At 38.6% G+C, this 144179-nt stretch overlaps 9 protein-coding genes and 1 pseudogene across 9 annotated transcripts; 2 read left to right on the plus strand and 8 right to left on the minus strand.

The window, feature by feature from the left end:
* Window positions 1-20363: 20363 nt before the first annotated feature.
* LOC140926231 (uncharacterized) lies at window positions 20364-33959 on the plus strand. The gene is made up of 7 exons (XM_073376006.1): window positions 20364-20757; window positions 22299-22419; window positions 24052-24113; window positions 31996-32042; window positions 32670-32773; window positions 32996-33058; window positions 33859-33959. Exons 1-7 carry the CDS (start codon window positions 20431-20433, stop codon window positions 33957-33959), a joined length of 825 nt encoding a protein of 274 aa, XP_073232107.1. The 5' UTR covers window positions 20364-20430.
* Window positions 28901-31401, minus strand: LOC140928668 (uncharacterized). Its single transcript, XM_073378444.1, has 2 exons — window positions 31059-31401; window positions 28901-30599 (listed from the first exon to the last, which is right to left on the minus strand). The coding sequence occupies exons 1-2, from the start codon at window positions 31072-31074 to the stop codon at window positions 29269-29271; spliced, it is 1347 nt and encodes a 448-aa protein (XP_073234545.1). The 5' UTR covers window positions 31075-31401; the 3' UTR covers window positions 28901-29268.
* Window positions 33960-40134: 6175 nt separating the features above from the next.
* On the minus strand, window positions 40135-52504 carry LOC140926232 (uncharacterized). Its single transcript, XM_073376007.1, has 10 exons — window positions 52192-52504; window positions 49889-49923; window positions 49345-49491; window positions 48930-49041; window positions 47924-48034; window positions 46913-47052; window positions 44357-44412; window positions 42678-42784; window positions 41285-41341; window positions 40135-40264 (listed from the first exon to the last, which is right to left on the minus strand). The coding sequence occupies exons 1-10, from the start codon at window positions 52502-52504 to the stop codon at window positions 40179-40181; spliced, it is 1164 nt and encodes a 387-aa protein (XP_073232108.1). The 3' UTR covers window positions 40135-40178.
* Window positions 52505-52968: 464 nt separating this feature from the next.
* LOC140927044 (uncharacterized) lies at window positions 52969-54257 on the minus strand. The gene has a single exon (XM_073376709.1). The coding sequence runs from the start codon at window positions 53655-53657 to the stop codon at window positions 53028-53030; it is 630 nt and encodes a 209-aa protein (XP_073232810.1). The 5' UTR covers window positions 53658-54257; the 3' UTR covers window positions 52969-53027.
* A 1901-nt stretch (window positions 54258-56158) lies between these two features.
* Window positions 56159-60117, minus strand: LOC140928671 (uncharacterized). The gene is made up of 3 exons (XM_073378448.1): window positions 59942-60117; window positions 57618-58264; window positions 56159-57138 (listed from the first exon to the last, which is right to left on the minus strand). Exons 2-3 carry the CDS (start codon window positions 58250-58252, stop codon window positions 56682-56684), a joined length of 1092 nt encoding a protein of 363 aa, XP_073234549.1. The 5' UTR covers window positions 58253-58264; window positions 59942-60117; the 3' UTR covers window positions 56159-56681.
* Window positions 60118-79070: 18953 nt separating this feature from the next.
* On the plus strand, window positions 79071-84782 carry LOC140926233 (uncharacterized). The gene is made up of 8 exons (XM_073376008.1): window positions 79071-79390; window positions 80866-80986; window positions 81462-81629; window positions 82314-82375; window positions 82915-82961; window positions 83477-83583; window positions 83764-83823; window positions 84682-84782. Exons 1-8 carry the CDS (start codon window positions 79118-79120, stop codon window positions 84780-84782), a joined length of 939 nt encoding a protein of 312 aa, XP_073232109.1. The 5' UTR covers window positions 79071-79117.
* A 4045-nt stretch (window positions 84783-88827) lies between these two features.
* LOC140926234 (uncharacterized) lies at window positions 88828-98369 on the minus strand. The gene is made up of 8 exons (XM_073376009.1): window positions 98136-98369; window positions 97721-97835; window positions 96617-96826; window positions 95705-95844; window positions 93232-93287; window positions 91526-91632; window positions 90138-90194; window positions 88828-89116 (listed from the first exon to the last, which is right to left on the minus strand). The coding sequence occupies exons 1-8, from the start codon at window positions 98367-98369 to the stop codon at window positions 89031-89033; spliced, it is 1005 nt and encodes a 334-aa protein (XP_073232110.1). The 3' UTR covers window positions 88828-89030.
* A 4658-nt stretch (window positions 98370-103027) lies between these two features.
* LOC140927045 (uncharacterized) lies at window positions 103028-104313 on the minus strand. Its single transcript, XM_073376710.1, has 2 exons — window positions 103965-104313; window positions 103028-103577 (listed from the first exon to the last, which is right to left on the minus strand). Exons 1-2 carry the CDS (start codon window positions 104296-104298, stop codon window positions 103168-103170), a joined length of 744 nt encoding a protein of 247 aa, XP_073232811.1. The 5' UTR covers window positions 104299-104313; the 3' UTR covers window positions 103028-103167.
* Window positions 104314-105591: 1278 nt separating this feature from the next.
* On the minus strand, window positions 105592-107269 carry LOC140926235 (uncharacterized; annotated as a pseudogene).
* Window positions 107270-109176: 1907 nt separating this feature from the next.
* LOC140926236 (uncharacterized) lies at window positions 109177-110750 on the minus strand (the record flags this gene model as incomplete). The annotated part of the gene is made up of 2 exons (XM_073376010.1): window positions 110157-110750; window positions 109177-109210 (listed from the first exon to the last, which is right to left on the minus strand). Coding segments are annotated over exons 1-2 (585 nt in total), but the record flags the coding sequence as incomplete, so codon positions are not given.
* Between the last annotated feature and the right edge of the window lie 33429 nt (window positions 110751-144179).

Here is a 144179-nt window from a genome sequence, read left to right on the forward strand (position 1 = left end):
AATCCCCAAGCGCTTTACATTTTGAGAATTTTAGAAAAGTTCGAAAATTCGCAAAAAAAACATTTTTTACTTCGGGAAACGGATGCAAATTTCAACATATTTCAACGAAACAGTACAAGCGCGCCAAAGCTCCTATTGACTTGATATTACTCACGTATTTAGCAGACATCCACAGCTTCAAGACCCCGTAAAAAGGTTTTGCAAAATAACTATTTTAATATAGTTTCTGGCTTTTATTGTGTGCGCTCTGATTGTGTGTTGTTTTGGCAGTCAAAATAACGCCCAACTTCAACCGTCAAAAGTCGATCCTGGTATGTCACAAATTGAAAAAACCTACTATACCAAACGAAAGACCTGTTATTTTTTTAATTACACCTGAAGTTTTAGCTGTGCGAATTTAAACGCGCGCGAGTAATAAAATTTCAACTTGTGCCCACCAAGTCGCCTGTCCGCGACAAGAACGGGAATGTAAACAAAGGAAAACATATGCAAATCGAGGAGAAAATCATACGGAAGTTATAACTTACCCCTCAAAGGGCAAAAATTTGATGGAATTCTGTTACCTTAACAGGTATTTCTATCTGAGAGACTAATAAAACGAAATTATCTATCCAATAATAATAAAAAAGCGATAAAAAGGGCTGGAGGGCTAGAGTCATGAAATCGCCCTCGGATGCATCGGAACTCGTATGTATGGTTCCGGAGATAAAAAAGCTTCTAAAGAAGCTTTCAAAATGCACCATGGAGCAAGCAAACAATGTCAGTAAAAGTAGACTGATATTTTGAGGTATGATAGAAATGAACCATTGTAAGTTTATTTTTACAAGTGACCCTTAAAATTAAATGACAGAGGCGGGCCGGCCATCGACAGTTCCATTTTAAATGGTCCGTCCCTTGGCTATCGTACTCAATGTTAAGTCCAAAAAACCGAAACAAGATTCAACGAAATAAAACATATATTACAATAATCTTTAAAAAGTATAATGCTAACTTGAGAATTAGATTTCCCGCATCGCAAAGTTTTAATTATGTAAATATCAGGAATGTTTACTTACTGATCTAATGTCGTGTTACATGTTCCAAGTTCCACAGGAGAAGAGTAAAACCCTCCGTCTTGTTTATACATTTCATAAAAAAAGACTAACTTATTTGTTTACTAGAACTATAGATAGGGAGATAATAATCCTCCCATAAACACAGAAAAGGAAGAAGCCAATTCATCTCGTTTTTTTGGTGTTGTGTTACCTGTCACATTTTTCAAGTCACGTGTTTTGCTGTACACAGTTTGTGAAAATGAAATACAAAACATATTATTTAGTTATTTCTTTTAAGGTAGTCACCTGCAAAACATCGCACAATTGTCAATGAATAAAGAAGGACTGTGCAATCAAAACTAACAGAATCTCCTGGAGCACACAAGCCATCTCCGTTTAAATTTTCATTAACAAAAACATCATCTTGTATTCAGAATTTCCCGCTGTATCACAGATCCAAATCGTAACTAACTTCTACTTTATTAGGCCATCCCCATAAAATGTTTCGTTTCCCGTCGCCCTCCCTCTCGTGAAGGTGGGTCGGTCGGAGGTGGAGGTGTAGGTGGAGGTTCTTCCCTGAATAGGGGTGCCAATCGTACCCATGCCGGAGCCCTAAAGCCCCTTTCCAGGGTCATTCTTCTTCCGACATCCCTAGAGTTAAGGAAAGGAAAGAAAGAAGAAGAAACCACGCAAGAGTCATGAGAGCTTTGGTGATATCTTTCAATGACCCTTAAGGGTATTAATTTGACACTAGTTGAAGAGGGCCCATGTAGAGTACCTCTTCGGGTGTGTGGTAAATCTCTGCCACGCACTGCTCCACTTTTATAGGGAAAGGGACGGATCATTAAAAAAGTTCCGGAGTGGGAAAGAATTACAAAAATATATTTAATTGCCCTGACGAAGTCTTTTAATATAGATAAAATATCGGCAAAGACGTTTTTTTCCAGTTTTTTGAGGTTATATAAATTCTATATATATTCGTGCAAGGAAAAATTCTGAAAAAATACTTCATGCACGCCGAGTAGCCTTTAAAATACTCCCACATTGGCCTAACAAAGTTCAAGCAAGGGAAATGTCAACGAAAAAGTATTCTTCGACATACGGCTCTAAAAAAATCCACCCCCCATAACTTTTGTAATGGTCCGTCTCTTACAACTAAAGTATTTGAGATTTTCGTAGGCTCGATTACCAGCAGTTGCTTAGGAAATGAGCCCGCGCTCCTCCCCCAAAAGTCTCTTCTCAGAGAGGAGGGAGCGGCGAAGCAGTTGTCCCTTTCGTAAACGGTCGCTGCCATTTTTAAGACACTTAGAAAATTTTTGACCTGTTATTGAGAGTGTTTCTATTAGAAAGAAAGAAAATCGGAACCCACGGTCAAACCCCAAGGTACCTTTCGTATCCTAATCTCTCGCCCTTACCTCTTTACTTTTTGACTACCACATCGACCCGCCAAACTTCCGAAAAATTTAACAATAGCAGCGGCCCAAACCGAGCCTAAGATCTCCACTTATTTTTCTTTACTTTCGTAAAATATCACTTAAAAAACGACCGACAGATTGGTGCCAAGTAAAAAACGGGGACAGGACTTAATCCCGGGAGAGGGGTGAGCCTTACATGTGGCCGCAAGGCGAACTGCAGCTCCCTTACCGCCTTGTGGATCACTGAAATCAATGCGTCTGATCTGGATTCCTGTAGAACTCGAAACTACAGGGCACGCAAGGATCGTTGCGGACGAATGATAGCATCCAGCGTTGTCCTGCCGAAAATAGGCCTTCGTTACGTTTGGATACTCGGATTTGACAGAGCGAAGCACATCCTGCATGATTGATATCACAGAGGTACTGTCCTGACTGCATGACTGGATGATGTGAACATATCCTTGCCACTGTAACTGACTGTCAGATCTTCTATAGACCACGGAAATGTGCCAAGATATGCCACGCTTTCCGAACCAGTCAGACTGCGATTCTCGGTACCTCTGTGGTAGAAACTTCATTGCCCAGTCGTTGACAATGAGTACTGTCTCATTGTCAAGAAGGTCAAGAAAGTCCAGTCGCGCTTGGTCTTGGTTAAATGATCGTAATATGTGGCACCGCCATGAACGGATGGCAAGCTTTGATGACTGCACAATGTAAATCGCTTCTTCACGCTCGTCATCAGATGAAAAATGGCAACAGTTAATGCGACTGTCAATTTCCCTTGAAGTTTCGTTTAGCGCTTCACACTGCTCACAGATATCTTCGTGATTGTGTTGGCACTGCACCTGGTAGTCTGGATCGCTAGCATCGCTCAATGAAAACGCTACACAGTGATCTGAGATGCTAGCTTCCTTCTCCAAATGCACCTGCAAACAAATCAATTCACTGCAAAAGCAATAAGCCTCATTTAATCAACTTATTTCGGGCGATCACCTACACTCCACAACAGCGGTTCATATTTCATATACGTTTTCCCACATGGGATGAGGATATAGCGATACTCAAGCTTGCCTCACCTATTGATATAATTAATGTGCCAACAAGAAGTGCATTACCCTGGGTACCAGGGTTTTTTCCGCGCGCGGAGGGCCTGCGGGAATCCTCGGTGTCCGCCGACGACCGAAGTCTTGAGAAAAATGCGGCTCACTGTTAAGGCTTTACAGAAATCGGAAACCAGGCAAGAAAAGTCTCTCCCAGGGTAGAAGCGCTTTGGTTCTTGTAACAAAAGACTATTTTGTTTCACTCGTTACAAATTACAATGTTTGTAAACAGTGATGTCTCCTAGTATCTTATAAGTAACGAACGATTAGGCGGGAACTGAGGTGAAATGTACCTATACTTATCAATACTCCAAATTTATTAATGCATTAACCATAAAATTTTTCTGTTTTCTTAAAACATACCTTGTAGTCTCCTTTTAGATAAAGGCGGGGGGGTTTGAGCCAATCAATAACGGAGAAATATTTTGAGTAAATAACCTATTTTATGGGCTTATCAACATACCAGCCTTGTATCACCAGTTTCCAAGAGTCCTTCTAAATTCTTTACTTCATCCCCACTTTCCATAGGTCCTTCTAACTTCTGCTCTTCAGCTTTAGCTTCCTTAGGTCCTTCTGATCCCTTCTCTATTGCTCCAGCGCCCATTAGATGTTTTTCCTCTTCCTTCGTCAGATGTCCAAAGCAAGTCGAGCAAATAGCTAATGTGAAATAATAGTATGTTAGAAATCCTCGATTAAGGCCCCTAGGGGTGGCTTAATAGAGATGGGGGACTTACCCCTCTGAGGGGTGGCTTAATAGAGATGGGCTTCTTCTTATGGGCTCCTGAACTTGGTATCAGTTTTCCATAAAGAACTCAAATGCAGTGTGGAAAAGCTCAAGCGCAGGAAGTTGGTCATGCGGCCTAGGATCAAAAACAAATCCGAACTTCCAGCTGGTGAATAAACCAACCCTGGGTTCCATCACTTCCTTACCCAGCCGCTGTTTGTTACTAACAGAGTCAGAGCGTTCAATCTCTCATAAGAATTTCAGTAAAATTACAAGACATAACGTAAAAATCATTTACGCGATCCAACAACAATTAGCTGGCCTGTTTCCTTCAAAGTAAGTGAAGATAGTTGACTGCTTATTCTGCGTGTTCCTTTCACTTTTGCTGACTTATGTGCGATCATTTGGCTTGGAACCGAACACATAGTTTTCCCTGTTCTCCATCTTATACCATATTCCCCCCGATGACGGGGACATATAGTTATAAGGTCATGAGACACATCCGGCGAAAAAATTCCCGATTAGAAAAAACCTTCGGAATTAGAATTGTGTTAGGTGCTGACAGAACATCTAAACAAAGTAAATATTCAACCACGTGTCATTTACTGACCTGCACGAGCTAGTAGCAGTTTCCTTTCACTTTCCAACGATGGATCTTCACTGAGGCCATACATTTCCAGATGTCTCGTGATGTCTCGTTCGCATTTACCAAGAGGTATACATTCGTATTGACCAGGATATTCCTGGCTAACACCGCATTTAAAATTTCCATCAACAAGAGTCGAAAAAGTACACAACATTTTTTTCTTTCCACACACGTTCGTTATAAACGCTGTAGGTTATACCATGTGTCGATTATGCAATGCAGTTTTGTCTAGATTTCGACATACTGTACAGAATTAGGTGATTACGTGTACACGGGAAAGATTGCGTGAGCGGCTGCAGAGTATTTTCTTCAAATCACCATACACGTAACTTGACACCAAGTTAGGAGAACCAACATTTGGCGCCGAAATCTTTTTACGGACGTATACTAGAGATTACAATTTTCAGTTAGTCGCTAGTTTTAAGTCATTTTATTCAGGTAACCTTAAGAGCCTTACATCACGAGAAAGATATGAACACTTGCTAACACTGTGACTGGGTGGAGGGTATTACAGTAGTTTCTACAAATCCTGGACGAACGTCGAAAACCAATATTCGTGTTTCGTAATCTCAAAGCTTAGAGGTGGATGCCTGTTGAGGACCCTGCAGGAAGGTGTGTTCACCATTATTGTAAATGTTTGCTTTGAAATACTTGCATCTTAATGCCTTTGGCTTTGAGCACGAACAATCTCTTTTGTTTGGGAAACAATTATTACGGTCCGCTTAGTGTGTGTTTGTGGTCTTGATAGCCGGTGTAATTCCATTTTGTTGAGAGGTCCGGATTTAGGGCAGCACTAAAACATGGAATCCGGAATCCGGAATCCGGAAACGGAATCACGGAAACGGAAACGGAATCTGGGAAAGAGGGATTTAAAATAATAATAATAATAATAATAGTAATAATAATAAATAAGACAGAAAAGATAAGACTATAGATTTCCTGGTCAGGGGAGACTATCTTTATGACAAGAGGACTGGAATCGATGCGATTAAAAATGCAAATTCCCATGTGACGGCAAAGATAATAAAGATGGCTGACAGTCCGGACGCATCAAGTCCGTTTCGAAAGAGGTAAGGGAGACACTTTTTGTTTAAATCGACAGAGACGTTGTTTAAGTAACTGAAATACATCGTTTTTCCAAGGTGTCATTTGTGGGTTGTCTTCAGTTTTATTTAAGGTTCATCCTTTACATTTAAAACTTTGATTTGCCTTTGGTAGATCGCGTCACGGTGATGAGAGGACAGCGACTGAAAGTACTCGGTAAGCTGCTACTTTAACTTAGGTATAGGTTAGAGAAAGATTGTTTGTTGATGTGAATGAAATTCAGCAATATCTCCGGTGTTAAATTCTCGTCTGTCAATCACTTCCCGTATAAATTGGTCTCTCATCAATCGTCTCGTAGAAGCGTTAAATGGAATGCTATGGTTATGTTGTTGATATACCGAGAAAGCGCAGTTCCGCAAGCTCATTCTATAAAGAGGTTCAATGTGATAGGGCGAAGCTTTACCCTGCCTAATACTTTCTGAAAAACTGTGCTACGTACAGTTTGACCACAATGACTCAAATTTCACCATCAAACGTCGCCTCCATCTGTTAGTTAGTTTCAGTTTAACATGTTCTAATATTAAATTCTACAAATGCTGTGCATTCATTTTTCGCTCTTTTGGTGCGTATCGTTTTATTTTGTTGTACTTTAGTTTTTCTAGCTCGGATTACATAAATAAAATTAGAACTTACGCTCGCGTATTGATTGATGGAAACTAGAGATAAAGACAAAACATGGATACCGTATTTTTGGAAGCTTTCACCGTGAGAACACTAATTTCTGATTGGACGATACAACCAAAGAGAGAAAAAGGAAGAAAACACGTGTTACCAGCATTGGTGGAAGTAAAACGTGCCGCGAGAGAACGCGCGCGAGAGGGGCGAAGCCGCGAGATGCGGAGGAAAAAGAAGAGCTTGCCGCGATCTCTTATAAATTTTCATTTCGGCTTCGCCCAGACGAAGCGGAATAACCTAACTTTTCTTTTTCCTCTCACACGCGCCTCTTTTCGCGTGCGGCTCTTGGATGACTTCTCGCAGCTCCCCTAAATGGCAGGACTTCATGTCATGGACCAATAAATTCGCTGGATACACTTTCATACACCTACCCTGTTCACTATAGATATCGTGGAGAGCGCGTAAGAAAATAAAAACCGTGATAGATTGACGGCTAGCGCGATGGTTAGGGGTAGGTAAATGAGAAAATATAGAAAATATATCTCTTTTTTCTTTTTCGCTGGCGCTTCGTGCGCGTTCTCGCACGCACAATGTGGAGTCAAGCGCATTTAGAACAACCTAGCGGAGTTCGAGAGCAGGGGCCTACAGAAGGAAATATAGCGTGGAAAATCTGGAGGAGATACATTACTTAGCCGGGACTCAAACGATAGCTGACAGGGAGACAATATGTCACAAAGCCATGAATGCCTTTTCCCTCACTGAGCTTGAAAGTATTAAATTAACGCATTTTCTAATGTTTTTTTGTTGTTGTTGTTCTCGGTCGGTATGGTATAGGGTGTCAAGTCCTTCTTTTTAAGAAGGTGGGTTGCGACATAATATTCAGAGATGAAATATGTCCAACTTTACTATAAAGAGTGACCCTTGATTTGAGTTTCGTGAAGTACAGGTTATACACCCCAAACTAAAATAACAGACAGATTTGCGACACAGTACGTCTGCAGGTATTTACGAGGCTAATTTCTTTATTTCATTTGGGTCTACCGAGTCTACCATTTCCAAGCAGCCTCGTAAAGCTTACCACTACTAGAAGTGATTTCCTCCATAATCCTCCTGAACTCCAATGTGTTGCTCTGCCTTGTTTTCTAAGCCACTAGTAATAAACGCACTGGCAAAACGGTTGCTCCTTAACAATCTGTGCCATCGACTGCCAAAAAAAGAGCGGTAGAGACGCGCGTATGCTTTTCTGATTAATTTATTTCTTTGCGCCATTTCATAATATTACATTCCGCATAACTATGTCATTCCGCGAGCCATGCCACATGCCATTCCGCAAAGTAATTCCGCCTTCTTTTGGCTTGTTTCCTATTTTGTCCTATTTTTTTTCTGTTTTGTAGTCAAAGTTCCTATTTTGTCCTTCTTTTTTTAAGCAATGTCTTTCCTCTTGTCCTATTTTCTGAGTGTCATTTGCCACTTGACACCCGGAAGGTAGAAAAGTAAATTACTTTACGAATTTCAGAAATTAGCACCACTCATTTCGTTCATTCATTTTATATTGATTTTTGCATTTATTTTACAGACTTGCTGCTGCAAGAGAATTGTTTTCCAGAGAAACTGATGACCTGGAATTACATACGGTAAGCAAAATAATCTTAATTTTTAGCCTTCGCAGTTCGCGTGGTTCTTGTAGTGAGCTGCATGCTTACAAATATACATGGTTTAGGTTTACTCTCTCGAGGAAAACGACTACTGAATACTGATGCCTCTCCTGTCTCCCTCCTTAGCGGCCAGCTCTAAATGCTACCAGCATTGTGAAACCCTGTTTTAACTGTGACTTAAACTCTGTAATGTAAAGCTCTCTTGAGCAACCACGGCACACCTGATTGTCATAGTTTGATGTAGGCATGCTATGAGAAAGAATGAAGGAGAAGAAACATCACGGGAAATATTTTCAGCGAAAAATGCTAACATACTGTGCCCAAATTTACTTTTGTCCATGTTTCCTGTTAATGGAAAAAAGGAAGAAGAAGAAAATATATTTCATATGGATATACTCTTAGCTATAATGCAGGTAATAGTTACTCACATGAATTGTGTGCAAAATATGATATAAACATAATGGGAATGATAAATGAGACCTCACAGAATGATCAGAAGGAAAAAAGACTCAGAGATCTGACCACGGTGAAATACCATTGTCCCTTGCTAGAACCCATTCTCGTAAACGACCGTTCTTTTACGAATTCCCACGGTGGACAATTTTCTTTCCGGAGAAACTGTAAAAACGGATAAGATATTAATAGCGTACAATTTAAACTTCATATGTGCTGAATTGCGTTAAAAAAGGAAGGGTTATCTCAGCTCTGGAACTGAGCCTTCGTATAAGTAATCAAAGCTAGCGTTTTGGTGACGTCTTTTTATCTCTTTCCTGAAAGGATAAGACTCAAGGCGAGACTGGCAGCTCTTCCGATGTTGTTGTAATAGAGGACTCTGACGTGACTTCAGTGGAATCAGACAGTTTTGACGATACAGTCGGGTCTGAGGACTCTGTTGGCACGCTTGGATTAGGTGTCAGTGAGTATGTACTGGAATCAGAGACCGATGATAATCAGAGTCAAGAGGAGCGGTACTTCAAGGATGACCCTCAGTTACCAATTTTCAACTGGAAGGACTGTGAAGGTACTGAAGAAATAGTCTCAGTCTTGATGAGTCCACCGTCAGATATTGTCTGCAAAAAAGGACCATTAAAGTGCGAGAAAAATGCATCATTTTTAATTGATACCAGATCTCTTAAGCATCCTACTGATTGGAAATCTGATGACCTGGGATCTTCCCATAACGTGGGCTGTGTCAGTATAGGGGTCTTTAAGACCTCCGAAGAAGTCTGCTTTATTTCAAAGTCACGCCCACCCAGAAGTGCCCAGGCTATAGTTCAACTTAGGAAGACCTACTGGACCCACAGTATCCATAAAGACTTCAAGCGTCGAAGCTATGAGTTGTGGAGTGGCCAGGGAAAAAGAGGAAGGTACATTTTACTGCAGTACGAGTTCGACGAGGAGGAGCACCCTGTAAGAAAGAAACCGCACGGCAATGCAAAATCCAGCAAGCCATTTGAAAGAACCAAGGCCAGTACTCTACAGAAAATAAAAGCTAAGAGCTTGTGCAAAGGTCCATCCCAGGTCTACGACGAAGTATTTGAAGAAGCAAATGGCGTTCTTGGCTTTGAGTCTCTTGGAGACATCCCAAAAGGGCGAAAACAAGTAGAGAATGTGAAGTTCAATTCAAAAGCTGTGCCTCGTCGATCCAAAGACGAACTGTGCGATCTCGTTGAGAAGTCTAAACTAGAATCTGAGCCCTATATTAGAAGAATACAAGTAACCCCGGAGCCAGCTTGTATTCTGGCGACAGAGCAGCAGATAAAGGATCTTAAACGATTCTGTACGACCAATACACTTACTCCTTCAGTCTTCTGTGTGGACACCACATTCAACATCGGCGATTACTACGTCACTGCAACAACTTACAGGCATCTGATGCTAACTGATGTAAAATATGGCGGTCATCCCACAATGCTTGGTCCCTGTATGCTGCACATGAAGCGAAAACAGGAGTCATATAATTTCTTGGCATCATCTCTGGTGTCCATTGATAACGAATTATCAAACATAGTAGCAATAGGATCCGACAGGGATGCAGCACTGAGGAAAGGTATAAAGCCATGTTTTCCAATAGCCACTTGGCTATCTTGTAAAAAACACGTAGAAGATGACGTCACACGAAAGCTACTTGAATTGCGCACTGGAGAGTCAGAGAGGAAGGAGTTTCTGCTGGATATCTTTGGAAGTGATGCACGAGAAGAAACAGGCCTTATTGATGCATGCAGTTGTGAAGAGTTTGATGTTTGCTTGGAATCGCTGTATCCAGTCTGGATAAAACGAGAAATGGAGGCCAGGGGTCTTTCAAAGGAAGCGACAATAGAGTTTTACTCGTACTTTCTAACCAACGTAGCCTCAGACATGAAGACGACAATGATCAAGCCCGTGCGAGAGAGGATTGGTTTGGGTGAGAACTTTTTTTACAATAACGACCCCGAATCCATGAATGACAGAATCAAGAAGCGAAAAGGAAAGGGTTCCCGGAAACTGTCGTGGACTGAGTGCGTTGATCTGTTACAAAGCCTCGCGGAAGAGCAAGCACGCAACGGAGAAAGAGCATTGATTAACGAAGGGCCCTACCAGCTGAGCGCTGGATTTGCTCACATGAAAATCACGTCAGAGAAGTGGTTGTCGCTTTCTTCCCAACAGAAAGAAAGAAAAGTTTCTTTGTTTCGTTCGGCTTCTACTGGAAGCGCCTTATGTAGATCAAGTAACACTTGTACCACTTCACAGCACGTCCCGCCTTCAGAGGTGCAGGATGAAGAGCCAACTGAAGAAGACGACGATTCAGAGAATCCTGTGGTGGACAAAACAAATTCATCGTCTTCAGGCAATCTCACCGTGGCGGCAACAATGGGAATGCCTAAGTCCGCAGGTCGGAAACCAGGGTCCCGTGGAAGGTGCGACAAACGGCCAAGACACAGCCCTTTGCATCAGCGGTGTACGAAGGAGTTCACACGCCGTGCCTTTGTTACTAATGATGATGATGATGATGATAAGGTAGTCAACGTTGACAGGCAAGAAAAATACCAGTTGAAGAGTTTGAAAGGCACCTCCATTTATGTCTGTTATGGCTGCGGGCAACGCATGCGTCCAAAGCCTTCCGACGAAACAGGAAGAGATTTCGTCCCGCCTGCACCTTTCGATGTAGTATTCTATCGGAAAGAATTAAGAATGTACAAGAAGCCGTCAGGGGAGCTGACATACTTCATTACTCCACAGAATGTCTACTACCACATGAAAAAAGCATGTATCCAGAAAAAAAATGGGAACTTCACCTCTGGAGACATTTCAATTTCCGAAGAGTTCCTCTCTTCCCTTACAACGGTTCATGTTAGTCAGCTACGAAAAGAGTTTGGACTTTCCTTTTAAAGACATTGTACTGAACAGTTAAAGGTCAAACGCCACGTTTGCGACGCTTTATGAGGGTTAAACTTCAGTTCACGTCTTCGTTGAGTTTCTGCTGTTGTAACAAGTTATTAGTATTCAAATGAAAGATCCTCGTAATTTAGTCAGCTCTTAGTCAGCTACGAAAAGAGTGTGGAATTTCCTTTTAAAGACATTTTACTGAACAGTTAAAGGTCAAAAGCCACGTTTGCGACGCTTTATGAGGGTTAAACTTCAGTTCACGTCTTCGTTGAATTTCTGCTGTTGTAACAAGTTATTAGTATTCAAATGAAAGATCCTCTTAATTTTAATAACCAGCTCTTAGTCAGCTACGAAAAGAGTGTGGAATTTCCTTTTAAAGACATTTTACTGAACAGTTAAAGGGCAAAAGCAATGTTTGCGACCCTTTATGAGGTTTAAACTTCAGTTCAGGTCTTTGTTGAATTTCTGCTGTTGTAACAAGTTATTAGTATTGAACGGAAAGATTCTCTTAATATGACGTTACGTTTATGTTAACAAATGAACCCTTCGAGAGTGTGATCACCACACCCTTGTGTAGCTACATCGCACTATTGCCACTGAAAAGCGTTTGAAGTAAATGTGTTTACGAAGGTTGAAAGTAATTCTCTTGTCGTAATAAGACAGCGGGAACCCATGGAGATCTTTTTCAACCTCTCCTCTCCCTACGCTGACTCTCAAGGAAAATCCCTCATCAGTTCTCACTTTCTTATTTTTTACAAAAAGATGAAGGGTCAGGACACAAGATGCGTGATTACTCGTTTACGCGCCTTTTCACGAAATTGTCGGAATGATTATTTAGTATTTCCGTTGACCATTTGAATAAGAATTGAATCTGAGTTTTCATTTTTCGATGGTTGGTATATATAGAAGATGACTTATTTTCCGACAAAGTCATTTCTTGGAGTCAATTTCTTCCAGTCATTTACAGAGCTTACAAAACCACGACGGCGAAGTCTTACAGCGCAATAAACCACTCTATGACGCACAGTATAGGGTAATTATTCAACTTCATTCGGCAGAATTCAAATACCCAACACTAGTATTATTAATTTAATATCTCACGATATTTGTTCTCTGGAAGCCGGTTTGACCGGTTTCCTATAAACGTCGCACATGACAGAAAATGCATCGTTTCCCGAGGAAAACGAGGAATAGTAGCCAAAATAAAACAAAGTTTCTCGTAGAGTAAAGTCGCCTGAACAACAATGATCGACATGTACTACAATTAGTCACAACATGCAAACTTACAACAGAGAAGATGTAAACAGACCTGATTGTGCATAGTAGACAGAGATGGTGATGAAGACGATCCGTGAAACAAACAATATTCACTAAATAAAATCCCCGCCGACGAACTGAACATTCTTCCCGTTTAGTTCTAGTTTTATGTGAGGAAACACGACATAGTAGACTCTAGACTTTAGCCTCGATTACCAGCCGCTGTTCGGGAAAATGAGCCCGCACTCAACCCCCCCTCCCCCCCGAAGGAGCGGTTGGACGTGTGCGATTGCTTTTGTTGGTGCGTCACAGACAAGGTCATCGGGTCACGCGTCCAGCCGTCTCTCTTCGGGGAGGATCAAACACCGGACCCGGGAGACGGCGGAAATCGAGCCTACTAGACGTTCTCCACAGACGTTTTGTTATTGTTAATCCCGGCGAAGATGAGTTTATAAGTCAGTTGTTTACGTTCTAACCACTTGATTTTCGTCATTGCAGCGCAATTTGCTCTGCTCAGATTTTCTGCTAACGGTCGGTTGTACGCAAAAAGAGAAACACCATCGTCAGTCTCATCCTATCACCGTTTCAACTTGCAAACGATTGAAGACCTCATTGAAAAATACAACCTGGAAGTGCCGACGAAAACTCGAAAAAATTTGATTTATTAAGTAAACCCGTCTGATAAGTTTCGTACAACCTTGGACAAAGCGCGAGAAAAAAGTCACGTTGGTATGTCACGTATTCTCGTTATAAGAAGGGGTCCACAGTTTTGTACCCCTCGAGTTGAATAATAAATATACCTTATTCGACGGTTTAGTGTGTAGTATCGTGGGATATTTTTAACCGCCTCTTGTATTATTATTGATTCCGTTTCCGTTTCCGTTTCCGTTTCCGTTTCCGTTTCCGTGATTCCGTTTTCGGATTCCGGATTCCGGATTCCGGATTCCGGATTCCGGATTCCGGATTCCGGATTCCGGATTCTATGTTTTAGTGCTGCCCCTTTACAATAGTTTTGACTTGGGTTTCATAGTTCATTTTTATCTAAGTAAACTTTTTTTCCGACATCGTTTGCCAATGGGGTTTTGAAGTTGACAGAAATGATTGATAGACCGAACGCCTGTTACTTCAGTACCGGGAATTCACCCGATCAAAATTTGTGAGCAATTGCGTTTGGCCCATCACTCTTTTTATTTTTTTGCTTGTTTTAGATTATTCGACGAACAATTACGCTTTAGTAGCTTCCCAGGTACCAATAATTGATTAGATAACAGAATTTTCATCAATTTTTTGCGCTTTGATGTGCTAGCTATAACTTCCGTGTGATTTTCTCCTCGATTTGCATATGTTTTCCTTTGTTTACATTCCCGTTCTTATCGCGGACAGGCGACTTGGGGGGCACAAGTTAAAATTTTATTTCTCGCAAGCGTTTAAGTTCGCAGAGCTAAAACTTCAGGTGTAATTAAAAGAATAACAGGCTTTTCGTTTGGTATAGTATTTTTTTCAATTTGTGACATACCAGGATCGACTTTTGACGGTTGAAGTTGGGCGTTATTTTGATGGCCAAAGCAACACACAATCAGAGCGCACACAATAAAAGCCAGAAACTATATTTAAATAGGAATTTTACAAAACCTTCTTATGCGGTCTTAAAGCTGTGGATGTCTGCTAAATACATGAGCAATATCAAGTCAATAGGAGCTTTTGCGCGCTTGTACTGTTTCGTTGAAATCTGTTGAAATTTGCACCCATTTTCTGAATTAAAAAATGTATTTTTGCGAATTTTCGAACTTTTCTAAAATTCTCAAAATGTAAAGCGCTTGGGGATTTCTTAATATCATTTCTTGAAAGAGTTCCCCTAAAGGGATGTTTGGGTGGTATCAGCCAAAATTGGAATTTTTGGAACTGATTTGAGATTCTCGATATTTTCCCGACATTGGCTCTCAAATGTTTAAAGATTCCTACTAAGTCTACAAGAATGGCAATGCTGCTTGTTCATCTATCTCGACGACAATTAAAGATTAGTTCACATTGAATACCATTGACAAGAAAAAATCGTGTTCATAGCTAGGGACAACTTCTGTTATTTGATGCGCACTTTTTTGTGTGTTTCGCCCTTGCGTTCACAGTAAAATAATCAAAAACAAAGATTTTCGAAAGCGCCCCCAAATGACTGGATACGTGTTGAAAATGGCGATCTCACAAGGTTTCGTGTGAACGGGCAAGGACGGAGGTCTTCCAAAACGCTGTTATCCTGTTATCCACTCAGGTTCCTTAAAGCATGGTTAAGAAAAAAAGATGGTTAAGCCATTGATTTTAGCAAAGTTTTCTAGTCCAGAAATATATCGCTGGAGATTATAAAATATCATCGAGCCTTTAGTCAGAGATTTAGATATGATAACACAATATTTTAAACCTCTAAACAGTCCATATGAAGGTAAATGCAATCGTGGATTAAACATTTAATTCTTGATAAGTGGTAACCGACCGTTAAGGAAATGGGATTGGCTTGGGCAGGCTCCTAAATACGATATGTCTACAAAATCACGTTTGTCTTCTTTTCCGAGAATAGCCTGGAAACGAGACCCGACATGCTTTTTTCAACGGCTTGTCATAGCGGGCAAAATGATTATGCGAAAACGCTCAGAGTAGGGGAAAACGAGGGTGAGAGTGATTTATTGGCAAGAACGTTTCAAGTTTTGAGCATCATGAATATATATCAGTAAAGGTATAAATTTTTGTTAATCACCTTACCCAAAAATAATACTATCATCTGATAATGCAAAATAAATGGCGATAGTTTACTCTAATTAAGTATTCCAATGATTAGCCAATCTGTAACAAAATAATGATAATAATAATAATAGTAATAAAAACAATGATATTTCTTGCTAACTGTATGCTAACTGCTCAAAATTAAAAATAAGCAGAATATCGGTTGTTTTTTTCAAATAAAGTCGAAGAGAATTCTAGATATTTTGTGAGCCGGCGTTTTTAGTGAAATAATTATTCCACTCGCGCTTGTTGGATATGAGATGATTATAGCCAACTCATGATCATATCCAAGTCGCACTCGTAAGATAATTGTTAAATAAAAATTATAGCTACTATAACCACTTGACGGCAATTTCCGTGTGACAAATCTGGAACAGGAGCATTAGCTTTGATTGCAGGAGAATATAGAAATCATTTTCTTATCACAGGCTTCGCGCATGCCCTCGTTTTCAAAAAGAGGCTTGGGGCTCATTATGCATTCATATGGGCTGCAACTGGCTTGGGTCTGGCACTTGCTTGAGAGCATCATTCAAGTAATCTTATAGGGTGTCTTATAAGAAATCACCATTATTGAAGTGGTACGACTCAGTTCCTGATATGATTCCATGACCAAAAATGTTCTTTCAACAGGGCTGATTCCTGGATTCAGTTGCAAGTCGGTCAATTATTAGATCACTACGCCTTGCAAACTTCACTGTTCAGGTTTGTTTATCCTTGCATTTATCCTTATCTCCAGGATTTTGTGAGTTTTGTAACTGGACGTTTTTCATAATGTATTCTCCGTGTTGCATGATATGTGCCGCTGGATACACACTAACAGTTGCTACGCTAGTCATATTACGAAACCGTATCATATCGTTATCATACCGTAATGTATCATTTCAGCTTAGAATTTAGCTGCCCCAAAGTTTATTTGTTCGTTTTTATTTTAAAAAGAAGAAATGGGTTAATGAAGTTAATTGTGTGGAGTGTAATGATGTAATAAAACTGCAATATATTGTTGACAAAAGGTGAAGGTAAAAGTTCACAAATATATCGAAAGTGCAGGCTTTAATCCCGTGGAACAAAAAAATAACATCGAAATCCAAAAATATAAGTTATCAGTGGAGTAGATACCTAGTTAACTGAAGGTAAATCACAATGATACTAAAAGAATGAAGAAATAAGCAAGTTAAATATACACTACTTCACTGCAACTCATACAGTTTTTGAGATATCACCAGGAACTTATTTATTCCTGGATGTGCGATATATACTTTCTCAACAGAGTTACTAACTGTATTTTCTTTGTTATACATGTATGAATTTTCTTAGAGTTATGTATAAATTTTCGTGGTAATTCTTACACCATCTTTCGCATCAACGCGGATTGGAACAACGCCATCGTAAGATATAGAAATGTAGATGATACCGGTTGTTTCCGTTTTTTTATATATATATATTAAATTAATTAGTAATTAGTCCCCTTACAAAGTTGAAACAAAGCCCCATCATTCAGCTAGAGTCATCAGCGCTGTAAATTACATACTCTTCATCAACCAAACCGGCTGTTGTAAAGTAGAAAATCAATTAATTAGTTAGGCAGAGAAAGAAAATTTTGCTGACGTAGGCTTTTTTTAATTGTAAAAAAAACAAATGTTTATACCACAGTTCTATGAGCCATCCGACGCCAAATATTTAATTAGACGAACTTTCCGCACATCAAAGTTGGACGATGTTATAAATAGTACTTTTAGGTTTGTTTGCGGGCTCTTTCTTTGTCTTATAAAATATTAAAGAGCTTTTTAAAAAGATGATTTCAGTAGAGGCTATTAGTTAAGGTATCATCCTGGGTAAAAAAATCATCATTTTTCGAAATTTTCAATTTTTAGATGATTAAGTAGAGCTCGTCAAGAGCTTTCTTTTAAAAAATATTCCAGGAAAAAATGTTTTTTTCTGTGGAGACTTATGGAGCGCAAAAGGTTTTTCTATGCTAATTATTTTAATTGATCGCTGACAAGTCCTGTCCTACTTGATACGCATGCCGCTGTTGAACCGTGAAGCTAATCACGCAATTTGGCAGAAATCGTGGTCTACAATTAAGTATAGTGCTCACTGTCTTCCCTGGATTTTGGAAGTGAATGCCTCCAAAGAAGAAAAAAGAGCTTGTCCGTTTTCGTCCTCGACTCCAAGACGAAAGAAGACGACAAAATCGTTTTGCAAAGTATGGGCTTCGAAATTAACAGAGAGCGACAAGGGCTCCTACTACAATCAAGAAAAATGGCTAAAAGATGTCAAAGCTTCTGAAAAACCCATCGAAACTACCGCGAAATCGAGTTTCACGAGTTTCTTAGCGAAAGGAGCGAGCTTTTTAGGCCGCGAAGTGGCCAAGCTAGTGACAAATTCGCGACAGGTCCATCCTCGGAGACCCAGGGGCAGGCAGTCGAGCCGGGAGAAAAGGCGCGACGAAAGTTTTCAAGCACGGGCGGAAGAGCCCCTGGGTACCGACTCTCACAGGACCATTTCCAAACGGTCAAGCGAATGCTAGCTCCTGATTGAATCGGCGAACAGTTCCTCCTGAGTTATTTTCGTGAGGTCGTACACGACGGCTACAGTTGCCTGGGCCCGGTTGTATAAAACGCCCGTAACAACTACGGGTACATGTACGTGCACTCGTAACTTAAGTCAGTTGCATGAAATCACTTAAGTGGTCCACTTAGGGAATTCACTTAAGTGGTTGCACTTACGATTTTCGTAAGTGTTCATTTAAGTGTCGTTTATGCAACAGAAATTGCGGGTGTTGCATAAAACTTTTTTTTACGGGAAAAATAGCACGTAAATTTACGGGACCTATGTAGGTCCCGTATCGTTACTGTTTTTACTAAATTTAACGAGATCTTTTACCGAGAAATGAAAAAAGTATTTTTCTTCACGTAATTCGTTCTAATGCGCTTTGTTAACCTCTGATGTACATTTTTGTGAAAAAGAAGAAGAACTATCATTTTCAGTAGATATTGAAGAAAAGTAACGTTTGCATGCAAATTTCATTTTTTGAGAGGCTTAAAAGTGTTCAAAACGACTTTTAACTTTCTTTACACTCACCAGTGGTTAGCTTAAAAAAAAAAGAGTGAATCATTAATAAAGTACTATATCAAGGTTACGTTTGTCCTTAAGTGAGCCCGTAAGTTACCACGTAAAACAGAAACTTACGAGAGTGCTAAGTGTGTTCCATGCAACACCCGTAAGTGTACCCATAACGGATTCGTAAGTGACCTACTTAAGTGAGCACTTAAGTGCAGGTTTTATGCAACCGGGCCCTGGTTCCTTCACCAAGCTTTCCTAACCAGACAAAGGAACGACCGATGAGTCGAAAAACGTTTCGGATGCTATCAGCAGGAGCAATTCAATTAGCACTGAGAAAATTCTGTTTCTGACGGATCACAATGTATCGTAAGTAATAGGAAGTTTAAGATGCGGCGGCGCCGGACAAGAAATCCCAAAAAACAATAGCTTGAAAGGCAAAACAACAACTTTGAGATGTACAATGTTGTATGCTACTGAAAGACAGTGTCTTTGTACTGTAAATTAATAACTTTAAATGCAGTTTAAAGACGAGTGTGAACCTGGTTTTAGCTACTGAACACTTAAAATTGTAAGTAGAGTCATAAAAGTGACGTTATCATAGTGGCCTCTTTTATACAGACACCTCTCTAATACGGACACTTCGCTCTGTTCCTTCGACGTCCGTATTAGAGAGGTTCGACTGTATAAACGGAACGAATTTTTCTTCTTTTTTGACACGAAAGCGGCAGTCAATAAATCACCCACGGTTTCATTTCCATACGGCCGTTCGACGATCTCTAAAAAGAAAATAGAGGGTCTTTGAACAGGGTAGCTGTCGGACCAGGTTCTTTGGTACTTAAAGGGATTAGCGATTTCCAAACTTCGTTCAATTTATTATATCCGTGCAAAACGGCAACACAAGTGTTGAAACAACATTCTGAGTTTACGCCCCTAAGATTTTACTGCCTTTGAGAAACGAACCCCCATTTCCACTGGTTTTGAAAATTTTTCCACCCCTCTCTAAACACCGCCCCCCCCCCACCCCTCCCCGCTTAACCATAAGGGGATGCTCTTTGTGGAGCATTTCGTAATTTTAAATTCATCATAAAACAGTTTGAAAACAGCAGCAGGGGAAATTTTGAAACACAACATTAAAGTAAGAAATACAAGAACCAATAAATAATAACATCAATGAAAAGAAAACATGTAAAATGTTCTGGCCTTTTCCTTTGAAAAATGTAATGTAAACGGTAGACGTTCTTAAGGACTGATGGATGGAGGTTCCACTGTTACAGTAGCTAATTTTCTCATGATAAACTGCGTTAGGTCGCGGTGACGCAATCGGCTAATCCTTCAACTAAGCGTTTGATCCGACGGGTCGTGGATGAGTCGGTTCAAACCCCGCGTAAGCCAAAACGAATATTAAATAATTATTCCTCGAATAAATTAAAATATTTAATGTAGCAAAAAGAACTCGAAGAGATCTCGAGATATCTCGAAGTAAATCCGGTCTCACTGCGTGAAATAGCCGAAACAAGACGAAAAGTCGATCACGAACTTGGGTGTCCAATCTTTCCAATCTTTGCGTGTCCAAACTTCTCCTCTCTATGACAACGACAATAGCAATGACAATAACAATGATAATAATAATGATTGAATAGATCCGTTGCTTGACTTTTTCAGGTCTTTAAGCTGATATTATGATGCAGCACTTAGTCGCGTTTATCTTTATCACCACTATCATCAGATGTTCAATGATGACGACACATGGCTTAGAACAATGTCAAGTCCAGTCAGTATCAATATACGGTTATTACCTGACTGGTCACGTTATTTATATAAAAACGTGTGCAAGTCTCTCTGAATGCGTGATTTTGTGTTCGTATGAGTTCCGTTGCAAGAGTTTCAATTTTCGGTTAATGAATAAGTTATGTGAATTGAACGATGCGGGCAGATTTACTCACCCAGTGGAGTATGTGCCGATGGAAGGATTTCTGTATAAGGACACTACCGAAAGGCATAGAAAGGTCAGTTGTCATTAAGCCAATGTAAGGGACTGTACAATAATTACCTATTGGTGGGGGGGGGGGGGGGGGGGGAAGGTTGGAAAATTAGAAGGGGGGCATAGGAGAAAATGACAACGAGTGAGAGGGGTTGTTGGATGTAAAATTTAATACATACGGGGGGTATTACTTTTTCATTCCTTTTTGCAAACTGGAAAAGTAGTGGAGGAGTTATTAGATTTCAAATATAAATACTAACATTGGAATAAAACTGACAAATTTATCAACTTTAAGGTGTTCTGATCTATGAGCTGTTGTTTTCCTATCTGTCATGCAGTAGGAAAGGAATGCCTCTGTTATATATGTTAAAACGGTGCCACTTTATTTGCACTAGGATTTAATAAAACAGGAAACTTTAATTAAAAGCTGGAAAAGTAGCAGACTATAATGTTATTCAATGAAAAAGAAAGATGCCAACGTTAGCGCACATGGCATCATAATTTAGCAGAATGAAAAACCCAACTGTTGAAATTTTAATAGCAATACAAATTTAAAGTATGGTAAATAAAATAAAAATAAATAAAAATTGAGCTTCAAAAAAAAAGCTCAATCAGACAGGAATTCCTGAGTTCTCACCCACGCACGCGGAAACTTTAGTGCCAGAGATGCTGTGGAAGATGAGGAATCTCCCAATTTATGCGAAGACGACACAAGCTCAGAGTCCAGTGATTCTGATGACTCTTCAAATGACTCTTCGACGCATTTGAAGTGATTTTTGTACCGGAGGAAGAAATCCAACAAGTAAACTAGGTATGAGAGATTCAATTGGAGGAAACTTTTTTCAAGGGAGGGGGTGGGGAGTTAGGGGGGGGGGGGGTAGCCTTAATATTATCATTATGTGAGGGGGGGTTGAAATTAATTTTTGCTTAATGAGAGGGGGGGCATGACTTAGTTTTGGGGGCATATTTCACCCATTTCCCAGCCTCCCCCCCCCGCCCCTCCAGGTAATTATTGCACATTCCCTTAATCCTTTATATTTGGGAATAATTTGTCAGAAATATCATAATTGTATAGTTTTGCGTTACCAAAAAGTCCGCTTTATAATTACATGAAGGTCAGACGCATCAAAAATTAAAATCAAAAACTAAACATTTCGTCTCTTTCAAGAACCACCTTTGAGTTTTTGTGGTGTATGGTTGCACTGAACATTTCGATACTGGAAGCGGTTGTGAGGAATTTTTAGAGTATCCCCTTCAGATTGCAAGGGTATTTTTTTTGTCCAGGTTGGCTTTGAATCCTAAAACCTTTGTCCAATGCCAATTAAATGTTTCACTTTTTTCGGCAAATTTGTATTCAAAGCATCCAGGCTAGAGGTATTTTTACTTGTGTTGTAAATTTTATTACTAACAGCCCCTCATGTCGCTTTCATGGATTTATCAGCATTTTGATTCAGGTAGCTATAAATTAAAATAATGTTTACTTTACACGGGTTAGTATTTCATTCCACTAGGTTAGTTGTTATTTACAAAATTTTGATAAGTATGGATAGTTCAATTTTCTCGCAGAATCCTGGCTTCGGATCTTGCGCGGAAATTCTCCGGGAGTTCCCACAAGCTCAAAGCACCTACTACTGGCTGAAGATCGGAGACAGAGACGCCCAAGTGTATTGTGATAGGGGAAAGTACGGTACGTGTACAAGTATATACACATAAAAAATTTAATATCAGCAATACCTTAATACCTACCTACCTGATTTACAGATAATTTCGAGACGGCTGACTCTAATTATTCTGCTCACAGCTAGACCCAAAATTTTCTTTTCGTCTGTGGACAGGCTAAACTCTAACAACGAAAACTTCGGAGTGTGGCAGGACCTAATTGTTGCTGTCATAATTAATCACATTTTTAGCTATAATCAATAATTTGCTCAAAGCTAAACGTCTTTTTCACAAGATCAGTACGAATCAAGCAGACTCTTGTTCACTTACCTTCACTTTAACTCTAATACACATTACCTGAAGAAAAACTTCTGTTTTGTAGCCGATAAAGAAATGTTCCTTTTCTTACTTCAGTTCCTGTTGTTGTTCAGTTGTTGATGTTTGCTTGGCTGTTTGTTTGTTCGTTAATTAATTTACTTTTCTTGTCCCAATTTATCTTTCCCGGGTAATCTAGGGGGTGGATGGTCATTGGTTGCAAGCATTAGCTCAACAAAGCATCATCATTTGCAAAGGATTGAAAACTACTGCTTCAACTCAGTACTCTGTGTTCCTTTTAATGAAACTATCATCAAGGCGAGGAAATTAAGTGACCAGGAAATTCATAAACTAGCTCAGATCGAGGGTATGGATGATTTTTTAATTCTTTAACTTGTTCTTACCTCGTGTGATCACTGGTGTACAATCGATTACGAAACGTCGCATGAATAGTATAGACCATAAAACATAATGCATTTGCATAATTAGATTGAATACACAATAATACGACGTAAGCCGTGAAAGCGAGGCCTAAGGGCCACATCGCAATTAGATTGTTTAAAGTGCCAAAAGAGCACCTAACTACGACAAAAAATAGTTCTCAAAAATGCTGCGCAGCTGCGCTTTGTAATAATCGTTCCGATAATAGGATCATTTATTTCCAAACGATCTTTGCCGAAGGTTAGTTTCTTCACTGTCCAATTTCCAACGCACGTTCATTTACTGTAACCGCTCCAGGAATATCTCTTGGGGTTGATTATAAATCTCTAAATCACAAATTGTTCTTGTTTTCTCCGCTCTATCTACTTTTTTTTAAGTTTGCGAGAAATATGGTGGCCATTAGGCCTCGCTTCCATGCTTACGTCATAAGTGGTTATATTGCACGCTAATAAAATCTTTTGAGGCAGAGCGACGTGTTTCTTCAGTCTTGATGGCGCTGAGACCACATGGAAAATAGCTAAGTACTATTTTTGTTTTAATTAACATTTGGCTGATATTTTTTGAACAAATTAATGTGCAAAAATTCTGTATGTATTTCTGCATAAAAAAACACGATGACATGCGTCATGATCCTTCATTTTAATGTCTTGTAACCGTCGTCACTAGAATATTGAGCACTTACAGAAAGATTAATTCTGGTACAAAATTACAATGTATTTTGAAAATCTCAGTCAAACAAACAGTCAAAAAAAGGACGAATATCTTTGGGGGACTCTCGCTCCACCCCTAACCTCCCCGTAAGGTTCTATGCATCAGTATAATTCATTTCCTGATTAGTATTTGTATATTATGGGACGGTATTATCTGCATAATAACCTTCCATACATAATCACTATTGCACCAGGTTCTTTCCGCGTTGATGTCTTGGGGCCTGGAAAGAAAGTTAGCCATACTGTATTCTATCAGGTTAGTGGTTAAGGTAGATTTATGAGGGTTATCGGCCTGAGTCAAGGGGTTGATATTATAACACATAACCACAAACTAGGGGCCCGAATTACTGACAGCGGCAGTAACGTCGAGTAATTCTGGGTCACAATCTGCTATTATACCATCAAACCGACCTATTTTGTCTACATATCTCAAATGGTCAAAGGTGGACTTCGTTGATATACTCCGCCTTGCCTAGTCTCTCGGCCTCATTATTCCGTGCGGCCAAAGCGTTTGGCGGGTCACTTAGTCCAAGCGAAAATGTGAGGTATGAAGGCCCGTTCTGGTCAAAATTGCATGATTAATTCTTCCCTCTTCAAGAATTAATTTGATGAGTACCTGCTATTAATATTTTGTCTGTTTGTAATTATTTTTTCCTATGCCTGTAATTATTTTCGTGTTCTTTTTAACTTTTCCATGCGTCACAATTAATTTTTCCTCACCAGGAATTAATTTTTTTATGTGCCGTCTTTATTATTACGCTTCTTTGAAATTATTTTTGTCCATTACACAAATTATTTTACGGTTGCGGATTAGTTTTTTGTGTGCTATAATAATTTTTTTGGGATAATTAATGGATTTTGTCCTACGCAACTCATAATATAATGATAATTTAATTTTTTCCATTCGAGAATTATTTTTTTGTTAGTCATAATTATTTTTTCGTAGTTTTGGCAAATGTCCCATAAGCCTCTGCGGTAATGCACCTAAAACAAACATGGCGGCTCGTACTCGTCGGTCACGCCCGCTGGTGTTACGAGAGAGAAATGAACGTGGGTTCGCGCTTTTCTTACAGAATCTAAAAAGCGTTCTTAATCTGTTGGCTAGTGCTGATGAGTTAGAGACAGACGTTCTGATTCAAACGAGGAGTCGATTAGTGGATGCTTCGGGCACGTTGTCATTTCTGCTGAATGACTTGTCGAATGGTCTCACAAATGCTACTGGTATTCCGTCAAATGCGATTCAAGTTCCTGTGCAGCACCTGAAGAATTCTTTAACCCACATAACTGATTTGCTTTCAAGTCGGATAGAAGGCCGCAACAATGTAGACTTTTATGACTCACTGGATATATCTTACTCTGCACCGCTGGATCTTTCACAGACAGGACGAGGTCGTAAACGCTATGAAATAACTAAAGACCAACTCGAACACTTACGATCGCTTTATTTTTCTTGGGAAGCAATTGCTGGCATTCTTCAGGTTAGTCTTTCAACCCTTCAGCGGCGACGAAGAGAACTCGGTGTGAACACCCCAGCCTATTCAGAAATATCAGATGACGAACTGGATGAAATTTACAGAAGCGTAACTGGCAGTTCAAGCACGGGACCCCTTACCCCCAACATTGGTAGGAGACGATTTATAGGAGCCCTGAGGAGTAGAGGCTGGAGCATTCAAAGATGGAGAGTAAGTGATTGTTTAAGACGTATGGATCCTGCTGCAACTGCCCTGCGCTGGAGAATGACTATTCACCGTAGAAAATATTATGTACCAACCCCTAACGGCCTATGGCATATAGATTCCGGCCACAAATTAATAAGGTACAAGTTGATAACACACGTCTGTATTGATGGGAAAACAAGGTTAATTTTGTATGCTGCTTGCAGAGACAATAACAAAGCAGAAACAGTCCTTTCTTTGTTTCAAAATGCGGTGCAGAAATGGGGGTTACTCTCACGCGTCCGATGTGACTATGGTATGGAGAATTATCATGTTGGTGCCTACATGATACAGCACCGCGGACCAGGCAGAGGCAGCATCATTACTGGATCATCTGTCCATAACTCTCGAGTTGAGAGAACACATCGTGATGTCTATTCTGGGGTGTTAGCATTCTATTCCCGTGTTTTTCAACAACTGGAAGATGAAGGCAACCTAGATGTCCTAAATGATGTTCATATTTTCAGCTTACATCACATCTACATTCCAAGAATACAGAATTCTCTAGAGGAGCTTGTCAGTCAAATGAATAATCGGCCAGTATCAACTGAACGAAACCATTCACCACTTGAAATGTGGGAGAGGGGTGTGTTAGAGAACTTGCACTCTGGACATACTGCACTGAGTGAGGCTGAGATTGAACGGGGTAGATCCAGATGGTGTGCTTTCAGTGGAGGTTGCGGATTATCAGGTAGAGATTGATCCACCATTGGTCAGCCTTTCAGAAGAACAGAAAGGAGAACTTCCAGATCCTCTCACAAATGATGGAAACAGTGGAAAAGATATTTACTTGCAATGCATTGAGGTCGTTAATGGATTTCTTTGCTCTAGTTAAGTATTCTAGGGTGAATTGAACCAATCACACTAACACTTTTGTTGTAATACTATGGGCGATGTAAATCCCAAATGGGTCCATACTTGTATACTTCAGCAAGATTGCTATTGACAGTTGTTATTTGTACACTCAAATTGCATTTTTACTGTATTTTAATCATTACAGTACAGTAAAAATCCCATTTCAAAAATTCCAAGATACAAAGTGGCCTGCAAGCCATACTAAGGATGCCATTGCCCCTGTACTTTTTTTTGTGTGTGTGTGGTTATTGGGGGCCTTTGTTGTTGAGAAATTCTTCAGATTAATGGACTGTCTACCTTTTACCAGTTCTACCAGTGAAAAACAGAAAACTGAAGTCTTGGTAAAATGATGTTGTCTAAGTAAAAGGCCTCATTTTAGAATATGTTATTAAATACTTTTAATTGTCCAATAATGTCTCACTTTTGTGTCTCATGGGGTGCTTACACTGTATTAGGAATCAATCATCAGCGATGCAATTTTATTTATTATGCTTATGCACTTAACCATCTCCTGGGGGAGACCTCAGGCAAGTACAGTGTTGTATGGAGACTTTCAGCGGGATTTGAAGAACAATAATATTATTTTACCCTGAAGGTTGGGGAAATGAAGGAGTTTTAGTATCCAAAAGTCATGCACTGCATGGACTTATATATGTCTGATTTAGGTAGTGTGATTAGGGCTAATTGTGTTTTAATCTGTTGTGTGCCTGTATAATCGCCAGGAGGTACTCTTCGCAATTCTTGGTGGGGATGTGCCACTGGTTCTTGAAACCCTAACCCTATTTCAGACTAAAAATTGCCACTTTTCCACATGCATTTTAAGACCCAACCTCAGAAGTGAATAAGAATAAGCTGTGAAACTTGAATGATATGTTTTACTCGGTTCTCTGTCTTGTTAATTCAGTTTGGGTTGAAAACGTTTACATTTGTTTGTTTTACTTCCAAACCGGGTATAAACCATACTCGAGTTAAAACCATAATGTGAAATCCTATGCACATTTTAGGACCAAAACGAATTCAAAACCACACCCTTAAGGGCGGCACATACCTATATTGCCTATATAGGAGAGTACCCCTCTCCCCCTCCTTGTATAGTTTTACCACACAAAGACTGAAATGGTTGCCACTATTGTTATAGACATTCTGTAAGTGCTAATCCAATCCCTAGTGGTACTTCATATTAGAAGCAAGACCACACAGTAACAATCTAGCCATGTGGCAAGTTGAAAAATCAAAATAATATTGTTGAAAAACGCGTTCCCAATTATCTTTTTGTTATTATATTGTATTGTTCACAACAAATGAGAATAATTTCACAGTTAAAAACGTAATTTACATGATCAAACTTTACTTCTGTTAGTCAAGTCAAGAAAGCTCTATTATGGTACCGTTTTGTACTCTGGAGTGTTTTCATGTTGCTGAACATGATCCCCCTCTGGGAGGGGGGATTTGATTGCCTGGACAACCCCATAAACAGCATCCTACACTAACTCCCTTCGCTTCCCTGGGTTTCCCTAAGGGATGGGTAGTGATAGTGCAGTACCTTGAACTCAGACTACTGTCAATCCTACATAAAATCAGTGAAACCGAAAGGTTATTGTTTTTGGTGGGAGGGTGATTGAGTTCCACATTAAATCACTTAACTATTTAAAAAAGAGGATGAAACAAGTGTCCTTTGCTTGGTACATAATGTAGTGGGAAGGTTTCCCCCCTCAAATGTTCTCAATTGTTACAATGAACATTCTTTTCCATCTCTATTCCTTGCTTTACGGGTTCAAGGTGATTGTTATGTAGTGTTTATTTAACCCATTCACCCCTGAACCGCCCGTAACCGCCCGTGCGGATCCAGGTCCTTTCTACCCTTTGTGACATCATCAGTTTTAACGGTCAAGGACAACTTTCTTCGCTAACTTGTGCAGAGTGAAGAGATCTTTCAAACCATACCAGAATGAGCACAATTCAGTCAAGGACACCGGAGAAAGAAGCAAAAAACCACGTGACATTGACCTGAAAATCTCCATGAAAATCTTGTTCTATTACCCACCTACCTTTCCTTTCACCTAATCCTAGGATACTGAAAGCTTTCCTAAAAACTCTTCCCACCAAAATGAAGCCTACTAAATACCCAGCAAGAGAAAAAAAAAATGAGGCAAGAAAAGCGAAAAAAGAAGGGAGGAGAGAAAGCGAAAAGTAAAAGTCAAGACTGCTGTGTCACTTTTAAACCCAAAAACTGTCGAAATTTTGCTTTCTGCGCATGCCCGAACTTCGCAAGCTGATATTTTGCATCTGGATCAGAAGGCCGCGAAGTGTACGACCTGTAAACCGGTTTGTGGTAAGTTTTAGCTCTTTATAGCACGACAGTGACCAGAAAACCACTCGACTAGCTTCAAAACGCGTTTTTCGGCAAAATCTCCAGGAGCGAATGGGTTAAGGTAAATTATATGACAACACACAGACAAATCAACATGTTTATTAACCTAGATGACTAACAGTAACAAAACATTCCTTGAAGAAAGGAGTGTCTTAGGACACTAATCAATGATGCTGGTCACTGAAACTGTCATACTTAATATTAAGCAAGCTCCTAGGAAAAAGTACTTTCCTTTCAAAATAAGAGGAGTTGCAAAAAGTATGTATCTCCACCCTTGGCAAATAACTGACCCACAAAATAATAACAAAAATGACATTGTCAGTGAAAAACTTTAAATTCAATTTCTTCAAAAATTTTAAGAATAACATATCTTTACTTGCATTAATGAGGACAACTCAACTTACTAAATTTGGTGACTTTTTGATAACATAAATCAATAAAGCAATCTAGCCTTGTAACTCTAAACCATTTTACTTTTTGCCAAAGTAACACTGCGAGAATGCCAAGTCATACAGGGCAAACAGTCTCTGAGTAGAGGGCAAAGGCAATGCATCAGTCGGTCTTGGAACCTGAAGCAAATTGGTGCAGGTATGAGCTAGAGGCAGGAAGCCACCCTCCACATTTGGGTGTTGCCCTTCACTAAGTCCTTGCTGACTTGTAACTTTCAATTCTGTGGGTAATATGAACTCCAACGACGGAGCAAGCATAAAACCAAGGACGGGTTCCTCTGGTGAACCAGGGGCAAATTGAAGAATATGACTCAAATTAAGGGTAGTCTTTCCACATACCCTCCTGGAAGCTCCTACTTCACGAACATATCTAACAAAGAGTTGATAAACTTCTTTTTCCTTTTTGAGTGCATTAGACCCCTCCTCTGAAAACTGTGGCTTCAAAATGTGAAGCAGCATTTGCACTCCAAACTTCTGCTGTCCTTGAGGTCTCAGGAGATGAATCAACATTGGCAGCTCCTGAAGGGCTGATAACATTCCCAGCTCTTCGAGACCTTGTTGAAGTTTGGCAACACAAGGATCCAAACACGCGCTTTCAGAAACAATTTGCTGCAGAATATCCTCCTCTACAAACAAAGGCAGCCGGCCATTTTGAAGCATGGCTATTGCCATCATTATTCCAACATCAAAATAATCTTCTGCCAACAATGGCCTTAAACCATGGTCAAAGTATTTTTGTTTTATGGCTTGGTTCATTAATCTTATCCATTCTTTTCGTGGCCCACCATAATCTACACATTCCTCTCCCATAAAGTCCACCTGGAATGTTAGTCTGTAGTTGGATATATATTGAAGTTCAGCAAATGTTGTTTCTAGTATATTGTCTCTGTCGACTGTTATGTAATTTGTTTCTCCTTCAATGGTGTCTTCTGAGCTTGTGACTTCTAAGGGTCTTCCAGTTACTATCTCCTTCGGTAGATATTTGAGCACTTCTACGGGGTCACTCAACTCTCCCTCTTTAGCACCCCTGATAATTGACTTAATGTTCAAAGAACTTGATTGTGACTGACTCTCATTGGCATTGAGTGTTGAACTTTCGTCTGGATTAGAGGATTCAGTGTCATTTGCTGAGTTTTGACGAGACAATCCTACTCCATCTGGAGCATCGGTCAAGTCTATACACAAGCCTGGATCACCCGGATCACCTGTGTCTTCAACAGCAAAAGGAGAAACTAAAAGTTTTTTATCACTAGGATCCATGAAAGAATCTGGTAGCTCCTCTAGCAGTCTAAGATATACCCATCCTGACGGGGCAATTGATTTGAGTAGAAGCTTAGCATCAATGTCTTTTCCTGCAGGGAGATTTGGTCTTATCAGGGTGCCGCCACTATTCTTGACGATTTCAAAATACAGTCCCTCCATATAACCTGGTAAAAACGTGATATTTCGTTGTGAAGTGTTTTGACATCCCACTTTCTATTGATGTCAAAACCCGAAATGATTCTGCCGGATCTTTCCAATAGGTGGTTTTCACGTTACGTCATCGCCGCCATACTGGTGGACGGTAAACAAAAGATCGCTCATTAGCTCGCTTTGTTTGTCCACCAGCATTTGTTCATTTCACCATTGTTATTTGTGTCTCCCGAGATTGCATGAAAACGACCTATTCAGCTTTCTCGGATTTTGTTGGTATTTTCTCTCTTCCAAAATCCAAGATTACAATATCTTTCGAGACTGTTTCAGACGTCAATGGTCTCCCAACTGTGCGTCTCACGTTAGGATACGGTCGGAAAGTATTGGATCTTTCATACCTTCCTGTTGCAGCATTCCTGCTTGACCTTGCTGAAACTGTTGGGAATCGCCTTCGTAATTCCTCCAAAGCAGTACCAGCTCGTGGAGTCGCTACTTGCAGCTCGTTTGAAGACGTTGATGCCGCTGTTGGCCTTTGTTCCACTAGCGAAACAAGCTGTTGGATGTGGCCGATTGCAGTGCTAGCAATGGACTAAATAGAAGTGGGATCGTTGTTGGAATGGTTTGAAGACGCCATGTTTGTTTCAGAAAGCACATGGCAAGAGCTTCGCCGCAGAGGCTTATGGGACATTTGCCAAAACTACGAAAAAATAATTATGACTAACAAAAAAATAATTCTCGAATGGGAAAAATTAAATTATCATTATATTATGAGTTGCGTAGGACAAAATCAATTAATTATCCAAAAAAAATTATTACAGCATACAAAAAACTAATCCGCAACCGTAAAATAATTTGTGTAATGGACAAAAATAATTTCAAAGAAGCGTAATAATAAAGACCGCACATAAAAAAATTAATTGTGACGCATGGAAAAGTTAAAAAGAACATGAAAATAATTACAGGCATAGGAAAAAATAATTACAAACAGACAAAATATTAATAGCAGGTACTCATCAAATTAATTCATCAAGAGGGAAAAATTAATCATGCAATTTTGACCAGAACGGGCCTTCATAGTGAGGCCTAGACAAAAAACTCAAAAATGAGACAAAGGTGAGACAGCTTAATGGCGGTGTTTACTTGCCTGGTCCCTAGGCCTGGTCGGGTGTTGAGCTGTTAAAATCTGATTAATCAGATCTTACGAGAAATACGACACCGAATATAAATAAACACCCTCTGAGCATTTTCGCCCAGCCCGCATCCCAGAGAGAGCTTGCTCGCATGCTATTCAAAAGAATCTTGTGCCCAATCATCGTTTTCTTTTCTGATTTCAAGATTCCAAGTGGACGAGAAAACTTCAACTCCTCATGTAGCGGTAAACTGTAAGTACAACTTATCATTTTTAAGTTTTTATTTTTCTGGTGGAAAAAGATTCATGCGAGAAAAATGAAGCTGCCTTATTACTTTGAAGAGTGGGGGCAGCATTATTAGGACTGATCGTTCATCCACACGTACTTTTGAACCATTTATTAAGCTTTTAATGACTTATTTACAAGGCGAGTTTTATTTCGCAACATTCCCAACCTTCCTTTACTTTCTCGCCTACATTCCCCTAAAACTGATGCAATCTAGACGGCTAAAATTGGTGTAAATGTGACAATCGAGAAGACAGCGTTAAAGACGATTAAATAACCATAATTTCTGAACCAGACTTTAAATAGTTACCTTCATCTTTGAAAATTATATCACAGAAAACAGAGCTATCTTTTTCCAAATAACTTTTATTAAGTTTCTATGATCACCATCATCATCATCATCTTCTTTTTCATCATCATCATCATCTTCTTCTTCTTCTTCTTCTTCTTCTTCTTCTTCTTCTTCTTCTTCTTCTTTTTCATCTTCTTCTTCTTCTTCTTCTTCTTCTTCTTCTTCTTCTTCTTCTTCTTCTTCTTCTTCACCTTCACCTTCACCTTAAACTTCATCTCATTAGCCTGCTTTATTTCTTGCAGATGTCCACGAATGATCATTTCTTGTATCTATCCGTATCAATGGGAGACAAACAATTGTACCAGTATCAATCAGGGATATCAAATCTATGATAAATGTTACAGAGGTCAGAACATGTAAAATCTAAAATGTACAGTGAGGCAATTTATTTTTTTTTATATTCATTTTTTATCCAACATTAAACAAACGAAAATTTACATATTGCCCTACCCGTAAATGGCAGAGCAAACGTAGGTGGCCTTGTTCAAAACAGGTTCCTTGTAAGGTCTTATAATAACCTTCCAGTTTCCAGTTTCAAATTGTACTAACCTTTTTTTTTTTCTTTTAGTGTTTGATGGCCATGATAACCTAGAGTGTGGTGGTTCTAGTCAGTGGGAATCATCTTGTTATCGTAAGCAACGAACGATTTAATCATGCAAATATTCTGGCTCCATAACATACAGCTAACGTCGGACGTTCATCTCAATCAAACACGGGCTTTGTTTGAAGTCCTAACTTCCGCAGTTAAGTTTGTCGTTATGTCTTCGGCAAAGGGCTTCTTATGTATGGTCTACTGCTTTTCGCCCATTTTATATAGCAGAGCCTCCATAGGCGCTTTGCGCGCGCGATCGTAGCTCCATACCTAAGAGAAAATGGAAAACTACCGTCGTCCCTCATGGGCTGTTGATTCAGAGCCCATTCAGGCTCGAGGAATAATTGTTAAATATTATGTTTATTCGGAACAAATTCATTCAAGGTGATGGGAATATTTGCCAGGAAATTTCGTACCGGCTGTTTTCACACCAGCGGATAATCCATCTTTAAAATCCTTCAAAATTGACGGGAGAACAGATGGATAGAGTCAGGTGGATTTTCCATCCAAAATTAAGACCGTTCTATTTTCAAATTAAGACGTACTATCTATCTGACCCAAATTATCCAATGGATAACCCGTTTCAGACGGATAATCCGTCTCTAGTGTGGATGCGGTCAATGAGTTGAAATTATCGGCATATCAGCTTTTCGTCATGTTGTACCAGTACTAGTTAACTAATTTATTTCCATTTATCGTTAATATAATCGTAAACATAATAACGATAATGATGATGGTGATTATAGTTATAATAGTAATGTTACGCTGATAATTTTATAAAAGTATCCTTTGGTATTTTGGCCCGCGCAGGTACAAGTTTTGTCTATTTCTTTTGCTAGATTCCAAACGTGCGTTATATGGCTTTACCTGTAACAGACCTCCGTGGCATGACAATGGTGGAATATTTTACAGAAACGATGGGATGCTATACGTGAAGTGAAACCGGTCGAGTTGGAAAGAATCCTTCGATTTTTCGTCTTTGCAAGAAGAATTCTGGTTTTCCATTTACTCCATGACAGCATATGCCACAGTTAAACGATTAAAATGAAAACGGAGATTTTTCATATCAATTTTGATTTAAAAAAATCACGAAATTCATGGGTCATTCATAGGTCTTCATAGGCTAGACAAAGGTAATAGGCTAGGCGAAAAGGAAGTCGTCGGATTGCATTTAGCTGCGCTAGGTAATACTACACTATGACAGAAACCGATAACCAACAAAAACAAATATAATGTGTTTCGTACAATAATAATAGATTAAAAAAATAACAAAAGGTAAAGCTAAGGGACGGACCATTAGAAAAATTATGGGGGGGAGGGAGGGGAATTTTCGAGCCGCAGGAATTTTTTTTCGTTATCAAATTCCTTGTATGAATTTTTTTCAGGCCCTTGCATGAATATTTCTTAGGGTTAATTGGCGTGCAAGAATTTTTTTAAATCAAATTTTCCCTTGCGCGAATTTTTTTTTGTACTTCGCCCGTTTAGTTTAGTTTTCTAATGGTCCGTCCCTAAGGTGACTTTAAGGAGAAGGCAACTACGAACTGAGAGCTCGGTTATGCTAGAAGTGGACAACACTGACCAACAGCACTGCTTCGTAAAAGGAAGCGATTCATCACAACAATAAACCTCAAGGAGAAGACAAGAAGTATGGTCTGCCATTTTATTCAAAATTATGACACGATATACGGGCGGTTTTTTGCCTACAGTGGAGGAGCAAGGAAAGAGAGGCAGGTAGAAAGCTATTAAAGTATGAGAGTATACAAAGAAAGAAACATGGAATTTCAATAGAGTGAATGGAGGGAAAGAATAAAAAGCTTCGAGACTAGGAGGCTTAGAACGTGATCGTGGAGGAGAAAAGGTGATGCAAAACCGATCTGTTGAAGCAAGATTCTCAAGGTGATGTTTCACATCATCACGAGCTTATGAGTCGTGTTTGGCCTTCAGACGCTATATATTTCTAACTGAATCGATCTTTGTTTCGGTCAGCATTTGTGAAATAGCGTACACAGTCTCTCAAGAGACAATCCATGGATTCCAATTAATAAATCCGTTGTCGTGGAGCCAGCAACCACCACTACTGTGAGGGCAATGAATAAGAACCAAACCTTGCTGCACATTAACACGGCCATTGCGGTCATCCTTGATTCAAAGTGAAGTTACTTTTCAACTCTATCGCACATGAATGGGTTTTTTGCTGACGGTATAATTCGGTGGCTCTTATACGACGACTCTCTGTGACCCCATATGTACACATACTTGTTTGTATCGCATATATATGGGCTCTTGTTGTGAGCATATATATGCGCGTTTGAGAAGAAAATGGTAACATACTTGGGAAAGCAGGAAAGATCGCAACTATACGTCGCAAAAAACCGCACGTATATCGTGTCATAATTTTGAAACAAATGGCCGACCATAAAGAAGAAGAAAAAGAAGTTGTACATTTGTTTATTTATTTTTGAAAAACTTCTGCCCGTCACTAGTTGACTTTGAAATTTCTTCTGCTTGATAATTTGTATAGGTAATAGCATGATTTGTAGTGATATTTGGCATAAATACCACAAGTGATATTTCAAAATTGTTATACGTAATTTCACGAGCCGTCAGGCGAGTGAAATTTGAGACAATTTTGAAATATCACGAGTGGTATTTATGCCAAATATTACGTACTAATCATGTTATTATTTATTTATACCACTACCTGCAATAAGGTTTGTAATTTTCACACGTAGGTATTTCAAATTAAGTTGAAATACCACTGCTCTAAGCCAATCAAATTGCAGAAATTTCTAATGTAGTAGTATAAGGGATTATATGTAATTTTTTCCTGATGAATACAATTTCTCGTTGTTGAATGTACTTTCAATCAGCGCACGAGTATACGAGTTACTCCCCCGCTGTCAGAACTCTTTCCGAAACTCCTGTGTTATTTTTTAAGACAATGATTCATCTTACGAGTTGGCTTTCATACAGACAAGTTTTGTATGCATAATATACCAAAACAGTTCAAGATGTTATACATTAAATCATGGCCACCCTTACCCTAGCAAAGTGAAAGACCTTTTACAAACTTAACAGGTAACCGGATAAAGCTACTCTTGTAAATGTCATTGACAGGCCATTAGGCTTCCTGGGAGGGGAGGTTTTGGAGTTCCCCCTCTATAACTTTAAAACCACATATGATACTACCACCAAATTTACACAAAATAATGCGTTCATCATTTTCAACATCTTGTCATAATTTCTTTAACTATTAATTTTTTTATGAGGAGAGGGGCGTATTGAACATAAAAGTTTTGAGGGATGCCAAAAAAGCCTTTCCCTGGTATGAACAGGGTTGTTGATTCAAATTTTAAAGTTGTAGAGCAAGCAGGATTTCCAGTAGAGTGAAGGTGGATTCACTTTTATTTATCTCATTGACACTCACGGCATCACCGTGCCAGCAGCAGAACCTTTCTTTCGCTTGCTCGAATAAAAGACAAAAAGGCACTCTGCATGCTCGCAGTGTGAGGCTGCATTTGTTCAGCATTATCTTCTCTGGTGTACCTGCCACTTGATGTTTTTTTTTCTATGTTCAACACAGCCTGTTCTCAACTCAATCAAACAGTTGTAGAATTAGATAGATTTTTGCTTTATTGGCCAGAGCTAAGGTGTTTCTACTTAAACGAAACCCTAACTATTAACGTCCAGCTTGAATTTAAATTTCTTTCTTTCACTACAAAATGTATACAATTTTTTTATCTTATTGAAACGGACAAATACTATCACGTCTGTCATATTGTAAAAAGGGTTGGTTACCAACGATGACATCACTATCAACTATTAAAAAATGGAAGCGACTGTTACGAAAGGTAAACGGGTGAAGTCCAGTCCTACATGTATTTGCAAATTTTAAATAGAACTTAAAGGTTCTAAAGTTGGAAAAGACGGTTAACCTGAACAATTTCAGATAATTTCAACACTTAGCAAGCCGTATATATATATGTTGTAGTCAATTTTTTATCTCAGGTAATTTTTATTTTTCCTTTGTTTCAACTTCATTAGCATACGTTACCATACCCAAAAACAAAAGAAAAACAAAAATTACCTGAGATAAAAAATTAACTACAACATATATATATAAAATGAAATATCGCTAATCAAAAACTGCAAAATTGCTCTCTGGCATAAATATGTTTTGGGCCCGAGTCAGACTCATTTTAGCCCGAGCCGCTAGGGGAGGGTTAAAATGAGTTCTCTGTTACTACTATTATCACTTTAGAGGGCATTGATCGGCAATATAGCCTGCGTCGCAGAGGTAATTTAACCTCGGTTAGTAACCGAGTTTTAGTTTTGGCACAGGCTAAGATTTAGCCTGGTTTTCATATGTCGGGAAAATCCCAGACGATCGGGGATTTTACTTTTTGCCCACTATCCCAGATTTTGCCGATATATCGGATAATCGCCAGAAGTCTGTCCCATATTCTCGAGAGATTCTATGTTTATTTGTGATAGGGGGACTGGAGCTCAGCAAACTAGTGGGCTGGTAATGAGCGGATTTTCCCGACATTTGGGCTTTTGATTACTTCAAAAAATGACAAGACCGAGTCTATTTTGCACGCATCACGCGAGCAATCCAGCTTACATGTTGAATGACTTTCATTTTTGCCCGAAACTGGCTAGTAATTACAATATCTTGAAAAAATTATAACAGACTTGAAAGCTTGCTTCTTAAATATACTTTTATAACATAGCGCGCGTGCTTGCCCTATATAAGTCCTATTGAGCCGGTATGAACAAAATCTTTATTTACGCACGCCCGTGCGTAAATAAGATGACGTGAGCATTTTTTTTTTACCTGGCTGCAAAGTTGTCGTCTTTTAACTTTTCCTTCTCTTTAAAATATGGAAGAAACCAGCGAAGAACTGCCCAATTTTTCTATCGGCATTGACTTTTTCGGTCCTGATCCAACAAGCAGCAAAAATAAAGCCGAATTAAAAAAAAAACTCGCAAGTTGCGCGTTTCGCATCATGTTGTCGAAGACCAGCTGCAGCAAATTTTGGCCGAAAGACATTCACCGGGAACAGAACAGACACCAACTGGTCATCAACAACATTTAAAGGCAAAATTTCCGTTTTTATTGTTGTTTTTAAATTTTTTATGCACTTTGTTATCTCCAGACAATCCGACTGAAGCAGGAAAATTTGTCTCGCAATAACAACACAAATTACACAAGAAGACATAAATTTATTACTCACAAAAACAACTGCTGCCAGGTCTTCTCAAGAAGCCGTAATGACCAGCCAATGTTCGTTAATGAATATAAGTTTAAAGAAGGATGACAGTCGTCTTCGCTAAAAACATGTTTTCTGGATTTCGCCGGGCAAAACGTAAACATCTTTTCAGCAAATCCAAACCATACTCCATGACTTCTTACGAACATGTTAGTATTTTACCTTTAGGTGAACTTTAAGACTCTTTTACCTTTGCTTCTGCTTAGTTTCCATTGACCGTTAACGAATAAAGAAGCAAATTTTCTTTCTCACTTTTACAGAAAGAATATTTTCATTCAAACTAGACGATTGTGGCGTGTTCGTAATCAGCCAATAGAACCGTTTGTTATTGTGTCGCGCGTTACGAGAATTTTGCAGTTAATCAAAAAGTAAGCATTTTTGTCAGCTATGTTATAAAAGAATTTGCTCATGCTTTTAGCTGTGCGTATATCGAGTTATGGATGCACTTGGGAAGTTTGGAGAGCACTCAAGAAGCTAGAGTTGCACTCGGCTATCGCCTCGTGCAACTCTTAAGCATCTTTCGTGCTCTCCAAACTTCCCGCGTGCATCCATAACTCGATATACGCACGCTAAGCATGAACAAATTCTTAAGTGTACAAATGTTAAACTAACAGTTTGGCATAATTGGTTCAACTGAATACGTTTGGCTGGAAGCCGTAAAACTTGCAAGCACTTCGTCGCCAACTATAGAGCTACTACAGGCGTTATTACATCAGAAGCTTCTCTAACCTTTGTAGATCCTCTTTCTCTAGCTAAGGAGATTAAGAAATTACAAATTGTTTGCTGTTTTCGTTGTCTTTTCAGCCATGATTTGAGCTTTGAAAATGGCTTCGAGATTTCTTTGACAAACCATACAAGAACACGTCGGTGCAAACATTGCAATGGCTTCTCGATTTTTATTGGCTGGTTATATCGAGTGAATGTCTAATTTGATCCAATCTTTTTATTGGTTTATTTCTGCACTTTAGCCCGAAAAATGCGCCACAATGCCGGACAGAATGACGATAATGAGCCATAATTGTCGAAAATTTAAAAGCGAATTTCTCCGGAACAATTCGGTATAAGGGGCCCAAATTAATTTTCAGCGATAATTACTGCTATCGCAATGCTCGTTCACAGTTTTCAGAAATCGCATCAGAGAAGCATAAAATAATGAGGCCAAAAAAAGCTTATTACGATTCACCTGGCAAATGAAACCTTTGGATGTTTGAAGTAAAACGAACGGGTCTCCCCCCTTAACCAGGTCATCAAAAATGGAGTGCTTTCGCTGACTAGCGTTTTACAATGCCCAATAATAGGTGCGGTTACACGAACTTTCCTGTGTTAAACATCCATGGATACGTAATTAAGAAAGAACAAAGAAAGCGCCTATGACATTTAACGTGGTAATTAGCAAGGGTTTTTTGCTGCCACGCTAAGAAGGCCAATCACGAAGCTTCAGTTGTTAAAGAATTTTGTTTATCATCAAGCAGATCGCTTTCTTTCCAACAACACCAGAAGAACAACACGTGGCGATCTCCTTTGCTTACACACTAGATCATTTGAGCAAACATTTGCCGAAAAATTCTAATTTGGCCTAATTGAAGGGAAAATTAGAATTTGCCGGCGCTTGTTTACTTGGTTCTGAAATTTGAGAAATTCAACCTGGACCATCTGGGTTATTAAAAAAAAAACCCGCTTGATCTGAAAGTCTTTTAAGTGTTTCCCGTGAAAATAATTGCGTGAAAACGGAAATCAGCCGTGGTAGATAAATTTACGTGTAACGCAAGTTTATCAGCGTAAAAATCTACCTCAGTTGGCAATTTTACCACGGGAAAGACCTTTTACCATGGTGTGTGTGACTAACCGCACCCAGTGTGGAAACATTAATCTGGGCTTCATGTGGCTTATTTAACGTAAAGCATTCCGTTTTTCTTGTAATAAATCCCTTTGTTGCCAAGAACTGTGAAGCCATATAATCCACGCCGGCTTCCTGAGTATGAATTAACCAAATACAATCAGAAATTTATTTACACCCTTCTAGCTCATAGGGACAAAAAGAGGTGTTTAAAACTTACTACACGATTGAGTGAAAAAAGGTGGACGATGAAGCAGAAATAGTGTGGTTGAAGGAAAAGTTTCATTGGAGCCAAGTTAAGCTAGCCTGCGTGGCAGACGCAAAAAGGGGAGGGGGTGGAGGAGGGAGAAATCCTCCTCCTTTTTCCTCCCTATCCCCTACCCCTTTCGACGCCTGCTTCGTAGGCTGAGTTAAGCAGACCCCCGTGAATTTTCTGTTCGTAAAACTTTAGCCATTAGTGGTCATCAAAATCTGATTTCAGGAGTCATTCCTTCATTTTTTCCGAGAGAGGATAAATGAACAATATAAACAGTATATTTACACAGCTATCGATCTTTTTTCAACTTGATATAAATGTCTACATACGAATTATACAAAGTGGGAAAAGTTGGGAAAGATTTTTTACCCTGGCCGAACAGTAATAAACAAGTCGTAGCCACTGTTTATGTAACATGGAGAAAGGTAGCTGCGAATATGTAATATTACTTTTACAGAAACTGCAACGAGATGAAGATGAGATGAACAAAATGGAATGGTGGCTGCGACGTGGACAACTAGTTAGGTCCTGAAGGAATTGTTTAATTATTCATCCCCCTGTACAGATTAAGGTAGAACATCGGCTAAACAAATTCATAAATGAAACAGTCGTGGACGACTGTAGCTAATTTTAACGATCGATAGACTGAGGCTCGTTGGTATGGAAAAACGTTTCGAGTCTTGGGGTGCGGCTGAAGGGTACAAGAGCCACAATGGCTACCATCTTGAATTTAGCTTTTAAATCTACGGAAAATCTCTACTATTTTCATTCTTTTTCTTTTTTGAAAGTGATAAAGTGCAAGTAGTTTCTCATTTTACAGACTTTTTTACTCTCACTAAATTCGCCGAAATCTAGTGAGTCAAATAAGAAAGGAAAAAACCTAAGGTGCTTTAACTTACCATACAAAGAAGATTGAAATCTTGTACCGCACTCCTCGTCGTCATGACCATCAAAAACTTAAAAAAGACAAAAAATATAAAAACTTGGAAACAAATAAATTGTCACTTTTAAGTCAGCAAAAAAAAATTATCAAAACATTTTCAATGCTTGCTAACGGTCTAGATCTTGGTTAGCTACCAAAGTTCAAAACCTTTCTTGCTTGTCGTGCAACATTATGGAAATAAAGAAGAATCACGAGCAGCGATAAACATTGACTGCGAACACTGCATGGATCCTTGAACAGCCATTCCCTGATCCAAGTCCTTTTGTAACGTACGGACTTGACGTCTCCTATTTATAATTCAAAAAAAGTTATGTAGAGGAGACGGGGTTATGAAAGGCGGTAAACATTAAAAAAAAAGAAAAGAAAACTGCAGTTTGGAAGCTGACGGTGCACAATCCTTTCTTTTCTGTTGGCAAAATGTGATGGAATAAATTAATGGGACGTTTTTATTGGTCAATAAGATCGAAATATTAGGAATGCTATTAAACGTTGTGCACCGTCAGGTGTACAAAAACATAAAAAAAAAGATTCTGACGGTTTCATAACCATTCGGCACCTCTATTAACTATGTTTCAAATAAATGCTACGATAAGCCTTGAAAATTAGAGTGCAAGACAATAATATGTACACAAAGGGGAATAAACAAAGGTGAAAAACTAACAAAACGAAAAGAGGGTTGAGTATCTATTAACCATAATAATAATAATGGAAACTTTATTTGTGTTTTTGAGTGTACAATTGTAAATCTCGCTACCTACCTACCTACATTTTACAAATGCTGCTTGAGATTGAATTATTAAAAAAAAGAGAGAGAGAAAGAAAAAAAAAGAAAATCAAAATTGCATTAAGTCTGGGCTATCTCAATTCCTATTTCTACAACAAAAGATGTAATATGTTGCTCTAATGGCTATATTTATCATTTTCTTGATTATACAAAGTTGCTACTTTTTGTCAATGCCAATGTCATTCATCATGTCTAAGAACGAGGAGCATTCGTCGGACAAAACGCCAAGGGAGCTCATGGAGAGATTTGCAAATTTCACACATCTGTTAAATTTCTACTCAAATCCTTGATCAAGTTCAGATATTTTTCTTTACGCACTGCATTGTTGTTAATAATAATGATAATTATTATTTTAATAATAATAATAATAATAATAAGTTATTTATATGGCGCTATTTCTTCTAGATAACCAATGACGCTTAACAAGGTTATTAAAAAAAGGTGACAAAAATCTAAAAAGTTACTTAAGTATATAAAACTACATATGAAAAAACATAAGAAAAATCTAAAGGGAACGGCTAAATTAAAAGGTCTTCACTCTATTCTTAAAAGAACTCAAGCATACCTCGATGATATATACTCCTCCAAATGTGATATCCCACATCAAGGCTAGTGCAGGTATTTGTCTCCCATTTGTAAGGATAATGATGGGAGATGATTATGCGGGGACATCTAGGGTACAAACTAAACAAATAAAAGAATATTCGGTCTGAGGAAAGAGGATGGCTTCTAAGGGCTGGCTGGTTATATCAATTATTTATAATGAAATAATTTTCGTAATTATAATATTTATATTGCAGTCATAGAGAATACTTCATGGAAAGTGCTGGCGTACGGTATTTACGCACGAGTTGTTGACGTATCAGAAATCGAACGAGTGAGCGCAGCGATCGAGTAAGATTTCTGATACAAAAACAACGAGCGCGTAAATACCGTACAAAGTACTTTCCATGTGGCATTGAGTTTATTTTATACATACTGAGACATTCATCATTTTGGTGGCCTTTTTATTTTAAATCTTTCAAAAATGCTAAAATTTCCCGCTACACACTTACCGCAAAATAACAACGAAAACGAAGTTCAGCTTTTTAGTAAAAACGTTTGTTAAAAACATAAATGAAGGTAAGGATATGAGGTAATCCAGGAACTATAAGTAATCTTAACTGTTTGTTCTCAATGCACAATTGAAAATGAGTGAATTTAAGTAAAATGGCCGGTTTCAATATAAGCTTAAGCTTCAATATAAGCTTAAGCTTAAATGAAAGGCAAAGTAGCTCCGACAAAAAGCACAACAAAAGCTTACGTCTCGTTCTGTTTTTCCCTTTCCGCTGTTGTTTCGCCGGCTCTCTACCGTTTTCTTTATCAACAGTGAAACAAACGAAACTATTCCACTCCATTTCCGAAAAAAGTAAAACTTTTCTCGTTGAATGTGTGCGAAGCGGCGCGGCAAGCTGCAATAAAACGCGGGAATTTTGGCGCGAAACTCACACACCTCTGCGGCTTTTGATTGGACGTATCATTTTTCTCACACGTGAAAAAACATCATTCGCGATTCTGATTGGACGCATCATTTTTTTCACGTGTGAAAACAACCGTTCGCTCCTCTGATTGGCTAGAACTAATTTGCGTACGAAAATTTACGACATAGCTTTTTGGTGAGTATTTCTCAGTATGTATATAATAAATCTGCTTATCTATTCTTGAACACATAAATTAAATTAAGGATGCGCCCCTCGTAAAAAGGATCAGCTCTCGCTACGCGCTCGGCCATTATCTTTAAGAAGGCTTGGGAGCTCAGGCATTATCCTATATCAAGAGCCAAAGTATCTCAGAAACGTCTGATAACCCAAACGAGCTGGTTACCCTGTATTGATTCGGAACGTTTCAAAGTAAGTTTTATACAGTGCTACACCGTCGTGTATTACGAAAATATATAGTAATAAAATGCCTTGTCAAATCTTCAGTTGATGAAACATTGTGCTTCTGGTATATTGTACTTTAAGTATCTTTTAGATTTTTAGACCTTATAGTTTTTAAATAACGGTATGTATTTTTACTTGTATCTTTAATAAAACAATTAAAATATTAGGCTGTACTTAATTAGCAACAGGTATGTGACTTGTTGTGTGTTCATGGCAAGCAGTATGTCATTTATTTACCCTAACACGTTAAGTCAATCAATCATCATAAGTTAAAAAAAATTATGAAACTATAATCAATGGTTATGAAATGAGAAAAGCTTACTCTTGATCGGTTTCACCGCGACAAGCGGAATTAAAATTCTCTGCTCCCTGAGGAATCTAGGAAATTTAAGAGACGCTTACTGGTTACAAACATTGTTTATGTTATTCAAATTTGTAAAGAGTTTCTTTCAAGAACCAATGCGGTTCTGGTTGGCACATAAACATCTATAGGTGACGTCGGTGTCGTCTCCATTTTCAAAGGTAGCAAAGTGAGGAGGATATTTAGTCTATAATGCACTCGTTAAATAGGTATCTAGGTATTACTTGAGGTTATAGTACCGTCTTATAATTATATATATTTTCACTTGTCTTCTTCTTCTCAAGAATTCCTATGTTTAATAGTTAGTTGTAAATATATAGATGCAGTTTCCAGTCTCGCCTACTTTAGCGGCGAAACTAAAAAAATTCAAGTGTTTTTTTTTTTTAATTTTCTTTTTTTTTCCGTCTGTGGGAGCCCCAAAAGGAGGGTCATAATCCCAGGCGTCTGTAGCGGACACCATGGAAACAGAGGATAAGTATAGCCATGCAGGGAAGATTGATGCGAAAGATGTAGAGCTTTACCGAACGGGTTGGACTCCGAATTCTATTACACCATGGAAACAGAGGATAAGTATAGCCATGCAGGGAAGATTGATGCGAAAGATGTAGAGCTTTACCGAACGGGTTGGACTCCGAATTCTATTATTTTGAAACAAGTGAATGCTCGATCAGTCCCTGGAAAAAAGAAGAAAACAATTTCGATGGTGAGGCTATGTAAATTTTCATTTCATGGAATTTTGTCTCGTGATGATCATGCGGTTTATTTTCGGCGATGATTGAAATGACACGCTTTGTTGATCTCGTTTCGCCGAAAACAGTGAAAACGATTTAAAAAGATTACTCGACCGTCGATAAAAAAAGGGCATAAAAAACTTATAGTAAGGAAATCCTGTTTCGTGTAGGAAGCCACGTTGTTGCAAGGCGAAGAGTTAGAAGGCAAGTGAATTTAAATTCCCGTGAATTGAGGAATGTTTTATGGCAGATTTAATAGATCATAGTTAATGTCATAGATTTTCGCAGTTGTTAAGATGTTATCAGGGTCGCATTGCACTTTGTAAGTACTTGAGATTTCAATTACTTAACCTTAACCTTACGTTTGTGTCACGGATCCGTTACGGGTAGCTTTGCGGTTAGTATAAAACGCGGACTGCGAACTTGGGACCACGGACTGAACTGGGTATACAACACGGACTAACTATAAAATGTGGACTATATAGAAACTACGGACTGAGTATAAACACGGACTAGGTATAAAACGCGGACTACGGACTGTGTATATAAAAACAGCTTTAGAAAGGTAAAACTGAGAGAAACGGATAGCGGACTAACATAAAGCAGTAGCCCCAGCTCCTTGCCTTACACACAAACACTCCTTTAGCTGGTCACGCAGTCTATTCTCCCTAACGTCAGCGTGGAGAAGGATAGCATACTGTAGGGGCAAGGAAGGTTATGCCGCTACTCAAGGCAACTGAAAATGAAACCCTGAATTTTATAAAAAGGAGGAGTTAGAAGAGAATTCACTTTATAGAAGATATAAAATTGAGAGGCACCGAATTTAAAAAAAAAAAAAAGATAGTATAAGTGTTAGAGAGAGTAAAATTCTTATAGATACCACAATTCTATTTCAAAGCCTTGGAAATATCAGGAAATGAAGAAGAACCCAGACGAGAAGATCAAAATAGTTTTCCAGTCAGTAAAATGGAAGGCATACGAGGTTTCTGACTATTGTATGTACCAAAGGCAGTCAATGGTTACTGTGTCCAGGCTGGCTAGCTAGCTTTTTTTGTTCTCCTTCCCCACATGGTTCCTATGGCTTCCACGCCCGGACACAGACTCACTAAGAATTAATTAATTGCCTCCTTATTTCTTATCTTATCTCCAAGCGAGTTCGAGTCAACACTTTTGCTTAGAGCGTCTTATTTCTTATCGCGTCTCCAAGCAAGCGAAACTTACCCTTGTTAGAACGTTCTTGGTTTTTTTTTTTTTTTTCAGATGAAAAGTGTTCACTTGCTAAAAATCAGCCTGATGGTGCAAATTGGTGAGGAGATAAAAGCAACTTTATGCTCCAATCACTCCATAATAAGGGCCTGCTTATAAGATGGAGGTGGAGGATCCCAGTTAGGTGAGGTAACCCGCTTAGATGGAGGGTAACCCGCCTGTCCATATAATTCTCTCATTTTAATTTGATCACCTTTACATGATAGGTGGGGTGACCATATAAGAAATTATATGGAAAGGCGGGTTACCGCACTTACCTAGGATTCCCCACCTCCATGTAATCAGGCCCTAAAATAGGCCTAGATCATAAGCCAAGGAGAAGGATTCGTATGGAGTCATCAGAACAAACTGGTGCTTATATCTACCCACCAATTTGCACTGACAAGCTGATTTTTTGTAAGGGGGCTTTTTTCATCTTGTTCTTTCTAAATACGATTAAGAATCCTATAATTTCATAAATTTGAATCATCGTGACGTCTATTGTGTTATTTTTTAGCAGAAGAGAATAGAAAACATTTACCTGGTAAAAGACGGAATAGTTCCCTTGAAAAACATCCAATCTAAATGTTCCTGTGTACGAAGTAACGACAACAAATTTTTGCAGCAACATGTGTTCACAAAAGTGAACGGGAGAATCAATCATAATCTGTTCATGTTGTCCTTCAGCAGCATAATTAAAAAATATAAAACTGTTCTAGTGAGGCCTTAAACTGCTGTTTAAAAAAGTAAAATCCAAAATCCAAGCTCTCGCCATTCAACCGCTTCATCAGGGATGAGAAAATATTCCGTGCGTGCTACATGAATGCAAAGGAGGTGTAGGGTGAAATGTGTAGAAGATGGGACGTATGTATGAAAGGTATAGAAATAAACTGTGAATGGAATACAACGCTCTAATGATCTAATGTCTCTAGACAAAGGCCTTCTAAAAGTACTTAATAATAGTCTCTGAAATACTAAAACAGAAGGTCTGCGAATTCACTACATTCCTCCCGGGAATTGAATGTAGGCTTGCACTTTCTAATAAAAAAGGCTTCATAAAGGCGTAGATTAGCGGTGTCGTTTTCGCTCATAATAATCTTGACCTCAATGTCTCTATAGTTTTTGTTCTGGCAGGAATACATATGTTTTTTCACAGAGGAGTATTCATTATTGAGATGTTCTTTTACACGGTCGTGGATGAAGCGTCTCGTGCTACCAATGTATTGGTGATAGCAGCTGTTACAAGTGAGCTGGCCATGGGACACTGCATTTCCTCATAAACACTATCCGGCGTTAGAGATAGGGCAGTTTAAGGCCTCACTAGAACTGTCAGTTTTATATTTTTTCGAATTAATCATGTTCGCGGTCAGCGTTATATTTTACCTAGTTTCCTATAGTGTGCGGCTATTTAAATTTTCTGACAAGAACAGAATGCTTTTAAATCAGTAGTAACTGAGGACACAAAGTGAACAAAGTTGGGCATCTTGAGTAGTACCTTCGCAGTTTGCCAAGTGGTGTATATGCTCATCGCTTAGTTTTCAAGTCGTCATGCTTTGTTTGTCGAAAGGTACGCACAGTTCCAAATCGAAGCAGTTTACGACAGCTCTTTGAAGGTGTTGATTGTTTGTAGAGCTTATGCTGACCACTAATGTCCATCCACCACCTGCATTGTATATAAAAATGCGGAAAATTATTTGGAGCTCTAAATCTTTCTTTACTGGTATCTTCCCTGTGATGAGTAAGCAGCAGCATTGTGACCGTGGCTCGTATTTTATCCCCAAGGGATTAGTCATTATGAGAACATAAAATTTCTGCAAGGAGAGCCCCCTTCTTAATCCTGAAAAGTTGTGTGGCCCCTCGTGGACCATTAAAGTGACATGCACATCTGCCGAGGTGGAAATGCCAGTGCAGGCTGCGCTGGATAGCGGATGGACTGATGCGGGGCTTTGGTCTTCACTAGAATGTAAAATAGCCTTATATTGTTGAAAAAGGACCACTCCTCTTAAGTTATTTAAACTAGTTAAAAACTGAATTAATACCTCTTTTCTCTTTTTGATTCTTAAAATTGACGAAAAGGATATTAATCTCTTCTGACACAAGCAAAAGGATTTCTTAGACATAAAGCAGAACTTATGGTAATCACTGATCAAAAAAAATTTCCTGGAATAAAGTTAATTCTAGGTATATTATGTAACACATATACACGTGTACCATAGTCTGCAAACACTGAAAAGTAGGTTGCAGAAGAAAAGAAAAAATAATGAAAAGATGTCAGTATTTCTTCCTCTCACTTTTCCGGTTTTTGCATATCTTATTGAAACTCCTTCTCGTGTACGATTTATTATAGGATTTGAAGACGTGAAAAAAAATTTTGCATACTCCAACGAAACATTCTGAAAAAAATATAAAAGAAGCAGAACTCTAAGTGAGTATTTTTTAAATGGGAAACTCAGTTTGAAGTCAGTATAAAGTTACATAACGTTCACTTAAAATTATTTTCCTTTTTTTATCTTAATAATTTATATAATCCTGAAAAGTTACTGTCAGTAACTGCGTACCAAAAGTTTTCATGTCACAATACACCTGAACCTTGACTTGGCCAATATATATCCAGTAGTAACCGCTTGATGCTGAAGGAGACGTCTGGTGAATTTCAGCGCACGATGATTGCTGTTAATGATTATCATTAAAAAGAAAGAAATTACAGCAGAAAATTAAATGGCGCTAAAATATTCATTTATTAAGTAAAATATTTGATTCTGTTATCTTATTTTAATTTTGTCAAGCCTCTATAACCACCAAAGCTTTAGAAATGTTTATATTTGGTTTCTTAAGAACGTCTCCACCTCTTCTTAAAAATTGTGATAGTAGGTGAAGGAAGAACGGAGGCAAAGCTTTGTTTGCTCATAGACGAACAGAGAATAGTAGTGACGTATACTTAAAAAAGGACTTGTTACAAAGAATTTGACTTACTCTTTTAATGGCCACCGATTGCACAAAGATATTTCCTTGCCGGTAAATAAGGTGTTTTGATCCACTGAGACTCTTGCTATTTAGCTCACACACACCAGAGTAGTTATCAAAATTAATTGATTCGCATTTTTGATGTTTCAGGCATGACTGAAAACAAGTTAAAATCCCTCTCGCCAACAGAGTTTGGATTTGAAAGCCTTCTAGCCTGTAATACTTTGTTTGTTTGCCATACATATGGTCTCGAAAACAGTTTCCGTCTGAGAACAGTAGAAGGCATAGCATAAGAAATGACATAAAAATTGTATCTTTCCGAATCATGTTTTTTTTGTCGTCTTAAAAGTAATAAAAACTGTTAGGATGTCTTAAGCTTCGGTAAAAGCATCGGTAAGGTACACACCGCAACTGCATCTAACAACATGTACATCAAGAGGAAAGCCATGAAATATTAACAATCTGATACCAAGTTGTACCCTTTGAGCCCTTTTCTTCTGATTACTTTGATTAAAAACATTACATTGTCTTTTCCTTCGACTCACAAACAAACAAGGTCAACATCTGGATCATTCTGCCTCTCTTTGTCTGAGGAAAATGAAAACCATAAAACAATCATGATTAAAGTGATACAAGCACTATCATTTAACAATTTCAATAACGAAACTGTAAGTTTGGGTGACTCTAAAAATTTTAAAACTGTTTAAAGACAAGTAAAATTGTTTCTAGTGATACACATTTATAACTTTCCGTGGTGACTTTGGCTTATTACAATAAGAAAGTTAGCACAAGTTAGGTTATTGTTTAGGGTTATTTATTTACTTACTTATTTATTTATACATGCAGGAACATCTGGTTTCGCATAGAATGGAGGATGGTAATGTAAAAAGAAAGCAAATAAACAGATACAAAGAAAATCAATACAGAAAGTAGCACACTAATAAAATAACGTATCAAAGTCCGTTGCAAAGCTAGAGTTAAAGGAAAAGGAATTTTAGGCACGTGCACCATTGATCATAGATGTAAAACTGACCTGGTATTTGGTAGTTTTATTTTCTCTGAGATTTGTTTTTCTCTTCAATGCTTAAGGTTCTATTTCTTTCACTCGGTTTAAGAAGACCTGCCGTTGTGCCGAGTATTTATGACAATGAAAAAGAAAATGAGTCTCAACACAACTTACTTTGATTCACATAATGGACATAATCTCTTTTCTCTGGTCACATGATGGACCCGATATCGACCGAGTTCAATCATAAGCTTGTGATTTCTTTTTCAAAATTTCACGAAATTTCGCTGTACGCGGACATCATTAAGGCCCTAGTGGTCTGGCTGATGAAAGTGCCGGTACACAGGTTCATCCCTAAGTTTGTTCTCCGCGGACAGCCTCCTATGTGCATTAAGTCGCGACTTATGGTTATTAAATCTAGTCCAGAACTTGGTAATTGTTGAACCTACGTACTGGATAGCACATCTAGCACACGACAAAAGATAAACTACATGATCAGAGTTACAATTAAGGTTAAAGTTTATTACAAAATTTTTATCAGTAACATTAATTTTAAAGTCCGTGCCATCACCAAGGAAATCACATACCCTACATCTCCTGTCCCCACACCTTACACAACCCCTAATATCCCCTAGTGTCTTATTAATAAGCTCGGAATGCACTAGCATAAATCTGTAACTGATAAAAACATCAATAGGTAACTCTCCTAGCTGAAAAGAAATTATTCAAAAAGGAATTCTTTAAGTTTCTTTTTGATAGTACACAGGCTGTCTGCAGCAGTGATCGCACGTGGCGATAAGTTCCAGAGTTTAATTGCTCTATATATAAAAGTTCGTTGACCTGCGGCGGATTGATAAGCTGGAATATTAAGATAGTCCTTATTTCTTGTGTTGCGATCATGAACAGTAGATCTTGTCACAAAGCGATCACTCAAGTAACTTGGTGCTAGTCCTTTGGCACACTTAAACACGAGAACGCCTACCGTATACATCAAATAATTATATATATATCTTATTACTATAGCAGCATCAAGACGCAATCTTCGATAATCATCATTCATTTGCTGGACCACACTGTAAGTATCTTTGACAGAAAACGAAAAATAGAGTTTTGAATCGTCAACGTTTGATTCCAGGGAACCAAATTTCGGGATGTTGGAAAGTTAATGTAGATGGTAAATAGCGCCGGACCTAGGATGGAACCCTGTGGTACAGAATGAAAAAAAGCACCCAGACTTAAGGCCTCAGCACCGATCCTGACGTATTGTTGACGTCCCGACAAATAGCTTCCAAACCATTCTAGAGCGGTACAACCAACCCCCAGTGTCTTTAATTTTGCTAGAAGGTACGATATTGTTCGCTTTTCTAAGGTGACCACTAAGTCTTTGGCCTCGGGAACAGCCTTTTAGGATCAAATTAATTATACAAGAGCAAAATTGAAGGTGAACTTTGACCCAGGCCAAGAATTTTTCTGGTGTGAAAACAGGGTCTATGCTAGTCTGCCGACCGTGTGACTGTACATCCGGGAACTTGAATAAGACGAGTGTAAGCGAAACGACTACTGAAGTGTTTATCTGCCAACAGGCTGAGTTTTTCCGAGTTATTTGATGATATTTCGCTTGTGTTAGACGTGAGAAGATTACGCGTGGTTGTGGATAATAACTAAGTGATTTATTTTTCAAACGGTAAGGTACAATAATCCTTCTTTTTCTCAGACTGTAACTGATATATGCAGTTTTTTTGTTTTGTTGTGGGGAAGGCGCTTCAGCTATACATAACTGTTTCTAGGTTTATAACAACACATAGTTATCTTTACTAATGTTGTTAGCCCCCACCAATTTTCAGTAGTACTTGTATCCTGAAGATCATTTATGTTTGACCTTCTGTGGACTTTCCCATCCTTCACCTGAAAAAGTGGGGCGTTGTTTGTCTCCTCGATGTCAATAAAAGGTATCAATTCGGTCACCACAGAAGGATCAAGAGCTTTGGTAGGGTTGTTGTACGCCTCGTACACTTGATCAACTGAAATCTGCACAGCTTTTACTACAATCCTAAGATTATCTCTGCTCTTTCCTTCGAGCAACATCCCATCACCATATGCAATCCATTTATCACCCCTCAGATTTGTCACACGCAGACCATATTTGTTGTCTTCGTCATGCATGTACTTACTAAGTAAATGGCCCTTTTTTCCAAGAATAGTCGCCCTTCCCAGCTCAAATCTTGGCGTCCTGCAAGCAGATATTTTTACGGATGTTAATCAGATTCTAAACAAAAACATCAAAAATTTATTACAATGAATTTAACTACAAGGCATCAAAGTTTCGTAAAATAAACGAATATATTTACACTGCTATTTTTCTTTTTAAAACAATTCACATGTAATGTACGTATACTTTTCAATGTCAAAAGTATTTTTTTCAGTTACTTAAAATACAAACAATGGTATATGAAATTCAAAGAGCGTCACAAACTAGTACACTCAACTGTGTACTGTGGTGGGTTTTTCGATTCTTGTACCCATGGCTTTTCTTTAACTAAAACCTGCCTCTGACGTTGTAATCCTTTCACGTTGTAATTGCTAAGGGCTAAGAGGCCACATTTCAGTGTCTCAGTGAAAAGTTCAGGAAATCAAAGACTCGAAATAAAACAAAATGAAAATATAAGAATATGGCCTGACTGGATCATTACCTAATGTGGCCACTGGCAAAGCTGTCAGTAAGAAAATGGCACGCAAATGCTTCCATTGAAAATGCTTCACGAAGGAGTTTCTTCCTCAATTCAGGATCTAGTGGATATTCACTGGCTTCTCGTGCTTTCTCTATTGCCAACTGATGACCCGTCAGGTATGCGTCTTTTGCGTAAGGAAGAAAATGGTCGTAATTATTTTCAGCCAGTTCTAACTTCCTTCCCTGTATGACTGGAATGCCGAGGAACCAGATACCACCAGTGATTTCGTCTGCTGTTTCTGCATCCAGGATTCTTTCTTTCCTAAAGAAAGCCAACAGCTTGTCAAGTTCCTTCTGTAATTCATCCTTTGGTGCCCTTGCAAGTGTGTCGTAGGCACCTCGAAAGCGCTGTTTTCGTAAAAAGTCTTCCTCTTCTTTTTTAAAGGGGTTAATAATTGGGTTTTCAGGCAATCCATAAAAGTCTCCAGCGAGGCCTATAATCTCCTCAAACTTAACTTCTACACCGTTTGGGAGTGTTATTTTCCTAAATTCATCTTTTAGGTGTATTTTTTCACCAATTTTTGGGTGTTCGATCGAGGAGTCAAATGAAACTACTTCTACGAAACGACGATTCGCAGTTAAATCCATTGTCTTTATAGTGAATCTATCCCTGGATTCGTAACTCAAATTCACCTCCAAAACAAATATTCTACTTCTACGAGTCGAATAAAAAACAAAAAAAAATTGTTTATACTTATCAACGCTATGTTTGTGGTCGAAACGCAGGTGCGTATATTCTTCTAACTGATCATGTGACCAATGAGTACAACAACAACTTAGTTACCGCACACCGTGAATTTAGGCACTATCAACACTTGACTAATGAAATGCCAAAAAAGGATTCAAATTGAAGAAGACAGCAAAACAGGAGGAGAAAAAAATATCGGTGAATGTGGAAAATCGATTCGGATAAGTTTATCTCAATCTGTCTGCTGTGTGTGGTTTATGATTTTTTGTTTGTTAAAGTTCACGATTTTGCAACTTCTACATTCTTTATGATAATAATTTATTTAGTTTTAGAATCCCGCATAGAGAATTCGAACCTCAAGTACATTTGTTGACTTGTTGTGAGTGTTGTAATATGGAAGGAATTTTATTGACTTTGTGAAATATTTGGACATGTAATTCTTTTCAGCTTCTACGTATGTGTTGGTATTCACTTTGTTTAGAACCTTCGGTTGTAATATTAATATATAGATTTAGCCAAGGCTAAAAGCGAAGCTCTGGTTAATAATACCTGTAAAAAAAAATTAAATCGTGTAATGCTAAACGGGGAGGGCATCAAGATCAATAGATCTAATTAGCAAAAAAACAAATTGCACGCTTTTTTTTTCTAATTAGCAAAAAATAGCAAAAAAAAAAAAAAATTTGCACGTGCAGCACGCTTTTTGTCTTTCTTTGCCGTTGTTTACAACCACAACGTAGGACTGAAACGTCAAACTTCCTAGTTACACATTATTTTTTTGTGGGGGAATTGTCGTATGCGCTTACCCAATATTTTGTCTCCTGTGTTCATGTTCGCTTTTATTTTTCACTGCCGCTCATTTTTACCTTGCTGGCCGCTAGCATTTCTCATTGTCTCACCGCCGATTTGAATTTTCATGGTTTTCTTCCTACAAAATTCGTCTCTTTTGTTTTCAATCACTCGCTCTTGCTCTTTCTCTGTTATCCACGTGAGTGTAAATATCAAAAATAACGTCCAAAAAGACACGACTTTGTCGTTGTTTTTTCTTTCTAAAAGGCCGGGCGGCCATGCGATAGCTTTCCAAATAGAACCTTGAGTTGCATTTGGGTTGCCATACCTGTTGATTGAATTATTTTACATTGGTATGCCTGTGGTGCGGACGGAGGGTCGGGCGGTCGGTCGGTGTACGGTCACGTGATTACCAAATTTTCTCAGATGGGTAGTTTACCACATTGTTTTACCCATGGTGCTCCGCTGCGCGCGCTTCGCGCGCGAGAGCTTCGTTATTATAATCTAACATATTTTGCGTGAGTGAAAAAAAAAGCCGAATTGAATTTAATTCCATTGAATGAAATGGTCAATTAAGTTGGACTCCAAAATGTGATTGGTGCGTTGCAATTCGTTTTCTGTCAGTAAACTTGCCGTTTGTCCGGTCATTCTGTCCGTGTTAGTTTTGCTGGATTCGTCAATAAGTCGTTGTCGCAGCTTTTGTTCTTGTATACTGCTCCTTGCTTATCCTGCTGTCTGCTGTCTGTCTTTGTCCTTGAAAGTCGAAAGCAGTCGAAAGTCATAAGCAGATGGAGTAACTATGTTACGTCCCGGTGAGTGTGATCCAAGGGCCGGTTCCTCGAACGTCCGAAATCAACTATCGGTTCCTAGCAAACAACCCGGTCATTTTTTTTTTCTGGTAACTGACACCTCAATAATATTACCTTAAGAATATTGAGAAGACAATCTTACATTAACTAGCGGTACTTTCGAGGAACGGGCTCCTGATATTAACGGCCTGAATGACTGATGATGATGTGAGGGGTGCCTTTCAACCAGTCTTTTGCCAGTGAAAACGGTCACTGTTTAGTCAAAATGTTCAGTATGTTCTCTCATTTTATAGATGTCAAGATTTGCTTCATTTGAGCAAGGAACCGGTAACTTCTGACTTCGATTCAGCAGTGTTTCTTGCATAAACCAGCTTTCTTAAGCGGATCGTTGGTAGTAGCGGCCTGTAAGGTTGTTTGTTTGGAAGTGGTGTTTTGTTGTAATTCAATTGTTAATGTTGACATTCTTTTATGACTGGCGTATGTGTTCAGTTACGTGTGTGCAAAGGTTTCTACCAGTCTTACCGATGCGAGTGGCCTGGCAGACTCAGCAAGTGTTCTTGTGCATAGCTCCCAGTCTGTCCTACTTAATAACTTAAGGCCTGTTTACATAGAGGTGGGGGAACCCAAGTAGGTGGGGTGACGCGCTTGGGTAGGGTAACCCGCCTATCCATATAATCTGTCATTTTAATTTGATCACGTTTACATATGTGGTTGCCTCACCTACTTGGGGTCCCCCACCTTCATGAAAACAGGCCCTTACTTAACTTACGTGTTGCATACAAACTTAGACTTTGAGAGAGGAGGGGTTGTTTTTCCAGTTTATTCTATTCGCGATTGTAGCCTGAAAGCTAGTGTTTCATTCATTTCTTGGCCTTGTTTTTTCGCTAGGATGAGAAATAATACACACACCGCTTTTCAAACTGACCCTATAAAGCTATTTCTCTTTTGCAGTTTAAAATTGTCATGTTACTTTAAGCTGACAAAAACTAGAAATTCCGATAGAATTTAAAAAAACATCATTTATGAAATCGAAAACATGTATACTAAGAATCTCTTATTCCACAGAGTACAACTAAAACACATACCAATTGTCAAATCAGACCTATTTCCCTAAATCTGACTAGTACATGTATGAACTGGAACTGAATTCAGTTCTACAGGTTACATGATCTCAATAATCGTGAAGTAAAAATATATCGCCTCGAGAATTAGTAAGATTTTCAGCTGTAATCGTTATCTCGAATATGTTTAATACATTTTTCTCTTTAAGCTAGTATTTTATAAGTTCTTGCTCTCTCCTGGTAATATAGGTTTTGAGCAATTGCACGCCTATATAGCAGAGTTTTCAGGTTTGTAAACCTGTAACATTGCTACTGTTGTCGGTCCCCACCAACTGGCAGTTGTAGTAGTACCCTGGAGATCGTTCAAGTTTGATCTTCTGAGAAGCTTCCCATCTATCATCTGAAACATTGGAGAATTGTTTCTTTCCTCCTGATCAACAAAAGGTATCAGGTCGGTTACCTGAGAGGGATCAAGAGATCCGGAAGGATTTGTGTAGGCCTCGTAGACTTGATCAACTGATTTCTGCACAGCTTCTGCTGCTACCTTTAAATTATCTTTGCTCTTTTCTTCCAGAAGCATACCATCACCATATGCAATCCATTTATCACCCCTTAGATTTGTCACGCGTAGACCATGTTTGTTGTCCTCGTCGTGCATGTACTTACATAATAAATGGCCATCTTTTCCTAGAGTAGTTGCTTTTCCCAATTCAACTCTTGGCGTCCTAATATAAGCAGAGGTAAAATTTGTAAAATTTTTATTTGTACACAACCGAAGGGCACACGGCGTCCGCCAGATAGCTTCAGACCAAAGGAAAAATCAATCATTCCTAAAAAAAATCAATCATGTTTTTCTGGTTGTTTTAAAAAAAATCAAATAAGAATTTAATAATTAAAATTAGAAAGCAAAAAAAAAAACGTTTTGGAGGGAGGCCTAAGACTGGGCGGGCGCCATCCGCTTTCGAGCACGTCTAAAATCCCCCTTTCCCTTCAAAATATCTCAGACTGTGCAACGTAAATGGTTTATCGCACTAGGGCTCTCGAAAATTTTTTCTGGTTTAGTTACTCTTTTTTGATCGTTAAGCCTGTGAGAATCCTCGTGAAAGACACGTTGAAAACTATCTCAGCAAACAAGGTCGTAGGAGAACAGAAAACTCAGTCTTTCAGTGGAAAAATCTTCGATTCTTAAGATCATTTTTCTTACCTAATGTGGCCACTAGCGAAGCTGTCAGTAAGAAAGTGACACGCAAATGCTTCCATTGAAAATGCTTCGTGAAGGAGTTCCTTTTTCAATACAGGATCTTGTGGATATTGACTGGCTTCTCTTGCTTTTTCTATTGCCAACTGATGACCCGTCAGGTATGCGTCTTTTGCATAAGGAAGAAAATGGTCGTGATTATTCTCAGCCAGCTCTAACATCCTCCCTTCTTTGACTGGAAGGCCAAAGAACCATTTACCACCGGTGATTTCGTCCCACGTTTTAGAATCAATGCTTCTTCCTTCTTCAGTCTCCTTCTCCAAGGTAGCTAACAGTTTGTTCAGCTCTTTCTGTAATTCATCTTTCGGTGCGCATGCTAGAGTTTCGTATGCATTACGGAAGCGAACGTCACGACCAGAGTCCTCCTCTGTTTCTTCTTTACAGGGGTCAATAATTGGGTTTTCGGGCAATCCATAGAAATCCCCAGCAAGGGCTATAATTTGCTCAAACTTAATTTCCAGACCGTTTGGAAGCGTTAATATCTTGACTTCATCTTTCATGTGTATTGTCTTTCCAATGTGGCGGTGTTCAAATCCGTTAAAGAGGGGACGGGGCATCGGCACTTCAACAGTCAAATCCATCTTCAGCTGTGACTATCAGGAAAGAACAATTTTATAAATATGACTTAAAAATCTCAGACTTTTTGAGAAAAATATTTTAAAATCATGATTGTCTCATGGCTATACACCGTATTCACAAATGGCGGACACGCGGGAAAAAACTGGTGCCTAGTCATGAAAGCGAGGCGTTGGAGGATAAACAAAAATTTCAAATGAAGACTTTCAGTGAACTTCCAGAGTGTTTAGCACGGATTCCACCTAAAATAACTTTGTACGGACTTCTTTTTAAATACAGTTACGTGGGATGTCTTCTGCTTTTAATGTTTAGTAATGATTTGCTGTTTGCAATCAAAAGGGACTTTTTTGAGGGGATCAGTCGTAACTGAGAACCCCAAAGGTGGGGGATCACTGAAAACTGTTGAAGGATTCAGAGGGGGGACCACTCAAATTTGCTTGGAAAATGAAGACTTGGGGGATCACGAAAGTCATCAAAAGTTATTAGCGGGATCACTTCAGTGAAGTAGCTGACCCCCCCCCCCCCCCCCCCCCCCCCCGCCCCCGGCGATAAATAATGACCGTTCCCTTTCAAACCACTCAAAATCTAAAAAGGTAAAAACTATCTAAAAACCATTATCGCAAAGTCCACGGTCACCACTGAAATAAATAAATGATTTAATTAAAAGCTTTCTTAAAAGATAATTATGTCTTTAGTCTTTTCTTAAAATGTCACTGAGAAGAGCTTGATTTCATGTAAAAAGGTAGCGAATTCAGAAGCCCTGGTGCGCCAACCGAAAAGGATTTATATCTGTAAGTTCTAAGATTAAATGAGGGCGAATTAAGCAATCATATTTCTCTAAAACTATTTACCGGGATTTCCGTAATCCGAAGCATTTCTTTACTACCTATCATAAAAGAATAAATATATGCACGAATGCATGAATTTAAGTAAAGAAAAAAACTCTTAGATGACATAACGATTAATTGCAAATAATATCGAAAGTGGAATATCCCCAGGTATGTTGGATCATTATACGTTTCGTGGAAACTGCCCACCTACCCCTCCCCTAAGCCAACATTCTGCCGTAAGTAAGACGTAAGTGTTAATGTTGGCTTAGGGGAGGGGTAGGTCGGTATATTCGCTCGCCCTGGAATGTTTTGAGGAAGAGGTTTTACATCTTATTCCCTGCTAGCAGAGGTCTCTCACGACGAGGCAAAAATGAGAGGAAGGAGAGAGACCTCTGCCGGCTCCCGACGCGTTGTTGGATGAAGCCGCCGACTAAATTTCTGGTCGAACCTTACCGGTTTCTAAAACCGGTTTCGTTTAATGTGTAAAGAGCCCTGCCTGGGCTACCCTGCCTCGTCGTGTGAGACCTCTGCTAGCAGGGAAACATCTTACTGCCACGCACTGCTTATGCGTCCTGTCACACGTCTGTCACCCGGCGTTTGAATTTGGCACACAATCGCGTAGGAAAATCATGATTTCAAGTCACCAAAAATAATGAAGATTTTGATCTCTGGTCATTTACTTTAACTCTGTCATTACCTTTAATATAATATTTTATCGCTAGTCAAACTTAACACCGATAACTGATTCCAAAACCTGCTGAGAACCCCATAAATGACCATAAGCTGCATTAAAACGAAAAAAGGGTAGAAATCTAGCAATAATGCCTTGCATTTACGGGACCTTGAAACATTCAGTACGTTTACCTGTTTGTTGACGTCTATATACTCTTCTTAGCAATAAGAGAATGACCAGGCAATGATCCTGTTTACATACGTTTAACCGCTTTAAATGACAAACTGAAATATAATTTTCGACTTGGTCTTCGGAATAATACCGTGTAAAAAAGGAAAAAAGTATCACATTTTAACGTCAAAGGAACTAAATATCACTCATCATAAACGTCATCACTTGGTGCAGGCTTCTAGGAAAACTAGGAAGAAAGACTAATTTTTAGCTAATTGCTGACACTCGCTTTAACGCCTTTTGTAAACACGTACACAGGACTGCATTTCTCGTTCCAGAGCGCGCGAGTTTGTGTGGCCTAAGAAATTTTAATATCTCAATACTGCTTCCCTTTTTATAAAAAGAATGAAATTAAACAGCTTCGATCATGTTAGCTAAATCAGATAGACAGTCCTGGGCTTTAGGGAATCGAGAAGTTGTTGTTGTTTTTTTTTTTCTCAGAGGTCAACTGTTATTATAGATAACACAGTGTATGCTTGAATCGTCTAATGATATATATTTTTATAACTGAGTCATGATATTACAAAACAAAGTCAGATTGGAGATGACGTAGTTCCCTCAAGGAGCAAAGATCACGCAGGCAATACACGTATTTTCACTGCGTTACCTCAGTTATAACAAGGAACAAAGACAAAATTATTGCGTGGAGTTATTATCCACGTCTATTTTAAAGTACAGTATTCGATGATGTTATTAGCCTGTGCGGGAGCTGCAGAAACATTGCCCGCCGATGGTCCCCACATAGAAACATATTCACTTGGACAGTTAGAAGGGCTTTAAATGCAATATGCGACAGAAATAAAAACTGAAAACTTAATTTGCTTTGCTAGTTTTAAGGAACAGAAAATTACTGTTATTTTGTTATTTACAGCCGATTTAAAACACCAAAATTGACCCTGTCAGGTTTTAATAATCGTACAACGACAATAATTTTTGGAATTTCCGGCTAGATCAAATTAGGTGTCACGTTATACTGTCATGCCATATTTTTTGTTTGGTTGGGGGGGGGGGTACAGGGATTGGGGGAAGGATGGGTTGTAGAAATGTTCCAGTTAAAAATAATGCAATCGTCTCTTGTTTCAAAAGGCTAAGCATATACATCTCTTTTCGATTCCATTATGAGCAGCTGTACACTCCGTCAGAAAAAAAGTGTAATTATAATCTATACTTCCAAAAATATCAAACCACTGCATGGTCCTGCATCGCGCAGTCGGCAGCCCAATCAGCCCCCACTCATGATGGAGGATTTGTTTGAAAGTGAGAGTGCCACATGTAACACGAAATACGCCTTCAAGCTTTTCGGTGGAAGCAGCAGCAGCAACATTTAGGCTTATATTATATATGGAGGATGACACTCTGACAGTAGTAAAACACTGAAAAATTCATGGCGCCCATTACGTTATAACAAGCACCTAAAAAGTAAAACAGTATTATAAGAATTCTAACCCTACTATATACATTTAACCCAAAAAATATCAACAGTTAAAAATACAAAAATCTTAAAATACATTCAAAATGGCAAAATTACAAATGGTGCTTAGGGACGCCATTTAAGTCTCCACCCTGGTCTATCATTTGATCGAATTTGACCAAAAGACAGACTGACTTAACCCTTAAGGCAATGAGCTGAAGCAAATTTGGCACTGATTTGGTCTTCCTTTCTGAGTGACTAAGCAAAATTAAGCACTTGTTGTCTTGCATAACAGCACCTACAGCACTGACATCAGTGTTAATCGGTCTTAATCATGACCCGGGGGGGGGGGGGGGACTCCAATATGAAACAGACGGGGATGCTCGTCATCTCGCTTAGGGGTGTAAATTTTGGATTTTGGTCTCCCTTAGGGTGTTCCGGGCAAAGCGCTAATATTTCAAGCCGCTAAGGAGTTGTTTAGGGTTCCGCAAAGAACTTGAGATTTATGACAATGCTTTTAAAAACTACTTTTAGATAAAAGCATTCGATGAATATGTCTTTATATCATTAAAACTCATTGCATGTCGTATTTGTGTGTTTTTAAGCGGTCAAAATTTGCTTAAGCCGCGCCCAGATTGGTCTCCTTTAGGGGTCACAAAAAGCTTGAGCCACGCCCAGATGGTCTCCTTTAGGGGTTAAATTCAAAATTTCCGACGAGCATCTCCGTCTGTTTCATATGGGAGTCCCCCCCCCGCGATCATGACCAAACAATTTCCTCAGAAATTAGCAGGGGTGAGGGGAAGTGGAAAACAGGGGAAGGTCGCAGTTTTTTGAGCTCTTCAAAAGGACAGGGTTATGAATAAAATGACAGGAAAAGAAGGAGGGTCACAGAAAATTACGCCACCATGATCGTGGAGGGATGCTTTAATATTGTGTTTTACTAGAATACAAACCATATACGAAAATCATGACATTCAATTATTTCCTGACACAATTAATGTCACAAAATCTGCCTATTGTAAGCTGTTCCTTCGGCATTTTTTGTGTTTTACGTCATCCTAACCATTTCGTACTTGCGGGCGCAAACAATAGAAACGTCATCATTACCTACCGATTCCTCGAGGCGCCAGTTCAAGCAAATCGAGATTTTTTCTATATTGACTGTATGACTGTATATTTCAGCTGTAAGTAGTTTCCTTAATATACGCGCGAGTTATAGAGTGCCTCCTCGGGATTTCGCCTTCTGGGCGAAATCCCTGCGGGGGCAACAATATATCAATAATCTTACAACTAAAGGGTCGTATAAAAGGAAGGTTAATCTCAAGAACCTTAATTTGTTAAAAAAATCTATCGAACGGTTTAAAAATTATTCGCTAATTTGTTAAAGTAGACCAAAATGTTTACAAACCGCTAACAAGAGCGCCTCGATACATGCTAATCAAATTTAAGATCATCGTTTCAATCAGACGATCGCGTCATTTGGCAGGATCACGTTCAGCCGTTTGCGTTGCCTCCGTCATTTTACCTTTTCTTCCTTAGCCAATCATTGAAATGAAAAGGGAAGGGGAAGCAAAAGAATCCACTCTTTTGTTCCAAAAGAGTAGACCCCGGTGGTGTGGTCTATTTCTCATTGGAGGTGAGGGGGGTGGGGGTGGGGCTTTTATGGGCCGGAGGGGCCGGAGTAGTTGCGCTGACCCTGTCGAGGACTAGCGAATCTAAATTAACTGAAATGAATTGAAATAATAGAATTTCTGTAAAAGTAGAGAAATTTTGCATGGACGAAGCTGACAGCAGCGACGACGTCACTTTAAAAATAGATTCGCGCAGGATTGATGCTTTGCTAGTTAATCACTAGCTACTTCCTACAATTTGATGTAATCTGAAAAGGTGTCAAAGAATTTTTAAATAAGAAAGACTCGAATTCAAACCTTTTTTGTCTTTTTTGTTGTGGCAGAAAGATGTAAGTTGTTTGGTTGTTTGCCTTGACTCATCTAAGCGTGCTGTTTTTATAAGTTTCAAGCCCGAGTACCTGTGTTCCGTGGTTCTTTTAGAAAAAATATACATCGGCGAGAAAAAAAAAAAGAAGTAAAAGATAATTAAAAACGCCCGGCAGTAAGGAATTCTGGAAACCTAGCGTGGGCGTTTAGGCAGTTACTTAGGCCATCAGCCGCAGAAAAACACAAACACGAGCAATAACATTTGTTCGACATGCAAGAAACAGTTCAATATTTGAGCGGACAGGGCGTTTGTTTCTGAATCCAAGGTAGAATTCACAAGTATTCGATATCTTCCATAGGTATAATTCTTTTTTAATGCCTGGTTGCCTCAAACTTTGATATCCCAGCAACTGGGTACGTAGAATTTTTAAGCTTTAAAATTATTCTGAATCCAAGGTAGTTTCGAAAACGAAGCACTCGAAAACGATGACCGAAGCACGAAGCACCCAAATCTCGAAAACGAAGCACCCAAAACTCGAAAACGCGGACCCCAAGATCGAAAACGAAACACCCAAAACTCGAAAACTAAGACCCCTAAATCTCGAAAACGAAGCATCCAAAACTCATAACCATGTAGGTTTAATAACCACAACTTTACGTCTTGCATGACGCAATCCGAATCAGGTGGAGGTAGCGGAAGCGTCCGCACCTCCAAAGGTCCACAAAATCCATCCCAAGGTTTTATAAAAGCCTGCCAACAGTTTAACTGAACGTTCTAGATAGGGTATCCTCTATTAATTTTGTTATTAGTCTCGCTGTACTTAATACATCTTATCTTAATATGTATTTTTTCGGTACACATACATGTTTATGTAGCCGAAACGGCAAGAAATTAGCCGTCGAAAGGCCAAAATATTAACCGTTTACCGTGAATACTTCCACCCCTGTGAGTCCTTCATTTAACCTCTGTTGTCACTCAGTTAGTATTGAGGCAACAAATACCGTACCAGATGCGTGATATTATTATGATTTGTTGGTAGAACTTATGATTCGAAAATGTGTCTTTATTTCGAGTATTCCATTTACGAGAGAAAAACTGCTCAGCATTATAACTATAAAGCCCTGGAAACAATGCAAGGAAGCTTATCAAGATCCAAATAAAAGAGAAATAAAATGAATATCGTTCTATTTAATCCTTTTAGAACTTTTAACTTTTAATCCTTTTTCTTTTTTCAGAAATGAAATACCTTTTCCTTCATAAAAATTTTCTTAGTAGCCAATAAGAATCTGAAAATGATTTTTCACGAATATTACATTATTTATATTAAAATTATTTATTTCTTCTCCTAAATAGGGTAATAAAAACTTTGTAACAATAGTATTTTTATGGTGCGGATAAAATTGAACTAAAAACTGATTACTTGGCTCATTATCTCTAACTATTTCATTTTCTATGAAATCAACTATGCATTTTACCATTTCGTGCAGACATCGCCCTTCAATTTAAAAGGAGCTGTTTTAATTTCAGGTTTTAGTTTTCGTCGATTTCTTACCATAGTGCTTCCTGTAAAACCGTGGTGAATTTGGAATGATAGACCATTATGATTAATTCAGTTCTCATACTTAACTTTGCAAAGTTTACTACTGATTTCGCGGTTGTCTCTTTCATTATGTTTTGGGTGTTGTGCTTTCTAACACCCGTTATGTCAAAAACGAATGTGTGTCGACACATGCTACAAATTTTCTTTCGTGACCTGTTTGGCAGAGTGCAAAATGTTATTTGTGTAGTCAATACCCACAGTAGTTAACTAAAACAACTATCTTGCTACATCTTATACACAACAAATACGTGTATAGAAGAACTTGAAATGCTTACGTCCGAGGCCTTCTTGCTATGCGTTTCGTTTACATTAGCCCCGCGGGGCTTCGGGGAAGGCAACCTGTAGGATGTGTTAATCATTAAAGAGATGCTTTTACCAGTATCAGAGAGGCAATTTTATTTATGTTAATATGTTGAATGCTCAGAAAGTGCTCGCTTTAAACGTCGATGCGCTTTTAATATCTTTCATTTGCATGCTAATGTAACTTATTCTGAGTTACACCAAGAAAGAACTGATAGAAATTTAGTAGGGATGAACTAAGTGATTCAGTTTTTTTGGAAATGAAATCTCATTATTGGAAACATTAACGCTGATGACGTCAAATATGGTCTTTTATCTTTATGTCATGAACAAAATGCGGGGGAATCTCTTTAAGATAAGGTCATGTACTACTTTTAAGTGGTTCAACTGTTTTGACAGGCTTTGTATCGAGTAACAAGTTATTCAAGTTTCAAGAAGGAGGAGGAGGAGAAGAAGAAGAAGAAGAAGAAGAAGAAGAAGAAGAAGAAGAAGAAGAAGAAGAAGAAGAAGAAGAAGAAGAAAAGGCATGGAGCTCTTCAACTCTATTTCTTTGTTAGCTCTTTATTCTTGAAACAACTTCATGCCACTAAATAATAAAGATAACATGATCTTTGGATTTCTAGAGCAGGAATATTTATAATGTACTCGCCCCTAAAAAACAGGTGACATGCCTTCATAAAATATGCAAGAGAGAGCTGGAACACCCAGAAAACTAACTCGATCGACAGAATACTTGCCTTAATGTTTCTTTTACAGCTTGCCTTACTTCTCTGATCTTCCAGCAGTACAGCAACGGGTTTAATGAGGAGTGAACCGTGGTACCAGTAAAAATCACAGCTAGGTGATAAGTAGAGAACGACATCTCTCTTTGAGGTGATAACGCTACCGCTGTATTATATGGGAGATAACAAATGACCAATATCAACTGCACCCACAGTGCACTGCTCACTGCCTTTCTGTATCGAGCTATGTTCAGTGGAATTTCTTGGCCCTGTTGTCCTTGAGCAACATGGTTCTGAGCACGAATTTCATTATGACGCAGAGAGAGAAAATTTTTTGTGTAAGCGGAGATTGTGGTGACTAGACACAGAGCTGTAACGATGTTTTGATACCATGAAGTTATAAGAATATTCCAAAAGGTTGTAGAAGCTCCGACAATGTACATAATCCATAAACCAATTACAGCTATACGTGTTCGTTTCAAAGTTATAACTTTTCTGTATCTGAGTCCAAGCAACAACAAGGCGAGAAGTCGGTTCACGCTTATTGCAGTCAGTGTCAATAAAACACATTACACAAAGTATGACCTGAGAAAGATAATGCCACTAGAAACGTGTAATATTAACTATCCCATCTTCGGTTCACAACAGAAGTCAAGTAAGTTACAAGCAAAGGCTCTGTAATTATACCGACACAGAGATCAGTTATCGCTTGGTTACGATACAGGAGTTTGGACAGCGGATGAAGTGAAGTTTCCTTGCGTACAGCAACTCACAGAGTGTTCCCCAGAAATGCTGCAATGGACAGGAAAATGTTTAGAGCTGAAAGGAATATAAGTTCGCCATCTACACCGCTGATTAATTCAGGTGAGCAGAACACTTCAACAGTTGGTTTTCTGATATTTTTTATCTTCGGTGAAATTCGTCAGTGCCATATTGTTCCTCTGAGACACAATGACCTACAAGTGAGTGTTTTATACGAATGCTACGTTTTAATTTGGGTTAAAGTAGATACTGTATCAATTTGTCATCTGTCAAGTCAACTATTTGCCTAAACGCGCAAGCTACATTGTAATTCCCTTTGCACATTTGTCGCGTCAGTTTAACAATTATTTATCAGGAGCAATTTACAAAAAGCATAAACGTGCAAAAATAAATGTAAAGGAGAGCTCGCAGGACAAAGAAAGGTTGAGCAAAGTTGTCTCGGTACTTTTTCAATCTAGCACGGAAATATGATTAGCCTGCAGGTGTTATGTCACAGCGCGGATGATTTTAATAACGTTTTTGGGTTCTTATATATGTTGGCGGCGCATTGGCAACGTGACATCGCAATAATTATCGATGGAAATTCCAATAACTCAAGAGTTTTTTAAAGTTTAATATAAGTTTGAGCTATCACTCCTTCCCAGCAATTAAGCGAAGAATATACGCCTAATTGCAATAGCGTTGTCATAGTTAAATCAGCTAAAAGGAACCGAAATGAAAAATGCAAAAATCCAAATCGAAATTAATTAGATACCTTTAAACCACTATAGGACGAATTTATTTTGAACTTAGACGCACAAACTTTCCCTTGGCATTTACTTTTACTTCCCTAAAACGCCTATGGAGCAAATGATCCCACCCTTTCTAGACTTCTTAGCAGGCCTACTTAACTCCTATTTGGCTTTTTATTTTTTTCATTTTCCCTTTATTTTTTTTCTAAGACAACTTCTGTAATTGCAATTAGGTGTATATGCGCATGCGCTTCCTATACTGACCACCGCGTGAAGTTAATATGGCTGGACAAGGTATAAACATGTTCACCACAATTAGAGTAACTTTTAATTTTGGGTCGATTATGATCATTAACTATGATTATGATGAAAGGGAAAACGCGCTAAAACTTCATGACCATTACAGTGCAAGTGAACCCTTCATTTATATATCACTCTTCAGTAAAATATAGATGAATGTCAGGAGGGATAAAAGAACCTCATTTCTTAGTTATGCAATTAGCCAAGGCTGGGTTTTGACGCAATAATTTTATTTGCTAATTCTTCTGTAAAATATCACGATTCTGCTTCTAATAAAAACAAAAAAGAGCTTTGCTTTATTTCGTTTGTAAAAGTTACAGGAAGACTGATGTTTAGCAAAAATTGTGAATTGTTTCTACTTTGAGCCGCCCCCTCCTTTTCTGAGGGGAGGGGGGGGAGGGGGGGGGAGGGGGCGGATGTACACAGGCTAAACTTTAATGAGCTCGGTGAAACTAACTAACTGACGATTTTAATGAGTTTTCAGTTCTGTAGCCGAAAGAAAGTTCTTAACAGTCGGCAAACACGTCAAACTGTGTGGGATGCGGTAATATTGGTATCTCTTGATATATTATAAGATGTAAAATGAATAACATTCGTTTCTTATATATAACAGATATGTTAATTCCCGCCGATAAAACACCTGCTATTTATATATATATATATATAGCCCTGTCACTTTTGTCACACACAGTAATTTTGTTTGAAAAAAAAATTGCCTCACACTTCATCTTCCTTTAAACAGATCTTTTTGTAGAAGACCAAAAACAGGAGCCAAAAAACATTGATATTTAGTGAAGATTACGACAAAACACGCAAGTAAAAGCCCTGTCACGTTTGTCACACATAAGCGTTTTTCTGCCGTCCTCTTTCTGCCGTGCTGTTAACTCACTAGGTAGATTAATGATTTAATTTAAAAAAGACCATAGTATCATTTCTCCGTAGAGGACTAGAATACAAAGTGGAAAAGCTCAAGTACAAGAAGCTTGGAGGTTATTCAGCCAAGGATCAGAATCAAATTCGAACTTTCAGTTGGTAAATAGACCATCCTGGATCAGTTCACACCAAGTCAACCTCGTCCCCAGGGTTTTTCCCTCAAAAAGTGGGTGGCCCGCCCCACCCATTTTTTGAGGAAAAACCCCTGGGGAGGAGAAGGGGGCTTCATAGAGGGGGGGGGGGCTTATTAATTTTCTTCCCCTGAGGCTTATTTGAGGAAGAGGGGCTTATTTGAGAGGGGAGCTTAATAGAGGATTTACGGTATTTGATAAAGTAGACCAAAATGTTTACAAAAACGCCAACAAGAGCGTCCTCAATGCATGCCAATCAAATTCCTCTTTTTAGCAATCGGCCAAAGCTTTCCCCATGATCTTTTCACACCTGTTACGAAGCGCTTCCTTCACGGCCGAACATTAATATTGTCCAGTTTTTACTGAACTTTTAATCCAAAATATTTCGATAACGCTCTCTTAGACTAATTTCGCTCAAAATTCACGAACATTGAGGCAGGTGTTGGAGGAACAAGCTATCGTGAACGATTTTGGAAAAAAAATACCTCCTGGTGTCGAGAAATACGGCGACATGTAAAGTAGGTAATGACGTCATTTCGTTGCTATGACGACTACGATGTCATTGTAACATAAATCATAATTAAATCTATGATTTCATGTTGCTGGTATTTACTTTTTCAGTATATTTTAGTTAATTTTTATGCACATAATTTTATTTCATTAGGGCTCCCTTTTATATCTGCTCTGCTCTAGGTGCAATAGATTCGTGATAATTATTTATAAGAAGGTAAAAGAAAACCAGTATAAGTTAAGGTATAAGTTATTTTATTATATTTATCATCCTTGGCTGTTCTACAGTAAAGAAGGTCACAACAGAGGATTTTTCCTTGAAAGTACGCTTCAATTTAGAATGAATTAACAGGTAGAATGCATACAAAACTAACTCGATCGACAGAACAGTTGCCTTAATGTTACTTTTACAGCTTGCCTCACTTCTCTGATCTTCCAACAGTACAACAACGGGTTTAAAGATGAGTTCAAGTAAACTACAGTTCCTGTATATTGCGTGGCAAGGTGAATTGGCAAGGTTATCCCTCTTTGAGGTGTTATCGCCACCACTACAACAAACGGCAGATAACAAAAAAACAATGTTCCCTGCACCCACAGTGCACTGTTCACTGCCTTTCTGTATCGAGATATGTTCAGTGGAATTGCTTGGCTTGGTTGTCTTCTAAACACATCGCTCTGAACATGGTCAACACGAACTTGATTGTGACGCAGAGTGAAGACAATTTTTGTGTAAGCAAAGATTGGGATGAATAGGCACGGAGCTGTACCTATGTACTGAGAAAATGAACTTATAATACGATTCCAAAAAAAACTAGATGCAGCAACAATGGACAAATCCAAAAAGTCTGAGTGTCCACGCTTATTGTAGTTAATGAGAATCTTGCTGCTCAATTTGCGTAATGGCAAATATCCGATCTTTCGTTCACAACAGAAGAAATGTAAGTCCCATACAAAGGTTCTGCAATGATACCAACACAGAGATCAGTTATCGCTAGGTTACGATACAGGAGTTTGGACGGCGGATGAAGGGAAGTTTCCTTGTGTAGGCCAACTAGGATCAGAGTGTTCCCCAGAAATGCTGCAATGTAAAGAAAAATATTTAGAGCTGAAAGGAATATAAGCTCGCTCTCTACGCCCCTGACAAATTCTGCCGAGCAGTCTAGTTCTTGGACGGTTTTATGGTTTTCGTCTTCAGTAAAATTTTTCAGGGCCATTTTCCTCTTCGACGCAATGGCCTGCAAATGAGAGTTTTATTTATGTATACTATTTTAATTTGGGTGAAGGCGGATATCATTTCGACATCTCTACAGTCAAAACTATTCACTTAAACAGGATATATACGTTCATTTGTCGCGTATTAATAAATAATGATCAGAAGTAATTTATAGAGTCATAAACGTGCAAAAACTATTAACTAAACGTAAAAGAAAAAAGCTCACAGGGCCAAGAAAGGTCGAGCAAAGTTGTCCCGGTACTTCTTCAATCTAAGCTAAGTTCAATTCAACTGTAATTTTTACATTTTTAAATTTTTTTGCAATTTTTATAATTTTTATAATTTTTTATGTTCGTGTGTACATAGATTATAGATTATATATATATATATATTTTTATATTATAATTGTAGATTTAATGCAAATTCATATTTTGAACGAGCACTTTTGCTCTTAGACGATAACGTGGTTGAATAAATTATAACTGTTATTGTTTGCTAATTCATCTGTAATTATCACGATCCGTGTTTCAAAACAAACTCCGCCGCCGCTACTAATAACTAAGCTAGAAATGAATCTAAGATAAAAACTAAAATAATAACGATATAACAATAAAAAACCTGCTTCACATTGAGGCCTCGTGTAAAGATACATATGATGACATTTTCCTGACAGAAGGATGTCGGGAAAAACACCTCGTGCTGATCATACGTGACAAAATCCGCCGCGCCTAAGCTAATGATAATAACAAAGTTATAAGGAATTGTATGGAGCTCTCCAGGATACTTACAGTGTAAGCCCTGTGTGTCTTCTCATTGACAAAAGAGATGAGTTTGTTCTTAAAATGAGCCTGTTCAGGAAACTAACTCACTGACGATTTTAAGCAAACGCATCAAACTGGAAGTTCGAATTTGATTCTGATCCTTGGCTGAATAACCTCCAAGCTTCTTTTATTTGAGCTTTTCCACTTTGTATTCTGTGTGGGCTGTGGTAATTTTGTTGTCTGTTATGGATGTGCGATAATGACCTTTGCCAATTCTTCTTGTTTTAATTTTTATCAAGTTTTTCTACAAAACTTTGACGAAAAAACTGAATTAATTCTGTTTCTAGTCGTACCACACGAGGAAAAAGGATTCCGAAAAGTTGTCTAGTTTTTCAAACAAACATTAGTCGAACTATAATGAGCCAGGTGAAACTGAATTAAGGGCTATTTTAATAGCTTTTTAGGTCTTAATATGTTGTCTTTGCAACAAAGTTTCCCTGCTAGCAGAGGTCTCTCAAAACGAGAGACCTCTGCTTGCAGGGAACAACAAAGTCTGCATGACGTTTTCTTCATCAATATCGCTGTAAGTAATTCGGCCAATGCTACATACAAATATGCTTCAGTCATCAGAATTTCCCTAGTAGAGCGCAATACATGTGAGTTATTAACCGAATTCAGATGGCTGGATAAAGAAACTTGGCAAGGGCCTTTAGTTTTTCAGTCTGTTATGAGAAGCAAAACGCGCGCTGTTGAAAACTTTATAATGACGTCTCGTTTAGTAAATATTCGACTGGGCCATACTTATTATTTACATGTATAAACTATTTCAACATGAAAGTCAATCAATTAAATTGCTAATCGTGGGTGGCCAGCCTTGACAGACGTTTGCATAGAGTTTACTTGTAGAAAGGAAGTCTTAACAGTCCAAACATGGCAAACTGGTTTGTTTATAACTTTTGGGTCGGTTGAGACAGGTTTCGATTGAGTCAACCCCATAACTATCCAAGCTTATCAACAGTAATTAGGTATAAAATAAAGATATCCCCTCTAACTTGCAACTGAGAAAAATTTTCTGTAGAATAGTTTTGATTATACCTCATGTCTTGTTTTAAACGAGCGTCCCTAATCATTTTAAACACCTGCCGACTTCGTTTTATGTCATCATATGTTTTAAAGCCCAGTATATAAAAATTCACGACACATATCGATTCTTGTTATTTTATTCGTATTTTTAATTGTCCAACTCCGACATTCGTTACTAAAGCAAAATAGCGATATCCATAAGGACACACGTTTCGTTTAAGTGAACGAAACCCCATATTTATAAATAATGCTCGGGTATAAAATAAAGATATTCACTGTGGCGACAATATTTTTCTACTAATTTTGATTATCACCTCAATTTGTCTTCTTTTAACAAAGCGGCCCTAACCATTTTAAACACCTGCTTGCTTTTTAGGTTAATATACAGTATGTTGCCTAGCCTAGTATCCGGACGGTACCAGTATCCACCCACTTGAAACAAAAACTCAATTTTTGAGGCGCCTTTTTCAGTTCTCGGTAAACGAAGTATTTCGAATGATAGCTGAACATTTCAGCTTTACGATGAACGTTTTTGCGATTTGAAAGCTTGCGAAACAGTCGCAGAAGACGCCGTTCCGTTCAGGTGAGTAAACTTTTCATGGCTAATAATATTGAAGTTGTTTACTGCACAGTAAAATTAGTGCTGCTCAGAAAAGGGAAGGTAATGTGTGATATTTTCAAAGAAACTATTTTATTTTTAACGTGACGATACTTAAGGAGGTCAGGTTTTCAGAAAGTTTATTAATTCTTCTTGAAATTCGCTTTGTTTGGAATAACGGAGGCCGGAAACATTCACTAAGTATTGATGTCAGGTGCCTAATATCCTCACAGTTTATTTGCTGTACAGAATCGATGAATTAGCTGTGTACGTTATCCGGATAAGATTTATTTCAAATCAGTAACTATAATTAAAGCTTAGGATATATGATATAGTCGTAAAATGTAATTCTACTCTGTTCAACTCCGTATGGAAATTTTCTTCACTCATTAAGAGGCGACTTGATTTCGTGTGCACCGCTTGTTTCGCGTGACTGCATTTTCTGTATATAACCGAAAGCGTCTGAGTTGAACCTGGAATTCTCATACTTTCCCCAGTTGTGACTACTAGAATGGGGTTGCAACGGTCTGAAAAAATGTCACAAAGGATTTAGAGATGTGAAAGAAGGAGGAATTAGTGCTAGAAAAGCAGGCTTATTGTAGGGACTGAGCATGAAGAAATCAACACCGCAGGTCAGACTAAATATCCCTTCCCCAAGCGATGCGATACGACGATGTACGTAACCATTGTGGAGCATGTGTGAGTGCACGGTTCGGACGTGTATTTTGAAGCGGAGGAGGCTCCCTTCCTAAATGTGCCTGGAACTGTGAGAAATGAAGGTAGAATCTTACATGATAATATAATCAACCTAGTGTAAATGAGGAAAAGCGGTAAAAAAAGCAAACGAGGAGCCAAAGGATCTGTTGAAGAAGACGAAACGAACGACGCGAAACGTCCACACATGGCGGACTCCAGCAACGCAACGGCTTCTCCTTCTTCTCCTTCCCACGACAGCTCCGAACCTGAGACGAGTCTAACCGAATTAAAAGGGATGCTATCCAATATTCAAGAAACCTTATCGACGCTGAAACAGGAGAATCTTAGCCTAAGAGAGGAAGTAATGCATTTAAAAACAACTCTCAAAGACGAAATGCTAAAGTGGAAGAAGCTGGACTCCACGTTGGAACAAACTTCAAAAGCGAATGCAGAGCTGAAAAAGGAGCTCCAATTTGTCAAGCAGAAATTGCAAACAGCCACCGAGGAAAAAGATAGAATTGACTTTGACCTGGAAGAGCTGGAGCAATATACGCGTAAAAACTCTCTAGAAATCCACGGCATCCGTCAAGAAGCTTATACCACAACCGAGGATGTTTCCTGTTTATTTACGTATATGCTTTTGTAGTTATTCTCCTAATCATCGGCCAGTTAATTAACAGATTCTCTCTGAGTTATTTTTTTCCCCACACCCCTGATCCTACAGTAACGGTGTAAGTAAACACAGTATCTTGTCACTTAACGTTCGGGGTTTGAGAAATCGCGTCAAAAGAAACAGTACATTTAGTTTTTTAAAAGATAAAAATTTTCAATTCTATTTCCTACAAGAAATTTATTCAGTTCCTGATGACGCGAATACGTGGAGTAATGAATGGGGAGGTGACATTTTCTTTTCGCATGGATCAACTCACAGCCGTGGTGTTTTAATTAAACCTTCATGCAGCTATACTGTTGAAGGTCTCAATAGGGACCAAAATGGAAGAATCATTTCAATTAACCTGAGCTCCGGCTCTGCAAATATTTCATTGTGCAACATATATGCCCCCAACGATCTACAACAACAGTTAGCCTTTTTGAGCAATCTGAGTAACTTTTTGATAACAAATGTAGACATTGGAAATCTCATTGTTGGCGGCGATTGGAATGTTACCCTGGAAGCTGTTGACAAAAAAGGTGGGTCCCAGTGGAAACCCACCTCATACCGCAATCAGCTCATTTCCATGATGAAAGAATTTTCACTGATTGTCTCAGGGGCACCCAACGTCAATTTTCGGAAAATATCTGTTCGGAAGACGATTTGAGATCTAGAATTTTCGGAACATTTGTTGTAAAATTTCTTGCTTGCCTGCCTCTCCTAGTATTTTCGAACATCTCAAAATGGTATAATTGCCCATTTTAACGGATTTTTACCCTAAAAAGGTCACCTAGAATTTTCGGGAGCCTTTTTTCTGACTGAAATTTTCGAAAAGGTAAGTTTTGATCCCTATAATTTTCGGATCACTAGACTTTCAGCTAGGAAATCCGAACAGATGGAAAATTTTGGGGGGATAAAAATATTCCTATATCTACTTTTAAATACTAAAATACGTTTAACAATTCTATGTTTAAGTGGTTTTGAACTATATTCTCGTTGGATGCCCCTGATGTCTACAGAAATCTTAATCCAAGTAAGCTGTGTTTCACCTACGAATCCAAAGCATTAAAACTCTCTTCTCGCATTGATTTTTTCCTCGTATCACAACCCCTTTCAAATCGAGTTTCTCATTTGGATACTTTAGTTTCCATCGCGCCTGATCACAAAGCAATTAGAGTCCAATTGCAACTGGAAAATGACAATAGAGGCCCTGGCAAGAGACTATAAAGGGGACAGAGAGGGCATCCCCCATATACACCCTATTCCATAGGTAATTCGTCTCGAGTTATTTTTAGAATCGGGATAAAGTTACCTCGCGCGAGGCGTGGATGTTTCGTGGAGGTTTCGCATGACCAAACGCCGTGCAAAACATGTCGGGCGAGAGGCAATGAAAGCGTAAAAAGATCGAGAGCATTCCTGAATATCGAAGCGAAATGAGTCGGCGCTCCCCTGGGAAAAAAGGAATCGCTGAATCGATGAAGTGGCGTATGGAATCTACGAGTGGTTTAGTTCCCAGTAAAACACTCTCCTCCATATAATAAATAGAGAATAATACATGGACGCTTGGAGATATGGAATTTATCTTGTCGTGTTCACACTCGATATCTCACTCGTTCGCTGCGCTCACTCGTTCGATATCGATGTGAACACTCGAAGATAAATTCCATATCTCCGCGCGACCATGTATTATTCTCTATTTATACCACAGTTGTATGAGCCATCTGACGCCAAATATTCAATTAGACGAACTTTCCGGACATCAAAGTTGGACGATGTTATAAATAATACTTTTAGGTTTATTTGCGGGCTCTTTCTTTGTCTTATAAAATATTAAAGAGCTTTTTAAAAAGATGATTTCTGTAGAAGCTATTAGTAACGGTATCATCCAGGGTAAAAAAAAACATCATTTTTCGAAATTGTCAATTTTTAGATGATTAAGTAGAGCTCATCAAGAGCTTTCTTTTAAAAAATATTCCAGGAAAAAATGTTTTTTCTGTGCAGACTTATGGAGCGCAAACGTTTTTTCTATGCCAATTATTTTAATTGATCGTTGACAAGTCCTGTCATGCTAGATATGCATGCCGCTGTTGAACCGTGAAGCTAATCACGCAATTTGACAGAAATTGTGGTCTACAATTAAGTATAGTGCTCACTGCTTTCCCTGTATTTTGGAAGTGATAGCCTCCAAAGAACCAAAAAGAGCTTGTCCGTTTTCGTCCTCGACTCCAAGACGAAAGAAGACGACAAAATCGTTTTTGCAAAGTGTGGGCTTCGAAATTAGCAGGAGCGACAAGGGCTCCTACTACATCAAGAAAAATGGCTAAAAGATGACAAAGCTTGTGAAAAACCCATCGAAACTAGCGAGCGGAGCGAGCTTTTTAGGCCGTGAAGCGGCTTAGCGAGTGACAAATTCGCGACAGGTCCCGCGCCATATAAAAATCGGACGAAGGACTTTTTCGAAAGTCTATAGTAACGGGAGAGCAGCTTTAAGAAAAACTCCAGGAAGCGGTTTGTTGTCGATGTTTCCTGGGAAGAGTCGAACTTTTAGAAAATGTATCGAGTAAAAGTTGGTTTGGCTCAAAATGAGAACTGCCCGTCGCAAATAATTAGTCAAACGTGTTAAGAAGCGAATGCGATCTTAATTGGCTTCTTCCGTTTATTTTTGGCTGTCCTGGACTTAAATTTACAGTGACACCCACTTTCACAAAAAGCTTCTCATTTCTGAATCGCGTTAAAATTTTGAATTTTTAAAAGGAATAAGCAATAATCTGGAACTATTAAGCTTTCAGAAAATGTACGGTTTATGGGGGTATTTATTAAAAGCAAAAGCGCTAGCGCCGATCAACGCGGGGAGGGTGGATGGTACCTTAAATCATTATTTTCATTCAAGAGATTTCTCTGTTTCTTTTATAATTGTGTCAAATTCCCCGGCTGATTCTTCATAACGTTAACTACCCACCTCGATCGATGGCGCAGAAAATTCCAAAAAAGGCATGGCAACCGAGAAGCCCTTGATGATGATGATGATGATGATGATGATGATGATGATGATGATGATAATAATAATAATAATTTATAGCGGATCCTTCCCACCAAGGAGACCTCTCTAATTCAGTCACCTCTCCATTACGGACAGCTGTTCCAATGTCTCGACAAAATTCTCAAAAAAAAACCCTCTATAATACGGACAAAGGACATTACATCTAGGCCCCAGAGAGTAAATTCATATAAACTTAACATCTTATTACCGACACAGGGGTGATCAGGTGAATCCCGAATCCCCGATCAGGTGAATCTGCACAGGATGACTAGTCTGGCTGATGAACTCTGCAAGGTGATATAGCCCAATCGCTGTATACCAAACAACGATTTGCGAAAGGTGTACAGAGGATCTTTTCTGTTACATTTCGTACTCTAGTTCCTGTTTACTGCACTTGCAAAATAGAGAAAGAAGCTTTCTGAATTGTGCTTTACGTTACAACTTTTTACATGCAGCATTGCGCTGTAGCTCGTTCCGTTTTAAGACAGTAATTTGTCTGTAGCTGAGATGTACAATGTTGTATGCTACTGAAAAAGAGTGTCTTTGTACTGTGAATATTATTAATAACTTTAAATGCAGTTTAAAGACGAGTGTGAGTCTGGTTTTAGCTACTGAGCACTTAAAACTGTAAGTAGAGTCATAAAAGTGACGTTATCATAGTGGCCTGTTTTATACAGACACCTCTCTAATACAACCCTTCGCTCTGTCCCTTCGATGTCCGTATTAGAGAGGTTCGACTGTATAAACGGAACGAATTTTTCTTCTTTTTTGACACGAAAGCGGCAGTCAATAAATCCCTCGCGGTTTCATTTTCATACGGCCGCTTGACGATCTCTAAAAAGAAAATAGAGGGTCCATGAACAGGCTGGCTGCCGGACCAGGTTCTTTGGTACTTAAAGGGAATAGTGATTTCCAAATTTAGTTCAATTTATTATATCTGTGCAAAACGGCAACACCAGTGTTGAAACAACATTCCGAGTTAACGCCCCTTAGATTTTACTACATTTGAGAAACGAACCCCCATTTCCACTGGTTTTTAAAACTTTTCCACACCTCTCTAATACACCCCCCCCCCCCCCTCCCTTAACCATAAGGGGATGCTCTTTGTGCAGCGTTTTGTAATTTTAAATTCATCATAAAACAGTTTGAAAACAGCAGCAGGGGAAATTTTGGAACACAACATTAAAATAAGAAATATAAGAACCAATAAATAATAACATCAATGAAAAGGAAACATGTAAAATGTTCTGGCCTTTTCCTTTGAAAAATGTAATGTAAACGGTTAACGTTCTTACGGACTGATGGATGGAGGTTCCATTGTAGCTAATTTTCTCATGACAAACTGCGTTAGGTCGCGGTGGCGCAATCGGGTAATCCGTCAACTAAGCGTTTGATCTGACGGGTCGTGAATGAGTCCGTTCAAACCCCGCGTAAGCCAAAACGAATATTAAATAATTAGTCCTCGAATAAATTAAAATATTTAATGTAGCAGTAAGAACTCGTCGGGATCTCGAGATATCTCGAAGTAATTCCGGTCTCACTTCGTGAAATAGCCGAAACAAGACGAAAAGTCGATCACGAACTTGCGTGTCCAAACTTCTCCTCTCTATGACAACGACAATAGCAATGACAATAATAATGATAATAATAATGATTGAATAGATCCGTTGCTTGACTTTTTCAGGTCTTTAAGCTGATATTGTGATGCAGCACTTAGTCGCGTTTATCTTTATCACCATTATCATCAGATGTTCAATGATGACGACACATGGCTTAGAACAATGTCAAGTCCAGTCAGTATCAATATACGGTTATTACCTGACTGGTCACGTTATTTATACAAAAACGTGTGCAAGTCTCTCCGAATGCGTGATTTTGTGTTCGTATGAGTTCCGTTGCAAGAGTTTCAATTTTCGGTTAATGGATAAGTTATGTGAATTGAACGATGCGGACAGATTTACTCACCCAGTGGAGTATGTGCCGATGGAAGGATTTCTGTATAAGGACACTACCGAAAGGCATAGAAAGGTTAGTTGTCATTTGGCCACTGTAAGGGACTGTTCAATAATTAGGAGTGAGAGGGGTGGTTGGATGTAAAATTTAATACATACGGGGGGTAGTACTTTTTCATTACTTTTTGCAAACTGGAAAAGTAGTGGAGGAGTTATTAGAGTTCAAATATAAATACTAACATTGGAATAAAACTGACAAATTTATCAACTCCAAGGCGTTCTGCATGATCTATGAACTGTTGTTTTCCTATTTGTCATGCAGTAGCAAAGTAATGCCTCTCCGTTATATATGTGTTAAAACGGTGCTACTTTATTTGCACTAGGATTTAATAAAACACGAAACTTCAATTAAAAGCTGCAAAAGTAGCAGACTATAATGTTATTCAATGAAAAAGAAAGATGCCAACGTCAGCGTACATGGCATCATAATTTAGCAGAATGAAAAACCCAACTGTTGAAATTTTAATAGCAATACAAATTTAAAGTGTGGTAAATAAAACACAGTATGATTGAATTGAGCTTCAAAAAAAGCTCAATCAGACACGAATTCCTGAGTTCTAACCCACGCACGCGGAAAACTTAGTGCCAGAGATGCTGTGGAAGATGAGGGAGGGATCTCCCAATTCATGCGAAGACGACACAAGCTCAGAGTCCAGTGATTCTGATGACTCTTCAAATGGCTCTTCGGCATACGTCGAAGAATCATTTGAAGTGATGTTTGTACCGGAGGAAGAAATCCAAGAAGTAAACTAGGGGAATGGTGGGGTGGGGGGAGGGGGGGGGGGGGGGGTGTTAGCCTTAATATTATCATTATGTGAGGGGGGGTTGAAATTAATTTTTGCTTAATGAGAGGGGGGTATGACTTAGTTTTGGGGGCATATTTCACCTATCTCCCAGCCCCCGCTACAGGTAATTATTGCACGGTCCCTTAATCCTCTCCCTATATTTGGGAATAACTTGTCAGAAATATCATATAATTGTATAGCTTTGCGTAAACAAAATGTCCGCTTTATCATTACATGAAGGTCAGACGCATCAAAAATTAAAATCAAAAACTAAACATTTCGTCTCTTTCAAGAACCATCTTTGATTTTTTGTTGTTCATGGTTGCACTGAACATTTAGATACTGGAAGCGGCTCGTGAGGAATTTTTAGACCATCCCCTTCAGATTGCAAGGGTATTTTTTTTTGTCCAGGATGGCTTTGAATCCTAAAAACCTTTATCCAATGCCAATTAAATGTCTCACTTTTTTCGGCAAAATTGTATTCAAAGCATCCAGGCAAGAGGTATTTTTAGTTGTGATGTAAATATTATTACTAACAGCCCCTCATGTCGCTTTCATGGATTTATCAGCATTTTGATTCAGGTAGCTATAAATTAAAATAATGTTTACTTCACGCGGGCTAGTATTTCATTCCACCGAACAACTTCCTTTGATACTTGTTAGTTACAAAATTTTGATAAGTATGAATAGTTCAATTTTTTCGCAGAATCCTGGCTTCGGATCTTGCGCGGAAATTCTCCGGGAGTTCCCACAAGCTCAAAGCACCTACTACTGGCTGAAGATCGGAGACAGAGATGCCCAAGTGTATTGTGATATGGGAAAGTACGGTACGTGTACAAGTAAATGCACATCAAAAATTTAATATCAGCAATACCTTAATACCAACCTACCTGATTTACAGATAATTGCGAGACGGCTGACTCTAATTAGCCTGCTCAGAGCTAGACTCAAAATTTTCTTTTCGTCTGTGGGCAGGCTAGACTCTAACAACGAAAGCTTTGGAGTGTGGCAGGACCTAATTGTTGCTGTCATAATTAATCACATTTTTAGTTATAATCAATAAGATAAACGCCTTTTTCACTAGAGCAATACGAATCAAGCAGACTCTTGTTCACTTACTTCGCTTTAACTCTAATACCCATTACCTGAAGAAAAACTTCTGTTTTGTAACCGATAAAGAAATGTTCCTTTTCTTACTTCAGTTTTTGTTGTTGTTCAGTTGTTGATGTTTGCTTGGCTGTTTGTTTGTTCGTTAATTAATTTACTTTTCTTGTCCCAATTTATCTTTCCCGGGTAATATAGGGGGTGGATGGACATTGGTTGCAAGCATTAGCTCAACAAATCATCAGCATTTGCAAAGGATTGAAAACTACTGCTTCAACTCAGTACTCTGTGTTCCTTTTAATGAAACTATCATCAAGGCGAGGAAATTAAGTGACCAGGAAATACATAAACTAGCTCAGATCGAGGGTATGGATGATTTTTTACTTCTTTAACTTGTTCTTATCTCGTGTGGTTACTGGTGTACAATCGATTACAATACGTCGCATGAATAGTATAGACCATAAAAAATAATGCATTTGCATAATTAGATTGAATACACAATAATACGACGTAAGCATGAAAGCGAGGCCTAAGGGCCACATCGCAATAATAAGTGGTTATATTGCACGCTAATAAAATCTTTTGAGGAAGAGCGACGCGTTTCTTCGGTCTTGATAGCGCTGAGACCAGACGGAAAATAGCTAAGTACAGTATTCTTGTTTTAATTAACATTTGGCTGAGATTTTTTTTAACAAATTAATGTGCAAAAATTCTGTACGTGTTTCTGCATAAAAAGCACGATGACATGCGTAATGACCCTTAATTTTAATGTCTTGTAACCGTTGTCACTAGATCACTAAATTTTAATAAATCTGTCCAAGGAATGAGACCTTACAGAAAGATTAATTCTGGTACAAATGCATTTTGAAAAACTCAATCAAACAAACAATCAAAAAAAGGAGGAATATCTTTGTGGGACTATCGCTCCACCTCTAACCTCCCCGTAAGATTCTATGCATCAGTATAATTCATTTCCTGATTAGTATTTGTATATTATGGGACAGTATTATCTTCATAATAACCTTCCATAAATAATCACTATTGCACCAGGTTCTTTCCGAGTTGACGTCTTGGGGCCTGGAAACAAAGTTAACCATGCCCTGTTCTATCAGGTTAGTGCTTAAGGTAGATTTATGAGGGTTATCGGCCTGAGTCGAGGGGTTGATATTCTAACATATAACCACAACTAGGGGCCCAAATAACTGACAGCAACAGTGACGTCGAGTAATTCTGAGTCACAATCTGCTATTACACCATCAAACCGACCTATTTTGTTAACATATCTCAAATGGTCAAAGTGGACTTCGTTGATGTACTCCGCCTTGCCTAGTCTCTCGGCCTCATTATTCCGTGCGGCCAAAACGTTTGGCGGGTCACTTAGTCCAAGCGAAAATGTGAGGCCTAGACAAAAAACTCAAAAGTGCGTCAAAAGTGAGACAGCTTAATGGCGGTGTTTACTTGCCTGGTCCCTAGGTCTCGTCAGATGTTGAGCTGTCAAAATCTGATTTATCAGATCTTACAGGAAATACGACAACGAATGTAAATAAACACCCTCGGAGCATTTTCCCGCCAGCCCGCATCCCAGGGAGAGCTTGCTCGCATGTTATTCAAAAGAATCTTGTGCCCAATCATTTTCTTTTCTGATTTTAAGATTCCAAGTGGACGAGAAAAATTCAACTCCTCATGTAGTGGTAAACTGTAAGTACAACTTATCATTTTTAGTTTTTTTTTTTTTTCTGGTGGAAAAAGATTTATGCCAGAAAAATGAAGCTGCCTTATTACTTTGAAGAGTGCGGGCAACGTTATTAGGACTGATCGTTCATCCACACGTACTTTTGAACCATTCATTAAGCTTTTTATGACTTATTTACAAGGCGAGTTTTGTTTCGCAATATTCCCAACCTTCCTTTACTTTCTTGCTTACATTTCCCCTAAAACTGATGCAATCTAGACGGCTAAAATTCGTGTTAGTGTGCTATCGAGAAGACAGCGTTAAAGGCGATTAAATGACCATAATTTCTGAACCAGACTTTAAATAGCTTCCTTCATCTCTGAAAAGTTTATCACAGAAAACAGAGCTATCTTTTTACAAATAACTGTTATTAAGTTTCTATGATCACCATCATCATCATCATCATCTTCTTCTTCTTCTTCTTCTTCTTCTTCTTCTTCATTTTCATTTCCATCTCAATAGCCTGCTTTATTTCTTGCAGATGTCCAGGTATTATCATTTCTTGTATCTATCCATATCAATGGGAGACAAACAATTGTACCAATATCAATCAGGGATATCAAATCACTGATGGAGAATGTTACAGAGGTCAGAACATGTAAAATCTAAAATGTACAGTGAGGCAATTTGTTTATTTATATATTCATTTTTATCCAACAATAAACAAACGAAAATTTACACATTGTTCTACCCGTAAATGCCAGAGCAAACGTAGGTGGCCTTGTTCAAAACAGGTTCCTAACTACTAACCTTTTTTTTTCCTTTTAGTGTTTGATGGCAGTGATAACCAAGAGTGTGATGGTTCGTTTTGGACGTCATCTTGTTATTGTAAGCAACGAACAATTCAATGATGCAAATATTCTGGCTCCATAACATACAGCTAACGTCGGACGTTCATCTCAATCAAACACGGACTTTGTTTGAAGTCCTAACTTCAGCAGTTACGTCTGTCGTTACGTCTTCGGCAAAGGGCTTCTTATGTATGGTCTACTGCTTTTTACCGATTTATCATTGATATTTATAATCTTACGTATATGGTCTACTGCTTTTCGCCCATTTTATATAACGGAGCCTCCATGCGCGCTTCGAGCGCGCGATCGTAGCTCCATACCTAAGAGAAAATGGAAAAATACCGTCGTCCTTCGGCCTCATGGGTTGTTGATTCAGAGCCCTTTCGGGCTCGAGGAATAATTGTTAAATATTATGTTTATTCGCAACAAATTCATTCAAGGTGATTGGAATATTTGCCAGGAAATTTCGTAACGGCCGTTTTCACACCAGCGGATAATCCATCTTTAAAATCCGTCAAAATTGATGGAAGAACAGATGGATAAAATCAGGTGGATGGTCCATCCAAAATTAAGACCGTTCTATTTTCAAATTAAGACGTACTATCTATCTGACCCGAATTATCCAATGGATAACCCGTTTCAGACGGATAATCCGTCTCTAGTGTGAATACGGTCAATGAGTCGAAATTATCGGCATATCAGCTTTTCGTCATGTTGTACTAGTACTAGCTAACTAATTTATTTCCATTTATCGTTAATATAATCGTAAACATAATAACGATAATGATGATGATGATTATAGTTATAATAGTAATGTTACGCTAATAATTTTATAAAAGTATCCTTTGGTATTTTGGCCCGCACAGGTACAAGTTTTGTCTATTTCTTTTGCTAGATTCCAAACGTGCGTTATATGGCTTTACCTGTAACAGTCCTCCGTTTCATGACAATGGTGGAATATTTTACAGAAACGATGGGATGCTATACGTGAAGTGAAACCGGTCGAGTTGGAAAGAATCCTTCGATTTCCCGTCTTTGCAAGAAGAATTCTGGTTTTTCACTTACTCCATGACAGCATATGCCACAGTTAAACAAGTAAAATGAAAACGGAGATTTTTCATATCAATTTTGATTTAAAAAAATCACGAAATTCATGGGTCATACATAGGTCTTCATAGGCTAGACAAAGGTAATAGGCTAGGCGAAAAGGAAGTCGTCGAATTGCATTTAGCTGCGCTAGGTAACGCTACACTATGACGGAAACCAATAACCAATAAAAATAAATATAATGTGTTTCGTACAATAACAATTGATTAAGAAATAACAAAAGCTAAAGCTAAGGCGACTTTAAGGAGGAGGCAACTACGAATTGAGAGCTGTTGTGTTAGAAGTGGACAACATTGACCAACACTGAGTACTACTTCGCAAAAGGAAGACAGGTCAAGCGATTCATCACAACAATAAACCTCAAGGAGAAGGCAAGAAGAAGAAGAAGAAGAAGAAGAAGAAGAAGAAGAAGAAGAAGAAGAAGAAGAAGTTGTACATTTATTAATTTATTTTTGAAAAACTTCTGCCCGTCACTAGTTGACTTTGAAATTCTTTCTGCTTGATAATTTGCGATTATATATATTTTTTTCCCGAAGAATACAATTGCTAGTTGTTGTATGTACTTTCAAACAGCGCACGAGTATACGTGTGTTTAAATAGATGTAGTCACGCCACCGCTGTCAGAACTCTTTCCGAAACTCCTGTGTTATTTTTTAAGACAATAATTCATCTTACGAGTTGGCGTTCATACAGCCAAGTTTTGTATGTATAATGTAACAAAACAGTTCAAGGCATTACGTGTTAAATCATGGCCACACTTACCCTAGCAAAGTGAAAGACCTTTTGCAAACTGGATGTTAGTTACCAGCAGTATTGTAACACGTGATTGTCACAACAGATTGAGGCCGCATTGCACATCTGTTGCATCAGCCCACATCATGGCGAAGTGAGTGGATGAAGGCTTTTGTTGGAATTAAAACTAATTTGTCGTATCCACGGACGAACTATGGCCACTCTCAGAACAAAATTGAGGGTCTGGATCAATAAGCAACGTGACAGTTCGTAAAAGATACATCACGTCTTAAGTCCGTGCTTCTCTAAAATACAGAAGAGCTTTCTACGCCTAATGGTGACAACTTGAAATGAAATTGTTCGAGGGAATTTAGAAACGTTAACGCATTTGCACTATCTTAACTGTTAAAACGAGCGAGGAGAAGTGTAAGTAAAGTAATGATGCACCGAGTGTGTTCTTTGCATGTAAAAGGTTAAAGTTGAAGTATTGTGTTACAATGTTGAAATTATTCAGGTTCTGCTCTAGTTTACAGTGCTGTAAAGAATAAAATATGTCTCTACGCATAAAGCTATTCTAACTTGTAAATGACATTTACAGGCCATTAGGCTTCCTGGGACCGGGGCGAGGTTCTAGAGGCCCCCCTCTATAAATTTAAAACCACTTATGATACTACCACTAAATTTACACAAAATAATGCGCTAATCCTTTTCAACATGCTGTAATAATTTCTTTAACTATTAAATTTTTATGAGGACAAGTCGCAAAATTTAAAGGTCATAGCCTGAGAGGCTGATCAGAAGGCGTATTGAACATAAAAGTTTTGAGGAATGCCTCAAAAGCCTTTCCCTGGTGTCAACAGGGTTGTTGATTCACATTTTAAAGTTGAAGAGCAAGCAGGATTTCCAGTAGAGTCAAGGTGGATTTACTTTTATTTATCTCATTGACACTCACGGACTTAGGCTGCATCACCCTGCTAGCAGCAGAACCTTTCTTCCGCTTGCTCGAATAAAAGACAAAAAGTCGCTTTGCATGCTGGCAGTGTGAGGCTGCATTTGTTCAGCATTATCTTCTCTGGTGTACCTGCCACTTAATGTTTTTTTTTTCTGTGTTCAACACAGCCTGTTCTCAGTTCAATCAAACAGCTGTAGAATTAGATAGATTTTTGCTTTATTGGCCAGAGCAGGAGAAGGTGTTACCGCAGAATTTCCTTTCCTTTTCCGCCGTATGTGAAATGAAATATCGCTAATCAAAAACTTCAAAATTGCTCTCGGGCATAAAAAAGGTTTCGGGCCCGAGTCAGACTCATTTTAGCCCGAGCCGCCAGGGGAGGGTTAAAATAAGTTCTCTATTACTATTATTATCACTTTAAAGGGCATTGATCGGCAATATAGTCTGCGTCGCAGACGTAATTTAACCTCGGTTAGTAACCGAATTTTAGTTTTGGCACAGGCTAAGATTCAGCCTGGTTTTCATATGTCGGGAAAATCCCAGACGATCGGGGATTTTACTTTTTGCCGACCATCCCAGATTTTTCCGATATATCGGATAATCGCCAGAAGTCTGTCCCATATTCTCGAGAGATGCTATGTTTATTTGTGATAGGGGGACTGGAGCTCAGCAAACTAGGGGGCTGGTAATGAGCGAAATCCATCGCCGATGTCCCCGACGGTGCAATTTTAAGTTTTCATTTGTCGGGAATGATTGCCGACCATCGCAGAAACCTGGGACGCGTCGGGAAAATAGAAACCCTTCCGATTCTCCAGATTTGTCCCCGTCTATCCCAGACGATCGGGGATATCTACGATTTCGAGTTTTCATTAGCTGGTAAAATCTGGGACAGTCGGGAAACAGTAAAATCCCCGATCGTCTGGGATTTTCCCGACATATGGGCTTTTGATGACTTCAAAAAATGACAAGACCGAGTCTATTTTGCACGCATCACGCAAGCATTCCAGCTTACATGTTGAATGACTTTTATTTTTGCCCGAAACTGGCTAGTAATTACAATATCTTGAAAAAAAGTATAATAGACTTGAAAGCTTACTTGTTAAATATACTTGTGTACAAATGTTAAACTAACAGTTTGGCATAATTGGTTCAACTGAATACGTTTGGCTGGAAGCCGTAAAACTTGCAAGCACTTCGTCGCCGACTATAGAGCTACTACAGGCGTTATTACATCAGAAGCTTCTCTAACCTTTGTAGATCCTCTTTCTCTAGCTCAGGAGATTAAGGAATTACAAATTCTTTGCTGTTTTCGTTGTCTTTTCAGCCATGATTTGAGCTTTGAAAATGGCTTCGAGATTTCTTTGACAAACTATACAAGAATACGTCGGTGCAAACATTGCAATGGCTTCTCGATTTTTATTGGCTGGTTATATCGAATGAATGTCTAATTTGATCCAATCTTTTTATTTATTGGTTTATTTCTGCACTTTAGCCCGCAAAATGCGCCACAATGCCGGACAGAGTGACGATAATGAGCCATAATTGTCGAAAGTTTAAAAGCGAATTTCTCCGGAACAATTCGGTATAAGGGGCCCAAATTAATTTCAGCGATAATTACTGCTATCGCAATGCTCGTTCACAGTTTTCAGAAATCGCATCAGAGAAGCATAAAATAATGAAGCCAAAAAAAGCTTATTACGATTCACCTGGCAAATCAAACCTTTGGATGTTTAAAGTAAAACGAACGGGTCACTACCCTTAACCAGGTCATCAAAAATGAAGTGCTTTCGCTGACTAGCGTTTTACAATGCCCAATAATAGGTGCGGTTACACGGACTTTCCTGTGTTCAACATCCATGGATACGTAATTAAGAAAGAACAAAGAAAGCGCCTATGACATTTAACGTGGTAATTAGCAAGGGTTTTTTGCTGCCACGCTAAGAAGGCCAATCACGAAGCTGCAGTTGTTAAAGAATTTTGTTTATCATCAAGCAGATCGCTTTCTTTCCAACAACACCAGAAGAACAACATGTGGCGATCTCCTTTGCTTACGCACTAGATCATTTGAGCAAACATTTGCCGAAAAATTTTAATTTGCCCTAACTGCAGGGAAAATTAGAATTTGCCGGCGCTTGTTTACTTGGTTCTGAAATTTGAGAAATTCAACCTGGAACATCTGAGCTATCATTATAATTTTTTTTTATCCTGGATATCAACAGTTTTTTGAAACCGAAAAACCCCGCTTGATCTGAAAGTGTTTCCCGTGAAAATAATTGCGTGAAAACGGAAATCAACCGTGGTAAATAAATTTACGTGTTACGCAAGTCACCTTGGTAAAGTTTATCAGCGTAAAAATCTACCTCAGTTGGCAAATTTACCACGGAAAAGACCTTTTACCATGGTGTGTGTGTGTAACCGCACCCAATGTGGAAACATTAATCTGGGCTTCATGTGGCTTATTTAACGTAAAGCATTCCGTTTTTCTTGTTATAAATCCCTTTGTTGCCATGAAATGTGGAACCATATAATCCACGCCGGCTTCCTGAGTATGAATTAACCAAATACAATTAGAAATTTATTTATATCCTTCTAGCTCATAGGGACAAAAAGAGGTGAAAATAAATTACTACACGATTGAGTGAAAAAAGGTGGACGATGAAGCTGAAAAAGTGTGGTTGGAGTAAAAGTTTCATTGGAGCCAAGTTAAGCTAGCCCGCGTGGCAGGCGCAAAAAGGGAAGGGGGTGGGGGGAGGGAGAAATCCTCCTCCTTTTTCCTCCCTATCCCCTACCCCTTTCGACCCCTGCTTCGCAGGCTAAGTTAAGCAGACCCCCGTAAATTTGCTGTTCGTAAAACTTTAGCCATTAGTGGTCATCAAAATCTGATTTCAGGAGTCATTCCTTCATTTTTTCCAAGAGAGGATAAATGAACAATATAAACAGTATATTTACACAGCTATCGATTTTTTTTCAACTTGATATAAATGTCTACATACGAATTATACAAAGTGGGAAAAGTTGGGAAAGATTTTTTACCCTGGCCGAACAGTAATAAACAAGCCGTAGCCACTGTTTATGTAACATGGAGAAAGGTAGCTGCCAATATGTAATATTACTTTTACAGAAACTGCAACGACATGAAGATGAGATGAACACAGTGGAATGGTGGTTGCGACGTGGACAACTAGTCAGGTCCTGAAGGAATTGTTTAATTATTCATCTCCCTGTACAGATTAAGGTAGAACATCGGCTAAAAAAACTCATAAATGAAACAGTCGTGGACGACTGTAGCTAATTTTAACGATTGATAAACTGAGGCTCGTTGGTATGGAAAAACGTTTGGAGTCTTGGGGTGCGGCTTAAGGTTACAAGAGCCACAATGGCTACTATCTTGAATTTAGCTTTTAAATCTATGGAAAATCTCTACTATTTTCATTCTTTTTCTTTTTTGAAAGTGATAAAGTGCAAGTAGTTTCTCATTTTACAGACTTTTTTACTCTCACTAAATTCGCCGAAATCTAGTGAGTCAAATAAGAAAGGAAAAAACCTAAGGTACTTTAACTTACCATACAAAGAAGATTGAAATCTTGTACCGCACTCCTCGTCGTCATGACCATCAAAAACTTAAAAAAGACAAAAAATATAAAAACTTGGAAACAAATAAATTGTCACTTTTAAGTCAGCAAAAAAAAATTCTCAAAACATTTTCAATGCTTGCTAACGGTCTAGATCTTGGTTAGCTACCAAAGTTCAAAACCTTTCTTGCTTGTCGTGCAACATTATGGAAATAAAGAAGAATCACGAGCAGCGATAAACATTGACTGCGAACACTGCATGGATCCTTGAACAGCCATTCCCTGATCCAAGTCCTTTTGTGACGTACGGACTTGACGTCTCCTATTTTTATTTCAAAAAAAGTTATGTAGAGGAGACGGGGTTATGAAAGGCGGTAAACATAAAAGAAAAAGAAAAGACAACTGCAGTTTGGAAGCTGACGGTACACAATCCTTTGTTTTCTGTTGGCAAAATGTGATGGAATAAATTAATGGGACGTTTTTATTGGTCAATAAGATCGAAATATTAGGAATGCTATTAAACGTTGTGCACCGTCAGGTGTACAAAAACATAAAAAAAAGATTCTGACGGTTTCATAACCATTCGGCACCTCTATTAACTATGTTTCAAATAAATGCTACGATAAGCCTTGAAAATTAGAGTGCAAGACAATAATATGTACACAAAGGGGAATAAACAAAGGTGAAAAACTAACAAAACGAAAAGAGGGTTGAGTATCTATTAACCATAATAATAATAATGGAAACTTTATTTGTGTTTTTGAGTGTACAATTGTAAATCTCGCTACCTACCTACCTACATTTTATAAATGCTGCTTGAGATTGAATTATTAAAAAAAAAGAGAGAGAGAAAGAAAAAAAAAGAAAATCAAAATTGCATTAAGTCTGGGCTATCTCAATTCCTATTTCTACAACAAAAGATGTAATATGTTGCTCTAATGGCTATATTTATCATTTTCTTGATTATACAAAGTTGCTACTTTTTGTCAATGACAATGTCATTCATCATGTCTAAGAACGTGGAGCATTCGTCGGAGAAAACGCCAAGGGAGCTCATGGAGAGATTTGCAAATTTCACACATCTGTTAAATTTCTACTCATTTCTTTGATCAAGTTCAGATATTTTTCTTTACGCACTGCATTGTTGTTAATAATAATGATAATTATTATTTTAATAATAATAATAATAAGTTATTTATATGGCGCTATTTCTTCTAGATAACCAATGACGCTTAACAAGGTTATTAAAAAAAGGTGACAAAAATCTAAAAAGTTACTTAAGTATATAAAACTACATAAGAAAAAACATAAGAAAAATCTAAAGGGAACGGCTAAATTAAAAGGGTCTTCACTCTATTCTTAAAAGAACTCAAGCATACCTCGATGATATATACTCCTCCCAATGTGATATCCCACATCAAGGCTAGTGCAGGTATTTGTCTCCCATTTGTAAGGATAATGATTTGAGATGATTATGCGGGGACATCTAGGGTACAAACTAAACAAATAAAAGAATATTCGGTCTGAGGAAAGAGGATGGCTTCTAAGGGCTGGCTGGTTATATCAATTATTTATAATGAAATAATTTTCGTAATAATATTTATATTGCAGTCATAGAGAATACTTCATGGAAAGTGCTGGCGTACGGTATTTACGCACGAGTTGTTGACGTATCAGAAATCGAACGAGTGAGCGCAGCGAACGAGTAAGATTTCTGATACAAAAACAACGAGTGCGTAAATACCGTACAAAGCACTTTTCATGTGGCATTGAGTTTATTTTATACATACTGAGACATTCATCATTTTGGTGGCCTTTTTATTTTAAATCTTTCAAAAATGCTAAAATTTCCCGCTACACACTTACCGCAAAAGAACAACGAAAACGAAGTTCAGCTTTTTAGTAAAAACGTTTGTTAAAAACATAAATGAAGGTAAGGATATGAGGTAATCCAGGAACTATAAGTAATCTTAACTGTTTGTTCTCAATGCACAATTGAAAATGAGTGAATTTAAGTAAAATGGCCGGTTTCAATATAAGCTTAAGTTTCAATATAAGCTTAAGCTTAAATGAAAGGCAACGTAGCTCCGACAAAAAGCACAACAAAAACTTACGTCTCGTTCTGTTTTTCCCTTTCCGCTGTTGTTTCGCCGGCTCTCTACCGTTTTCCTTATCAACAGTGAAACAAACGAAACTATTCCACTCCATTTCCGAAATGTTTTTCACTTTTTTAGCGAGAAAACTTTTGAGTAAAACTTTTCTCGTTGAATGTGTGCGAAGCGGCGCTGCAAGCTGCAATAAAAGGCGGGAATTTTGGCGCGAAACTCACACACCTCTGTGGCTTTTGATTGGACGTATCATTTTTCTCACACGTGAAAAAACATCATTCGCGATTCTGATTGGACGCATCATTTTTTTCACGTGTGAAAACAACCGTTCGCTCCTCTGATTTGCTAGAACTAATTTGCGTACGAAAATTTACGACATAGCTTTTTGGTGAGTATTTCTCAGTATGTATATCATAAATCTGCTTATCTATTCTTGAACACATAAATTAAATTAAGGATGCGCCCCTCGTAAAAGGGATCAGCTCTCGCTAAGCGCTCGGCCATTATCTTTAAGAAGGCTTGGGAGCTCAGGCATTATCCTATATCAAGAGCCAAAGTATCTCAGAAACGTCTGATAACCCAAACGAGCCGGTTACCCTGTATTGATTCGGAACGTTTCAAAGTAAGTTTTATACAGTGCTGCACCATCGTGTACTACGAAAATATATAGTAATAAAATGCCTTGTCAAATCTTCAGTTGATGAAACATTGTGCTTCTTGTATATTGTACTTTAAGTATCTTTTAGATTTTTAGACCTTATAGTTTTTAAATAACGGTATGTATTTTTACTTGTATCTTTAATAAAACAATTAAAATATTAGGGTGTACTTAACTAGCAACAGGTATGTGACTTGTTGTGTGTTCATGGCAAGCAGTATGTCATTTATTTACCCTAACACGTTAAGTCAATCAATCATCATAAGTTAAAAAAAATTATGAAACTATAATCAATGGTTATGAAATGAGAAAAGCTTACTCTTGATCGGTTTCACCGCGACAAGCGGAATTAAAATTCTCTGCTCCCTGAGGAATCTAGGAAATTTAAGAGACGCTTACTGGTTACAAACATTGTTTATGTTATTCAAATTTGTAAAGAGTTTCTTTCAAGAACCAATGCGGTTCTGGTTGGCACATAAACATCTATAGGTGACGTCGGCGTGAGTATCACTATTATATTAATGATCATCTCCATTTTCAAAGGTAGCAAAGTGAGGAGGATATTTAGTCTATAATGCACTCGTTAAATAGGTATCTAGGTATTACTTGAGGTTATAGTACCGTCTTATAATTATATATATTTTCACTTGTCTTCTTCTTCTCAAGAATTCCTATGTTTAATAGTTAGTTGTAAATATATAGATGCAGTTTCCAGTCTCGCCTACTTTAGCGGCGAAACTCAAAAAATTCAAGTGTTTTTTTTTAATTTAATTTTTTTTTTCCGTGTGTGGGAGCCCCAAAAGGAGGGTCATAATCCCAGGCGTCTGTAGCGGACACCATGGAAACAGAGGATAGGTATAGCCATGCAGGGAAGATTGATGCGAAAGATGTAGATTACCGAACGGGTTGGACTCCGAATTCTATTATTTTGGAACAAGTGAATGCTCGATCAGTGCCTGGAAAAAAGAAGAAAACAATTTCGATGGTGAGGCTATGTAAATTTTCATTTCATGGAATTTTGTCTCGTGTGATCATGCGGTTTATTTTCGGCGATGATTGAAATGACACGCTTTGTTGATCACGTTTCGCCGAAAACAGTGAAAACGATTTAAAAAGATTACTCGACCGTCGATAAAAAAAGGGCATAAAAAACTTATAGCAAGGAAATCCTGTTTCGTGTAGGAAGCCACGTTGTTGCAAGGCGAAGAGTTAGAAGGCAAGTGAATTTAAAGTCCCGTGAATTGAGGAATGTTTTATGGCAGATTTAATAGATCATAGTTAATGTCATAGATTTTCGCAGTTGTTAAGATGTTATCAGGATCGCATTGCACTTTGTAAGTACTTGAGATTTCAATTACTTAACCTTAACCTTACGTTTGTGTCACGGATCCGTTACGGGTAGCTTTGCGGTTAGTATAAAACGCGGACTGCGAACTTGGGACCACGGACTGAACTGGGTATACAACACGGACTAACTATAAAATGTGGACTATATAGAAACTACGGACTGAGTATAAACACGGACTAGGTATAAAACGCGGACTACGGACTGTGTATATAAAAACAGCTTTAGAAAGGTAAAACTGAGAGAAACGGATAGCGGACTAGCATAAAGCAGTAGCCCCAGCTCCTTGCCTTACACACAAACATTCCTTTAGCTGGTCACGCAGTCTATTCTCCCTAACGTCAGCGTGGAGAAGGATAGCATACTGTAGGGGCAAGGAAGGTTATGCCGCTACTCAAGGCAACTGAAAATGAAACCCTGAATTTTATAAAAAGGAGGAGTTAGAAGAGAATTCACTTTATAGAAGATATAAAATTGAGAGGCACCGAATTTAAAAAAAGAAAGATAGTATAGGTGTTAGAGAGAGTAAAATTCTTATAGATACACAATTCTATTTCAAAGCCTTGGAAATATCAGGAAATGAAGAAGAACCCAGCCGAGAAGATCAAAATAGTTTTCCAGTCAGTAAGATGGAAGGCAGGAGAGGTTTCTGACTATTGTATGTACCAAAGGCAGTCAATGGTTACTGTCTACAGGCTGGCTAGCTAGCTTTTTTTGTTCTCCTTCCCCACATGGTTCCTATGGCTTCCACGCCCGGACACAGACTCACTAAGAATTAATTAATTGCCTCCTTATTCCTTATCTTATCTCCAAGCGAGTTCGAGTCAACACTTTTACTGAGAGCGTCTTATTTCTTACCGTATCTCCAAGCAAGCGAAACTTACCCTTGTTAGAGCGTTCTTGGTTTTTTTTTTTTTTCAGATGAAAAGTGTTCACTCGCTAAAAATCAGCCTGATGGTGCAAATTGGTGAGGAGATAAAAGCAACTTTATGCTCCAATCACTCCATAATAAGGGCCTGCTTATAAGATGGAGGTGGAAGATCCCAGTTAGGTGAGGTAACCCGCTCAGATGGAGGGTAACCCGCCTGTCCATATAATTCTCTCATTTTAATTTGATCACCTTTATATGATAGGTGGGGTGACCATATAAGAAATTATATGGAAAAGAGGGTTACCTCACTTACCTGGGGTTCCCCACCTCCATGTAAACAGACCCTAAAATAGGCCTGGATCATAAGCCAAGGAGAAGGATTCGTATGGAGTCATCAGAACAAACTGGTGCTTATATCTACCCACCAACTTGCACTGACAAGCTGATTTTTTGTAAGGGGGCTTTTTTCATCTTGTTCTTTCTAAACACGATTACGAATCCTATAATTTCATAAATTTGAATCATCGTGACGTCTATTGTGTTATTTTTTAGCAGAAGAGAAAAGAAAACATTTACCTGGTAAAAGACGGAATAGTTCCCTTGAAAAACATCCAATCTAAATGTTCCTGTGTACGAAGTAACGACAACAAATTTTTGCAGCAACATGTGTTCACAAAAGTGAACGGGAGAATCAATCATAATCTGTTCATGTTGTCCTTCAGCAGTATAATTAAAAAAAATAAAACTGTTCTAGTGAGGCCTTCAACTGCTGTTTAAAAAAGCAAAATCCAAAATCCAAGCTCTCGCTATTCAACGGCATCATCAGGGATGAGAAAATATTCCGCGCGTGCTATATGAATGCAAAGGAGGTGTAGGGTGAAATGTGTAGAAGATGGGACGTATGTATGAAAGGTAGAGAAATAAACTGTGAATGGAATACAACACTCTAATGATCGAATGTCTCTAGACAAAGGCCTTCTAAAAGTACTTAATAATAGTCTCTGAAATACTAAAACAGAAGGTCTGCGAATTCACTACATTCCTCTCGGGAATTGAATGTAGGCTTGCACTTTCTAATGAAAAAGGCTTCATAAAGGCGTAGATTAGCGGTGTCGTTTTCGGTCATAATAATCTTGACCTCAATGTCTTTATAGTTTTTGTTCTGGCAGGAATAGATATGTTTTTTCACAGAGGAGTATTCATTATTGAGATGTTCTTTTACACGGTCGTGGATGAAGCGTCTCGTGCTACCAATGTAGTGGTGATAGCAGCTATTACAAGTAAGCTGGCCACGGGACACTGCATTTCTTCATAAACACTATCCGGCGTTAGAGATAGGGCAGTTTAAGGCCTCACTAGAACTGTCAGTTTTATATTTTTTCGAATTAATCATGTTCTCGGTTAGCGTTATATTTTACCTAGTTTCCTATGGTGTGCGGCAATTTAAATTTTATGACAAGTACAGAATGCTTTTAAATAAGTAGTGACTGAGGACACAAAGTGGACCAATTTGGGCATCTTGAGTAGTACCTTCGCAGTTTGCCAAGTGGTGTATATGCTGATCGCTTAGTTTTCGAGTCGTCATGCTTTGTTTGTCGAAAGGTACGCACAGTTCCAAATCGAAGCAGTTTACGGCAGCTCTTTGAAGGTGTTGATTGTTTGTAGAGCTTATGCTGACCACTAATGTCCATCCACCACCTGCATTGTATATAAAAATGCGGAAAATTATTTGAAGCTCTAAATCTTCCTTTACTGGTATCTTCCCTGCGATGAGTAAGCAGCAGCATTGTGACCGTGGCTCGTATTTTATCCCCAAGGGATTAGTCATTATGAGAACATAAAATTTCTGCAAGGAGAGCTCCCTTCTTAATCCTGAAAAGTTGTGTGGCCCCTTGTGGACCATTTAAGTGACATGCACATCTGCCGAGGTGGAAATGCCTGTGCAGGCTGCGTTGGATAGCGGATGGACTGATGCGGGGCTTTGGTCTTTACTAGAATGTAAAATAGCCTTATATTGTTGAAAGAGGACCACTCCTCTTAAGTTATTTAAACTAGTTAAAAACTGAATTAATACCTCTTTTCTCTTTTTGATTCTTGAAATTGATGAAAAGGATATTAATCTCTTCTGACACAAGCAAAAGGATTTCTTAGACATAAAGCAGAACTTATGGTAATCACTGATCAAAAAAAATTTCCTGGAATAAACTTAATTCTAGGTATATTATGTAACATATATACACGTGTACCATAGTCTGCAAACACTGAAAAGTAGGTTGCAGAAGAAAAGGAAAAATAATGAAAAGATGTCAGTATCTCTTCCTCTCACTTTTCCGGTTTTTGCATATCTTATTGAAACTCCTTCTCGTGTACGATTTATTATAGGATTTGAAGACGTGAAAAAAAATTTTGCATACTCCAAGGAAAAATTCTGTAAAAATGTAAAAGAAGCAGAACTTTAAGTGAGTATTTTTTAAATGGGAAGCTCAGTTTGAAGTCAGTATAAAGTTACATAACGTTCACTTAAAATTATTTTCCTTTTTTTATCTTAATAATTTATATAATCCTGAAAAGTTACTGTCAGTAACTGCGTACCAAAAGTTTTCATGTCACAATACACCTGAACCTTGACTTGGCCAATATATATCCAGTAGTAACCGCTTGATGCTGAAGGATACGTCTGGTGAATTTCAGCGCACGATGATTGCTGTCAATGATTATCATTAAAAAGAAAGAAATTACAGTAGAAAATTAAATGGAGCTAAAATATTCATTTATAAAGTAAAATATTTGATTCTGTTATCGTATTTTAATTTTGTCAAGCCTCTATAACCACCAAGGCTTTAGAAATGTTTATATTTGGTTTCTTAAGAACGTCTCCACCTCTTCTTAAAAATTGTGGTAGTAGGTGAAGGAAGAACGGAGGCAAAGCTTTGTTTGCTCATAGACGAACAGAGAATAGTAGTGACGTATACTTAAAAAAGGACTTGTTACAAAGAATTTGACTTACTCTTTTAATGGCCACCAATTGCACAAAGATATTTCCCTGCCGGTAAATAAGCTGTTCTGATCCACTGAGACTCTTGCTATTTAGCTCACACACACCAGAGTAGTTATCAAAATTAATTGATTCGCATTTTTCATGTTTCAGGCATGACTGAAAACAAGTTAAAATCCCTCTCGCCAACAGAGTTTGGATTTGAAAGCCTTCTAGCCTGTAATACTTTGTTTGTTTGCCATACATATGGTCTCGAAAACAGTTTCCGTCTGAGAACAGTAGAAGGCATAGTACAAGAAATGACATAAAAATTGTATCTATCCAAATCATGTTTGTTTTGTTGTCTTAGAAGTAATAAAAACTGTTAGGATGTCTTAAGCCTCGGTAAAAGCATCGGTAAGGTACACACCGCAACTGCATCTAACAACATGTACATCAAGAGGAAAGCCATGAAATATTAACAATCTGATACCAAGTTGTGCCTTATGAGCCCTTTTCTTCTGATTATTTTGATTAAAAACATTACATTGTCTTTTCCTTCGACTCACAAACAAACAAGGTCAACATCTGGATCATTCTGCCTCTCTTTCTCTGAGGAAAATGAAAACCATAAAACAATCATGATTAAACTGATACAAGCACTATCATTTAACAATTTCAATAACGAAACTGTAAGTTTGGGTGACTCTAAAAATTTTAAAACTGTTTAACGACAAGTAAAATTGTTTCTACTGATACACATTTTATAACTTTCCGTGGCGACTTTGGCTTATTACAATAAGAAAAGTTCACTTCCATTGTTTGTATTAGAGAGCACAAGTTAGGTTATTATTTAGGGTTAGTTATTTACTTATTCATTTATTTATACATGCAGGAACATCTGGTTTCGCATAGAATGGAGGATGGTCCTGTAAAAAGAAAGCAAATAAACAGATACAAAGAAAATCAATACAGAAAGTAGCACACTGATAAAATAACGTATCAAAGTCCGTTGCAAAGCTAGAGTTAAAGGACAAGGAATTTTAGGCACGTGCATCATTGATCATAGATGTAAAACTGACCTGATATTTGGTAGTTTTATTTTCTCTGAGATTTGTTTTTCTCTTCAATGCTTAAGGTTCTATTTCTTTCACTCGGTTTAAGAAGACCTGCCGCTGTGCAGAGTATTTATGACAATGAAAAAGGAAATGAGTCTCAACACAACTTACTTTGATTCACATAATGGACATAATCTGTTTTCTCTGGTCACATGATGGACCCGATATCGACCTAGTTCAATCATAAGCTTGTGATTTCTTTTTCAAAATTTCACGAAATTTCGCTGTACGCGGACATCATTAAGGCCCTAGTGGTCTGGGTGATGAAAGTGCCGGTACACAGGTTCATCCCTAAGTTTGTTCTCCGTTGACAGCCTCCTATGTGCATTGAGTCGCGACTTATGTTTATTAACTCTAGTCCAGACTTGGTAATTGTTGAACCTACGTAATGGATAGCACATCTAGCATATGACAAAAGATAAACTACATGATCAGAGTTACAATTAAGGTTAAAGTTAATTACAAAATTTTTATCAGTAACATTGATTTTAAAGTTCGTGCCCTCACCAAGGAAATCACATACCCTACATCTCCTGTCCCCACACCTTACACAACCCCTAATATCCCCTGGTGTCTTATTAATAAGCTCGGAATGCACTAGCATAAATCTATAATTGATAAAAACATCAATAGGTAACTCTCCTAGCTGAAAAGAAATTATTCAAAAAGGAATTCTCTAAGGTTCTTTTTGATAGTGCACAGGCTGTCTGCAGCAGTGATCTCACGTGGCGATAAGTTTCAGAGTTTAATTGCTCTATATATAAAAGTTCGTTGACCTGCGGCGGATTGATAAGCCGGAATATTAAGATAGTCCTTATTTCTTGTGTTGCGATCATGAACAGTAGATCTTGTCACGAAGCGATCCCTCAAGTAACTTGGTGCTAGCCCTTTGGCACACTTAAAACACGAGAACGCCTACCGTATACATCAAAAAATTATATTTATTAAAAACTGAATCACTGGATAATGCAATTCTAGCATTTTGATTGGCTTAGCCGTTATGGTATATGAGCTATTATACCATGCTCTCCATATATGGTCGTTGTACGCGTCAGTTTAAAATTGGAAGCTAGCTGAGATTTTTTTTCGCGAAGGATAGAACGGCGCCCGAAGCAAATTGTTTTAATTCATTTCTTAGAATACTAGAAATGCAATTTCATCGAAAGAAAAAAAGACAAAAACAAACAAAAACGCCACAAGAGCTTCTTTGAAAGTTTGTCGAAAAAACATGAAAACACATAGAACTAAAGTACCTTGACTAGCAACGAAAGAAGACAAGTGTTGTTTCTTCATGATCGCGAAGCCATTCGCCGATCGAGTCCCTCGCCGATAAATAACTGCGGCTTGTTTATCCGACGTCAAGAACACAAATCACAAGTAACCAGCTACAAATACAGGCTATGCAGCCATTCACTAGAGCAATCAAGGCGGCAGTATAGCTTCTTTTCTCGTTCAGCAAAACTAGCTTGTGGCTTCAAACAACTTCATAACAAGCGAGCGAGGTAATAGTTTTTCTCCGTTGTTCTTACCTAACTTTTATAACTGCACCGAAAATCCAAATTCACAGTAATTTCGACGGCTGTCACTTAAAAATTCTTTTCCTTCACATTATCTGCCAGGTTTTTTTAGCTGTTCTGCTATGTAAAATCCTAGAATCCCAATGAGTTTTTAAAAAACTAATGTTCATCGCTACAATGTCTTGATTTTTCATTCATGCAGTCCAGCAGAGTCCGTTCGCGCGTTGACAGTAGGGACCTTAAGCATCGACGACGAAATGGGGCGACGACGCCGACCGGAAGTGAAATTTTCCCGCGCGAACCTTCTGGGCATGCGTTAGGTTATCAAAACGTCGTCCAGCCTTCGTCGACGACTGAATCTGAGCAAATGTTCGCTCTGGTGAAAACGTAAGTAAACAACTAAACTTTTTCATGCTGATAATCATCTGTTTCCACCTTTTGTTATAATGATTATTTGATGTATTATTTGCGGACCAGCGGAAGTCAAATGTTTAACAGTTTAGCATGATCACTAAAATGACTTTCTTTCAGAAGCATCCAAAACCATGGCCGGCCACATTTCTACAGCCGAGCAAGAACTCGTTCAAAAGAAATGTAAGTTTTTCTGTACTGATCTCTTTAAGGAAATTTTGGGATATTTGAAGTCATGTTCTTCTTATTTTAGACCTGCATGTCATTGTGCTAATTTTAAGTTGCACTTCAAGATATAAATCTTCAGTTTTGCTTTAAAAATATATCTTTTCGTGTTCTTTTGACAGCGAGTAAGTCCAGGTATTTTGTTTGGACGGAAGACCATGATGTCTTGATGCTTCGCGAAGCTGTAACGAGCGAACCTTACAATTTTAAACCGAAAAGCACCGAGAGAGGGAAAGTATGGGAAAGCATCGCAGCCTGTTTGAATTCTCTGAAGACTCCAGAATTCTGGGTTACAGCAAGGGCAGAGAGAGATCGATATGCACTCCTGATCTCCCGGCACAAACTAAAGCAAAGAGAAGAAGAGAAAGCATCTGGGATCGATGTCCCCGAGCTCACAGAGCTCGATGCCTTGCTGGAGGAAATTCGAGAGCGAGAGAAAAGCGCAGAAGAAAAGAGTGACGCCCTGAGAAACGACAGGAAGGCAAAAGATGAGAAAGAAAAAGCTAAAGCAGAGGAAATCAGACAGGCGGCTCTTCAGACAATTGCAATTAGAAAGAGCGATGATAGTGGCGAGAAACCAAAAAAAGCTAAATTGAGGAGGAGCACCTCTGATGCAATCGGATTTTTGGCCGAGAAGTCAGAGAAAGAGAGAGAACTGAAAAAGGAAGAGTTAGCCATAAGAAAAAAAGAGAGCTTGATCTAGCAGAAACTAGACAAGAGGAGGCATCGCAGCAGCAACAGACCGTGTTCTCAGCGCTGATCAACACGATGCAGCAATAGCAACAGCTTCAACAGCAAAACCTTCAAATTATGCTTGACCAGCAAAACAAGGTATTTATGGCATTGATGGAAAATATAAAAAAGCATTAAGCTCGAACCTTGTGAATGTGGAAGAGCCCTGAACTTGTTGAGTTGACTTTTGTTATGACTTTAGTTATCTTCAAGAGCATTGTTGATGAATGTAATTATATTTCTTTTCTATAGAGAGTTTTGTAAAAAGTTTCAAGAAGAAATAAAACATTGTTTTTGCTAATAGACAGATGTTTTTCTGTAGAAAGGGCCCTAAATGCCCAAACTTTCCCCTAATGTACAGTCACTAAATGCACAAAATAAATCTTAAAAATAGTATTTATAGCTAGGTCTATTCTTTTCTATTGTTTGGTTAGCTGTGCTTTTATGTAAATAGCTCATAGTATTTCTTACATTAAGTGAGTCCACTATAGAAATTGAGCCAATTTCGAGCATCATCAAGGCAAAATCTCTAAAAGAAGCATGGGTACCTTCATTCAGTCATGTTAGATTGGGGTAGCTTTCACCCAGGGTTGACTCTGTAAAAAATCATTAAGTCACCACGGTAAACATCCTGGGTTAGTGCCAGCCCAACCTCCAACAAACAGGCCCTTGGGCTCCTATATTTGTAAAAATGTTTGATAAAGGAATTCCAAAAAAATAGCCTGACTCTGCAATGTTGTGCTTAATTCTTTGTGATAAATCTCTTTTATTTCTATTTATAAAATTAATTTAAGTTAATTAACCACAGTTTTCTGAAAAATGGAAATAAGGTTGGGAAATAAATCAATAGTTACAATAACATTTCTTGAAAAATAGAAAACTTTTAGAAATAAAATTGTGTTTAATTTTATTATTATTCATTTTCTCTTTAAAAAGTTCAATGGTGTGAGAAATAGTCTTTAACTTATCAGCATACAAATATCTACCATGGTTAACTGCAGTTATAAGGTTTTGATACATATTTTATCAAAGGCATTGTAAACTGGGCAATAGTGTGGTTTCCTAGCCAAAGTATGTGTCAAGAGTAGGTGGCCTAAGGTCAAAAAATTCTGAGGTCATGTTACCATACAAGCATGTAGTTGCATTACGCAGTATGACAGAAACAACATAGATCTTTCCAACACTGCTGAGGAAAAGCTTCAGATCTTTTTGAAAGTCATTAAACTTAAACGAGTTGATTACATCTCCGAACAGCCATTCAACAGAACTTCTAACAGCACGCATCTCTGTATTGTACTGCTGCATTTGTGGCGTCAATACACCATATCTAAAGGGTCCTTGCATCTGCACTCTAAGGGGGTAGGCAGGGTCACCATAAACACAGACTGCCTGGCCAGCTGGATTGTAGCCAAACTGATGAAGGTCGTGTAGTAGCTGTGAATCAGCAAGCATTCCTGCATCATGTTTTCTTCCTTCTAAAAATAGGTAGGTGATGGTAGGTATCAGTGTAAGAGTAAAGGTTGCTGACAATTGGGTTACATAAGCTGTTGATTATATGAGTACTTCAGAAACTTTTTCCTAATTTCATCTTGAGTTTATATTTATTTCAAGCGGGGGGAGGGGGGACAGTCCCCTCTTCCCTCTGGCTATGCTCCCAATAAACTGTTGAAGTGATCTCACCCTGGTAATCATTATTGAATAAGAAAATCAATAAATTTAGCCTGTCCTATAGCTTTGAAAAATGTTTCATTTTTTTCAATATTTTCCCTTTTTTAAAAATAAGTGCAAGGTCTACAAAAGTAAACATTTGGTCACATCCCTGCTTTAAAGCTGGTGGCCTGTACTGTTTTGTAACTTACCAACTGGGCCATATAGATTTCCGATCAAGCCATTTGGCAAAGCAATGCTTTGAAATTTCAGGGCATGAACCCTTTTATGCCCATTGTAAAGAAGTCGCTGATGTTCTCCAGGTCTTGATATAGGCCTAACGGCACCGTCAATAAACCCAAAACAATTGGGCAGTGGGGCTCCCCTGGCTGTCACAGCATCAACATAAGTCTGCAGGTTGACAGGACTAAGGACCTCGTGATTCCAGTTTAGTACTCTGTTCCCGTGAACATTATACACAAAGTCAATCATTTGATTGGTGATCATGCTAAGAACTGGAACAGGTTTAGCGAATCTATGGACCATGTCTCCATATCTGCATGGGTAAGAAAGCTGCTTTAGCAGCATGCAGAGACCTTCTAGTCCATCACAAACAGAGCGCTGACTGCAGGTAATCGTGTCAGGGATTAGCAAAACTTCCTTCAGAATTCGTATATCTCGTTTTCCAAAGCGAAACTCTGCAAAACTCTCAGACTCATAAAGCTCTTCCAGGTCAAAAGGTGCGTACGAATCGTACGGAAAGTCGAGGTTTTTTGATGCATAGAGGTCGTACAGAAAAACAAATTCATCATCATTGATAAAGCCATCGTTGTGATTAATTAGAAGCAGATTTCGGACGTTTTTGAAAGCCATAGCTAGAGCTACTTTTCAGATAACCAAAAATCGTCGTCTCCTAAAAACAACACACTGCTTAACTTTCGTTTTTCCCGCCGAGAACGAAAGCCTCGACCCAATCCTCCTTGGGTTATAAACGTCGTCGTCATGTATTTCGTTGTCGATGCTTAACGTCCCTAGTTTTGATAGACGTGTGACATGTGAATTCATCGAGATTTTGTGGGCGTTTTTAATGAAATAATTATTCCACTCGCGCTTGTTAGATATGAGATGATTATAGCCAACTCGGCGCTACGCGCCTCGTTGGCGATCTATCATCTCATTTCCAACGCGCCCTCGTGGAATAATTGTTAAATATATTATTACTATAGCAGCATCAAGACGCAATCTTCGATAATCATCATTCATTTGCTGGACCACACTGTAAGTATCTTTGACAGAAAATGACAACGTTTGATTCCAGGGAACCAAATTTCGGGATGTTGGAAAGTTAATGTTGTTGGTAAATAGCGCCGGACCTAGGATGGAACCCTGTGGTACACCATGAGAAAGAGCACCCAGACTTAAGGCCTCAGCACCGATCCTGACGTATTGTTGAAGTCCCGACAAATAGCTTCCAAACCATTCCAGAGCGGTACAACCAACCCCCAGTGTCTTTAATTTTGCTAGAAGGTACGATATTGTTCGCTTTTCTAAGGTGACCACTAAGTCTTTGGCCTCGGGAACAGTCTTTTAGGATCAAATTAATTATACAAGAGCAAAATTGAAGGTGAACTTTGACCCAGGCCAAGACTTTTTCTGGTGTGAAAACAGGGGCTATGCTAGTCTGCCGACCGTGTGACTGTACATCCGGGAATTTGAATAAGACGAGTGTAAGAGAAACGACTACTGAAGTGTTTATCTGCCAACAGGCTGAGTTTTTCCGAGTTATTTGATGATATTTCGCTTGTGTTAAACGTGAGAAGATTACGCGTGGTTGTGGATAATAACTGAGTGATTTATTTTTTAAAGTAAGGTACAATAATCCTTCTTTTTCTCTGACTGTAACTGATATATGCAGTTTTTTTGTTTTGTTGTGGGGAAGGCGCTTCAGCTATACAGAACTGTTTCTAGGTTTATAACAACACATAGTTATCTTTACTAATGTTGTTAGCCCCCACCAATTTTCAGTAGTACTTGTATCCTGAAGATCATTTATGTTTGATCTTCTATGGACTTTCCTATCCTTCACCTGAAAAAGTGGGGCGTTGTTTGTCTCCTCGATGTCAATAAAAGGTATCAATTCGGTCACCACAGAAGGATCAAGAGCGTTGGTAGGGTTGCTGTACGCCTCGTACACTTGATCAACTGAAATCTGCACAGCTTTTACTACAATCCTAAGATTATCTCTGCTCTTTCCTTCGAGCAACATCCCATCACCATATGCAATCCATTTATCACCCCTCAGATTTGTCACACGCAGACCATATTTGTTGTCTTCGTCATGCATGTATTTACTAAGTAAATGGCCTTTTTTCCCAAGAATGGTCGCCCTTCCCAGCTCAAATCTTGGCGTCCTGCAAGCAGATATTTTTATGGATGTTAATCAGATTCTTAACAAGTCAGCATGATGCCATCTCATCAAAAATTTATTACAATAAATTTAACTACAAGGCATCAAAGTTTCGTAAAATAAACGAATATATTTACACTGCTATTTTTCTTTTTAAAACAATTCACATGTAATGTACGTATACTTTTCAATGTCAAAAGTATTTTTTTCAGTTACTTAAAATACAAACAATCGGTATATGAAATTCAAAGAGCGTTACAAACTAGTACACTCAACTGTGTACTGTGGTGGGTTTTTCGATTCTTGTACCCATGGCTTTTCTTTAACTAAAGACTGCCTCTGACGTTGTAATCCTTTCACGTTGTAATTGCTAAGGGCTAAGAGGCTACATATCAGTGTAAGTCTCAGTGAAAAGTTCAGAAAATCAATGACTCGAAAAAAAAAAAAAGGAAAATATAAGAACATGGCCTGAAGGGATCATTACCTAATGTGGCCACTGGCAAAGCTGTCAGTAAGAAAACGACACGCAAATGCTTCCACTGAAAATGCTTCATGAAGGAGTTTCTTCGTTAATTCAGGATCTCGTGGATATTGACTGGCTTCTCATGCTTTCTCTATTGCCAACTGATGACCCGTCAGGTATGCGTCTTTTGCGTAAGGAAGAAAATGGTCGTAATTATTCTCAGCCAGTTCTTACTTCCTTCCCTGTATAACTGGAATGCCGAGGAACCAGACACCACCAGTGATTTCGTCCGCTGTTTCTGCATCCAGGACTCTTTCTTTCCTAAAGAAAGCCAACAGCTTGTCAAGTTCCTTCTGTAATTCATCCTTTGGTGCCCTTGCAAGTGTGTTGTAGGCACCTCGAAAGCGCTGTTTTCGCAAAAAGTCTTCCTCTTCTTTTTTAAAAGGATCAATAATTGGGTTTTCAGGCAATCCATAAAAGTCTCCAGCGAGGCCTATAATCTCCTCGAACTTAACTTCTACACCGTTTGACAGTTTTATCTTCCTAAATTCATCTTTTAGGTGCATTTTCTCACCAATTTTTGGGTGTTCGATTGAGGAGTCAAATGAAACTACTTCGACGAAACGACGACTCGCAGTTAAATCCATTGTCTTTATAGTGAATCTAACCCTGGATTCGTAATTCAAATTCACCTCCAAAACAAATATTGTATATAAATATTTGGACATGTAATTCTTTTCAGCTTCTACGTATGTATTGGTATTCACTTTGTTTAGAACCTTCGGTTGTAATATTATTATAATCTAACATATTTTGCGTGAGTGAAAAAAAAACCTGAATTGAATTTAATTCAATTGAATTGGTCAGTTAAGTTGGACTCTAAAATGTGATTGGTGCGTTGCAATTCGTTTCTGTCAGTAAATTTGCCGTTTGTCCGGTCATTCTGTCCGTGTTAGTTTTGCTGGATTCGTCAATAAGTCGTTGTCGCAGCTTTTGTTCTTGTATACTGCTCCTTGCTTATCCTCCTGTCTGCTGTCTGTCGTTGTCCTTGAAAGTCGAAAGCAGTCGAAAGTCATAAGCAGATGGAGTAACTATGTTACGTCCCGGTGAGTGTAGTCCAAGGGCCGGTTCCTCGAACGTCCGAAATCAACTATCGGTTCGTAGCAAACAACCCAGTCATTTTTTTTGTTAACTGACACCTCAATAATATTACCTTAAGAATATTTAGAAGACAATCTTACATTAACTAGCGGTACTTTCGAGGAACGGGCTCCTGATATTAACGGCCTGAATGACCGATGATGATGTGAGGGGTGCCTTTCAACCAGTCTTTTGCCAGTGAAAACGGTCATGCACTGTTTAGTCAAAATGTTCAGTATATTCTCTCATTTTATAGATGTCAAGATTTGCTTCATTTGAGCAAGGAACCGGTAACTTCTGACTTCGATTCAGCAGTGTTTCTTGCATAAACCAGCTTTCTTAAGCGGATCGTTGGTAGAAGCGGCCAGTAACATTGTTTGTTTGGAAGTGGTGTTCCGTTGTAATTCAATTGTTAATGTTGACATTCTTTTTTGACTGGCGTATGTGTTCAGTTACGTGTGCGCAAAGGTTTCAACCAGTCTTACCGATGCAAGTGGCCTGGCAGACTCAGCAAGTGTTCTTGTATATCTCTCCCAGTCTGTCCTACTTAATAACTTAAGGCCTGTTTACATAGGGGTGGAGGAACCCAAGTATGTGGGGTGACCCGCTTGGGTAGGGTAACCCGCCTGTCCATATAATCTGTCATTTTAATTTGATCACGTTTACATGATATGTGGTTGCCTCACCTACTTGGGGTCCCCACCTTCATGAAAACAGGCCCTTACTTAACTTACGTGTTGCATACAAACTTAGACTTTGAGTGAGGAGGGGTTGTTTTTCCAGTTTATTCTATTCGCGATTGTAGCCTGAAAGCTAGTGTTTCATTCATTTCTTGGCCTTGTTTTTTCGCTAGGATGAGAAATAGTACACACACCGCTTTTCAAGCTGACCCTATAAAGCTATTTCTCTTTTGCAGTTTAAAATTGTCATGTTACTTTAAGTTGACAAAAACTAGAAATTCCGATAGAATTTAAAAAACATCATTTATGAAATCGAAAACATGTATACTAAGAATCTCTTATTCCACAGAGTACAACTAAAACACATACCAATTGTCAAATTAGACCTATTTCCCTAAATCTGACTAGTACATGTATGAACTGGAACTGAATTCAGTTCTACAGGTTACATGATCTCAATAATCGTGAAGTAAAAAAATATCGCCTCTAGAATTAGTAAGATTTTCAGCTGTTAGTAATTGTTATCTCGAATATGTTTAATACATTTTTCTCTTTAAGCTAGCATTTTAAAAGTTCTGGCTCTCTCCTGGCAATATAGGTTTTGAGCAATTGCACGCCTATATAGCAGAGTTTTCAGGTTTGTAAACCTGTAGCATTGCCACTGTTGTTGGTCCCCACCAACTGGCAGTTGTAGTAGTACCCTGGAGATCGTTCAAGTTTGATAGAGTTTTTAGAGTTGTCGCCTTTCCCAGTTCAACTCTTGGCGTCCTGTAAACAGAAGTAACCCTTGCAAAGTTAATCATTGCACCCAATTTCACGGCCTCCGCCAGGCAGATTCAGGCCAAGCAAGAGAAAATAAAGGAAAACAACAAAAGTAAATTCGACAGCTAGAGTTTCAGGAACAGTGTATTGATCATATCCCATATTACCTTTCGGGATTGTCGCGTACACATTTTTTCCGACAGTCCATGAGAAGGCCCGTAGAGAACAGGAAAGTTAGTGATTCCGTAGAAGACAATCCTTGGGACATGCATTAGTATAGGGTCGTGTTTTATTAGGAACAACCGTTTCAATTAAAACCGATTTTTGAGTATTGGAGTTCCCAATAGGACACTCCTCCAACCGTTTTCAGTAGGTTGAATTGCGGTTGTGATTAGGTATAGTCGATTCCAGACTTTCTCGACTTCTGTTGCCAAGGTTGTCAACCTGACGGAAGACAGAGTGGTTGCTGCGGTTCTTCTACAACAACTTGGTGTAAAATACGTTTCAGTCTGACGAATAATCAGATGATGAATCCGAATATGTAGCCACAATGTTTTAGGAGACTGAGATAAGACCTGAACCTTGCATGTCTTAGTAAAGTATTTAAATCTTTGTAGTAGTGGCTATATTTTTACTTTTAAAATATCGTTTCTTTGTTAGGTTTATTTATGAACTGCCATCTTTGCTTTTTTAAAAGACTGTTTTCGCGGCGACCCACGCGAACACTTATCGCAAAATTCGAGGAAAAATGACGCAACACTTGAAAATCGATGATCGCAAAAATATCAGAGGACAACAATTTCTGAGCTGGATGAAAAGGTTGATCAACCAAACCAACCCAAAACGGTCTTTTCAGATCTATAACACAAAAACCCAAACCAACCGAAGAAAAACGGTCGGTCCCGATAGTTAAAAACACTATGATGATCTATAGTAACTTTATTTTTCTTACCTTATATGGCCACTAGCAAAGCTGTCAGTAAGGAAGTGACAAGCAAATGCTTCCATTGAAAATGCTTCATGGAGGAGTTTCTTCCTCAGTGTAGGATCTTGTGGATATTGACTGGTTTCTCGTGCTTTTTCTGTTGCCAACTGATGACCAACCAGGTATGCCTCTTTTGCATGAGGAAGAAAATGGTCGTGATTATTCTCAGTCAACTGTAACATCCTTCCGTCTCTCACCGGAAGGCCAAAGAACCATTTACCACCGGTGATTTCGTCCCATGTTTTCGCATCAACGGTTCTTCCCTCTTCAATCTCCTTCTCTAAAGTAGCCAACAGCTTGTTCAACTCTTTCTGTAATTCATCCCTTGGTGCATGTGCCAGAGTTTCGTATGCATTTCGGAAGCGCTGGTCACGACCGGAATCCTCTCCTTCTCCTTTGAATGGATCAATAATTGGGTGTTTGGGCAATCCATAAAAGTCCCCAGCGAGAGCTATGATTTGCTCGAACTTAATCTCCACACCGTTCGGAAGCGTAGGTGCCATGAATTCATCTTTCATGTATATTAACGTTCCAATTTCGTGGTGCTCAAATGAATCAAACGGCCGCGATGCACCCACATCAACTTCCATTGTCGACCGCACAGAAAATAAATCAAGGATAACAATTGAATAGATGTGAAAAAATATGGTGTAATGATAGTTTATACTTTTTGATAGTTATGAACAGGTTTACTACTTTAAACAACGGGATTAAAAGAGGCAACTGACATACCTGTCACAGGCGATATTTCAAAGTTATCTTTAGAACGTAACTCAGTTTCATCAGAGCGTTATTAGGCAATTCTGCACTACTCAGCAAATCTAGTTTTAACTCTTTCGTATCTTTCTAAAACTCTGCAGCTGAAATATGTGTATTTTTCAAATGCAAAATAGCAAGCAGTGACAAGTGCACAAATATTGGAACAACTGATATGTAATTTCAATAGAACACGTGTACTTCTGTACGTGTCTCTTTGTTAAGGTGACTCGACCCAGTTATTTTGTAGGGTACCATCCTACTTTCAAGCTCTCTGGTATCCCACCTTTACTTTGATCGTAAGTCTAACATATAGTATGGATAACATATAGATCAATCTACAATATCGCATAAAATTTTTGGCGGTCTCAATAAATGCCACGTGGTTATAGTGCCACGCCTCTTTGGGGTCTGAGTCGAAATTCTGCTGTTGCCGGCATTTTTTCGTGAAAATCTCTCGGCTGCGTATAGTGCGTATTAGTGCCTTGCGTTGAACAGACTTTCACCAAAATCGCAAAGACCCAATGCGAGAAATTCATCGGTTTCCAAATTTGTACAGGTAATAGCATGATTTGTAGTGATATTTGGCATAAATACCACGAGTGATATTTCGAAATTGTTATACGTAATTTCACGAGCCGTAAGGCGAGTGAAATTTGAGACAATTTTCAAATATCACTAGTGGTATTTATGCCAAATATCACGTACAAATCATGCTTTTCAAATTAAGCTGAAATACCACTGCTCTAAGCCAATCAAATTGCAGAAATTTCTCATGTAGTAGTATAAAGGTCATAATTTATGCGACAATGAAAAGCCAACTTTACACGATTATATCTAATAAACTATGAGATTTATCCCTTTGTTTTGGGGATCTTTATAACGGATGGGTCCTTGCAAGTCGCCAAACAACTTTAAGGCCTTGTAAATCCGCGCGATTTCGAGCAATGCAAACATATAAAAATTATAGTTTTAGCTAGTTGTTGACGTTTGTCATCGTTTAAGAGTCCTTCTCACGAAAAAAGCATTTTCTTAAAAATTCGTAGTTTTTTTCCCTTCATTCGGAACATTCGGAAGTCAGCCAAGCGCGGTCATTGCACGCGTGCTGAAGAAGAATGTTGTATCATGACAGACTAGAAACAATAGAGAACTCCCAAAGCACAAACTCAGCCAAAACGCTAAAAATCTTCAATGTTTACTCATGTTTAGGCTTATAGAGGATAATGTCGCATTTTTGCAATGATCATGAAATTTAGAATTCGGGTAGTCAGTTAATCAATTGTGGCCCTGAAAAAATATGAAATATGTTGTGTTTATGTGCCGCACAATGAAAATTTTGGATAACATATGGATCAATCTACAATATAGCATAAAATTTTTTGCGGTCTCAATGAATGTCACGTGGTTATAGTGCCACGCCTCTTTGGGCTCTAAGTCGAAATTCTGCTGTTGCCGGCATTTTTTCGTGAAAATTTTGAATTCAAACTGACCTCGGACGCCAAAATTTAGACGGTTATTACAGACAGGGAAATACAGTAGCTTTTGACTTTTCTCACCATGGTCACGTGTTGGTCACGCTCTACATCCAATTTTCATGCTCAGATTGGTCAATATTTGACAGGTGAGTTCATGCGGAAAATTTATGCAGCATCTTGAAACTTGTTTACTTTGACAGCTGAAGCTGACAGAGTTTTGTGTCAACTTGTGATGTTTTTAATCGCCTTTTTCTACTGGATGTACAAGAAATGAAATTCAGCTGCTATCAAGAGTCTTCTGTTATTCGTGGCTAGTTTATTTAATGGGTTTTTGGTTGAGAAATACGTCTCTTGTCAAAGTCGGAAATCCGATTTGGGATAGCATCGTTTTCGTTTTTCACCTTGCTAGGTGCGTAAGAGAGTTGAAAAGTCTGAAGCACTTCGGGCCTGACTTGATAGCTTCCAGGAGCTGCATCTTGAATGGTAAAGCTGAGTAAATATATTATTATTGTATTTGATGTTTGTTTTTCATATCTAATTTAACGAAGTCGAGCGTAGCATGAGAAGACACACAGGGCTTGCACTGTAAGTATCACGGAGAGCTCCATACAATTCCTTATAATTTTGTTATAAGAAATTGTATGGAGCTGGTCAAAATAAATCAGGTTCTAAGGTTTTAGGTAATGAAATATTGTCTTATTCAGTTTTCAAGGACCTTTAGAAAACGAGATAAACGAGATAATTGACTCGACAATGAAGGTGGAGGTGAAAACGCTTTTTTTGGAAAAAAATATTTTTTAATTCCTGCAGCGATTTTGCGAAATCGCGAAGCACAATAGTTCAGTTTCTTCCAAAGCCGTCATGATTAAGCAGTAATGCCATCACAACTAAAAATGAATTTAGTTTGTATCGCAAAAGCCGCGAAAATAAAGATGAAAAAAAAAATGGATCGGAAAAATTAATAAAATCACCAAAAAACCGTCTCGCGGGAGCTTTGTCAAACAAACCGTTGGTACGGGTTTATTTAACCTAACCTGGAAAAGGAGACGCAGAATACATTTTATCCTACATGTGGTTGTGATTTCGGGAACGGGCCTCGGGAGCTCATTGCCGTAATATCTTCTACATTGCAGAAACGACAGCAGAATCGCCCGGCTCGCCTGCTAACTTCCCGCTCCAATTATGAGTATACAGTACCAGTGAACTGTTTCAAAATTTAAAGCGGCCGAAACTTATTTTCATCAGCGCGTAGTTAGTTAGCAGAGTTAGTTAAGCAATAATAATGTACAGCACTGTAAATAACACGGTTCTAGAATATCTGACGGCTTTGCGTTTTGTTCGTCGCTGCATGCGATTTAATCGCTTATAACCTAACAGAAAATGCATGAATACAAGCTCGCTGTTCAACCCCGCACTGACTTTTAAAAAAGAAGCCTTTCTTATAACGGAAGAGTGTGGTGGAACAGCTTGTCTCTTAAGGTGCGGCAATAATGTTTTTAAAGAAAAATTAAAAAACCTTAATTTAGATATATGTATCTTTACACAAGGCCTCGATGTAAAGCAGGTTTTTTATTGTTATATCGTTATTATTTTAGTTTTTATCTTAGATTCATTTCTAGCTTAGTTATTAGTAGTTATTTTTTTATACTTGAATGTAAATGTACCTGAAAGAAATACCGTGTATTACCTTACCTTACTTCTGTGATGTGTATAAATTTGTCTTTTGCTATGGTTTTAGACAATGCGACTTCTCCCGACTATCAGTTGTGCGTCAGAACAATGTATAAAGTGCGCGGTAAAGAAATAGTCGAAGTGCCATGGTGTAGCACTTTCTGACAAAGTTTTAACTGGAAAACGTGTACTGCCATCTGATGTACACCTGTGTAGTCTATGTTTGTAAGCTCTGCCTAAAGAATCACTGGTTTACACTGCACCCATGGGTGTGCCACCTAAAGTGCAGCCTATGTTTGTTAGCTCTACCTGAGGAATCACTGGGTTACACTGCACCCATGGGTGTGCCCCCTAAAGTGCAGCCTATGTTTGTTAGCTCTACTTAAAGAATCACTGGGTTACACTGCACCCACGGGTGTGCCACCTAAAGTGCAGCCTATGTTTGTTAGCTCTACCTAAGGAATCACTGGGTTTCACTACACCCATGGGTGTGCCACCTAAAGTGCAGCCTATGTTTGTTAGCTCTACCTAAAGAATCACTGGGTTACACTACACCCATAGGTGTGCCACCTAAAGTGCAGCCTATGTTTGCTAGCTATACCTAAAGAATCACTGGGTTACACTACACCCATGGGTGTGCCACCTAAAGTGCAGCCTATGTTTGTTAGCTCTACCTAAAGAATCACTGGCTTACACTGTACTCACGGACGTTTGCCTCGCGCTGTCTTCAAAGAAAGAAAAGCTATAGTCTGTTTCGCCAAAAATCAAGCTTTGTTTCCCAAAAAAAATTTGACACCATATTGGGCCCCGAAAGACGTTAAAAGTTCCTCCATAATAGAAGAGTTTTTGCTAGATTTAAGAAGTTTGGCTTACATGAGTTTCAATATAAAGGTGCAAAAACGTATCAGCATAATTATAGCACACACATAAATTGTCATCAAACTCCTGGCATGTAGCCTGAATAAGCCAAGCAAATAAAGCATATAACGAGAAATGTTCGTCAAGTGGTCTCGTTATTTAAATTATACTTCACTTTGCGAAAGACATTTATCGCTTGTATCCGTGTTACGCATCGAAAAAGAAAATGTCATCGCATGACATTAGGTAACAGAGGTAATACTCACGGGTTTCACGAATTCCAATTCCACGATTTTTCGCCGAGTAACAAATTTAAAACTTCAATTCTTACCTTACAGTTGTCGGTTCATTTACCTTACATTCGCCAACACTGGTAAACATGAACAAAACGATGAAATCCGGCACTGTTCTTTCAGAAGTAGCAAGCCGCACCGATATGCGCTGCATTCGCACTACAAATATAAATATTTGTCGTGGAGAAAATCAACGAGGAGGAAAAAATGCCAGATCTCCGCCTCGGCAATGTATTCCAGCTACCAAGCCGGCGTATATCCAGAAGGTGGACTCGAAGTGGGACAAACCTTGGGATTTTTTTAGAAGCCCTTTGCGGGCAAACTAATTTATTCTGGCGCGAAATGGAGATTAAGAAAATGTATCTGAAATCAAATACACGACGAGAAAATTTTCGCACTTTCGAGGAGCGCGACATATTAAATGGGATTAAGTCGGATTAGCTGCCCGCAGAGAAAACATCCCTGCGTGGGATTGTACTTCCAGTGAAAAGCCTCTGTGTCCTCTCATTTTATTCGGCTATTTAGTTCATGCACGTTTGTACGATTTGAGACAATGATCTGACCGAGTAACAGATTTGATGTAAGCTTACAGAACTTTAAAAAGCCCGGCTTAAGACATTTTCTTACCGCAAATAGAAAGGAGGCGTTCAAAAGAATATTTAGTAATAATTCTGGCTGTAAAAGAAAGCTTTGAGCGACTTCCTTGCCTCGAATTCATCTTTGAAAAAAGCAAACACCGGGAAGCCGGTTTAAAACATTTTAAAACAGTTTAATACCAGTGTATGACATTTGCAGACTGCAGACTGCAGACCGCAGACCGCAGACCGCAGACTGCAGACTGCAGATTGCAGATTGTAAATTAAAAGACACCAAAAATCTTCCTAATAAAGGTGACACCATCAAAAATATAACATCGTGTGAAAGTGAGAAAGTAGCCAGGGAACAAGGTTGATATTTTTGCGCAAAGTTACATTGGCCTCATTTCCAAGATGCTGTTGGCTATTCTTTTTATTGACTCACCCGGCATATCACTAATTGCGATTATTCGTTATTCTTCTTTGATTATTGTGAATTGATAATGACAAGTAGCAATGCCGACTAATGCCTGTCTAAATAGTAGTCTTCTGTAAAAAAAAGTTTTTAGATTGCGAGCACTTCGTGCGCACTACAGTTACGTCGACAAAAACAACTAAGATAGATCACGGACATTTAACACCTTTTAAATGACGTATTTCATCTTAGCAGTATTTAAGGATATGCCAAATACCGTATTTATTCGAATAAGTGCCCAACCTCGAATTAAAACCCAACTCGAATAAGCGCCCATCCTAAAGGCCGAAAAAGTTAATAAGCGCCCAGCCTCGAATAAGCGCCCACCCCCTCCTCCTCCAAATCAAAGTCAAATAAGCGCTCACCCCCACCCCACCCACTTGAGTGAATAAATTTTAATAAGAGACTTCCCCGAGGAAGGAGTTTTCTTCAGAGTATTCTACAGAAACCTTGCTTTGTTACTTCTTCGCGTTTTGTTATTAGCATTTATTGTTTTGTTGCAGAATAAACATACTTCACTTGCTTAAAATGGTGAAAATTTAATAAGCGCCCAGCCTCTAATAAGCGCCCACTCTCAAGGTCCAAAAGTTTAATAAGCGCCCAGGGCGGTTAATCGAATAAATACGGTAATCTAAACCGAACAGATCCTACCTGGACTCGACGAATTACCGAAAGTGCATTTTGAATTTCTAAATAGGCGAATCGACAACGGCTTTTTTAACAGGCCAATCATTGCTCACACTCAAATCCTAGTACACAGGTGGGGCCCCCGTAGAATAAGGATTCCGGCGCTGTTTCACTGACAGACTTTTATATAAACAGACTTTAGTTTCGTTATGCAGGCTAAAATTGCTAGCCTGTTGCTATGGATTCATGAGCAAGTTTGTGACATCGGCAGACATTATTCTGCTCTAATTCAATACGAGAAGAACACCCAACAACTCCTTTAGGAATGAGGTCGGTGTAATTTGCGTGAAAAATATAAACTTCGCTTCTAGGCCTTACATGCATGTACTTCTCGGAACAAGGTAATTTTGATGATGACGCCACCTTGATTACGATATTTTTGCTTTCATTCAATTTATAGTCTTACTGCCTTATGCAGTCTGCGGTCTGCAGTCTTTAGTCTGCAGTTTGCAGACGGTCTGCAGTCTGTAGTCTCTGCAGTCTCTGTAGTCTCTCTTGCAATTTTAATCGCTGTGCCGTTTGTTTTCAGTCGTTCATGAACATCTCTTGCTAAAAGTAATCTTCAAAAGCGTTTGATACGAGCGGCATTTTGAGTACTCCTCAGGATAGGGACCGAGTGAGATTGAAAAAATGTGGCACAAGGTCGGAAAAATCGATCCCCTGATATTTCGTCCAGAGATCTGTAAAATTGCCGGTCAGAAAATTGGCGTCCTTATGAGACTTAGAAACTTGATTCCGACGAATGCTAAACTTATGCTTTTCAAACCAGCAATATTGCCGCACCTTGCATATTGCCACCTTGTGTGGCACTTTTGCCGAGCCAGTGATTCTCGTAAAATCGAGCGGATGCGCGCTGTTTTTAGGAACAATGTTAGCTACCCTGAACTTCTAAAAAGAGCAAAACTGCCAAGTTTACAGAACAGGAGACTACAAGACATTTGTGTTTTAATGTATAAAGCCAAGAACAATCTATGTCCCCCCTTTATAAGTGATATTTTTATTGAGCATACCGGTAGATCTAAGTATAACTTAAGGCAGTCTGATTTCTCCGCTGCCAGGTACAACAAGGTAACATATGGCAAGCACTCCCTCCGCCACTTGGGGGCCAATCTCTGGGGAAAATTATCTCTAGACTTGGGAGAAGTTACCACCTTAAAATGTTTCAAAAACAAAATACGTACATTAGATATAGTTACACTCATGGATAATGGATGCAAGTGTTGTCATCTCTGCAATTCATAGACATATTTGTCATACTGTAAATATTGTTAATGTCATTATTTTTTTTTTTTATACCTGCGCTTATATGTAACTGCTTTAATTTATATTTATATTTATATTTATTTATTTTGTGTCCCCTAATTAGCATAGGTTTTTAACCTAAGCTAGGAGGCTTCTTTAGACACCTTAATAAAGTTTCATCATCATCATCATCGTAACCTATGATATGCTAAGAATCGTGATATAAGTCTTAGGTTCTAGAGTTTTTACATTTTTGAGAAAATTACGAAAAACCGTCGACAACCCGTGAAGCCGAAAAATCACGGAAATGAGGTCAAATTTCATGATCAGATCATCGAACTCGCGTGAAGGCGGATAGCAAATTATGGTTTTCCTTAGTTTATAATTTTAGTTAGGAGGTATTGCTAAGCTGCTTTGGTGATATTTTAGACTTACAATTCTAATTCCGAATTCCTGGAGACCAAGCGAAGAGAACCGAAATTTCTAGACTTTGAAAATCAAAAATTCCATACCGTTTTCAAAGATCTCAAAACATACTCGGTATTATATAGAATTCTTTCAAAATTCAATTCTAGCAAGTACAAGAGTTATTTTTGAACGTGATATAATTTTTTTCTTGGCAAAAGTTATTTCTGAGGCGAGCGGCCCCATGCAAGTTGACCCAATTCGACCTTTCGAAGAGATTTTGTTTAACCAGGAAATGTAAACAATATCGACTAGCCTTAGCTCGCTTTTTGAGCAAACCATTGAAAAACCCTGCCATTTCCCATTGAAACTACCCAGTAAACCTGAGATAATACTTCGATGACAGCTTACCTTCCAAATGGGTGTTTGAAGGCAAATAATTTTGATGTTCTTTGCTAATTTTCCTGTGTCTTGCTGCCGAGTCAGCAACCGGCCTTTTCATACGCGGATACGGGCATTTTCTCACCTTTCTCTGGCTTGTGCAATATTTTTGCAGGACCTGGATCCATGTCTTGCATATAAAGCATCCTCTGGGTATCTATTGTGTTTTGTATTGAATATTTCTGATGAAAAGAGGCAAGAAGTGAAGGAACTAATTGAACTGAAAAATGGACCCAGATCGTTGTCACGCAATCTTTACACCTTAGTGAACACGTGCCGCAAATACATCCGCGTAGATATTTTTGTCTTGCGATTGTTCATTTCTTCATTTTCTTCCTTACTAGCATACAATGTTTTCGTTTTGGTTTTTAGTAACTTTTTTATTTGTAATCACAAGCCTTTTACGAAGGAGAGTTCTTTGTATGCAATACTTTGAATCGGTGTTTATACACGCAACGCCAGGGCGGACAAAGGTTGGGCGGTGAAACAAGCGCGTCCGAGCAAAAAGGTGTGATGCAGTGGACTGGGGCTCTGCTTAGAAATGTCACTTGTTGTCGACTTCGATCAGGGCTTGCGATGTGGTTTGTACATTAGACACAGCCGCTGTCACTGAATTATGGCGGCTTGATTTGTTTTCTTGCACTTCTTCCTCGTTCCTTTGTGCTGGTACGCTGTCTCCGAGAGAAAAATGTTGCTATTTTGTTGGAGTAGACAAACATCTCTTTCAAATGGTTTCTTTTATTGCAGTCCATGACTCTACCACTGAATTATGTTTTCGTTCTGCTACTCGCCAATGTCGATGTTATTCCAAAACAAAAACAACTAAGTACTGTCTAAAACACGAAGGAAAATCTCATCCATGTCATCCATGGCAAAACTAAAAGACAGCAGATCGTGTTTCATAACTAGATGACGTCTATTTTATAAATGCGTGTAGCTCGTGCAAGGTGAAATTATGCTAATTTCAATCACCATCATCCTTCTTTTTAATTTTGAAAAAAACATCTCATACGTCTTTCTGTTTCTTCGAAACTTCAAAATTAGTTTCCCCTTAGTTTTTACTGTTTACCTTGTTTTGTTTTAGAGCGAAAAACGGAGAAAAAACCTTACAACTAACCTCAATAAATTTTGTTTACCTGCTGTTGTCGGATTTGCAACGCATTGCGCGAATCGCCATGTCGCGTTGCACCCGAGAAGCAAAGTTTGAAGAAGTACAACGCCACTATATCAATATATATCAATCTAATTTTTTGTTAAGTTATATAAAATTTATCCCCCTTTAACATATGTAAAAATTGAGGTTAAGAAGTGTTAAGCTTTTGCAAACGAAACGGCGAAAGACGATTAGGTGATATTTAGTGGAAGGAGGAGGTATTCAACACTTTCAAATTAAACTCAAATTTTGGCATTATAAGACCAACAAGTTTGACTTATGGACGTACAGACACAAACATATGAAACTGTTTATTGATATTGTTATGATACGAATTTATCTATTTAACACTGTAGCCTGAAATTACAGAAAGAAAATAGGATTTCCGGTTTGCAAAAAGGAAAATTTCGCCGGCCTCCAAGCGCACCGGAGGCGCGGAAAGAGCGCTCGTGCCAGTCCTACTCCGCATCACACATTAAATGAAGAACGGAGCGCTCATTTCACCGCCCAACCTTTATCCGCCCTGCGCAACACATTTACTTTTTCCATTTTCTAGTGACTGTGCAACAAACTAGAAATCCTATCTAGTTTTACCTCCAAACGTCAAATGCCTGGGCAGGTCCAATGCCAATGATTTCCTAAAGCTAGATAAAAGGGAATACCGGTAGTAATATATATCTGAAAAAGGGCTAGGTACTGGCCGCGAAACGAGTTTTTAGAATTTGTGTTACTTGGATTTACCAATTTGCCCATGGCAGGTGAACACGCAAATAGGTCTCCTTCGTCAGGCATCTAACTTTTTAGGAGTTATGTTCAACAAGATACCTTTTGATGCAGAAGTAGACGCACGCTTTTATATGATTCTCGAAAACTATCCCTTTGGAAACTGAAAATGATTTGCTTTTGGGTTCGCACGAGACATGTTTCTTTTCGTACGAGCAAAGAGCACGTAAAACTGTTTTGAGAGTTGCCATCGAGAGAGATCTAAGTTTAAAACAGATAATTACCAAACGCAAATAGACCTAACGGTTTGTTTACCTCTAACGAAGTTCTAAATATAGAATTCTCACGGCCTTCGAGCTGTGATCTTTTAAAATCGAACTTTTCGATCGATCGCCCGATAAGCGAAGCTAGCACGTGCGAGGCTCCTAACTTTTTCTTAAATTCGGCATTTATTATTATGCTTATTACGCGGACAAACTCCACTGGATTAAAATCTTTACAACTGTACAAAGATATGAGCAGGAAAATGAGTTTGGGTCGTTTGAAGTGTATTTTATAACCGTTGAGCTCTCACTTTGTCAAAAAAAAGCACTTTTAAATCAAACATTAAGCGGATAAGTAAAGCCCAAAGTTAGCACAAGGGTGGGGTAGGGAGATGGGAGGAGGGTAATCATAGGGATACGTTCTTCAGTATCACGACCCAAATACCACGATAAGCCCTAACCTAAGCGTACGTCAATGGTGGGAGCACTGTCATATAGACTTTCTTCTTAGAATCCATGTCACTAAGATGCTGCAGGGGATTTATATAAGTTTGCGCTCTTCAGGAAATTTGTTTTCCGGCCGTTGCGCCCACGCAATTTTGTTTTCAAAATCTTCCATTCCCCCCCCCCCCCCCCACCCCTTTAATAAAAAATGGAATGGGCCGTCCTTTACCCCAAATACATTTTGTTTTCACTCACTTTAATTTCAAAGCTAGAACAAGGGTCGGGTAGGGGACTTAGGGGGGAAGTGAATAGGGTGTGGTTACGAACTCTTAACTGTTTTCCACTACCCGCTGAGCTGAGCAATAGCTGAGTGCGCTAAGGAGAAAAAAAGGAAGTTGTCCCGTGTTAACTTGAAAGAAAAACGTATTTTGAGCGAAAGAAATTCAGTGAATTACTGTATTAAATATTTGGAACAAAAGACATGAAAAAGTCTTGTGTATGTTTGTATCATTATGGAAAATCTTAACTATATTTTTGCAGTGGCCATGTAATGAACCGTTAAATGCACTGCTTGCAACATCAACAAGAAAAAGAAATTGTTTGCATCGGAAAACTTCTTTCCTCCACCCTGGCAGAAAAAAAATTAATCACCTGGTCCGGAAGTGACAAAGGAAAGAATGCGTTACACTCACTAGACCGAGATTTACGTCTTGCCCTTAGGAATTTTTTTTATTATACAAGAAACTAAATGAATATCAAGAGGATGCTCACTGAGAGGTAGATATTGCAACATATGGATTGATTTTCCGGAAAATTGTTGCACAAGCTTAACCTGGAACCGGTGTACAAGCTCGATGTCAAGATATGACCCTAAATTATAAAGCGCGGCAACAAGAAAGCAATGGAAAATTAACTGAGAACGTCAAAATTATTTGCCTTCAAACACCCAAAAACGGGCGGGCCGCGGAAAAAATTTTCACACAACAAAGTATAAAGGATGTGCTTTAAGACCATACCAGTTTTGGCCTCAAATTCTATGTACCAGTGGGCTTTTCCTGGGTTAGAAGTAAGCAAAAATTAGCCTGGTCGCTCAAGCGCTTCAAGTGGGGTAACTAAAACGGCCGGAAACAAGACTATTTTGACAGCTTTTCAAAAGTAATCTAGTGTTTTAGAAAGAGCAAGTGAAGTGCTATGAAATGTCAAAAGTACATTGCTAGATGTTTTCGCGTTTACCAGCACGAGCGAAACGAAAATGCATCATTTTTGTCAATTTTCAATGGCGGCGGGAGGCCAAAATGGCGATTTTCAAACTTTACTCGATTTTGAAAAAACTCGAGCGCTTTGGGATCTTTTAATTGTATTTTCGAAAATAACTCACTGAAGGCTTTATTTGGGCAAAATATGAAGAAAGTGAAAATTTTGAAACCGTCGCCGGTTTTCGATATTTACATAAACTGGTTCTTAATATCTAGGTAGGAGGGACAAGGGCTCTAATGCGATATCAATATTTAAACGTTAGAGACTAAGCAAACCATGTTCTTCCTGTCGACTTTAGAAAGCTCTTGGTAAGAAAAACAAGAATGAGGTCAAGCAAGTTATATTCTTCCTTCCTGAATAACAATTAAGTTGTTTCTTAGGTTTCGATATTGGCATAACTTCAGTTATACAGTGCTTGATCTGAAATATTAAACCGAAAAATTTATTCAAAGGGTCAAGCACTTTGTTTTCAAGGCAGTGAGCTGAAGCAAAGTTGTCTCCTCCTTCCTCCACACGGTATAAAAATGTGTAATAAAAAAGCACATTCTATACCGTGACATTTTTTGGAAAGTTTTTAATGTTCTTATGTACTAGGAAAATTCGTAACTTTAAAAAATGTAGTTTTCATCCTTGCCTAGAAGATCCTCAAACACTGGCAGTACCACTGACAAACTTTGAAGTTGTATGCCGCAATAAGTTGCACAAAGATAAAAACAAGTTTTAAAAAATTTAGAAATAATTCTTTGCAATTACGCAAAATGCTATCAAATCATTATCAGTTTACATATGTATAGCATTTGCACTTTCCTTAGCATTCAGAAAATGATCAAGTAAAAGTCACCCCATTTACGTGTAAATGACGAACGCAAATATTTCAACTATGGTCTTCAGATTTTAGTCAAAATGTCATTAACGTGATCACAGGTGCAAGTTTCTTGGAAAAGGAAGTAAGATCAATTCTTAAAACTTGCTGCAACCCCTTCTGCTCCTTTTTCAAACCAGGTATGTGAAGAGTAAATACTGCATTCTTTCTTCCTGATCGCGCGACACTGCACTGCTGCATACCTGGCGGCACGGCAGAAGAAGAATTAATTGGAAACTAATCTCGTGCTTCTTTATCATGTGACTCCAGTTCAGAATGAACTCCCGATGTGCTGATATAGATAAAGCACACACATCATACTATCTTGGTGTAGATTATTCATTACAACACCCCATTTCTGTTTGCCTTTCCCTTTGCAATGCAATTGATTTAAACTGGTGTAGGTGGGGTATAAGGCTTTAAGTATTGAATGTCCTTATAAAAACAGGTGTCGCTATTTTTGTGGAGTGAAATTTTCCAGGTTAATAGCTACAAAAGGCGGGCTTTGTACTTATTAATCGTAAAGAGCGGTAGTTTGTAGTTATTAATCGTAAAGGACGTCATTTACGATTAATAATTATGTCAAACATAGTTAATAATCGTGAAAACCACGAATAATAACTACGTTTGACAGGCTTCGCGGTTAATAATCGTGAAATTTACGACTGTTAACTAAGTTTGGCAGGCTTCGTAGTTATTAATCGTAAGGTTTTTAATTTCTCCAGTAAAGCTAACTCAAAAGCTAACGGCCGCCATTACAGAAAAGAAAACAAACTCAAAGTCTTTTTTTCAAGGTCCCTGTTTTCACAAAAATACTTCGCAGAAAACTTTTCGAGAGGTCAAAGTTTCCACTCAGCTTCTTTTTTGATCGATTTTTTGTCTAAGAAAGCTAGTTTCTTTCGCTCTATTTTTTCGATCAGCTCACATCGCAAGCGGGCGGCCTCGGTGAGTTTGCTGTGCACGAAATTATGATATATAAAAAGTGAAAAGTTAATCCAGTTCAAATTACTCTTCTTTTGAATTTTAACTTGGAGAGAGACAACTGAATCTTTCCGGAATCCCAAATGTAACGACAATGAATTAGTGCAGAATAATTCGCTATCGCAGTTTTTTCCTTGCTTAAATCTTCGACAATTTCAAAACATTGGCGTGAATTACACTTGCCGTGAGAAATTTTATCATTAATGTTGACCACATTCCTGGACAAAATAATGGTTTTCAATTTTAGTTCAACTCCAAAGCTTTCACTATTTTTCTTTTATAACGTAACAAAACTAAATCGCGCGCTCTGATTGGTCAGTCAGCCACTACCATTTTCCCGTGGGTGCACGCTAAGAAACTGAGCTAGCGCGGTAAAATTTAGGCAAATTCAACAAATCTCCTCTCCTGGCGGTAAAATACACCGATGAAATGCACAGATGAAAAGTGGAAGTTGAAGAAAATACTAAGCTGTCGTTTTGAAGGAAAAAAGACAAAAGATCAAGCGACAAATTTGCCCTGGATGAATGAATCACTGTTTTCCTCGCGGCTAGAATCTGCTGAAGGAAAATCGAGCCAGCGAAGATTTAAGGTACATTTTGTGTGTTTTTTATAGAAGAGAAAGTCTGTTTGGAAAGGAAAGTTATCAATTAGCATTGTGTTATTGATTTTTTGGTCAAGCTGATGCTAAATGCAAGCAAATATTTTAGGAAACACCGCTCAAATTCGAGACAGCTTTGTTGTGAAGTTTTCATCGCATCGATTAAAAATTTTAGTTGAGTTTAAACGGGCACATAACGCTGAAATAAGCGAATTTCATTTGAGTACAGAAACATTTGGGTTCTCAAATAAATTTTTCAAAAAATAACTTCGGTGTGTATTATTTTGTTCCTCAGTGTTCATTCATAACAGTCGTTCGGAGAACGGTCGAAAAACAGCAGCTTCAGCGCCGGCTGTGTGTCGGCGAGTTTCAGTTTCAACTTTGACTTTCATAGCTGGATTTCCCCAGACAGATTTCGATACAAAGCTAGTTAATTTCTTTTAAAAATTAGTGTTACCTGTTATTCTAAAGGAATTACAGTCAAATTTTCTCATTTCTACTTTGCGTTTATTTCAAAAATTGTCACATAAATAAGCTTGATAATTATTTCATTTATTTAGTTTTAGCTTATTTTTTAGAGTCTTTTTAGCTGGTGTTTATAGTTGCAGCTATAGTTTTCAGTTCCCTCAAAGTTTTTACTCTAATATTAAGAGCAAGTAGACAGATGCCATTCAGAATAACAACGAAAAACGTTTTGCAATTTACCTGAGGACGGAGAACGGTTGATTCAGCGAAAGAAAAACTCAAAGGCAAGTTTTTGAAAAACATAGAACATGATTTGTTTACGCGCGGGCAGAAGGCACCATACATGAACTCGGACCGATGACTCAACCGAAGGCAAATGGAAAATAATGTTTTTCTCTTTTGATTATGTTATAAAAGAAATGGTAAACGTTGCAGCTGTGCAACCATGGAGTTATGGATGCACTTGGGAGGTTTGCTAAGCACTCAAGAAGCTAGAGTCGCACTCGGCTATCGCCTTGTGCGACTCTTACGCTTCTTTCGTGCTTAGCAACCTCCCGCGTGCATCCATAACTCCATGGTTGCACGCTGCACGTTTACCATTTCTTAAATTGCCAGAGGGACAGCTCTGTCTCTGGAATTTTTCCTTCCTCACCGAAAGCGGTCCATATATTTCGGCAGCGTTCAAGAAACGCGGAGAAACAGTCGGTGTTCAGAGCGATTGCAGTATCAACAAATTATATGTTGACATTCAGCCAGAAAAGAGAAAACCGACCGTGTTCTTATTTAAAACACAGGTGAGATACGTCTATAGACTCAAAATCTGAAAATAAATATCGATCAGATTTGTATTTTGGAGACTCACGAGCTTGCCTTTTTTTGTCTGCAATCACACGAGCGCAAGCGGCAATTTTATCTGTCTTTCATCTCATGGTAAAATGTTAGCTGAAAGCTTCCAATTCGATTGGAAAGAGAACAAATTGGTTGTCTTTACACTAGGCAGTTAAGTAAGACTTAAGAGCCGCTAAGTTTAACTTAACCAAAAATTCGTGTGTGAAGGCCTAAGTAAAATCTCAAGTAACTTTGCTTTGCATCTCATGAAACGATTTAAGAAAGTTTCAAGCGACTTGAAAACCACCCTTATGACTTGCGGTTTTGCGGTTTCTTGAGCTTGGAGAAAGGCGAGACATGTCAATCGATCTTAATTTTGTTGCGTGGGAAAATAACCTGAAGTAAAAAAGAATCGGTTGTGTGTGAAGCTTTATTTTGCTTGAAGCATTTAAAATTTACTTGTCTTGAAATATTTCTTAGCTTATTTAGGCTCTAGTGTAAAGACTACCATCGTCTGCGTGACAAAAATTCACATAATTTTAAGTAAAATCTGTTATGTTATTGTTTAATATTTGACTCACTAAACCGTTCAGAAATGCTTTTAGAAAACAGTACTTGTATGTTTTGAGAACAACTTTCACTTCCAGAAAAATATTATCCCCAGCCGCGCGGCATGAAAGATCATTTTTTTCTCTGCCGTTCGTTCGCAAAAGTAATCTTCCATTTGATAATCAAAATAAGAAACCTTTTTAGGATGTAATTTATCCTCACAATACTTTGCCATACACTGTACTTTTTAAAAGAAGATCGAAGAGTACTTGGAATATGGTTTGCAAAGCCTGTGCAAACTGAAATCAACTGTGCCGGTTGTCACGTTACGAGTGAGATTTCTCTCCCTCAGATCACAAATGTTGTATGATTTAAAGAAAGCGCAAAAGAATTCTTATCAGGTTGTACGGAATAATAACTAATGAGCAAGACTACAGTGCTTTCTCTTTCTTGTTGAAAACTTTTACTGCGGCAGCGAGTCGAAAAACACATGAAAATTGCAGACAGATTTGAGAACGAAATCATCAATTGAAAGTTTTAGCGCCGAATCGGTGTTTTCGCGAGGATGTCAAGCAGAGTAAATAACACAAACAAAAGTTTTTAAATTGCTACCTGTTTAATTAACGTTAAAAGAAAATGAACGATCTATAATCATCTCTTTGACTAAAAGTTGAAGCTCCTTCCTTAAATGCATGCAGATAGTTTGGTTTCTCTAGAAAAGAAAGAGCTGTGCCTACACAAATTTTTGCAAAGTTTCACTTGTATTTTATAGCCTTTATATTTTAAGCAGTGTAATTATTTCTTAGAGTGATAATGACCAATAAAGAACGATTAATTGTGGTGGCGCCAGGGCCCACTGGCAGCTAAGGTGGCGATAAGAAGCCACCGTGATTTTATACATGCATAAGTGCATCGGTTTGCAAAGTTCCCTGCGATCGAACCTCGCTTATTAAAAGAATTATCAAATCTTTCTATTTAGCAGAAGTGCAATTCTTTAAACCGACCGACCCTATATCAAATGGTTTACTTTAGTAATCATCACTGTGCACGTGGATTCCCTTTTTCTTTTCCCTTTTTTTTTTTAATTCAGTTGAAAGTAAAAGAAATAAATTATTGTAACAGTTATAGTTATTTCATACTCCTTCCTTGTATATTCCACTGCTTCCACCCGCAACAGGAAAACAGATATATTAAAATTGACCACAAATATTGTCCTTTCATTAAATCTTCTTTTAAGGCATTCAGGCTTTCTAAGGTTTCTTAGCTGTTATCTATTTTTCTGAACTGTTTTGCGGTTTCCAAAGGGTTCACTTTTCGGCTAGGCGGGAAGTGGTTAACAGTGTGGTTGAGGTACAATAAGCCCTCATGAAGCCTCATGATCACCCTAGACGTAGTTAATGCAGTGCAGTTAGACTAGACGCTCCCAATGGGTAGTTGTTACGTCTAATGTGACGTATTATCAACGAATCAAGCCATCTCAACGATTGCATGCTTAATTGTTCGTTAGCTTTAGAAAAATTATTGGACATTAGATTCTCATACAAACTCTGTTATTTCTCACGTGGTTGCCTACCCGACAAGGTAACTTCCAAAACCATGATAAGGTCTAACAAATGGAGGATTCCAAGTATGTTCGACTCTCAGCTCTTAATTGATCACACTCTGTTCAAATTTATTCCGTTGGTAGCTCACTACTTCACAAGTAATTGACTTTCTGACGCACGATGTAGAGGTACATTTGTTGGTTTTTGTTACGTATAATTAGTGTGTTTGGTATAGGCAGGGACCGCGGAGCAAGGTGAAAAGTGGGAGGGCTGACAATTAAAATTATTTTTTTCTAATAAACGACCAACATACACTGTCACTTCAGATTCAATGCAAGAAAAGACGCGATTAGAATTTTAGTATAGAAAATACTACACCGAAGTGATCTGAAAAATTTCTAACTATGACCGTTCACTGTTCAAGTAATGTAATTCTTCTTGCCATCGAATATTTCATTGATTCGAAAGGAGAAAGACAAAATATAAAACTTTTATCAACTCAAAACAACTACTCACCTTCGTTTGGCTTCAAAAAGCTAGTAATTTTCTTCATTTCGTGTGATAAAACTGATAAAAACTCTGCCGAAGCTGGAAGTACAAAACACGCTGCCGAACGAAGCGAAGGGGTGGCCAAGGCATGGCGTTTGATCAAGGGGCAAGTCGGCCCCAGGGCACAATTACCGCGAAAAGCACAGGAGACCCACAAAATGCCTGGCGTTTGAAATTAAAGAAAATACAGAGAATATAGCGGAATATGGACGGAAAAAAACTTGTTTCAAGTCTTTTTTTTATTTTAATTATTTTTCTTTTTAGCACAAAAAGTGGGGGCGGGGGCGCAAAAAAGTGGTGGGGCCGCGGCCCTACCAGCCCCTCCCCCTCCGCGGTCCCTGAATATATTTAATTTATATAGGTCTAGGCGAACCAAATCAGTTTTATCCAAATATTGTTACGGAGTCTGTACCCTGTCGGCCCCATCAGACGTTCCGAACTCCAAAAAGTATGTGTTCTGGGCCATATAATCAAGCAGTAATCAAATACCTTTTTAAAAATGACTTCGGACTAAAAAGCAACAACCGCAGAAAAAAAATGCCGTTAGAGTTCTAGGTTCACAACCATAACCTTAAGATTGTGAGCGGTTTCTTAACCACAAACCCTGAAAAATTCATCAGTTTTTGGTAAACGTACAATATGCTGTCTCATATTTTCAAATCACTAACACGTTGGATCTTCAAACTGCAGCATGCAACATGTTACTCTTTGAAATGCCAACATTAAGACAGAGGGAAATATTGCGAGAAATATTGCGCTTGCATAAAAGTTGGACTGAAAAACACAAGTAAAAATCCAAAACAAAACAGAACAACCTAAACCATGCTTTATCTCCTTTAGCCTCATCATAACGATACATGTGCATTTGTCTTTTTGCGTTCTTATGTTATGTTACCTGGCGTACCGAAAAATTAAGTAGAGTTAGTCGTATTTGTTTCAGTTTCTTGAAAAACATCATTGCGATTCTAGATTGTAATGAAGGAAAAAGCTAAGGATCACCGGTTACACTGTAGTTTATGTTGAAGGAATCTCATTGAACTATTATTGATTAAATCGATCAACTAGCTGTGCTACGTTTCCAGCTGCAATTAAAGTTATACTTAAAACTACTGTTGTTTCGTTAAAAATCTCTACTAACTCATGTTTGAACTTAAAGTCGCTGCTGCTTGAAATCCTCAGTTGCGCACTAAAGTTTAACTTCAAAATGACCGTCGAGGGTTACGTGGAGACCACATAAGGTAGTCAAACAGGAACCAAAAAGCAGTGATTAATGAGGGTGGACAACAAATAGAGTTAATACCTCCTTGAAAGCCTCACCTATACGTAAGCAAAAAAGCGTAAAGAATGCATCTTCGAAACCCCTCCGCGAGCTATGAGGAGTATAATTTTACTGACATTAGAAGAATGATTCAGTCCGGAGCTTTTGCAATTACACCTGCTTGCAAAAAACGTTACATATGTTCCTAAGTCATGTTAAGTAGTACAAGGAAAGGCTAAAACAGTTTACATGCTTAGTTCTTCGCCCTGAAAAAACGATGTTTCAAAGAAGAAATTGCATGCATGCCTTAACTGACGTAACAAAAAGCCCATCAATTATTTTCTCTCGCTTGAACGACAAATCGCGTCTTCCTGTTTATCAGCAAAGCCCTTGGAATTTGCTGTGTCACCAGAAGTTTAAATGCATGATTAAGACTAAGTTAAAAGGTTGAAGTTGCTTCCTCAAATGCACACCGATTGTTTGGTTTCTCCGCGGAGTAGAAAGAGCTACGCCTATACAAATTTTTACAAAGTCTTTCTTGTTACACAATTGTATTTTACAGCCTTCATACTATAAGCGAGCACTGTCAGTGTTGCTATCTTTAATTGCTACAAGTATAATCAGCAACAAACAACGATTGATTGAGGTGGCGATAAGAAGCAATATTTTGCAGCTAGCCTTTAAGGCTTCTGTGATACATACATGAGTACACCAGTTTGCGATGTTTCCTGTGATCGAGTGCTCATTAAGCCTTAAACCTCGCTGAACAATTCATCAAATCTTCCTGTTTAGCAGAAAGGCCCACATTTACTGCAATTCTATAAACCTAGCCCGACCCTTTGTTAAGAATGGTTTACTTTTACTAGTGTTTCCTGTGCATACAGATTCTTTTTTTTTCCTTTTAATTCAGATGGAATTGAATTATGTACATCACTGTATAATCATACAGTTATTAGATAAGTCAAGTATAGATTGTAGTGACGCACGCTGGTAAACCGAGTCAGCGGAAGTTAGACAGCTATCAGTATACAATATACACAAGTTCCAATATTTTGTATAGGTAATAGCATGATTTGTAGTGATATTTGGCATAAATACCACGACCGATATTTCGAAATTGTTATACGTAATTTCATGAGCCGTTGGGCGACTGAAATTTCAGACAATTTTGAAATATCACGAGTGGTATTCATGCCAAATATCAGCAACAAATAATGCGTCGCGTAGAATTCCGGGTCCATTGAAGTCAACTAAAAATTTCCCGTCCGAGTAGGGGTTACTATTTTGCCGTTTTTAGCCGTGACGCTTCTGAATGAAGCATACATGAGGCAAAAACAATAAAACGGTCAAAGAGTACTGGAAACAAGTTTGAAAAATAAAAAACATGGCGGCCAAAACGCTGAGAATTTTTTTCTGGCTTTAAAAGACGTTTTCTGGAAATTTTCTTCGCGCTGGCTACCCCTCACGGGTTCAGGTCAAATTCAAAGGAAAATAAAAAACCAAGTTTGTATCACAATCCTTGGTTTAAAAGACTGTGGTGGTTTTAAAGGCAGACAAGAGATGTCACGATATTAGGTGGTACCGTTCGCGATTTCTGCAAACTTTGGTTGTAATCTTTCTGCGAAAGTCTACGCAGGTGAAAATCCATACAAAATAGCGATTTTTGGTTGGTTTTTAGCGCGAAAAACCCAGTGAAATCCGATAAGCTGGCATTAATCGAAGGTAAGATCTTGAATTTGATGTTTCTTGATATAAATATTCCGGTGGTACCCATTGAGATTTGGTTACGAGTAACTCACAATCAGAGACAAAAAACTCCGAAAGTCGCTTCATTCTTATTATTCCGCCATATTTTAAAGACCAAATCGTGGCTCGAATGCGGCTCTAGCCTGTTAAATTCCCGGATGTGACCGGGCATTCTACGCGATGCTATTATTTGTTTATACTACTACTATACCCCCAAAGGTTTTGATCAAGCCCTGTTCAAAAAGTATGTTTCCTTTTTTCGCAAGGAGAGGGATTGTTTTGTTCAGAATAGGAACAGCTATAGGCTCTGACGCATTGTTATGTTCTCATGGAAGTTGTTACCGGCAAACTTTTTACCCAGGCTATTTCACCTTGCTTTTCATAGTTTTTTGTACCTTTTCCTCAGTGGCATTGTTAAGTCTATATAGAGGTGACCATAACCTCGTGTGAACAGCTCATGAAATCTCCCTGTTTATCCGAGAAGCCACTTGATAGATTTGGTTGAAGAAGAACGCGAGAGTGAACATCAAGAAAGCGAAAGTACTGGTGATGAAAGCGAGGATGAAGAACCAAGAATAAAAGATGTTTTGAGTCATCTTTCCCGAGCAGTGCCGGAAAAGCGTGCTTCTGATTTGCTGCATAGTATGGCCGCGTCCAAAGATATTCTTTTCTGGACCCCCAGCGGACAATTACTTTGAAATAAACGCACTATTCCCGTCACAAACATCGCCGAGCTAGTTGAGTTTGTGTTACTCCCTCATAACGGCAATGAGGTTATCAAGCCTCGTGCGCTGAATACGTTTCTAGGTGGACTTGCGGATTTAGGAATCGATAAAGGTTTAATCAAGAACAAAAAGTTGTTAAGTGATTTAATAGAAAAGGAAAAAGGCTACCAAAATGTAGAAAATACTTCCGATAACGAGAGTAATAATGAGGAGAGTTCATCGGATATTGAAAATCAGGAGGAGGAGGAGGAGGAGGAAGTGGCTTCTGAGAATGGCGTTGAAGCTGAAGGCACCCAAGAGAGCGACAACGACACTGAAAACGACAGTCAGTAAACAGAAAGTAGCAACCCTGAAACGTCCACCACCTTTCACTCTAAAAGTCCCTGTGAACACTGCGAGAACTCTAATGTGTACGGGGCATTGATCATGAAATGTCCGAAATGCTTTTGGCACGATTACTACAAGATTTGTCCTATATGCGATCACCAGATTCCCGAGGGGACAAATTACATGAAAGAGGGCTTTCTTCGGTGTCACGATTGTGGAGCAGTTACACACAAAAACGCGAAGACGTTGGAAACCAATTTCTAATCCCCCTTCTAAAGAGGAGAACAAAGATGAAGATTAATTAATTTCCATTCCTTACAAATCGCTGTGTATTTGACTCTTTTTGTCATTGTTTTTTAATAAAGTTTTTAAGAAGGCATCTCTCTTGTGGTTTTATTGCTAGCAATTATTAGTCGCGTGTTTTAATTGATCCTTGTTAAGTTATTTTTTTTATAATAATACGTCAAGGTGCTCCCTTGGGTCTAGCTGTAGAGATAAACTAATTTGTATTCAACTTTGGGCTAATGAACTCGCATAATTAACTGACTAACTGTGCGTGAAACTCTGAGACTTGAATATTTTTTCATTTCCTCGAGATAGAAAGGAGAAAACGTCAGACAAAATTGAAAGAGAGAGTTTTCAGCTCCACTTTGTGTATATGTGTTTTGTTTATATATATATCCGAGTTTTAGAGCTAAACAAGGAGACATAAACTAAATTGAAATAAAGACTTTTCAACTCCACTTTGTGTATGTGTTTTGTTTATATGTCTGAGTTTTAGCGCTAAATAAGATATAGGAAGCCGTTTCTCGCGTTGCTACGTGATCGGTTCTCTTCTTCCTATTTTCCTTTTAATAGACGGTCCGAAAACCGGGCTCAGGTTACTTAACGCGAAAGCCGGGGGCAAGCCTATTGTGCCTATTGTAGTAGAGAGGCGCTCATTAGTAAACCTATACCGAATTAGTATGCAGAAAGACAGTTATGAGTGTGGAGGAACGCATTTTTTGGCGAGAGAATCCTGCATATGTAATGAAGAGAATCCACTTTTTGCGAGGGAATCCAAATTAGTATGCGGGAAGTCCAAGGGAAGTCCAAAAAGGGGCTTATCTTTGACCCTAGTAGACTACTGACTATCCACAACCACGCATAATCTTCTCATGTTTAACATAAGCAAAATATCATCGAATAATTCGGAAAAATTCAGCCTATTGCCAGATAAACACCTCTGGGCTTTTCTCTTACACTCGTGTTACTGAAGTTCCCGGATGTAGAGTCGCACGGTCGGCGGATCACCTTAGCCTTCTTTTCACACCAGAAAAAAACGACGTCTTGGTCCGGGTCAAAGTTCACCTGCAATTTTGCTCTCACCTAATTCATTTGACTCCTAACAGCCTGTTCCCGAGGCCAAAGACTTAGTGGTCACCTTAGAAAAGCGAACAATAACGTACCTTTCTGTCTCAGCCCGGATCCGTTTAGCCAAATGAAACGAGAATATAATACTATATTGGACGATGCAGACTCTACGAAATGTAATAACTTTGTCCCATCTCAGAGCTTTACATGATGCTCTCCGGGAAACTTTTCTCAGGGTGACCAATATCTAACACTAAACTGCTAAACGGCACCGAGACCAGCTTCACCTCGATTTCAAAGAATAATTGTTAAGTATATGGTATACTGCTTTTCGCCCATTTTATATAGCGGAGCCTCCATGCGCGCTTCGAGCGCGCGATCGTAGCACCATACCTAAGAGAAAATGGAAAACTACCGTCGTCCTTCGGCCTCATGGGCTATTAATTCAGAGCCCATTCGGGCTCGGGGAATAATTGTTAAATATTATGTTTATTCGGAACAAATTCATTCAAGGTGATTGGAATATTTGCCAGGAAATTTCGTAACGGCTGTTTTCACACCAGCGGATAATCCATCTTTAAAATCCGTCAAAATTGACGGAAAAACAGATGGATAAAGTCAGGTGGATTGTCCATCTAAAGTTAAGACCGTTCTATTATCAAATTAAGACGTACTATCTATGTGACCCGGATTATCCAATGGATAACCCGTTTCAGACGGATAATCCGTCTCTAGTGTGAATACGGTCTTTGAGCCGAAATTATCGCCATATCAGCTTCGCCCTATCAGTTTCGTCATGTTGTACTAGAAAAAAATAAAAAGAAGACTAGTCAACTAATTTATTTCCATTCATCGTTAATATAATCGTAAAAATAATAACGATAATGATGATGACGATTATAATCATAATAGTAATATTACGCCAATAATTTTATAAAAGTGTCCTTTGGTATTTTGGCCCGCACAGGTACAAGTTTTGTCTATTTCTTTTGCTAGTTTCCAAGCGTGCGTTATATGGCTATACCTGTAACATTCCTCCCTGGCATGACAATGGTGGAATATTTTACAGAAACGATGGGGTGCTATACGTGAAGTGAAACTGGTCGAGTTGGAAAGAATCCTTCGATTTCCCCTCTTTGCAAGAATAGTTCCGGTTTTCCATTTACTCCATGACAGCATATGCCACAATTGAACGAGTAAAATGAAAACGGAATTTTTTCATATCAATTTTGATAAAAATAAAAATAAAAAAAAAGCACCAAATTCATGGGTCATTCATAGGTCTTCATAGGCTAGACAAAGGTAACAGGAACCAAGAACGAAAAGTCCAAAGACTACTGAAATCTTACGAGTTGGCGTTCATACAGACAAGTTTTTTATGTATAATATACCAAGACAGTTCAAGGTATTACGTGTTAAATCATGGCCACACTTACCCTAGCAAAGTGAAGGACCTTTTACAAACTTAACTGGTAACCGGATGTCTGTTACCAGCAGTATTGTAACACGTGATTGTAACACCAGATTAAGGCGGCATTGCATATCTGTTGCATCAGCCCACATCATGGTGAAGTGAGTGGATGAAGGTTTTTGTTGGAATTAAAACTAATTTGTGATTTGACTTGAGGTTTGTCGTATCCACGGACGAACTATGGCCACTCTCAGAACAAAATTAAGGGTCTGCATCAATAAGCAACGTGACAATTCGTAAAAGATACATCATGTCTTAAGTCCGTGCTTCTCTAAAATACAGGAGCGCTTTCTATGCCTAATGGTGACAACTTGAAATGAAATTGTTCGAGGGAATTTAGAAACATTAACGCATTTGCACTATCTTAACTTTTAAAACGAGCGAGGAGAAGTGTAAGTAAAGTAATGATGTACCGAACGTGATCTTTGCATATAAAAAGTCAAAGTTGAAGTATTGTGTTACAATGTTGAAATTATTCAGGTTCTGCTCTAGTTTACAGTGCTGTAAAGAATATAATATGTCTCTCCGCATAAAGCTACTCTAACTTGTAAATGTCATTGACAGGCCATTAGGCTTCCTGGGACCGGGGCGAGGTTCTAGAGGCCCCCCTCTATACATTTAAAACCACTTATGATACTACCACTAAAGTCGCAAAATTTAAAGGTCATAGCGAGCCTGAGAGGCTGATCAGAAGGCGTATTGAACATAAAAGTTTTGAGGGATGCCTCAAAAGCCTTTCCCTGGTGTGAACAGGGTTGTTGATTCAATTTTTAAAGTTGTAGAGGAAGCAGGATTTCCAGTAGAGTCAAGGTGGATTCACTTTTATTTATCTCATTGACACTCACGGACTTAGGCTGCATCACCCTGCCAGCAGCAGAACAGTTTCTTCGCTTGCTCGAATAAAAGACAAAAAGGCGCTTTGCATGCACGCAGTGTGAGGCTGCATTTGTTCAGCATTATCTTCTCTGGTGTACCTGCCACTAAATGTTTTGTTTTTTTCTATGTTCAACACAGCCTGTTCTCAGTTTAATCAAACAGCTGTAGAATTAGATAGATTTCTGCTTTATTGGCCAGAGCAGGAGAAGATGTTACCGCAGAATTTCCTTTCCTTTTCCGCCGTATGCAAAATGAAATATCGCTAATCAAAAACTTCAAAATTGCTCTCGGGCATAAATACGTTTTGGGCCCAAGTCAGACTCATTTTAGCCCGAGCCGCTAGGAGAGGGTTAAAATGAGTTCTCTATTACTATTATTATCACTTTAAAAAGTACTGATCGGCAATATAGCCTGAGTCGCAGACGTAATTTAACCTCGGTTAGTAACCGAGTTTAAGTTTTGGCATAGGCTAAGATTTAGCCTGGTTTTCATATGTCGGGAAAATCCCAGACGATAGGGAATTTTACTTTTTGCCATCGCAGATTTTTCCGATATATCGGATAATCGCCAGAAGTCTGTCCCAGATTCTCGAGAGATGTCATGTTTATTTTTGATAGGGGGAGTGGAGCTCAGCAATTTAGGGGACTGGTAATGAGCGAAATCCATCGCCGACGTCCCCGACGGTACAATTTTGAGTTTTCATTTGTCGGGAATGATCGCCGACCATCGCAGAAATCTGGGACGCGTCGGGAAAATAGAAACACTCCAGATTCTCCAGATTTGTCCCCGTCCATCCCAGACGTTCGAGGATATCTACGATTTCGAGTTTTCATTAGTCGGCAAAATCTGGGACAGTCGGGAAACAGTAAAATCCCCGATCGTCTGGGAAAAAATGACAAGACTGAGTCTATCATGCATGCAGTCACGCGAGCATTCCAGTTTACATCTTGAATTACTTTTATTCAGTGCCCGAAACTGCCGGCTAGTAATTACAATATCGTGAAAAAATTATAATAGAGTTGAAAGCTTACTTGTTAAATACCGTAAAATTCCGAAAATAAGCCCTTCCATGTATAAGCCCCTCCAAATATAAGCCCTCTCAAACCGGTAACGCAAAAAACCCTCCGTTAAATCGCCCCTCCAAATATAAGCCCCCCCCCCCGGGCTTGTACTTGGAAAATTGCCCTCAAATTACAAAGTATAACAAAGCAAAAACGGTAAATTTACTTCCAACTATAAGGCTAGCCCAATAGATTTCGAAACGCAAATTTCCCTCTATAGAGAAGCCCCTCCAAAAATAAGCCCCTCAAATAGGGCTTTTGAAAAATATAATCGCCTGGGCTTATTTTCAGAATTTTACGGTATACTTGTGTACAAATGTTAAGCTAACAGTTTGGCATAATTGGTTCAACCAGAAACCCATAAGGGGTTGAAACGTGTAACTCGCGTTCAATGCTCGTGAATATTCACATGGACAGATACGCATTTTCAACAAATGGCTGTCGCGCGATCACCATGCAGATGTTTTAAGACAAGAGTTCTGTATTTCAAGGTTAAAAATACACCGTTAAAAGACAAAAAATGGAAAGAGAAAGTTCAAAAGAATGCTCAGCTTTCTTTTTGTGGAGCAAGGGAAGCTTTTCATCAAGAAATCGTCCTTTGAGGAATTCAACCTTGTTTTCTTCACGACAGAGCGCATGGTCTGTTTTGAAATGCAACCAAGACAGTGAAGTTTTGCTGAATTTTCAGGTACATTTTGCACTCTATGGCCAAGACAAATACGTTTTCGAAAGGGAATTTATGTATTTTTAAATGTTTCATAGACGTTTCATAAATTTTTCTCTTCGGCACTAAAGAAAAATTACAAAATGTGCCCCGATTTGAGATGAATTTTATGTTGAATTTTGCCATGTGCTCAGCCGATTTCACTTGCGTGAACGGATCCACGATCCAGATAGTGTTTTCCGAATTGCTTTAAAGGATTAACTTTTTGGATTTTGAATAAAAATTTTCAAGAAACGGCTTCTCTGTCTATTGTTTTGAGTTTGTTCATTCATAAAATTAGCTCAAAACACGATCGTGACTACAACATCCAAGCTGAATTTAAGCTTAAATGCTTCTCACATTCATTACACGCATCACTTTTTGCGAAGATGTCAGGTTCAGGTTTTGGACACTTTTCGATACGCAGCTAATGAATTTTATTCGAAAATATTTTTTACTGTATATTCTAGACTTTTAATATAAGAATTTTAAAAGCCTATTTGCATTATAAGTTTACCGTGCAGAGGGTCAACGAGGCATTGTTATTTGAAGTGACAACTTCAAGAAGTTGCGAGGATGTCAATGGGTTTCATAATGTTATGTTTGGCCCGGGAGGTAAGGCAATAATATCCTGCTCAGTGTTTTGGTAAGATTCCTGGTTTCAACCTTTGAAAGCTTTCTCGGCTTTTAGGAGTTTTTCCCCCGTTTGTTGGCCATTTTTTTCAAGCGGGCGCGGGAACCTGAAGTAAAATTATGTCACGTTGTTTACGAAGTTTGATTGGTCAGTTATCTCTTCTTCTCGTTCCAAATATGGTACTTTCGAAAATGAATAATCACGAGCATCGGACAAAGCAGACATATGAGAGTTACACGTTTCAACTCCTTATGAGTTTCTGGTTCAACTGAATACGTTTGGCTGGAAGCCGTAAAACTTGCATGCACCTCGTCGCCGCCTATAGAGCGACTACAGGCATCAAAAGCTTCTCTAACCTTTGTAGATCTTCTTTCTCTAGCTAAGGAGATTAAGAAATTACAAATTGTTTGTTGTTTTTGTTGTATTTTCAGCCAAGATTTGAGCTTTGAAAATGGCTCCGGGATTTCTTTGACAAGCCATACAGGAAAAAGGCGTCGGCGCAAACACTGCAATGGCTTCTCGATCTTTATTGGCTGGTTATATTGAATGAATGTTTAATTTGATCCATTCTTTTTATTGGTTTATGTCAGCACTTTAACCCGAAAAATTCGCCAAAATGGCCGACAGAGTGATGATAATGAGCCATAATTGTCGAAAATTTAAAAGCGAATTTCTCCGGAACTATTCGGTATAAGGGGCCCAAATTAATTTTCAGCGATAATGACTGCTATTCCAGTGCTCGTTCACAGTTTTCAGAAATCGCATCAGAGAAGCATAAAATGATGACGCCAAAAAAAAGCTTTTTACGATTCACCTGGCAAATGAAACCTTTGGACGTTTGAAGTAAAAAGAACGGGTCACTCCCCTTAACCAGGTCATCAAAAATGGTTGCAATGGCCAATAATAGGTGCGGTTACACGGACTTTCCCTTGTCAAATATCCATGGAAACGTAAGAAAGAACAAAGAAAGCGCCTATGACATTTAACGTGGTAATTAGCAAGGGTTTTTTGCTGCCCACGCTAAGAAGGCCAATCACGAAGCTGCAGTTGTTAAAGAATTTTGTTTATCATCAAGCAGATCGCTTTCTTTTCAACAACACCAGAAGAACAGTACTTGGCGATCTCCTTTGCTTACACACCAGATAATTTGGGCAAACATTTGCCGAAAAATTATAATTTGCCCTAACTGCAGGGAAAACGGAAATCAACCGTGGTAAATAAATTTACGTGTAACGCAAGTCACCTTGGTAAAGTTTACCAGGGCGTAAAAATCTACCTCAGTCGATCGGCAAATTTACCACGGGAAAGACCTTTTACCATGGTGTGTGTGTGTAACCGCACCCAATGTGGAAACATTAATCTGGGCTTCACGTGGCTTATTTAACGTAAAGCATTCCGTTTTTATTCTTATAAATCCCTTTGTTGCCAAGAGCTGTGTAGCCATATAATCCACGCCGGCTTCCTGAGTGAGAATTAACAAAATACAATTATAAATTTATTTACACCCTTCTAGCTAGCTTATTGAGACAAAAAGAGGTGAAAAAAACTTACTACACGATTGAGTGAAAAAAGGTGGACGATGAAGCAGAAATAGTTTGGTTGTGGAAAGGTTTCAGTGGAGCCAAGTTAAGCAGACCCCCGTGAATTTGCAGATCGTAAAACTTAGCCATTAGTGGTCATCAAAATCTGATTTCAGGAGTCATTTCTTCATTTTTGCCAAGTGAAGATAAATGAGCAATATAAACAGTATATTTACACAGCTGTCCATGTTTTTTTTTTTTTTCAACTTGATATAAATGTCTACATATGAATTATACAAAGTGGGAAAAGTTGGGAATGATTTTTTACCCTGGCCGAACAGTAATAAACAAGTCGTAGCCACTGTTAAAGTAACGTGGAGAAAGGTAGCTGCGAATATGTAATATTACTTTTACAGAAACTGCAAAGAAATGAAGATGGGATTGAGAAGAACAAAGTAGAATGGTGGCTGCGACGTGGACAGCCAGTCAGGTCCTGAAGGAATTGTTTAATTATTCATCTCCCTGTACAGAGTGAGGTAGAATATCGGTTAAAGAAACTCATAAATGAAACAGTCGTGGACGACTGTAGCTAATTTTAACGATCGATAGACTGGAAGATAAGTAGGCTCGTTGGTATGGAAAAAAGTTTCGAGTCTTGGGGTACGGCTTAAGGGTACAAGAAGCACAATGGCTACCATCTTAAATTTAGCTTTTAAATCTATGGAAAATCTCTGCTATTTTCATTCTTCTTTTTTGAAAGTGATAAACTAATTCAAGTAGTTCCTTATTTTACAAGACTTTTTCTACTCTTACTAAATTTACCAAAATCTAGTAAGTCAAATAAGAAAGGAAAAAACTTAAGAGTGGTTGTCAGAGAAAACCGGGCAAAATGTTAAAAATGTCAACGGAAGGGGGTCAACAGAATAAGCTCATACTAACATCATAGATAGGTTAGGTGGAGTAATGGGTAAATATAATAAACATAGGTTCTTCACTGCTCTTGTATTAGAGATACGAGCATCACTTTATTTGACCTCCTCGGACGCCATTTTTGTAACCAAATTTTGACCATTTTCTGAAGCTCACAAACTCCTCAAAATTAAACGAGCGAAGTTCATTTTTTGTATGCGATACAACAAAACACAAGACTATCTTCGAAAACCACAAACATTGTTAAGTAGCAAAGGGCAAGACTAAAACTTTCTTATTTTACCTGACCTAAACTCAGTGTCTGCAAGCGAATCAAAAATCGGTCGTTTTTGAATCGATCTGTAGCGCACAACTAAAAGGATAATAGAACTCTGACAGCCAAATTGCAGTCTACAATCATCCATGTTACCAAAACACTAATAATCATTTTGGCTCGTTGGAAAAGGAAGAAATTAGAAAACTCACATTTGTCATAGGTACCTACCTTTTTCTTGAAAATAGGCCGATCCCTTCTTGTTTGTTTTAAGTCCTCTTCATGATTTTTTCCCTATTTCGCTATCAGCTATGGTCAGCAGGTAGAGGAAATATCAAAAAGTTCGAAATACTGTCACTGTAACATCTTGGAACGGCAAAAAGTGGTAAACCATGGGATAAATCTAGAAAATAACAAAGCGACGCCATCTTGAAAGTTCAGTACTCGGGAGGGACCGGCACTAGTAGTTGACAAGACGACAAATAATAAGGTAAAAGACAGAAACAAACGACTCAGTAAATAAATGCACAATTCTTATACAAATCACAAACAAACCCTTATCAGCTACTTGCTCCAATATTACCTCTCTGTTTACTACATTGGGTTCGTTCACTTCTGGGTTGTCATTTTTTGCGGAGTGAATGGAGTGGAGAATATAATGGGCTATTAACCTGGGACTTCTCTTTCTGTTTGGGAGGCGAAAAAGAAAAATAAGAACTCCTGATCGCATGTTAATGGGTGATTAACTCGACGTACTTCATCCGCTCTTCATTTTGAGTTATCCCGTGAATGTGGATAACATTCACCTTATGGCTGACTGGGAATCAATTCACCTCGTTTCATAGCTTGCGCAGGAGCCCTTTTTCAGGTCTGTAGGTTTTGCGGTCTCGTCTGTGGGACTTATAAGGTATTCAAAATTCGCCGTGACACGACTACATAGAAGCTGCTCGCTCCGGGCTATGTAACTCGAATTACTTCATCCGCTCTTCATTTTGAGTTATCCGGTGATTTTGGATAACATTCACCCTAAGGCTTACTGGGAGTCAATTCACCTCCTGATGATTTTTCTTCCCTATTTCGCTATGGTCAGCAAGTTAATTGCCACAAAACTCTAAATACTGCCATTGCTGCTTTTAAAAACGGCAAAAAGTGCTTAACAACTGGATACAATTAGAATATAATAAGGGGACGCCATGTTAAAAATCCAGTTCTCGGAAGGGACAGGTACTAGTACTTGCCTTGTCTCCAAACGGAAACTAGATGGTCTCATTTGGAGGCGAGACAAACTATGCAAATACAGATCTTTTTTTTTTTACTTTTAGGATTAGAGGTATTGACGTTTTTATCATATCCGTCTATCGTTGCGTCATTCTCCGATCACCGTCCACGTCTGAACATCTACCTGTCTCCCATTCCTTTCAAGCACGGGCTCAGTAATAAATGATGTTGCTGGTGACCCTTTTTCTTCTACCTTAGATGAAACGGCGGGTGTATTCCTTATAATAGCCTACAGTATGCCGGAAGACTACGCCCGAAAGGCTACGTCTTTTAGGCATCAGGAATAATTGGGATGCTTTCCGTTATAACAAAATTTTCGGAAATTTCGGTGGAGAAATAAATGGGACGCTTTGGTCTGCGTAGAAATTTTCCAGTCAAAATGGTCCACCTCCAGAGGTGGCCTCTTGGACGGTTGGTCCGGTCCGACCGAAACTTCCCGTTCCAATTCCAAAAAATTTCGTTTTCAGTCCTACCTTGCTAAGCAGCAATCATAAGTTCGGTTGAAACGCAAATGGATCGTTTCGATGCGATTGAAAACGTTGTCGAGAAGTATTCCAAGGTCTTGGCAAGCTCAAGGGATACCAGTTGAAGTTTCATATCGACCAAGACATCCACCCAGTAACCCAGCCAGTACGTAGAATTCCTTTTAGCAGGAGGGATAAAGTTAATGAAAAGCTGGAAGACCTGCTCAAGTTAGACGTGATAGAGAAAGTAGAAGGTCCGACTAGCTGGGTGAACCTTTTAGTAGTAGTTGAGAAGAC

This window comes from Porites lutea, chromosome 2 (genome assembly GCF_958299795.1).
Source record: "Porites lutea chromosome 2, jaPorLute2.1, whole genome shotgun sequence".
In the NCBI taxonomy this organism is placed as follows: domain Eukaryota; kingdom Metazoa; phylum Cnidaria; class Anthozoa; order Scleractinia; family Poritidae; genus Porites; species Porites lutea.

Coding starts and splice junctions, on each gene's coding strand:
- LOC140926233 (XM_073376008.1), top strand. CDS start 79,118: ATGATGACGACACATGGCTTAGAACAATGTCAAGTCCAGTCAGTATCA. Junction 80,987..81,461: donor TTGTGATATGGGAAAGTACG/GTACGTGTACAA, acceptor CGGGTAATATAG/GGGGTGGATGGACATTGGTT. Junction 81,630..82,313: donor TAAACTAGCTCAGATCGAGG/GTATGGATGATT, acceptor CTATTGCACCAG/GTTCTTTCCGAGTTGACGTC.
- LOC140926234 (XM_073376009.1), bottom strand. CDS start 98,369: ATGTATGGCAAACAAACAAAGTATTACAGGCTAGAAGGCTTTCAAATC. Junction 97,836..98,135: donor AATTGGTGGCCATTAAAAGA/GTAAGTCAAATT, acceptor GATAATCATTGA/CAGCAATCATCGTGCGCTGA. Junction 96,827..97,720: donor TTGTGACATGAAAACTTTTG/GTACGCAGTTAC, acceptor TATACAATGCAG/GTGGTGGATGGACATTAGTG.
- LOC140927044 (XM_073376709.1), bottom strand. CDS start 53,657: ATGGATTTAACTGCGAATCGTCGTTTCGTAGAAGTAGTTTCATTTGAC.
- LOC140927045 (XM_073376710.1), bottom strand. CDS start 104,298: ATGGTCCATAGATTCGCTAAACCTGTTCCAGTTCTTAGCATGATCACC. Junction 103,578..103,964: donor AAATCTATATGGCCCAGTTG/GTAAGTTACAAA, acceptor TATTTTTAGAAG/GAAGAAAACATGATGCAGGA.
- LOC140928671 (XM_073378448.1), bottom strand. CDS start 58,252: ATGGATTTGACTGTTGAAGTGCCGATGCCCCGTCCCCTCTTTAACGGA. Junction 57,139..57,617: donor TTCGCTAGTGGCCACATTAG/GTAAGAAAAATG, acceptor TGCTTATATTAG/GACGCCAAGAGTTGAATTGG.
- LOC140926232 (XM_073376007.1), bottom strand. CDS start 52,504: ATGCATGACGAAGACAACAAATATGGTCTGCGTGTGACAAATCTGAGG. Junction 49,924..52,191: donor AAATGATCTTCAGGATACAA/GTACTACTGAAA, acceptor CATTTTCCTCAG/ACAAAGAGAGGCAGAATGAT. Junction 40,265..41,284: donor ATTTCAATCTTCTTTGTATG/GTAAGTTAAAGC, acceptor ATTCATACTCAG/GAAGCCGGCGTGGATTATAT.
- LOC140926231 (XM_073376006.1), top strand. CDS start 20,431: ATGATGCAGCACTTAGTCGCGTTTATCTTTATCACCACTATCATCAGA. Junction 20,758..22,298: donor CTACCGAAAGGCATAGAAAG/GTCAGTTGTCAT, acceptor ATTTTCTCGCAG/AATCCTGGCTTCGGATCTTG. Junction 24,114..31,995: donor GCCATACTGTATTCTATCAG/GTTAGTGGTTAA, acceptor TCTGATTTCAAG/ATTCCAAGTGGACGAGAAAA.